Below are 144,179 nucleotides of genomic sequence, written 5' to 3' on the forward strand. Positions count from 1 at the left end.
TGTCTTTCTGGTGCCATAGATTTTCCCATTCAAATATCAAAGCTTCTCTAGCTAATAGGTCTGACGTAGGTTATAGGAATATTATTGAATAGGTGGGCACTTGATTATTCGGATTGCCCAGTCATACCCCCACATTGTATACATGAAAATGACGAGTCATGTAGGAAAGCTCTATACTTGACACAACTAAGTAACCTTTTTTCTACTATTGATGATGCAGGCACACCCTATTACACCATTAATTAGGTGGTGGCCTAATTATCACGAAGTGATACCCAAATATGTGAGTTATATGGATTGTTGATAAGATTAAGTAAGAATAGTCTTTATTGTATTTTTATATAATTATTTATTGAGGATGTGTCATGTGTTGGCCCACCATTAATCCCATAATCTTTCCAAATATGAAAAAAAAAAGGCCAAATCACATGCATAGGTTGGATGTAACCTGTACGTATAACGATGGGCTCGTCGTCCATCAGATAATTTGCCTTGTCCGGACAACAAATGCAAATAAGATCAGATAAGTGAATGTCATTATTTTAGAATTCAAAAGTGAACTTGCATATATTCCGATTATAACCCTTAATTTGGACCCCTATCTACCCATCTATATATTTATATCTAAAATAATAATAATAAGATAAATAAAAAAGACCTTAGATCTTAGGGAAGATGGTAGGTAGGGAAAATAAAGTTGCTTTTACAAAAGGCAAAGGAAAGCGTCTCCATCCAGCGGATGCCAATTAGCTTGATTCCACCAACAAGCCAATATGCCGTCCATGTACGTTGATATTAACAGCATAGGAAGAGAGGAATAAGAAGCACCTTTCAATTTTCATTTCAATTTATATAATAATATTACTTTTATTATACTTAATTATAATAAATGACAAAGACATCTGTATTTTGTATATTAATGAAGGAAGGACCTTATTTGTGAAATGCGATGAAGTAAGGTTCTGTTTGGTATCATTGTCATTTCAGGTTCCAATATTTAGAGAAACGATCAACTATTTCATTAAAACCAATAACACCCTTGGTTTATGGTTTTAATTAGTATAAATATTTTATTTTTTTTTGGTAATATAAACACTTTATAATTGTTTTAAGGGAAAAATCATGATTAATACCATGTACTTTGGGCTTAGTGCCACTTTGGTTCCTTAACTACAAAATGCGATAGTTTAATATCCAAACTTTTAAAACATGACAATCCAGTACTTGCTGTTAATCAGCCGTTAAGTAGCATTTGAAAAAGATACAAATGTCCTTTGAATGTCATCTAATTTTCTTTATCAATCATCCAAATATTGACCAAAAATTAATAGTTTTCGATCCTTGCCTCTTCTATTCAAAAACGTTGGGGTCACCAGAAATGCCCACTCAAATGTCAACTTTCTTGAATGAAAAAAGGCAAGGATTTGAAGCTATTAATTTTTTGTCAATATTTAAATGGTTGATAAAGAAAATTAAGTAACACTTGAAAGGCATTTATGTTTTTTTCAAATGCCATTTAACAGCTGGTTAATAGCTAGTTAATGGCAAGTACAAAATTAATTGACATGTTTTAAAAGTTAGGATATTGAATTGTCGTATTTTAAAGTTGAGAGACCAAAATTGCACTAGGCCCAAAGTACAGGATACTAATCAAGGATTTTCCCTTATTTTAATTCAAATTTCAAAATAATATCATCCAAACAGAAAATTGATGTTTGAAATCTAAACACCTAAATGGCACTGACGTGGCAACGTTTAAAGTAGAAACAAAACAATAGCCATTACCAAACATCGCCTAAATTAAAGGCCATTCGTGACAAAGCAGTTACTAAACCATCAACCAGTTTCATTTCATGTGTTGATTTATTTTGAATTCCACAGTAAACTGGATTCATTCCCACACTAGATGGTCAAGCCACGACTTGGCGCTCTGCTGCAGACATCCCTTACAGATAGAAGAAGACTTGTGTTTCAGGACCATCAACTTGTATTGTTGGACACATGTGGGTGCTGAGTCATCTATGATGCATTTAAGTTAATTTTATTATTTTAAGAAAAGCAAAGTACATAGAAAAGATTAGTTTGATTGCACCCATCCAGCAAGGCAGGTCCTATTTTGCATGATATGAACTCAAATAATATGCTGTAGGAAGCACATAAGTAGAGAGAAAACGTTTCGTACGACTGCATGTGACCCCAATGAAATGCCAAATACATCAGAGTTATCAGCTCACCTAATGCCTTGAATTTATCGCAAACGCCAGGATGTTGGCATTTTATTGAGTACTGTTGGATTGTCCTGCAACCATGGTAACAGGAAAGATGATCTTGAAGACATGGCTGATCTATGATGTAATGAAGTACATGCCACTATCTCAAGCTAATTATTGAGATGTCACAGCTCAGGTGGGTCATATGCAGATATAACCCCATTGAATCTGACTAAGATACTAGTTTGATTAAATGTATATAATATTATAAATACATATATTTATGTATATATATAATTAATAAATTCATTATTTCTAGTTTTCTATTTTTTTTTTAATTTTAAATTCCATCCAAATTTGGATTTTCGGAAGGTGTTCGACAACATGGTTCCTTTTGTTTTTGAAAACAAAAACAGCCATGTTTTCAAAACCCTCCAAATGATCAGATCTGATGTGTAGTTGGATCTAATCCAAATGCCAAATCTGACCCAATTGCAATCTATGATAAAGACACGGTACTGGAAGAGTTTTGACAAATCAAAACACCCTGTGAATTTTGATGAATGCCATCGGATTGGTCAGCTTTTTTATGATAGCAGTTGACCGATTGAAACTTTTTTTAATATCATAGCCTAATCCTTTTTTACAAGTAATAACAACAGATTTAAGCTCAATGGCCTAAAATGCGCCAGTGTGATAAATTCTTAGGCTGTGTTTGGCAAGAGTGTAAATGCAAATTTATACAATAAAAATTAAATAGAGGTTAAACGTATTGAGTTTTTTTTTTTTTTTTTAAATGCATTTGCATTCCGCAAAACACAGCCTTAGCGACAGATTAACTTTGTATGAATATCTCCTCATCAAAATATTAGAAGAATTTCTGCCTCCAAAATTACTTTTTTATATACATATTGATAGAGCGCAATCCGGCTGGTCTTAGTTGTCACGAATTCGCCTCTGAGCTGGAGCGTCAGGGAGCCTGAAATGAGAAAGATGAGAGAACTCCGGGGGAAACCCGGTGTAATAGCTCCGAAGCTCAAGTCAGTAATCTCTCAAAGGCAAAGTGTAGACCAGATAGCGCAAAGTTCACATACCTTGTTTGTTGGGGGCAGGGGCCTTTTATAATCACTTCGCGCACTCGCTTCGAGGCCCTTGTTAGGTCGGGTATGATTACCCTTGCGTTTGTCAATTCGGGCGTCGTCCTTTCTGCCGGGACAGAACCGTCACTGCCTAACCGTCTCTCTAACTGGAGATGGCGGTGTCAGGAGGCGGTGGCAGGTGGCCGTTTAGAGTGCGGCCATCAAGCGTCAGATCCAAGTCAGTCAGGTGCGTTGCCCTTGGGTACGGACTTCCTCGGTGTCAGGCATAGTGTGGTTTACTTGGTTTTGGTGCCCTGAGGGCGATGTGGAGGGGTGAACGAGGCGAAGTCTTGAGTTCGGAGGTATGTATAGGGCAGGTCAGCTCGGTGAGGTGTATCCCGAACTGTTGCACAACAGGCCAGTTCGGCGAGGTGTGTCCCAAACTGTTACAAGGCAGGCCATTTCGGCGAAGTATGTCCCGAACTGTTATATGCAGGCCAGTTCAGATTACTTTCCTCGTTTGGGGCCAAGGGTGAGTTCGGGCCCCTAGTAGGGAGTTCTGACTGCTGGTTTCTCCCCTTGGTGCTCGCGCCTTAGGCTTGCTTCTGTGCCGAGTTGTTGCCTTTGCCACGTGTCGCATAACTGTGAGGTCGGGCCAAATCTTCCTTCATCAATTGCCCCCCACTCCTCACGCCAAGGGTCTTGCCCTGGTGCGGGGAGTTTTGTGAGGTGGTAGGTGGATTTGTCCCGTTCTTTGAATCTTTACTGCGCGAGTTGCTTTTGCCAGGGTTCTTCAGTTTTCTGGAGTGTCCGAGAAGGCAGGAGACGTGCCTACTACTCATAAATGTTGACGGGCGTGGCAGCGTGCGTTTAAATTTCAAAAATTCGCGCCGTTGGGACGTGACAGCGGGTCATTTAAATTTGAAACAAGCGCGCCACTGCCGTTCTGGAAGGACGTGCGCTGGCGGTTGTCAGTTGCAGGGAGACGTGCGGCGTGTTGTCAGTTTCAGAAAGACGTGTGCCGGTGCGATGTCGGTTTCAAAAAGACGTGCGCTAACGTTTCGCTCTTTTCGGAAAGACATGCGCCAATCACGTCTCGACCTCAGGGGATATGCGGTCAGCGCAAATGCGGGCCGTCGGATTGCTTTTGATCTGCACTGTCGGTTCTTGGTTACTGTAGCTATAAATAGTGGGGGACGCCCGTCGATTTGTCACTTCTGCGGTTTGCCTCTTGAGCTCGCGTCCAACTTTTTAGCTCGCATCCAGGTTTTTCAGCTCGCGTCTAGGCTGGTTACTTAGCCTTCAAGGTTTTTTGGCTTGTTCCCATTTCCGGAGCCTTCAAAACTTTCCGATGAGTACCTTCCTGAATCCACCTCTTTTCCTCGATGTCTAGCTTCAATAGCTCAGACGACTCCTCAGATAGGACTGATGTAGGTTCTACAAACCGTGTCGTATCCCCCGACTGCCTTAGTGATCCTGAGGTGGAACTTGATGACTATGAACCCATAAGCCGAGCCGCTTCGGGCAGTTTGGCGTTTACCTCTCGCCGAGGTCGGATGCTAGACAGGTTTGGTCCCTCAACCATGACGCCCGAGGGGCTCCAATCTATACTTACGTCTTACAATCTGCCTGGGGGTATACATATTTCATTCCTTCGGGTAGCTTTCCTTGGGAACATGGTCCTGATGAGATCGTGATTTTTCGAGAGCAGCTCGCTGCGGGGTTGCGACTGCCTTTCCACCCTCTTCTCGTTGAAGTTATAAACCACTTCGGTGTTACCATTGGCCAACTTCATCCGAAATCTATTCGGAACCTAGTGTGGACTGTCTCCCTTTTTTGCGAGCAGAATTTCCCTTTAGACTTGGAGATATTCTCCTCCACCTTGATGCTCAAAACAAAAGCGAGTTCTCTTCTTGGGGGAAGACGGGCGTATTACCTTTCTCCTCGCCTGGGCTTTAAGCTTCTGCACGATCTTCCTAATAAGGTCCCGTCGTGGAAGCGGGACTACTTCGGTGTGGGAAGTGCACAAGGATGCCCTTTCAGACCGGGTGGGGTAAGGCCGCTCCTGATTCTGGTGTCACTCTCGACAAAGAGACGGTGAAGGGCCTCCGGCAATGGGCACGGCAAGGTTTAACGTGCCATCAGTACTTAACGGAGGCCAAGCTTATTGCGGTCGGCCTGAGTTTGGGTAGGTTTCTAGTTCTGCGGTTTCTTGCTTGCTTTGTTCCTTCATTTTTTCTGATGTCGAACTCGTTTTTGCAGTTGTGATGGATGCGGAGAGAACTCGTGGGGGGCGCCTGTTCCAGGGCATGAAGAGGAGGAAGCGGGTCGCCAAGCGAACTCGTACCGAGCTGCCCCCGGATGAGGAGCCTCAAGTTCTAGGCCACACGCCGAAGGATCTGCCCAGGGAGCCCGAGGTGACTCCGCCGATGCTCATACCCGGGTGCCTTATGCTGAGACCACTCATACGGGTACTCCTGCATACTCCAGTGCTCCTGCTCACTCTGGGTCCGCTCATACGCGAGCTGGGCCCTCGGGCTCAGGAGCTCAAGGGGAGTTCAGGAGCGTGTTGATGTTGAACTACGCTCTTCAGAAGAGTAGGGTGGCTACTTTCCCCGAGGAGATCGCGGCGTGGACCGATCTTCCTTTGAATCAGGTCGCCTGTCGCGCCGTAACACACGCTATGGTGGTAAGTCAGATTTCGTCTGCCTTCATTTTCTATCGCTTTTGTTGTTGTTGCTCACTTGTTTCTTTTGGTAGGTGAATTCTTCAATTCACGCCTTAGCAGCCCAAGTGGAGAGGAGCTCGCGAAAGGCGCGAGCTGCTGATGCTGCCGCCCATGCTGCTGAAGAGGCTTTCCATGCCGCCGAGGCGAATACCCGAGCTGCTGAGGCGGCTGCTTATGCTGCTGAAGAAGTTGCTTGCGTCGCCATGGCCAGGCAGGCGATGTCTCAGCGTGATGCTGAGGCCATGGGGGTAGTCGTCAAACACATGGCGAACTTGAAGTTGGACTTGCAGCATCAAGTCGAATATCTTCAGGAGGACATCAGGGAGAAAACACAGATTTTTTCCCAAGGTATTGAAGATGCCAAGAAGAAGGCCGTTGAAGACTATATTGTCTCTCCGCGTTTTGACGATCTGATGGTGGATTCTTACAGAAGTGGTTTCAAACTGAGCCGGTGGATGATCCGAAACACATACCCCGACCTCGATGTTACTGTTATCTCCACTTCGCGTATAACTCAGGAGATGGCCAATGCTGCCGATGGCTCGCCAGATTCTGAAGGAGAGGCAGGGCATTCGGGTGTTGTTGAAATGCCTTCTGATGGCGAAGAAGTAGCTCCAGGCATGTAAAGATTTTTTTTAAGTGCCTTCTGATGGCCAATGTACTCCTATTTCTTGCAACGGAATAGACAAATCTTTTTGCCTAAGTCTTCCTTTTCCCGAACTGATTCTTTGTCGAACTGATAATATGCCACTGTTTCTTATCCGGGTTATTGTACTTACGCGACCTGTTTCGGTGCTAAGGATTTTGTAGTGAACTGATTTCTTGTCGAGCTGATAATATGCCCGACTTTTCTTTGCTTGCTTACGCCGAGGTTCCTCTTGGCTCTGCATCATGGCCCTTAGGCCCTTGAAGCGATTTCGTCCACTTCACTTGGCGGTTTATAGGTAGTATCGCCTTAAGTTCACAATGTTTCACGCTCAAGGTACTTGTTTGACTTCTAAGGTTTCGAGCTCGTATGCCTCCCCGAGCGCTCTCTTTACTTTATAGGGCCCTTCCCAGTTTGGTCCAAGTTTGTCCACGCCAGGTTCGGGCACCATAATCTTATGAAGGACCAGGTCGCCGACCCGAAAGCTTCGTTGCTTTACTTTGGCATTGTAGTAGTGAGCTACCTGCTGCTAATAGGCCGCTGTCCGGATGTGCACGAGGTCCCTTACCTCGTCCAGTAGGTCAAGGTTGGTCCGTAACTTGTCTCCGTTTGTCCAATCGTCGTATGTTTCTAGTCGCAATGTTGGTACTTCGATTTCTGTCCGGATCACTGCTTCAGTGCCATAGGTGAGGTTGAAGGGGGTTTCTCCCGTGGCGGTTTTTTCTGTAGTTCTGTGAGCCCATAAAACGCTTGGTAGCTCTTCGGCCCACAATCCCTTAGCTCGATCTAAACGTGCTTTCAGTCCGCGCAGGATGGCTCTATTCATAACTTCCGACCGTTTGCCTGCGGGTGCGCAACTGATGTGAAGTTCTGTCGAATCGCCATGTTCTGGCACCACTCTTGGAACTTGATATCCTTGAATTGCTTGCCGTTGTCAGAGATTAGTACCCGAGGTAACCCGAAATGACATACTATGTTCTTCCAAAAGAAGTTCTGTATGTTTCGGGTCGTAACAGTTGCTAGAGGTTCGGATTCTATCCACTTCGTGAAGTAATCTACTGCAACAACTAGGAATTTTCTTCCACCTGTTGCTGGCGGGAATGGCCCCAAGAGGTAGATGCCCCATTGTGCAAAGGGCCACGGGCTGGCGAGGTATTTGAGGTCGGAAGCAGGCTGATGGTGGATATTGGCGTGCTTCTGACATTTGTCGCATTTTCTGACGAGCTCGACAGCTTCTGCCTTCATCGTTTGCCAGTAGTATCCTTGTCGAAGTGCTTTTTGGGCAAGTGCTCTGCCCCCCAAGTGTCCGCTGCACAGGCCTTCATGAGTGTCGCGGAGTACGAACTCGGCTTCGGCTGGTCGCAGACAACGCAAGTAGGGGAGCGTGTAGGACTGTCGGTACAACCGTTCGTCAATTATGACGTATTTGGCTGCCTGGCGCTGCACCCTCATGGCCGCATTGCATTCCGCAGGGAGGGTTCCGTCTAGCAAGAAGCTCGCGAGTGGGTCGATCCAGCTCGGCTCAGCTTCGAGGATGGGAGCGACCTCCTCTGCCCCACCGAGAATACTAGGCCAACGTAAGTCCTCTATGTACATGGTTCTCTTGTTTTTGTGGCTTGTGCTGGCTAACCGGGACAGGGCATCGGCCTCGGTATTCTCTGACCTCAGGATTTGCCTGATGAAATGTGAATGGAAGTTGAGCAGGGCCTCTTTAACTTTAGCCAAATATGCGATCATGGAGAGCTCGTGTGCTTCGTACTCGCCCGTAACTTGGTTGACCACGAGCTGGGAATCGCTGCAGATGACTAAGTGCTTTGCTTTTACCTTTTGTGCTAGGTTCAGCCCGACTATCAGTGCTTCGTACTCTGCCTCGCTGTTGGATGCTGCGAACTCAAAGCGTAGTGCGTATTCTAATTTTGTGCCACCCGGGCCGCATAAAACTATTCCAGCCTCGCTGCCTTGCTGGTTCGAGGAACCATCCACGTGAAGGATCCAGGGCTCCTCATCCCAGTTCGCGTTTCGCCTGACCAGGAGAGATGCCACACTGGCTGCTACTTCACGGGGTTTGGACTCTATTGGCTCGGGAGCTCCGGGTTCGCCCGAACTGGGGACCTCGGGCTCAACCTGTTGGGCTTCGTGGCTGAAAGTGCACTCGGCGATAAAATCTGCCAAAGCTTGGGCTTTAATTGTGGTCCGTGGTCTATACCGGAGATCGTACTCACTGAGTTCGATGGCCCACTTCATCAGCCTACCGGAGACCTCGGGCTTCAGCAAGACTTGCCTTAGGGGTTTGTCGGTTAAGACGACGACGATGTGAGCTTGGAAGTACGGGCGGAGTTTCTGAGCTGATATCACCAGTGCGTAGGCTATTTTCTCTATCTATGGGTACCTCATCTCTGCTCCCTATAGAATTTTACTAACATAATAGACGGGGCGCTGGACCCGGTCTACTTGTTTTACTAATACCGAACTGACCACCTCGTCACTTTCCGAGAGGTACAGTTCTAAGACCTCGCCCTCCTCTGGTCTGGCTAAGGTTGGTACGGTGGTGAGGTAAGTCTTTAGCTCGTTGAACACGAGCTGGCAATCTCGGGTCCATTCGAACCTTTTGCCTTTGATTGCCTTAAAGAAAGGCAGGCAACGGTCTGCCGACTTGGACATGAAGTGGCTCAGAGTGGCTATGCAGCCGTTTAGCCTTTGAACTTCTTTTACTTTCCGAGGTGGTCTCATATCAAGGATGGCCTTTATTTTGTCCGGGTTGGCCTCAATACCGCGCCGGTTGACAATGTACCCTAGAAACTTACCCGAGGTGACACCGAAGACACACTTGTTCGGGTTTAGTCTCATGTTATATTGATGCAGAATTTGAAAGATAGAATCCAAGTCTTTTATTAATTCTCGCGAAAACTGTGTTTTGACGACCATGTCGTCCACATAACATTCGATTTTCGTGCCAATTAAAGGCCGAAAAAGTTGACTTACAAGTCTTTGAAAGGTCGCACTAGCATTCTTTAGCCCGAAGGGCATGACCTTGTAACAGTACAGGCCGAACTCGGTAATGAAGCTGGTTTTTTCTTGGTCGGACTGATCCATCTTGATCTGGTTGTAGCCTGAGTAGGCGTCCAGGAAGCTTAGCAGCTCGTGTCCCGAGGTCGCATCCACTAGGCGGTCAATTCGGGGCAGGGGGAAGCAGTCTTTTGGGCAAGCTCGGTTCAGGTCGGTGTAGTCGATGCACATGCGCCACTTGCCGTTGGCTTTTTTCACCAGCACTGGGTTGGCTACCCAGCTCGGGTAATGAACTTCCCTTATGAAGTCCGCTGCGAGGAGCTTTTCGACTTCTTCGTCGATCGCCCTCCAGCGCTCTGGGGCTAAGTTGCGTTTCTTTTGTCTAATGGGTCTGACTATAGGGTCAGTGTTAAGCTTGTGAGTTATAAGGCCAGGGTCAATACCGGGCATATCTGTCGTGGACCATGCAAAAATATCTAAATTTTGGAGTAAGAAACTTACCAGTTCAGTTCGCAAATGCTCCTTGACGGAGGCACCGATCTAGAGTGTTCGCGTCGGATCTATAGCTGAGGTCGGGACTACGATTGTTTCCTCAGTGGGCGAAGCTCGTTCCTCGCCCTGCTCCGCAGGCCGCTCCAGTTTGAGGTCGTCGGCTGCCTTGGTTTTTCCCTTTAAGGCGGCAACATAGCATTTGCGGGACTCAAGTTGGTCGCCCTGCGCTACCCCCACACCGAAGTCCATTGGGAACTTCATTGCCAGATAATAGGTGGAGATACAGCACACAGAATATGCGTAATTAATCGCCCTATTATGGCGTTGTATGGGGAGGGGGTCGCGACCTCCAGAAAATCGTGGTTGAGTCTTACCGCGCATGGCCATGTGCCAACTTCCACAGGTACTGTTATCTTTTCCAGGGGCCTGACTTCCTCTCCACTGAAGCCCACCAGAGGAGTGTGCGCGGGTTTCAATTCGCTTTTCTGCAACTGCAATTGGTCGAACACCGATTTGAATAGGATGTTCGTCGAACTGCCTGAGTCTACCAGTACGCGCCAGACTTCGAAGTCGCTGATCCTTAGCTTTATGACAAGCGCATCGTCGTGGGGGTAGTGAACACCTCGCGCGTCGTCTTCTGTAAAAAAGATTGGTTCTTCCTTCTTCAGCCTCTTGGGAGGGTTATGCTCCTCTCGGTTTGCTTCACGAACTGACGTCCTTGTTGCCGCTGAAGTGCATCCTACCATCACCGAACCGCCCACTATCACGTGGATGGTTCCCCGGACCGGCCTTTCTTCTGGGGGAGGTCGCTGCAAGGATTCGGCGGGTCTGTTGCTCGACTCGGGGACATCCTTCCCGTGTTCCCCTTGCCGACCTGCTTTATTACTATCATCATAATGTACAAAAATTCTTAAGTACCCGCGACAGATGAGTCCTTCTATCTCGTCGCGGAGATTATTACATTGCTCGGTGCTACGACCGTGATCTTTATGAAAACTACAATATAAATTTTTGTTCCTCTCGTTGGGGTTGCTCTTCAGGCGAGGTGGCCACTTTACGTAAGGGGCGTCCTTGATCGTCATCATGATCTCGGTCTGCCTTGTGTTCAATGGCGTGTAATTCGTCCGAACTACTAAGGGAGCTCGGGACGGCTGGCTTGGCTTCGCCTCTCGGTTCTGGCCTCTTCTGTCGCTGGGGTTGGAGGGCTCGCCTTCTCTTTTTCTTTTTTCAACCCCGCCTTCATTTCTCTGGTTGATCTCTTCCTCTGTTCTCATAAACTTGTCCGCGAGCTTGAGGAAGTCGGCCACGGTTGCTGGCTGGCTGGCCACCATGTGCCATTTGAACTCTTTGTGCGTCACCCCTCTTTTGGCCGCGGCGAGCTGTACCGCGGGGTCTAACCGAGGGATCTGCAAACATGCTTCATTGAACCATTTGATGTAGCTCCGGATGGGTTCTCCCTCTCTTTGGATTACCCCGAAGATACTTTCCTCGGTTCTGGGACACCTTTTGCTGGTAACAAAATGCGCAGTGAAGATCTGCACGAACTGGGGCCAGCTTCTTATTGACCCGGAAGCTAGGTTCCGGTACCAGGTGCGGACCACCCCTCTGAAGGTGGTGGTGAAGGCCACGCACATGCACGACTCGCTTGCCCTAGCGAGGTGCATTTGTGACTGAAACGCGTTGATGTGGTCGTTGGGGTCAAAGACCCATCATACTTGTCTAGAGAAGGGAGTTTGAAATCTCTAGGCAGGGGGACTGCCAAAAGTTCTGCTAAAAGGGGGAAGGAACTGAGAGAAAGGGGACGGTTTTTACCTCGCCCGAGCTTGTTTCTTCCTTGCCTCTGAGCTCGGGTAGCACACGGGTAGCAGTTCGGCGACTTCGTCGGTGCCTTCTTTGAGTGCGCCTGGTGCTGGCGCTGCTGGCCTCCTTGTTGTCGAGCTTGATGGGCCCGGAATGTTGGCCTACTGCTAAGGCACTGAAGCGGTTCTCCGTCAGTGGGAACCCAGGCTTGGAGCGCCGGGGCGACTTCGTGGACGAGGTTCCTAACCCACCCGCGAGCTGCGAGGCGGGGGTGATCTTTCTTTGCTTACGGCCCGGGGATGAGGCCTGACTATTTGGGGGGTTCTGTGGTCGGGAAGCCTCTCCTTGGTGAGGTCGTCCACTTTGAGGGGAGGCCTTGACCGCTTTGAAACGGGGTGCCGGGGTGGAAGCAGTGGTTGGTTCAAGGGTAGCTGAGGGAACTGTTGTTGATAATGGTGTTGGGAGAGGTGGTGCAACACCTGGTGTTGCTGGAGTTGGTGCTGTTGGAATTGCTGCATTTGGGCCTGCATTGCCCGCATGCATTGCATGAGATCATCTAGCTGGTTTTGGCGGGCTGCTAGTGGGACAGCAGTTGGTTCCGTGAAGTTCGTTTCGATGGGGAGTGGAAGAGGAATGTTCAACGAGGGAGTGTTCAGAGGTGCCACCGCCTGTGGCACATTCAGACTTGGGATCCCATCCATTGAAAGGGGGATAGTGAACTGCCCAATGCACACCGTCGGAACATGAAGTTGTTCTCCGGTAGTGGCTGTTTCGGTTCCACGTCCGACATTGCTGGAGGAGGCCGTTTTGGTGTTGGAGTGGGAGTTGGAGTTTTTGAAAGAAGGGTAGGTAAAAGAGATTTAGAGAGAGGCTTTTAGAAGCGTTCCCACAGACGGCGCCTATTGATGGAGCGCAATCTGGTCGATCTTAGCTGTCACGAATTCGCCTCTGAGCTGGAGCGTCGGGGAGCCTAAAACAAGAAAGATGAGAGAATTCCAGGGGGAACCCGGTGTAATAGCTCCGAAGCTCAAGTCAGTAGTCTCTCAAAGGCAAAGTGTAGACCAAATAGCGCAAAGTTCACATACATTGTTTGTTGGGAGCAGGGGCCTTTTATAATCACTTCGCGCACTCGCTTCGAGGCCCTTGTCAGGTCGGGTATGATTACCCTTGTGTCTGTCAATTCGGGCATCGTCCTTTCTGCCAGGACAGAACCGTCACTGCCTAACCATCTCTCTAACTGGAGATGGCGGTGTCAGGAGGCGGTGGCAGGTGGCCGTTTAGAGTGCGGCCGTTAAGCGTCAGATCCAAGTCAGTCAGGTGCGTCGCCCTTGGGTACGAACTTCCTCGGTGTCAGGCATAGTGCGGTTTACTTGGTTTTGGTGCCCTGAGGGCAATGTGGAGGGGTGAACGAGGCGAAGTCTTGAGTTCGGAGGTACGTATAAGGCAGGTCAGCTCGTCGAGGTGTATCCCGAACTGTTGCACGGTAGGCCAGTTCGGCGAGGTGTGTCCCGAACTATTACAATGCAGGCCAGTTCGGCGAAGTATGTCCCGAACTGTTACAAGGCAGGCCAGTTCGGCGAAGTATGTCCCGAACTGTTATGTCCCAAACTGTTACAAGGCAGGCCAGTTCGGAGAAGTATGTCCCGAACTGTTATATGCAGGCCAGTTCGGATTACTTTCTTGGTTTGGGGCCAAGGGTGAGTTCGGACCCCTAGTAGGGAGTTCTGACCGCTGGTTTCTCCCCTTGGTGCTCGCGCCTTAGGCTTGTTTCTGTGCCGAGTTGTTGCCTTTGCCACGTGTCGCATAACTGTGAGATCGGGCCAAATCTTCCTTCATCACATATCAAACCTTATACTAATTCTTAATCTTACAATGATTGAAATTTTGATTAAGGTTCTAAATACCGATACAGGCTGATAGGCCAGTTGGGGTGTATCGGCCTGTATTGAGCTGCACTTTTTATTTTTTTGTTTGTTTTTTTTCAAACTGATTCATGGGAGTTGGTTTGAGACCCATCTATTTCCTTAACCAAGTCAGATCTCGAAATACCTACTGTAATCACCAATACAATACGTAACAACCAAGTCAGATCTTGAACCTTTATTCCGGTGCATGTTTTTGGTCTCTCCCTTTGGTAGTGAGAATCTCATTCAAACCTACCAAAAAAGAATCAGCAACTTAAAACCCCCTAACCTACCAAAAAAGAATAAGCAACTTAAAACCCCCTAAAGCCTAGTTCTCTTTACTTGATACTAACTCTCCTTGAGAATCATGTATACTTCAATTCCCATTTAAATCAAATAGAGGGAGAAATCGGTGATTCTGATTTTAATTATGATGTAACGCGATCAGGCTACTCCCTGCTGGAGGATGATCTGGTTTTCAATCGGACGGTGAGTTAAGTAAATCTGCAAAATAAGATTAGAGAACCTGGGGTGGCTAGCCCGGCGAGGTCGTTCCAATGCTTAAGTTAGTAAGCTATTGCGAGCTGAAATTTTGTTGTATTTCCATCTCGGCACACCAATTCTGAAACTTGATGTCTTCAAATTGCTTCCCGTTGTCGGAGATGAGTACCTGAGGTAGCCCGAAGCGATATACTATGTTCCTCCAAAAGAAGTTATGTACGTTGTGGGCTGTGGTCATCGTTAGGTGTTCCGCTTCCACCCACTTCGTAAAGTAGTCCACTGCTACGCCTAGAAACCTCCTCTGTCCTGTCGCAGGTGGGAATGGGCCAAATATGTCGATTCCCCACTATGTGAAGGGCCATGGGCAGGTGAGGTATTTGAGATCGGTAGTAGGTCGGTGGTGGATGTTGGCGTGCCTTTGACACTTGTCACACTTCTTGATGAGCTCGAGTGCGTCTGTCTTCATCGTGGACCAGTAATAACCTTGTCGTAATACCTTCTGGGCGAGAGCCCTGCTCCCCAAGTGTCCGTCGCACAATCCTTCGTGGGTGTCGCGGAGAACAAGATCGGCCTCTAAGGGTTGCAAGCAACGCAAGTAGGGGAGCATTAAAGATCTCCTGTACAACTGTCCGTCTATAATGACGTACTTAGCCGACAAGCGCTCTACCATTCGGGCTGCATTGCATTCTGCAGGGAGGGTCCCATGAAACAGATAACTCGCGAGCGGGTCAATCCAGCTTGGCTCTGCTTATGCTACAAGAGCGACCTCTCCTGCCCCCCCGAGAATGCTAGGCTGAGGTAAGTCCTCAATGTACACGGTCCGCATGGTGTTGTTGCTTGTGCTAGCAAACCGAGACAAGGCGTCGGCATCAGCGTTCTCGGGTCTCGGGATCTGCCTGATGAAATAGGAGATGAAGTCGCGCAGTATCTCTCTGACTTTGGCTAAATAGGCTGCCATGGTGGGGTTGCGGGCTTCATATTCACCGCTGACTTGGTTGACCACGAGCTGGGAATCATTGCATATGACAAGATGCTTAGCCTTCACTTCCTTTGCTAGAGTGAGCCCGATGACTAATGCTTCGTACTTTGCTTCGTTGCTCGATGCTGCAAACCCGAACCCGAGCGCGTATTCCAGCTTCACCCCGCTTGGACCATACAGAATTATTCCTGCACTACTTCCTTGTTGGTTGGACGAGCCGTCAACGTGGAGGATCCAGGGCTCTCCACCGTGTGCTCGAGCTCGGCCAGATCAGGAGTTGTGGTACTAAACGTACATTTTGCCACGAAACCGCCCAAGGCTTAGGATTTAATTGCCGTCCGAAGTTCATACCGAATGTTGTACTCGCTAAGTTCGATAGCCCACTTTGTCAATCTGCCAGACACCTCGGGCTTGAGCAGGATCTGCCTCAGAGGCTTGTTGGTGAGGACGACGACAGTGTGGGTTTGGAAGTACGGACGAAGCTTCCGAGATGCTATGACTAGCGCGTACGCCAGTTTTTCAATCTCTGGATACCTTGTTTTCAGCATCCTACAAAACCTTGCTAACATAGTAGATGGGTCGTTGGACCCGATCTACTTCTTTTATTAGTACCGAGTTGACCACCTTGTCACTGGCACAGAGGTACAACTTTGAAACATCCCCTTCCTCGGGTCGGGTCAGAACCGGGGTACTAGCTAAGTATCTTTTTAGCTTGTCGAGGGTGAGCTGACACTCTGCGGTCCACTCAAAGTCTTTACTTTTTTTTATAGCCTTAAAGAAAGGTAGGCAACAATCTGCCAACTTAGACATAAAATGGCTTAGAGCAGTTATGCGACCATTCAGCCTCTGAACCTCTTTTATTTTGTGAGGTGGTCTCATATCTAAGATGGCCTTTATCTTTTCCGGTTTGGCTTCGATGCCACGTCGGTTGACTATGTAGCCCAAGAATTTACCCGAGGTGACCTTGAAGACACACTTGTTGGGATTTAATTTCATGTTGTACTTTCATAAAATTTCAAAAACATTTTCAAATCATTTAATAACAATTTTGAAAATTGGGTCTTAACGACCATGTCATCAAATAACATTCAACTTTATTGTCGATTAACGGCTCAAAAATCATGTTTACAAGTCTTTGAAAGGTTGCCCCGACATTTTTTAGTCCGAAGGGCATAACCTTATAGCAGTACAATCTGAGCTCAATTATAAAGGCCGTATTTTCTTCATTGGTGGGGTCCATCCTGATCTGGTTGTAAGTTGTAACCAGAGTATGCATCCAGAAAGCTCATCAACGCATGCCCTGAGGTCGCATCCACTAGGTGGTTGATCTTGGGCAGCGGGAAGTAGTTTTTTGGGCAAACTCTATTTAGATCAGTATAATCGACGCACATGCGCCATTTACCGTTGGCCTTTTTCACCAGAACTGGGTTAGCTACCCAGCTCGAGTAATGGACTTCTTTGATGAAGTCTGCCGCTAAGAGCTTCTCGACCTGTTCATCGACTATCCTCCAGCGTTCCGGGGTGAGGTTGCGCTTTTTCGGTCTAATTGGCCTGACTAAGGGATCGATGTTTAACTTGTGAGTTAAAATTTTACAGTCTATTCCGGGCATTTCTGCTGCAGACAAAGCAAATACATCTAAATTCTGAAGTAAAAAACTTACCAGCTGAGAGCAAAGTGGCTCATCGATGGAAGCGCCGATCTGGAGGGTCTTAGTTGGATCATCTGTCGAGAACGAGATATGAACCGTCTCCTCTGTCGGTGTAGCTCGCTCCTCGACATACTCCGTATGTCTCTCAAGCTTGATGTCAGCCGCTAGTTTGGCTTTCCCCTTGAGGGTGGCTACGTAGCATTTGCGAGATTCAAGCTGATCTCCTCACACAACCCCTATTCCATAGTCCGTAGGGAACTTCATTGCTAGGTAGTAGGTGGATACTACCGCACGTAGGGAGTGCATAAAGGGCCAACCTACTATGGCATTGTAGGGAGATGGGGTTGCAACTCTAGAAACATGTGCTCGAACCTCGCTATGTTCGACCACGTACCGACCTCCACAGGTACTGAAACTCGCCCTAGGGGTCTGACTTCCTCGCCGCTGAAGCCTACCACAGGGGTATCCGTTGGCTTTAGGTCGCTTTCTTGGAGCTGGAGCTTGTCGAAGATGTCATTGAACAGTATGTCAGCTGAGCTAGCCAAGTCCACTAAGACACACTTGACTTCGAAGTCGTTGAACCTTAGTTTTATCACCAGGGCGTTGTCGTGTGGATACTGGATCCCATGCACATCATCCTCTATGAAATAGATCGGCTCTTCAATTCTAGGTCGCTTTGGTGGGTTCTGCTCTTCGCTTTCTAATTCATGGACTGAAGTCTGTCCTGTTGCCGAAGTGCACCCTATGATGATGGACCCACCAGTAATCATATTGATGACTTCGCGGATCGACCTTTCCTCGGGCATCTGCCATGGCGGCTGCTCGTTCTGTCTACTGCTGGACTTGGGGGCATTCTTTCTCTGGTCCCCTACCGATCTGGTTGGCGGTCTGCCTGGCTTCTTCCTTCTCGCTATATGAAGTTCTTCAAATATCCGTGGCGGATGAGTTCCTCTATCTCGTCGCGGAGGTTTCTACAGTTCTCCGTACTGTGTCCATGGTCTCTGTGAAAGTGATAGTAAACGTTTCAGTTTCTGGTTGCAGGATCTCCCCTCAACCTAGGTGGCCACTTGACAAAAAAGGAGTCTTTGATGGTCAACAGGATTTCACCTCGTTTAGCGTTGAGGGGTGTGTAGCTCGTCCTTTCAATAGCTGGGGTTCTGGAGCATTGACCTGACTCGTGAGATCACGAAGGAGATTGACTTCTAGACTTGTTTCCTCCCCTGCTCGGAGACTTGCTCTTTCTTCTCTTATGACTGTCGTTACTAGTATTATCACCATCTCTTTTTCTCTTCTCAGTTGGATTGTCGCTCTTTGGGTTCATCTCTTCCTCGGTTCCAATGAACTGGTCGGCGAGCTTGAGGAATTCCGTGATATCTTTCGGCTTGTTGGCCACCACGTGCCATTTGAATTCCCTGTGAGTTATGCCCTTTTTTGCTGCCATGAGTCTCACCGTTGGATCTAAATCGGGGATCTGCAGGCATGTGTCATTGAAACGTTTGATGTAGCTTCTGATGGACTCCCCTTGTCTTTGAACTACATTAAGGACACTCTCTTGGGACCTCGAACACTTCTTGCTGGTGATGAAGTGCGAGGTGGATAACTCCATGAAATGTGCCCAACTCTTGATCGATCCTGGTGTGAGGTTCCGATACCATGTGCGAACTACTCCTTTGAATGTGGTGGAGAAATCCACACACATGCAGGACTCGTCAGCCCCAACTAGGTGCATCTAGGACTGAAAGGAGTCCACCTGGTCGTTGGGATCAAAAGATTCGTCATACTTATCGAGGGGAGGCATCTTGAAGTCCTTGGGCATGGGGTCACTAAGAGCTCGGGAGACATAGGGGACGACCCGGAGAGTAGGGGAGCGGTCTTTGTAGCTACTGAGCTCGCCTCTTCTTTACCTTTAACCTATTCCTGTTGGTTTGGCCTCGCGAGCTGGCTGTTATGAACTGAAGTTCGATGTGCCTTGCGACACCTTTGTTGCTGCTTCTTCATCGGCTCTGCATTGGTGCTGTTAACCTCTCTATGGTCCGGTATTGCTCTACTGCAAGGTAGCTCTTTGTTCCTTGGATTTTGAGGCTGACTGTCGCAGATAGAAGGGCCTTGCCTTGAGTTTGCAACCAAAACCCCAAACCGGTTACCTGCGAGCGATCCACCTTCTTGACGCGAACGCCGAGGAAGAATAGCTCTATTGGGATGAGTGTCCCCTAACCTGTTTCCGATGTTGCCTTGCGAAGCAGGCGGGGTGGTCTGTCTGTCTCTCCTACCATGAGGTGAGACTTGGCTCTTGAGAGGAAGTGGGACCTGGGAAGTCTCCTCGCCTTGGTGGGGAGATCGAGTGGTATTTTGCACACGAGGTCGGTTCTACTGAATTGCTGGGTGTTGAGGTGGAATCGATTGCTGGCTTTGCGGCATTGGAGGGAACTGCTGCTGGTAGTATTGGTAAAACACATGTTGCTAGTATTACTGGAACTGTTGGACCTGTTGCATTTGGACCTGAATGGCTCGCACGCAGTGTACCAAGTCATCGAATTGGGATCGCCCAACTCCAGGGGGAACCACAGACGGTTCAACGAAGGTTGCGCCCACCACTGGAGGGAGCGGGGCGTTCACCTGTGTAGCGTTTTGTGGCGCGGTCAGTGTTTGGACCCCAGCCGCAGTAAGCGGTATGGTGAACTGACCAATGCACACTGATGGGAACTGAGGTTGCCCCCCAGAGACGTTCATTTCATTGCTCTTTCCGGCATGACTAGAAGAGGCCATTGATTTTAGATGAAGACTGCTGATTGTGGAGAAGGCTTTTTGATCATCTTCCCACAGACGACGCCAATTGATGTAGTGCGATCTAGCTACTCCCTGTTGGAGGATGATCTGGCTTCTAGTTGGACGGCAAGCTAGGTAAATCTGCAAAATAAGATCAGAGAACCCGGGGTGGCTAGCCTGGCGAGGTCACTCCGATGCTTAAGTTAGTAAGTTGTTGCGAGCTGAATAGCTTTGAGAATGTAGAGAGTTAGAGAGTAGAGAAATCACGCGTACCTCATGTCATCGGGGTTGGAGCCTTTATATAGTTGAGTATTCGTGGGGCACACGAAAGAGTTCCGGGGTATCCGGGGTGTAGAGATGGAGTTCGCTCTGCTTCCGAAGGAACAACATACAGGTAAGGCTTATCTTGTTCCTCCTCCGATTCCGGCGGAGTGAGGATAAGTGCTTATCGTGATACCGAAAAAGTCAGGGTCTGGCAACTCATCGTGATCTCGAAGGACTCGGGATTCGTTGGAGAGACCTCTGGAATGGGTTACACGGTAGTTACGTGGCGCTTCAAGTTGCTGGTTCCGAACTAGTACTTCGGTCTTTTAGTTCCAAACTGGCTTGAATACTGAGACACCTCGATGTCGAGGTGAGACTTGCATCGAAGTGACCCTACTCCGAGGTGGGCCTTAAGCCGAGGTGACTGAATATGCGAGCTTTACCACTGTGATCTGAACTTGTCATGCTAAGTTGTCATTTCTTAATCAGGCCGTGTCCACGTGTTCTCTTTTTACTAGGTCTGGCCAAAGCACCCCTCATCAAATCAAATAGAGGGAGAAATCGGTGATTCTGATTTTAATTCCAAAAAATTTCGATTCCAATTCTGACCTCAAATCAAATAGACCCTTAATTTTGCCTCTAAAAACATACACAAAATGCTGTTTTATCATATCAATGTGTTTTATTTTGTTTTCTCGATTTTTTTTTCGACTTTTCGTCACACGTTTTTGTAGGGGACATATTGGTATTTGATTAAGAGGCAAGAGAGGAGATACCTTGTAATCACTTTAGAGTTTGATTCCACGTTGATACCTTGTTAAGACATGTTTATTGTCTACGTGTATTGGCACATAGATTAAAACTTAGAAGGCTATTTTGTAAATAAAAACCAGCATCACGGGCCTTGTTAGATGCCAAATCACAATTTCACAACAGAACAAAATATAACATCTGGGATTTGTTACAAAAGCAGGTGGTTACGGCGTGTTAAATATTGTCCTTTTGTGGTTCAAGTTTTGTTTTTAATTAATTTCTTATGTTTTCCTTATTTAAGTTTATACCACCGAAGAGAGATTCTTTTGTAGCTTCTTCCTTCGTATCTTAGGAATTCACGTCTCCGCCCCACAACGCCGCACAGCACATATCTGCTGTGTATTGATAGCATCTGTAGATAATCTTAATAATGGGTACATGGCGAGAATGGCGAGAATGTACTAGTGAGGCGTGAGGCGTTGTGGGGCGGAGATGTGATCTCGTATCTTATGCGCCATTTAACATCTAATGAATTGGATGAAATAAATATCAATACCTTTTTTATTTTTATTTTTTAGACCGGAAAAGGCCAAATCCATTCTTAATAATGATCTACATTCTTATTAATATTTTTTGTCATCATATTCAATGGAATCAGCTACCTACCCGCTGGAGGCTGGAGGAACCCCTCCTCTTCTTCTATATTGAAGAGCCATGGATGGTGTAGAGATATTAGCCAATCCGACCAGTGGAATATTCTAGATTTCTAGGTGCTAAAAGCAATCTTTTACACCTGCGGGCTCTCATTCGCTAAAAGTCAAATTCTTAATGTCTTTTCTAGCACGACGTTTTCTTTGACAAGTAGATGCTCATATCACCCCTCCGAATCTCGTTGGTCACCGCGATAAGCGCCACTTTTTATAAAACAAGAGAACTTGTTAACTTGTATCCAGATTCCGGATAAATGTTTATTAATCTGCTACACCCATCCTATTATAAGCCTAATAGTTCTAGTTCATTTCAGGTAATCGAAGCCATATAAACAGAATACTGGACCCATGCATCCGACCGAATTTGTGGGACATGAAAATCCAACGCTTCGGATTAGATTATAATATTTATAGAACTAGGGACTACATAACAGCGAATTCCACGTGAATTCTATTCATTTCCCTCTTGAATCTTGATCTCTTCTTCCCGTGGAGCTTGTTAGCTTAAAAATAATTCAAACCAGATGTCTTGATCTCTTCATTAATTGTCTTACAGTTATTCTCTATCCGGTTCAGAGTACTTGTTCCTTTGAGATTTTTCTTGTTTCTTTTAGGGTTTGCGGAGGTTTATTTAAGAGAATTAAGGGCGGAGTGGTGAGATACAGGAGCAAAGCAGGCGAGGGAGAGTAGGGGGTGGTGGAAGGGTTTTGGTGGACTGAAACTTGCTGTATGTCAGTAGATTGCAGCGAGGGTTACTACGGCGGGGTCGGTGAGCTTGTAAATCCACTACAATGGCCACAACTGAGGAAAAGGCGACGACTGTGGCTGCAGCTTCAGCAGTAGCCAATGTTGTTCAGGATTGGACTGTGGTAAACGCAGTTGATCGAAGTAGCGATCAGCATCACAAAAGAGCTACTATATCGACATTGATTGGGCCAGTTGATTCAATGCCTGAGCCTTCTGCTAATGTTTCTACCAAAGGTATGATATGTTTTTCCTCCATTTATCTCCCTCTTCTTTTCATATCCATTTTTCCTTGTCTTCAAGTTTATCCATCTTGACCCCGTGATTCTTTTCCTAGTTGTATTGCGTGAGAATATTCTGTTGTCATATTTTGCAGCTTAATTCATCTTATGGATTTAATCAAGCCGATTGGTATGAAATTTGAAAATAAAACTATGCATGCTGAAGTTTTATCCCAAACTATATTTTCTTCTTTGTCGTCGAGTGGTACCTTGAGCACATTTGTTGTAATGCAAACTTTCATCCGAATGATCGTTAAAGATCCGATTGTTAAATGAAGTACCGGCGATAAAGTTAGAGCGTCCAACAAGTTTAATTCTTCTAATTATTGGTTCTATGAGATGAGAGTTCCTTAGTTTGGATGGTTTTATTTTCTTCAGTGATGAAGTCTTAACTTTTGTTTTAGATCTGTTGGACGAGATGCTATTCAATTCTGGCTCCTATTGTAACAATACGGAATCTCTAGATACTATTTTCCAACTGTATCTCTCATGAGAAACCCATTACTGTCAATCTTGCTTTTATTTTGAAATGCAAGATGGTTAAATGGCATATGCTTTTCACTTTGAAAGATAATATAATTCAAGGAACATCCCAGGATTGCAGACCACGATGCTGTAGATATCTCAATTTAAATTTGAGGTTCTGGATGCAAATTGAGGGACTAAATGAATGTTAGAATTTGAAAAGATGTAACAGACCCTTCACTACTCAATATTACTTTGTTATTATGGTTCCAACGTTTCGTGAAATTTTGCAAATTCCAGAATCTTTCCTAAAAACTAGAATTTTATTATATGTTTCATCCAGAATTTCATAATTTTTTATAAGGTCTATAAAAATAAATAACATAACTACAGGAAATATTATAAAATTTTAAAAATATTAATAAAATAAAAAATATTGTAAAAAATTCACCCTTTTTTCTTATTTCATTTCAGATTTTGGGTAGACAATCGACCAATTTCCAAAATTGAAGACCATGAGTTTTAAGTCCATGATTGTATAATGCTGTTTGTGTTCCATGTACTTCTGATTGGAATAATGGGTAATTGATATCCAAAACACTCTGCTGGATAGGGCATGAAGATGATGCATAATTTGTTTTTGTGGATTCAGTAAGGCATTACGTTCTTGTTTGTTGTTTTTCAGTTTACATGGTGCTACCTACCTTTTTCTGTCTTACTTTGGTAGGACATGATTCTTCTTGACATCCAAACACTCTGCTGAACAGGGCATGCAAATAATTCTTAATTTGTTTTTGTGGATTCAGTAAGGCATTATGTTCTTGTCTGTTGTTTTTAGGTTTACATTGTGCTACCTTCCTTTTGTTGTTTTACCTTAGTCATACATGATTCATCTTTTTTTTTTCCCTATAAGTTTCTTGCTTTTGGCTTTAATACATTTGAGTTGCATTATACATGATACCAATGCTTGATTTTTTAAATGACATACAAAATGAATATTTATAGAAGTCTGACCTATTAATATTTTGCGGTTGTTTCTTTTTCTTTCTTTTCTTTCTTTTTATTTTTTTGTAAATAGTTGAATTGATTCATGCATATTCTATTGCTTCTTAAAAAAGCAATATGCATTCAGAAGTTATGGAGGACCTTGCCATGATAAATCATTTTATAGAGTAAGTGGTATTAAGATGAAAATTTTCTGATGGATCTTTGTGGAAAGTTTGATGCATAATCATGTTTCTTTTGGATGCTTTCCATGTGCAAGTGGTCTCTCTTTTCCTTTGTCTCTAATTTCACAGAGCTTGAGAATGCATGTCTTTTGCTTAGTTGAGTAATTTGTTATTGCTGTTGTTATTATTATCCACATTTTTCACAGGTATCCAGGTCATGATGAGGGCTCAGACTAGCCACCCTTTGGACCCCCTATCGGCTGCTGAAATCTCAGTGGCAGTGGCAACTGTCAGGGCTGCTGGCGCCACCCCTGAGGTTATCTTTTAGTTCTTACATCTTACTTATCTTTTGAAATATGTTTGAATAATAATATAGCATGAAACCAATGCTAGGAATTGATTTGGAAACTCATTCTTGAAGTTATGGTGACATTTTATTTATTTTTCTTCATTTCAAGGTGAGAGACAGCATGCGCTTTATTGAAGTGGTTTTATTGGAACCAGATAAAAATGTTGTTGCCTTAGCAGATGCATATTTCTTCCCCCCATTCCAGCCATCATTACTCCCCAAAAGCAAAGGCGGACCTGTCATTCCTAGTAAACTTCCTCCAAGGCGGGCTAGACTAGTTGTATACAACAAAAGATCAAATGAGACAAGTATCTGGGTGGTTGAGCTATCAGAAGTACATGCAGCAACTCGAGGTGGACATCATAGGGGAAAAGTCATTTCATCAAAAGTTGTTCCAGATGTTCAGCCTCCCATGGTATGTATCACTTTTTCTGACATTTTGTTGAACCCACTGAATGCTTCTTAAGGAACTTTACCCATATACATTTAAACCCATGAAGATCAAATCTGGTTTTATGATGGGCTAAATTTTAGTTTTTCCATACATGATTGATTTAGTTGAAGTTTGTACTAGAGCATGGCCCACCAATTTACAACTGGCTATATCTATATGCATGTCAAGTAAAGCCTATTTTGTTTTAACAGTATCTTATCTTTTGATCCTTTTTCATAGAAGCATTAAACAATATGTTTCTTATTTTTGTTTTTCTTAACATATATCCAGTTTCTTGTTAATTGTGTATGTATGTATGTACTTAAAATCTCAATGTTCATTTTCCATCATTCTTCAACTGCAGGATGCTGTGGAGTATGCTGAATGTGAAGCTGTTGTTAAAGAGTATCCTCCATTTCGGGAGGCGATGAAGAAGAGGGGTATTGAAGACATGGATCTGGTGATGGTAGATGCCTGGTTAGTCAATTGTGCACCTTATACTCTTTCTTTGTGATATACCGTGAGTAGTGGTGCAAGTGGTAGGGCCTAAGTGACCACTTGTTGAATTTTGACTGGGCCTTAGTTCTGTCTCACCAATTGAAATTGAAGCCCAAACTATCATACACCCCTAATTTGTTTTAATATGGTGCTAGCTTATGTTTTACCCTTTTATGTATGCTTTGGCCCATAAACTTTTATGCAGGTGTGTTGGTTATCATAGTGAAGCTGATGCTCCCAGCCGCAGGCTTGCCAAACCACTCATCTTTTGTAGAACTGAGAGTGACTGCCCGATGGAAAATGGCTATGCTCGTCCAGTTGAAGGTATCTATGTAGTTGTTGACATGCAAAACATGGTGGTAATTGAATTTGAAGACCGTAAACTTGTTCCCTTACCTCCAGCTGATCCATTGAGAAATTATACTCCCGGAGAAACACGAGGAGGTGTTGACCGGAGTGATGTGAAAACCCTACATATTATTCAGCCTGAAGGTCCGAGCTTTCGTGTTAATGGGCATTTTGTAGAATGGCAGAAGGTACACCTTTAGGTGGTCCATATTGTTATTATTAGCTTTAGCTAGTAGGCTTAAGGTTTCAATTTGAAATGTATCTTTATTTCTTTGTTGGTTGGCAGTGGAATTTTCGCATTGGTTTCACTCCCAGGGAGGGTCTAGTTATCTACTCTGTTGCATATATTGATGGCAGTCGAGGTCGGAGGTCTGTAGCCCATAGGTTGAGCTTTGTTGAGATGGTGGTTCCTTATGGAGATCCAAATGAACCACATTATAGGAAGAATGCATTTGATGCTGGAGAAGATGGCCTTGGTAAAAATGCACATTCTCTTAAGAAGGTGAAATTACTTCTTTCATGCTTTTGCCAATTTATTGGAATATTGACATTCACTTCCTTTGTTTTTCCAAGTTATTCTTGTCAGAAGTAATTTATTTATTTTCTATGTTTCCCCTTTGCATCAGGGATGTGATTGTTTGGGTTATATCAAATACTTTGATGCCCACTTTACAAATTTTACTGGAGGTGTTGAAACAATTGAAAATTGTGTTTGTTTGCATGAAGAGGATCATGGAATCCTATGGAAGCATCAAGACTGGAGAACGGGCTTAGCAGAAGTTCGGCGGTCTAGGCGGTTAACAGTGTCCTTTATATGTACTGTTGCAAATTATGAGTATGGATTCTTCTGGCACTTTTATCAGGCAAGTTGAGGTTTTACTTTGTTTTTAGTTGATTATTTAGATTATTTTGTTGATTATTTTCTGCTATTTGTTTATTAACAAAACATTTTGCTATCCTGTGAATGGAAGTAACTAAGATCTAACCCATTTGTGATTTTGTTTTGTGCTAGAATTTCCTATTTTCTAGCTGATTTTTTCTTGTTAAATGTGTATGAGATCTAGAATTTGAGGTTATAGCTTGAAAATTTTACTTATTGCTATTACCTCACATTCATCAGTTTCATCTCTGTTTTACTAGTTACCATTACCTCAACCCATTTATTCTCTGGAAAATTTCCGGTGTATCTGCATACCCTTGTATCACATATTTTTACAACTTTGCATTGACATGAGGCCTAAGTTGCTAGTTGAAAAGGAATGTTAGGTTCTCTGTGAATATAATGAAATTTGTCATAGTTTTCTTTTCATTTGAACTTTATTTTTCCTTATATTCTTTTTTGGCTTTTTGTGCCATACATTTGTTCAACCCTATGTTCAACTAAATATATAAAGTTATGGTTATTTGTTGGTTGGATCCTAAATTATTCTAAAACCTTTCAAATTTTTTATGCTTATGCAATTTCCCCCCTTGTTTGGTCACAGGATGGAAAAATTGAAGCTGAGGTTAAGCTTACAGGAATTCTTAGCCTAGGAGCATTACAGCCAGGAGAGTTCAGAAAATATGGAACAACAATTGCACCAGGATTATATGCACCAGTTCATCAACACTTTTTTGTTGCCCGTATGGATATGGCTGTTGATTGTAAGCCTGGTGAACCATTCAATCAGGTATACAGTATACACTCATGAAATGTGGTTTTCATTTTCCTATATTTTGATCATTTTCTGGAGAATGCTATTCTATATAGGTGATGTCTAATTGGTTATTGATTTAAAACAATGATACATGGGGTTCCCTGTAGAATGATATTCTATCTTTTGATCATTTTTTTTGGTTGATTGTGCTGTTATTTATTGGAAGTTCTTGTTAATGAAGACCAATTTTGGCTTGATATGAAGATGTTGATCTTGGGTTGACTAGCATAAGAACATGGGTTTGAGTCTAAGAGTTGACACTTTGTGCCAAAATAAATAAATAAGATAAAATAAAACCAAAGTTCATATCCAGTCTATCCCTCCCAAGGCGCTGGATAACTGGGACCATCATTAGGTAATGGTCTTTTTATGTAAGCGATTTAACATGCTATTTACTTTCAAGGTCAAAATTTAAATCCCAAGGAAAGAAATAGAATATGAAACTATCAAATGAGATGGGCAAATCACTCCTTAAGAAATTAAGATACAACTAATTGCTTTGAGTCTTTTTTTTACTAAATTAAATTAACTTATTAAGCTGATTACTGGTTAAAGAGAACTATACTGTAAACTAAGGTGAAACAAACGATTGGAACATTTTATCTTTCTTAACTATTTTGGGTAGTAGTGGCATGCTCATTAGAGATGGGCTGTTGAGATTATCACATTGTATTGAATTTGATAGATAGGGCGTACCAATGTTGGAACCAACCCAAAGTATGCTGCCTCAATATGCTACACACTACTTGCTTCATGATATTAGACATGTTTATTGTGACAAACATGTTTATTGCTGCTCGTTCACATAGCTCATCGATCAATTTAGTAGTTCTCAGGTGAATTGTTGCTATTGTATGTTTAAAGGTGCCTGTATGCATCTGCATTTATGAGTTGTTATTTTTATTGGCTCTGTAGTTAATAGATATAAAAGTATTGTTTTTTCAAGACAATATTTCGACATGTAAACTCTTGTTTGTGCAGGTTGTTGAGTTGAATGTTAAGGTTGAAGAACCAGGAAAAGATAATGTTCACAATAATGCATTCTATGCTGAAGAGGAACTACTTAAATCTGAATTGCAAGCAATGCGCGATTGTAATCCTTTATCTGCTCGCCATTGGATTGTAAGGAATCCTTACCCTGTTTATTGAAGTTGCTCTTTTTCATTTACTTTGTCAGATATCTGTATGACCTTTTCTTTATTTTCTTTTCCCCCTCTATTTTGAAACATTTTATCATCAGTTATTATTCCTAACATTTTATACCTGTAACTGTCTAACACTGATTAAATTATTATCTCTTTTCTGTTATTTTATTTTATTTTATTCTTTTCTTGACTGCTCCAAATTAGCCTATTTGTTTCTACTTGTCTATGCTAATGATTCTTTAGTTGGATTTGTGATGCCCTTTTCCTTTTTCCTCTAGGCATTTATGGGTTATGGTAGGGGAGTTTGTCTCTCTGTCCGTGTCTGTGTGTGTATGCAATCAGGATGTGATATGTATTAAATCGACTGTTGTCATGTGCCATTCATGTTTCAGGTGAGGAACACAAGAAGCGTTAACCGAACTGGCCAGCTAACAGGCTATAAACTAGTACCGGGTTCAAATTGTTTACCTTTAGCTGGTTCTGAGGCAAAAGTTTTGAGAAGGGCTTCTTTCTTGAAGCATAATCTCTGGGTTACACCGTATTCACGTGATGAGATGTATCCTGGTGGAGAATTTCCTAATCAAAATCCACGTGTTGGTGAGGGATTGGCTACATGGGTTAAGCAGGATCGACCTCTTGAAGAAACTGATATAGTTCTCTGGTTGGTTTCACCTACCTTTTTGTTAATGATATTATGATAATTGTGTGGTCCTATTGGACACATTAAGCAACTTCCTAATACTCTTCCTGGTATAATATTGGATACTGAACAGAAATTATTTTCGTTTTAAATAAAAAAGTAACTTCTTACTTAGAATTTAGTGAAAAGAGAGCATAGTTAAAAAACATAGTTTTTGGGATAGAAAATAGTAAAAAGGATTTCATTAGAATGGTAAAGAAGAATCCTACTATCCACATCCATGTATCATATGGTGGGAAAATCTATGATGTTGGAAAGACACAATACCGGAAAGTTTTTGACCAATCAAAACCCCCTGTGAATTTTGATGAAAACTCACCTGTTTGGTTGCCACTTTTATGATGCCTGCTGATTTGGTTACAAGTTTTTCTGGTATCTTGTTTTTTCTGCATCATAGTCAAACCCATCATAAGGATGCAAAGAAAACAACATATTGCTGATAGCCTGATACCACTATTTTCTTACAAAATTATTTGTTACAAATCTCCTCCCAATACCCAGATTACCCCAAATAATATTATCCCTTCTGACACCTGCTCCTTGTTAGTGAATCTGCCAAGCGATTTGCAGCTCTGGGGACCCACTTGAATGAGCAATTGAGGTTCATAGCAAGAACTCTTGCATCTCTAACTGGGAATCTTAATACCCATGGTACTTCTTGTTCTGTTGCAATCCAGACTATTTTGCAGTCACACGCGACCTGTACATTTGTCCATCCAACAATCATACCAGTTTTAGCTCTTGTAGAACGGCCAGAAGTTCTACCCTTGAGAAATTTCCCACTTCAACTGGCCCTGAGAAGCTAAGAATAAGGTTTCCCCTATCATCCACCCCTCCAACATCTGAAGCACTTAGGTTATCTTGCTCCACAGCCATCCATTCCTCGAATCCCTGCTCTCTGAGTACCCTGCAACTACTTGCCAGGCTGTCAGCTCGCATCAACTTGTCCACAGTGATTCCCTTGAAGTATTCAGAAGTTGACACACAATGACTACTCTCACTGTGATGAACTCTATATTTGTTGTTGATGCTACAGTCTACATATACCATACAAGATGATGATCTGTATTGATTTGGTTGTTGAAAAATTATTGTTTGACTATCTAATCTGTTTGCCACAAGGAAGCAAAGAGATTTGCTAAAAATACAAAAAATAATAAATAAATCTATTTTTTATATTTTTCAGACATTTCCGATCTCTTAGCCAGAAGAGATATAAAAGATGAATGTCTTACCAAGTCAACTCAGACTTGACTGTACATTGAGTTTCCTGGTTTGGGCCTCAGGTAATGATCTAAGAGTTTAACCTTTTTGTCTACTGTGAATCTTTTTGTCTACGTGGTTGTCCAAAAAAATTATTAAGGGGAATGGAAAACCATAAGAAATGGGAAGTAGATTTTTTTTCCAGATAATTACATATATGGTAATTTCTATCATTGAAAAAAAAAAGAATGTAAATGAGATCTCTCTGGTATAGTTCTTGTTGTCCAGAAGAGAAGAAGGAAGAAAGGAAGAGAGAAGAGAGAAGAAAGAAAAGAGATTTCGAGTCTCAAAGAGATGTTGGCGGCACTAGCTTTTTATTATTTATACTAGGGTGACAACTTAAAATAAAAGATGTTGAAATTACTAAAGTACCCCTGCGGTACTAAACTTACAGAATAATAACCTTTCAACACTCCCCCTCAAATTGGGACATGGATATCAATCATGCCCAAATTGTCACATAAATCATAATGTCGCAAGTGATGTAACCCTTTTGTGAAGATGTCTGCAAGTTGGTCTTCAAAACTTACATAGGGAGTTCACACTTCCCCTGTGACAATCTTTTCTCTAATGAAATGTTTGTTAACTTCGATATGCTTAGTTCTATCATGCAGCATAGGATTAGCAACGATGTTTATGGCTGCTTTGTTATCACAATAAAGAGTCATAGGTCTATCAATTGGAAAGCCCAACTCACTCAACAAATTTTTTAGCCACATAATTTCAGCCACTCCATGAGACATTGCCTGATATTCAGCTTTTGCACTAGACCTAGCTACCACATTCTGCTTTTTGCTTCTCCAGGTAACTAGGTTCCCTCATATAAAGGTACAATAGCTACTGGTTGACTTCTTGTCATTCAATGATCTTGCTCAATCTACATCGGTATACACTTCAACTTTCAAATGCCCATGCTTTTGAAACAACAAGCCTACACTTGGGAACGTCTTAAGATATCTGAGAACTCTGTCTACTACATCTGGGTAGGTAGTCTTAGGGGCATGCATGAACTGGCTAAGAACACCCACTGCATAAGCAATGTCTGATTGGGTCATAGAAAGATATAGCAGTCTTCCTACAAGTCTCTAAAACTGTTTCACATCCTCAATGGGTTCACCTTGGTAGTCTCCTAATTTGTGGTTAGGATCAATAGGGGAACCAACAAGCTTCACTCCCAATTTTCTTGTATCCTAGAGTAGATCTAGGACATGCTTTCTTTGGAAAATGAAGATACCCTTTTTGTGAGCGGGCCCCTTCAATCCCAAGGAAGTACCTTAGAGGACCTAGATCCTTCACTTCAAACTGGGTAGCAAGGAAATTCTTCAATTTTTAAATTTCATCACTCCAATCACCAGTAATAACTATATCATCAACATATACTATCAGTGCTGCAATCTTTCATTCCCCTCTTTTTACAAATAGTGTGTGATCATATTGACACTGCTTGTATCCTCTTTGCTGAACTGCTACATGGAACCTACTAAACCAGGCTCTTGGTGATTGTTTCAGGCCATATAATGATTTTTTTAACCTGCACACTTTCTGTTCATTACCTTGAGCCCGAAAACCAGGGGGTTGTACCATGTATACTTCTTCTTCAAGGTCACCGTTTAAGAATGCATTCTTGATGTCAAGTTGATGAAGGTCCCAGTCAAGATTAGCAGCTAAGGAGAAAAGAACTCTAATGGAGTTCATTTTAGCAACAGGTGCAAAAGTTTCTGCATAATTCACTCCATACACTTGTGTAAACCCCTTTTCCACTAAACGAGTTTTATACCACTCCACTATGCCATCAACCCTATGTTTTATTGTGAAAACCCATTTACACCTGACTGGTTCCTTCCCCTCAAGATGATCTATAAGTTTCCATGTGCCATTTTTATGTAAAGCATTAATTTCTTCCTTCATAGCATCTGTCCAGTTAGGTATCAAAAGAGCTTCTACCGAGAAAGGCCTGAAAGGAAGGTGAAATGTTCTCATAGGAAACAAAGTGGGACATGGGGTGTTTAGTGGTGCACGACCTAACACCTTTCCGGTGAGCAATAGGAAGGTCAAGGTCATCAGAAATAGAGGTATCAATGGCAATAGGGTCAGGAACATCAATGGGAATCAAGGTACCTAGTTGGGAAGGATCCACCCGCTGAGAGTTTGATGGCATTGGTGGTACAACTTCTGGATGCTCCACAGCTCTTGAACTTGGCTGGCCTTTTTGACGTTGAAAGAAAACACAAAAGGGAGGAGGATCAGGAAGAGGAGGTAGTTGAACCAATTTCTCCTCATTCCTACACTCCCCCTGAGGAGAAATTGGGAAGAAAGGTTTACTCTTAAACAAAGAGACATCCATAAAAACATAATATCACCGAGAGACGGGATCAAAGCATCGGTACCCCTTTTGAGTGAGGGAGTACCCCAAGAAGATGCAAGGAATAGCACGAGGATCCAATTTTCCACGGGTGGGCACCAGATTTTGAACAAAGCAACGACAACCAAACACACAAGGAGGAATAGAAAGAAGAGGAGCCTTAGGAAAAAGAAGTTGATGTGGGGCTTTGCACTCTAACCAGTGAGAGGGCATACGATTAATGAGATAGGTAGCACAAAGGACAACCTCAAGCCAAAAACGTTTCAGGACATTCATATGAATGAGTAAACCCCTGGCCACTTCAAGAAGGTGTCGGTTCTTTCTTTTAGCAACACCATTTTGTTGTGGTGTTCGGGCACATGAGCTACGGTGAAGTGATCCATGGGAAGAAAAGAATTCCGTGAGATGATTATGAAAATATTCTTTGGCATTATCTGATTGGAAAATTTAGATCTCAGTTTGAAATTGGGTGAAGATCATTCGGTGGAAATCTTGGATAATTTTTGGTACTTCATCCCTAGTTTGCATGGGATATATCCCTGTGTATCCGGAGTAATCATTAATAGAGGTAATAAAATATTTGTAGCCACTCTCGGACGGTAAAGTAACAAGGCTCCAAACGTCAGAATGAATAAATATGGAAAGGAAATTCAGATTTATTATTCTTTGAAGAAAAATGAGTTCTACAATGCTTACTCAACTGACAAGTTTGACATGTAAAATGTGACACTAACATTGACTTAAATAACTCTGGAAATACCAATTTTAAAGACTCAAAAGACAAATGATCGAGACGACTGTGCCACAAATAGACCTAACTCGTACTAGACTTACTCTTAGACTCTGTGACTGTAAGACCAGCTTTATTCTCCAGCATGTAGAGTCCATCCACCATACGTCCTCTACCAATCGTCTTCCTTGAGGCCAAATCCTAGAGTACACAATAAGAAGGGAAAAAGGTTACTAAGCAGTTTAAAGAATTAGTGATACTACTAATAGAGAACAAATTAATAGGGAATTTTGGAACATGTAAGACATTAGTCAGGGTGAGGCCAAAGGGAAGAGAAATGGTTCATTGACTAGCTATGGTAGAACATGAACCATCTGCTAGTCTCACATTGTCTCTTCCAAAGAGGAGGTGGTAGGTCTAGAAATAAGTGGACTTACCAGTCATATGTTTTGATGCTCCAGAATCAATTATCCAAGGAGAGTCAGGGGAATGAGACGATACATGAAAAGCTGTGGTAGAGCTACCTGATGTAGACGCAAATGAAGTTGAAAGAGGAGAAGAATCCATTTGACGAATTGCTCTACCATAGAGTTCTAAATAGTCGCGGAAGGAATTAATAATATCCCCCCTCGGGTCAGAACTAGAAGTGTGTCTGAGTCATAGTAGTAGTGGGGGGCTGATTCTCCTGAGAAGCCATATTTGTTGTGGTGAACTTTCTTGGACCTTGCTGACCTGACTTCTTATTCAGATCTGAACCTTGCTTCTTGCTCAATTCCTGGGCCCATTTTGGCTTCCCATGAAGATCCCAACATGTTTCATGGGTGTGTCAGGGTTTCTGGCAATGGGTGCACTATAGTTTGTCTTTGTCTTCCACCCCTTTTTAAAGGTCCCCTTCTTAAAAAAATTTCCCCCACCTATAGTAACATTCTCTTTTGTTGCCAACACAATTGTATCCCCTCCGGAGCTGTTCGTTAAATTTCTTCTACTTTCTTCTGACTGTATTAATGCATAAACCTCCTGGGCAGATGGAAGATCCTTATTGTCTAGGATCTGGACTCTGACGGATTCATACACTGGGTTTAAGCCATGGAGAAATGCAAACACTCTTTGTTAGGAAACAAGCTTCTTGTACGCTTTAGCATCTTCATCACACTTCTAGTCTACACTCTGATAGTGATCTGACTACTTCCAGATGGAGGTCAAATCTGAATAGTATGCAGAAAGGTTCCTCTCCCCCTATTTACAAGTGGATGATTCTGCCTGTAACTAATAATTTTTGCATAGTGGTGCAGTTTCGAATAGGTCGATTTTGCCTGCTCCCAAATCTCATAAGCCGTTTCAGCCCACATAAAGTTCCTTCTCACCTGAGGTTGCATAGACACCAAAAGCCAGGACATAACCATGTTGTTTTCCTAGTTCCATCTGTCATACTCAGCACTCCCAGAATTCGGTTTTTTAATTCTCCCATTTATATACCCTATCTTTCCCCTTGCAGTAATGTATAACTTGATTCCCCTTGACCATTCTAAATAATTCAAGCCATCCAGGGGTATAACAGCCATAGGGAAGGATAAATCTATACCCCCACTTTCCGTTCTGCATTGAGGAGATTCCCGATGTGGCAGAGTCTTCACCACTCATAATCACAACTTCAAGTTACACTCCAAGTGAACACAAACCCCCCCCCCCCCACCCCACCCCACCCCCACAAAAAAAAAAACAAACAGACGAACACCCCAATAAAACTCTTTGCACCAGGGAGTTAGAGACAACCACTCCCCTCCTTTTCCCCCTTTTAAATCTTAGTTCTTCAAACAAAATTAGCTGTTGTTACAGAACTAACAGGTCATCACTGGCCTACCATAAATCAGGCATGTCTGCTGTCGCAGCATATACAGGTCATCCCCTGACCTACAAATTCATCTGAAGGCTGCTGTCGCAGCATATAAAGGTCATCACCGACCTACAGTCTGTTACAGGGATCAGCCGATCCCATAAAAAAGGAAAGAAGGGGGTGCTGCTCACCTCACATTAACTGACTGAATCTATTACAGGTTCTGTTCTGGCACATGACCAGAAAAAAAAATAAAAAAAGAAGGGGAGAGAGAGTACTTCAGTCCGATGCAGAAAAGAAATCTGGATCTGGATCTTCAATAAGTCTCACTGTAGCTGGCGAAGGAAGAAGACAGAAAAGGTTTGCTCGATCTGTTCTTTCAGATCTGACAGTCCCGCTCTGATGCCATGTTGTCTAGAAGAGAAGAAGGAAGAAAGGAAGAGAGAAGAGAGAAGAAAGAAAAGAGATTTGGAATCTCAAAGAGATGCGGGCAGCGCCAGCTTTTTATTATTTATACTAGGGCGACGACTTAAAATAAAAGATGCTGAAAGTACCAAAGTACCCCTGCGGTACTAAACTTACAGAATAATAACCTTTCAACAGTTCTTGTCCAGGTGTCTATGTGCTTTTTTTTGTCAATTTTATAAACCTAGGTCCATTTATAATGGAGAATAATTTGAATTAATCTTGTATGGCCATTATGGTGAAGTTTTGGATCTCAGAGCATGGAAACTATTAGGATTTAGATCCACAGTGCTCTAATTTTCTATTTATTTTATTTGTCAACTGAACCAATTTTCATGGAATGATTGTCTGTTATCATTATTATCACCTAAATGTTAAATTGATATAAGACAAAAGTAAAAATAAAATTTTTGGGGCTCATTTTGCTTCTGTTCACTTTCAGTTATTGTGTAGTCTATCTAATGAATTTTGTAATTTATTTTTTCCTCTAAGGTTTATTTCTGTCCTAGCTTGAAATAAATCTCATTGAGATACCCATCATATTGGTAACTTTTGCAGGTATATATTTGGAATTACACATATTCCTCGACTTGAAGATTGGCCAGTCATGCCAGTTGAGAGAATTGGTTTTATGCTCATGGTAATCTACTCATCAATCCTCTATTTTCATTTGAACATGATTTTAAAATTTGAACACTATGGACAAGTAATCATGGCATTTTTTGGGCCAGGCACTTTACATATTCAGTTTTTTTGGGAAAATGTGGAAAAAGATTTAAGTTATCTTAATAAGTGTTTGATTACCAAAAAAGAAAAAAAAATCTTAACGAGTGCTTGCTGCAAGGGTACTCATTAAGAAGCTACTAATGAGGCAATAGATTTTTAGTGTGTATAAATGCATCATCTTTTGTTGGCATTGGTTTTATAATCTCTTCTGGGAAATCCATGAGGTTGAAACTAACGTTCAATAGTCATCCTTATCATCATGTTTATGGGAAATCCATTAATGTTGGAGCTAATTCCTTATTGGAATTCCATCATTATTAACATTGTTAATAATGTACATCCACTTTCAATCTGTATTCCCTCTATTTGGTATCCTCTACATGAATCTTGGCTATATCTTTCCACTAAAAAATTTTTTCGACTACCTCAACTAAAATCCTTTTTGGCCTTCACACTTTTGGACCCATAAAACATGCAGTTTAGCAGGGCACAACATGGCTGAACCTTTTTCTCTCTGTATTTGTGTATTGTGTGGAGAGGGGGTGGGGAGGATATGTCATTGACAAAGTTAATAAAGAAATAATAGTAATTTTACAGGGAAAAATTGCAGATGGAACTACTAAATCTGCACACCTTGCAGCTTATTTTAATTTTTTTATGACAGGCTGAATAGATGAAAATGTTTGAACCATCATGATGTCGTGTAATCCTTTTGGATGGCTAAAGGGGTCTTTGCCAATGTGTATGGTTTTGTTTCTGAAAACAAAAACAACTGCAACATCAGCAAAAACAATGTGCATTGGCAAGCACACCCTAAAAGGTTACATTTATACACAATTAATTATGTTTACCAAAACATACACAATTAATTATTAACATATTGTACAAGTTGAGACATATGCGTACTCGAGATTGTATGTTTGCATATAAAAAAGCTCAGGCATCATGTTAATAATACATGTATAAATTTTTTATCATATGAAAATATGTAGATCACTATAATGGTCAAAGCTTCACTCTTAATAGGCTTTACTAGTTGCCCTTATGTTGGCATTTTGATGTATGTGCAACAGCCGCATGGGTTCTTCAATTGCTCTCCTGCAGTGGATGTCCCACCCAGTACAAGTGATTTGGATCTCAAAGATAACATTGTGACGAAGCCTATTCAGAATGGATTGCTTGCAAAGCTATGAAGTTGTCGAAGATGAATGGGTCCCAAATTTTATTTTTGCTTCTTTGTTAGGTAGGATGACTATTTGCAGTGTGTTGCTCGGCATTATTCAGTTTATTAATGGGCTCAAACATCTTAGTGTACTGTTTATTCGAATTTGTTGACGTTTCTTTGTGAACTTCACATTTAGGAGGCGTTCTACACTGTGCTTTTATTTTCATTTGTTTTTGAAATTGCCCCATCAGCCCCCCCAAAAAAAAAACATGTTCTTAACTGTGTTTCTGATTTTGAAAAGCAAAAGCAAGTTGGTTTTGTTTCAAAAAGCAATACATGTTTATGAAACCATCAAAATGATGGTTTCTAAAACAAACACAAATTTTGTAGTAATTTGTGGAATATGATATTAACTAGCCAGATGAAGACATGTTCTTTATGCTAGAAATTCAAGAACATGTTTTCTGTGTTTTTGTTTTAAGAACCAATTTGTTTTCAAACCAGCTGGTTTTGTTTTGTTTTTGAAACTTGCAACTAGGGGGGGGGGGGGGAACTCACATTGGGCAACAGCATGGTTGGTTTTGCTTTTAAAAACAAAAATAACTGCCACATTAGCGAAAACAGTGTAATTTTGCTAATGTGGCAGCTTTTTTTTTTCTCCCAAAAGCAAAACCATGTTGTCAACCACCCCTTGGTTGATTGGATATTTATTCAAGACAATTTATTTCAATTAATCCATGTAAAGGTTGTTGTGAAATGCTTGCTCAACACGCAATTGATTTATGTTGAGCGGCACTCATCAGAGGACATGCTATTAAGTTCTTGATTTAATTCTTGAATCCTGTTAGTTAATCTAAAATGATTTTGAACACAAGTGAAACTTGTCCCACTAAGCTTCTCTGGACCTGTTGAGTGGAGACATTTTGAATGGGGGTTGCCAAGTAGTTTGGATGATAAAGGTATTGTGGGTCCTTTTAGTCTTGTATGCAAATATGCAATGCTAGGAAATGATCAAGGTTACTGATTTTTGTCCACAAGAACCGGTTAACTAGAATCAAGTAAAACTGTGCCATAAGATGATTACGAAGGCAAATTAGCCTTTCTCTATATTGGACTTTAGGAGTATATTATTCTTTGCTCTAAAGATGCGTCTGTCAAAGTCCAGGCGAGTTCAATTGAGGACGAGTCACTCTGTCCAGAGTTGTCAATATCGATTTGGTTCGTATTTGAATGAATGAAAAACTAAGCTCCAGAATGAGAAATGATGGAGTAGAAAAAGATGGGTAAAAGCAGAGCCCCCATACCCTGTTTTTGCGTTTCAAGAAAAAATATCTTCGCACAGGAAGAACCACTATTGTTTTTGGATTGACATTAGTTCTCTATATCCATTTGATATAGTATGCTGTTTTGACAGGTTAGGCTTGAAATCAGCTAATTACTTGTCAGTCTATGCACCTTAACTTTATTGAGAGAGAGAGAGAGGCCTTTGGTAATTGGGAATAGCGTGTGGAAGTTGCTAGCTTTGATTGCTCTGTTATTTTCTGTAGTGCAGTTGTGCAGTTGGGCCCTGAAGGCCATGTTTTGTATGTGAAAAGAAAACAACGTTTGGACGTTGATGTTCCAACTTTTTGAGAGGTCCCGTCCGGCCGTCCCCCCTCGCCACGCTACATTGGAACTAGAAGCATTGCTTCTTATGCGAATTGCAACGTACACAAGTACAAAGAAAAGCAGTTTGGATGTTTTTGATTTGATGATTTGAAGGAGGAACTTGCGATGTTTGTCCAACAAAGTAGATGGTGTGGTGTGTTTTCGTTGTTTTGTACCGTACTGCTGTTGAGTCTTGGGTGCGTGCCACCAACATCAATAGATAGCTACTGACTTGGCTAGATCGAAATCTTCGCCCCACCCCAAAGTGGACAACCAAACATTGTCAGGTTTTGTTGGAACATAAAACGTCAGAGGCAAAATTGTACCATTGCACGGACTGAATCCACATCATTTTTTTTTTTTTTTTTTAGTTTTTACTGCCTTATCCACATCGTCAGGGAGTGTCTGGTAGTACTGTGGTCTTGGAAAATATATGTGCATCACAGCATCAGAAATATCAAATATGTATTGTCAAATTTAACATTTTTGTGTAGAAAATAGCCATTAGTATCCTCAGTTCAAACATTTCAAGTAGAAGAATTGTTATCAATCCAAAAATGCTGCACCACTGTACCAAACACCTCTCAAGTAACCAATGCCTGACGGCTGATCCAACCGACTTTTGGTTTTAACTCATCGTCATGGTTTGACTGATCTCACCCTTGTGATAATCAAATTAATTCTAAATGGTTAAAAGAAAAGGAACAAAGTGAGAATGTAATGGGCCAGTTCTCTAAAAAAAGAATTTAATGGGTCAGTTGTGAAAGTTGATGGATTTAGATGTTATACCACAGCTTGAACCGTGTGGGCCTGTATTTCAGACTCAGTAGACATCTGTTACAAATTTTAGAACTAGATGGAAATTATCACATATGGTTGTTCGGACCGATGGTTTGGCATTCAATTTTAATGAGAATGGAAGATTGGCAGTTCATTAGTAACTGGACTAATTTCCTGTTAACCCAGTTTGACCATTGCTCCAATCTGGTTTTCAAAATACCGGCTTAAACGTCATGAGTCATGAGTCTGTTTCCACTTTCCATAATCACTGTGAAAATTCCTTAAACAATCCTACCTATTTGCCACGTGGAGGTCATCTATAAGACAGGATGTCCACTGAAACGGTCATGTGTTCAATGAGTCTGACTCTCTTGGACCACACGGCAAGGCAAGGTCTTTTGGTTTTGGGCCAACTTATTTTGAACCAAAATAAAATAAATGTATGTATAGTTTCCGTTTCACCTGGGATACGACTCGTCTACCCACGGCAAGCATATCCGTCTCCTTCCACTGTTAGGCCAAGTATTGGGGCCCGGACCCATTAATTACTTTTGGGCCAGAGTCTTCCAACGACATTGGTTTTAGGCTTTTAGCTAAAACAAGAGTGGGCTTATCTTTATCGGCATTCATTTCAAGTATTCAGCACTCAACAGAGGGTATGGTTCTGATCATTCTTGAAACAAGATCCAGGGGATTGAACGGCTTGGATTAATGCATACAGTAAATGATGTGCATGTGGTTGGTACTAGTGTATTATGTATATTGGCTTGGCCATGATCAACGATTTTTGTGCTGGAAAGAGAGAGAGAGGAATCTGATGGAGCATTTTTGGAGTCGTAATTAATCCAATTTGTTGACACGTAAAAAATACAATGGTATATACGAAAAAAAAAACTAAACAATAATAGTAGGAGTGTGGGAGAAAAAAGAGGAATTGGGTGGGGTTAGCATTGGAAACGTGAGCTTTTTCAAAAGTTATTATGGTGCTCCTCCAGTTGTAAATTGTAATGCCTTCTACCAGAAATATAACAGCTGAAACGACTGAACTGAATAGCTTTTATTTCTTTTTGCCTTTTAAATTTTAACGGATAAGGATAAAATTAATAGCTGATGTCGCTTCAGCCAAGGAAACTCGTGTAGGAATGGAATGTTGGAGAGTAGGACCACTTCTGCTCCCTCGGAAAAAAAAAATCTATATATTAAAAAAACAAAAAAGGAAAAGACGCTACTTTAATACTTTATTTGGGAGGGTGTAGGAAGAAGAAGAAACAGAGACGATGGTCAGATCAATTTTGCTCAGGTTTTCTGGTTGATTCAAACGCAGTTGCTGCTGCTGCTGAGAAGCGGAGAAGGACATACAAATGTAAGGGTAGATGTATTGATCAAAGAAAAGAAAAACAGAAGGAAAAGAAGAAGAGAATCCATCCATTGATAAACGATGGCGGAAGAGAAGAGCATCGAAGATGAGCTATGCTCTCCAATCCTACTCGCTGAAAGAGTACGGAAAGCCGTCGAAGAAGCAGAGTCCTTCAAGCTCGACTGCTCTGAAGTAGGTAAGCAAGTCGACCGTCTCTCCCAAATGCTTCGCTCCGCCGTCCGACTCGCCAACTCCAACCCTTCCCTCTACGAACGCCCTGTCCGTCGTATCGTCGCCGAAGTCTCCAAGAATCTCGAACGTGCCTTGGCCCTCGTCCGTAAGTGCAAGCGCAGCGGCGTCCTCCGCAGAGTCGTCACCATCACCAGCGCCACCGATTTCCGCAAGCTCTTCAACCTCCTCGACGCCTCCATCGGCGACATGAAGTGGCTCCTCAGCATCTTGGACTCCGACGGCTCCGGTGGCGGTACCCTCCCCCCTATCGCTAGCAACGACCCTATCCTCTCCTACGTCTGGTCCTTCGTCGCCGCCATTCAAATGGGTCCTCTTCCCGAACGAGTGGAGGGCGCCAACGAGATCGCCTCGCTCGCCCGTGACAATGACCGCAACAAGAAAATTATTGTCGAAGAAGGTGGGGTTCCCCCTCTACTGAAGCTCTTGAAAGAAGGGGCCTCCCCCGATGCCCAAATTGCCGCTGCCACTGCTCTTTCTAACTTGGCGACTGACCAGCAGAGGGTCAGGCACATCGCCACCGAGCTTGGGATTCCCATAATTGTCCAGGTTCTCTGTGATTCTCCGGTGAGAGTTCAGGTTTCTGCCGCCAATTTGGTTTCGAGGATGGCGGAGCACGACCAACTTGCCAAGGAGGAGTTCGCGAGGGAGAATGCAATTAGGCCGCTCGTGTCCTTGCTGTCGTTCGATATGTTCTTGGATGATCCAAAGCCCCAACCGGGTAAGCCGCACAGTATTCATTCTATAGTTCAGATTAACAAGGAGTTGGGGGGAAAGTCGTTGGCAATAAAGAATCGCCATTCCCACTCGAATTCTTCTTCTTTGCATTCGGAGGGTTTTAACAGGGGTGGCCACAACAGAAAAGAGCGGGAGAACGAGAAGCCTGAAGTAAAGCTAAAGCTCAAGGTTAGCTGTGCCGAGGCACTATGGAGGCTCTCCAAAGAGAGCGTCTCCAACAGCCGCAGGATCACTGAGACCAAAGGCCTTTTTTGCCTGGCGAAGCTCATTGAGAGCCAACAGGGGGAATTGCAGCTCAGTTGCTTGTTGACGGTAATGGAGATAACTGCAGCGGCGGAGACCAATGCTGACCTCAGACGGGCAGCTTTCAAGACCAACTCTCCTCCTGCAAAGGCAGTTGTTGATCAGCTTCTAAGGGTGATTCGGGAGATAAGCACTCCGTCGTTGCAAATTCCCGCCATAAAATCCATTGGTTCATTGGCTCGTACATTCCCGGCGAGAGAGACGAGAGTTATTGGTCCCTTAGTGTCACAGCTCAGCAACAGGAACCCTGATGTGGCTACAGAAGCTGCCATTGCTTTGGTCAAGTTTGCTTGTCCTGATAATTTCCTTTGCGTGGAGCACTCAAAGGCGATCATCGACTTCGGAGGGGTTCCGCCTCTTATGAGATTACTAAGGGGCAATGAACGGGCTCAGTTGCACGGAGTGGCTCTCCTCTGTTACCTGGCATTGCATGTGGGCGATAGTGAGGCTCTGGAACGATCAAGAGCATTGATGGCTCTTGAGGGGGTTGTTCGTACAGTGGCAGCCCAAAATCCTTCTTTGAAAGAATTGGTTCATAAGGCCATATGCCACCTCGAGGTGTATCAGGCAGGAAACCATCTTCATCGGCAGTCTTATGCACCGTAAATAACACTTTATCGAGCTACTAGACCAGATAATTCATCCAGTGTACTTGGATTTCAAGATACTTGGACCAGTTTGGTGCCTGTATGAACAAACACCAAGCAAGGCTGATTGATGTGCAGATGGTTGGAAATCAAGGAAAGTGTTTGTTCTTCTAATTCAAAATTATTGAGGCAATGCAATAATCCTTGTTTTAAAATGGATTAGTGGGAGGTTTGGAGAATGTATCTCTTGTTAAATGCACATATTTGGATTTGCTTGATTTCATGGAAAGAATACAGAATTTTTGTTTTCCTTGTGCTTTAACTCCTGTTTATATGCTTCATATGCTTTCACTTGGCAAATGCATGATTCATGTAGCTGCTTGCAGATTATTATATGATGCAGCAAGTACTGCACATTTCACTCTTTGACTTTGGCTTTCTACCTTACTGACATTTTTTCTTAAGTTCTACACAATTAGGCTTTTGTGATTTAGAACGACTGTTGTTCATAAGCTGAATCACTTATCTTAGTGTTGCATGGTAACTTCAATTTGCAATGTCATGGAGAAGGAAACTAATATTTGCTGTGCTTTTATACTATATTTAGCTTTCCTAAGATTTAGTTGATTTTTTTGTAATTTACTTACATCATTAATGTTGTACTTTATTCTTACTTCTCATCCAACCTATAGATAAATAATGGTGTACCTTACATTTCCTAGTGATGTACTCACAACTGCTAAATCTATTGTTGCATCAAAAGTGTGTGATTGTCCTTTAGGATACCTAGTGAAATACGTTATTCATGAATACAAAACACTTTATTTTGTATCCATTTTAGTTTCTTATTTTTGTTTGATCCGGCCACTTCTTGGAAACTTCCTTTCTCTTCTATTTTCCATGACTGATATCTTCCCTTGGTGAATGTTGGATAGTATTTACTTTATGGAAAAAACCAAAATAATCAAGGGGTGAATGGAAGCATCGCACATATGCCATCTTTACTTATACGTCTAAGATCACCTTGAATTCATACATTTATTAGTTGATACATCTCTAAAAGTTCTTTCATCTGTATAAATTGTTATGTTTTTGAGAGCAACTGCAAGACCTGTTGTGGGTCTTGTAGCATCAACTCAAAATGGAAATTATATAATAATCAAAGTATACCATTGATTAACACACAATACACAAACATACATACATACATATGAAAAGACAGTATAGAAAGTACATGTTGGTTGCACTTAGGGGTGGCCACGAGCCGAGCTCTTTACGAGCTATTCGAGCTCAGCTTGTGAAAAGCTCGGCTCGTGAGCCAAGCTCGAATAGCTATAGAAAATAATATATATAATAAAAATATTATATACATAATATTTTTATTTATATATATAATAATAACAACTAATTATTATAATTCTTAATTTTTTAAATATCAAATAAAAATATTTTCATATATTTTTTTTATTTTTATAAAACATTTTTCTCAAGTCGAGCTTGAGCCGAGACGAGCTCAAGGTTACGAGCTTTTGACTCAAGCAGAGCTCAAGCTCAAGCCTCGTATTGCCTTGGCGAGCCGAGCTCGAATAGCTAGCTATTCAGCTCGGCTCGAATCCACCCCTAGTTGTGCTTTCAATAAACCTGATTTGGATTGGATCTAATCTGAACCCAATCCAATAAAATTGGATTTGGACATCGATTAAACTTATTGAATTGGATTGACCATTATATTATCAGATTGGGTTGGATTTATCAAATTGGGTCCATTAAAAATCCCTTCCAATTTCAATGTTAACTGATACAAAACAGAACATGTTAGGGCCCAACCTGAGAACGACTCACATACCAGCCAGGTTGCCCCGCTGGCCCAGATCACTTACAGCCCCATCATAGCTCGGGTCTATTCTAGAAGACCTCATCAGCAAGTTTGCATTATCGAGACCGTTGGAGGATATTTTCCTGCCACTGAGTAACTAACTTGACAGGGAATATCCTTGTAACCATCGAATGATTAGGGAGATTTGCTTTTTGGTTTTACGCTTTTACCTTGTTTCTTTTTGTTTCGGGTCCATCCATAAAAAGGGCCTAGCCTAAGGATTAATGCATATCAAATTACCTTCAAAATCTTTCTTCTTCTTCTTTTCAAAATCTTCAGGAGGTTGTGTCTCCCTCGAAGGGACACCTGTGGTAGGCAGACTCCTACCAGAACATGTTAGGGTTTTGGAATTTTGGTTGGAAGAGCTGCAGCTTGAACTGTGATTTGAAGCTGTTGCTTCTGTCATCCACTGATTTGGTGCTGCCACTTGAACTGCTTCAGTCATCCACCGATCATAGTTGTCAAGGTGACGCCTAGGTGGCATTGGAGGCTTGCCTCGCCTAATCGCCAAGAAGTTTTCTATAGCGTGTTATAAAAAACCTTTATATTCTTAATTTTTTGAGGTTATAATTATAAAATAGACATTTTTAAACTAAAATATTCATTTTGTGTGTTTATATACTAATTTCTTCTTATTATTTTCTTATCTGTTAGGGTTTAATCAACACAAACATTGTTAAATGCTGTATTGAACATTAAATGTTTAATCAGTATATACACCAATAAGTAAGGAAGAACATAAAATGTCGTCCAATCAACACATTTTCTTCTTTTTCTTTACTAATTTTGTGTGTGTATATACTGATTTCTTTTCTTCTTTTCTTTTCTTTTTTCCCTATAACAGAAATAGGGGTTCAGCCCCTATATTTTTTAATTTTCTTTTATTTCTTCTTTTTCTTCTCATGAATATGTTGGAATATGTTGATTTTCTATACTTTAACATGAAGTTTATACTTTTCTTATGAAAATTATGGATATTTATTAAGGAAATATGATTAGGGAACCTAGGGAACTACCCTAGGATACATGTTTTTACTTAAAAAAAATCCATCGCCTAGGTGACTAGGCGACAAGGCACCCCCCTATCGCCTAGCCTCCCCTTGGTGTCTTGAAAACTATGCCACCGATCAAAAAACATGAGTTTGTGATTGAAGCAACTTGGAGCTGCCTCCCCGAGCAGGTAAGAAATACCAACTCCTATATTGACCTGTTGCTTCTATTGTCAAGTCCTTGTTTTGTTATTCAAAACAGAGATATTCATTTTTGTTTGATTCAATAGTTGTAACCCAATTTTTTGTAATGTTCACTTGAGTTTTCAAATCAGGTTCTTTTGTCCCCAAGTTAGACGTACACCTGCAACTTCAAATGAATCCTTGAACTTCTGACTTGCTTGCATGACCAGTGAAAGCCAGACTCATATTTCATTGGATTCAGGATCTTGTTCTCTTCTTCCATGGACTCAATAGATCTAATATTTTAATATTTTAGAACGCATTATTCTTCAGTGGTTGCTTTTACTGTGTCACATATGATCTCTCATATAAATGATCATTCAGGTATTTTCATTTCAGGGTTGTACATAGTTAAATAAAATAAGTAAACTAATATATATATCTGCTTTGTAACTTGATACCAAGAATTGTTTCATGGAGAATTGGGGAGCTTTTTCATGGCCTTGCTGCCCTGTTTTCAGTTGCATACTGTGGCAAAGACAGCTGGTATGCATCATGGAGAGTGGGTTGAGAATGATGGTTGTTGGATTGCAGGTTTTCTTAATAAGTTTGAGGAAGGTTGCCACATAATGGTACGTTATGAGTTATTTTATTCTAGCATTCTATTCTACCTCTTTCCTCATCCTGTCTTCTTGTGTTTTGAATAGGAAACTGCGATCTTGAGATGAATGTTGCAAGCCCTTTGTTGGAAATGGAGGTAAATTAATAAACTTGGGTGTAAAGTCGTAGTTGGTTTAATTTTCTTCTCGTGAATGCTTTCTGATTTTGTGAATGGGTTTTGTACAGACTAAAACTACCTCAGTCAGTCTTTAGAAGAAGAGATGGCATTATTAGTTGAGTCTTCAGTGGACCGATTGGGATAGCCTCTTCAACAAAGGCTGAAGTCATGGCAGCCTTACCTGGCATCAGGATTGCAAGAGACCTGGGTTACTTGAATCTCACCATTAAAGGAAATTTTGCCAATACTATTAATTGGCTAGCTAATCCTGACGGTGGTCCTTGAGCTTAGCTCATTACTTGGCTGAAGCAGAGACATTCTTTCCACTTTGAATGCACATTTGAGCTGGGTCCTGAGGGAGCTTAAACTCTGTAGCTGACGGTCTAGCAAAGGCTGGTGTTCACAGGGATTACTTTTTTAGTGATAGTATTCTTCCTGTATAACACTTTGAGTGCTTAGTCTCGTGTACATCTCCTCATGTACCTTTTCTCACAAAAAAAAAAAAAAAGAAAAAAGAAAAAAAAACCACCTCAATCAGTTTCCAGGTTCCATTTAATGTTAGTCTCATGTACATCTCCTCATGTACCTTTTCTCACTATGAATAAAGTTACTAGTCTTTCAACCCAACAGCCCCAGAAGTTTTACCTGCATCCCAATTGCTATGAAGAATGATCTTTTTTCTTATTTTTGTCACTCTGTCTTTCAACCCAACTGCCCTAGAAGTTTGTCCTACATCCCAATTGCTATGAAGGATGAGGTTTTTTCTTTTGTCACTCTAGTCTTTCGACCTAACTGCCCTAGAAGTTTGTCCTACATCCTAATTGCTATGAAGGATGTTGAATGTGCATAACTCTATTGACAAAAACAGAATATATTCTGTAAAATAACCACTAAAGGGGTGAAGGAAGGTAAGAATATGGGTAACAGGTTTTGATAAAATAGATTTGATGTTTTGGGAGGAGGTGGAGATGTTGGTTCATATTCAATCTTGGCTACCTACCAAATCCATGGCATTGTGAACCAGAGGAGGTTTAACCTATGACCCCATTAAGGTAAGGGCGGAAATTATGGCTAGGGCTGTTCATAAGAAGGCCCAACCCGACCAACCCGGACCGACCCAATCTGAGTCGGCCAGGTTTTCATCAGCACTGGTCGGTTTAAGGTTGGGCAAATTTATAAACCGAAATATCGGGTCGGTTTCGGTTTTCTTGTGTAAAAATCGAAACTGACCGAAACCAAACCGAACTAGTCTTCCTACTTAACTGGTCTTCTATTAGTTCGGTAATTTCTAGTTCCTACTTAACTAAATTATATCTATCTTACTTTCTATAGTCTTTTACACCAAATAGGCAACCCATTAGGCAATTACAATTAGAATTAGGTGTCATCTTTTACCTAGATTAGAATTTAGAAAGTTTCTTTAAATATAAATGTTTCAGCCTTTTTTCTGTAAAACAGTTTGACTTTCTATTTTATTGTCTTATTGAATATTGATAACTTTTATCTTTTGTCTTCTAACCTTTGTCTTATTGAACATTGAATATTGATAACTTTTGTCCCTTATAAAACAATTATGTCTTTTGTCTTATTGAATACAAAAGCTTTTTGAGTGGAATAGGGGTTAGTAAGGTTGACATTGGACCAAATGTGAGACAAGTTTTAGAAATAAGGTTTGACTACAAGAGCAAAACCGAAACCAACCCAACCCGACTCAAACCGACCAAGTCGGTTTCGCCTATCAGTGGGTCGGTTTCGGTTTCCACCTCAAGTAACCCGACTAGGTCGGGTCGGTTGGGAAAACCCTAGTAAACCGACCCAACCCGACTCGTGTACAACCCTAATTATGGCTTTGGTTTGTTCCTCCAAAGGCTGATTTTATCTTTTTGTGCTCATGCTTAGTATGTGTGAAATGGTTTATAGAAGAACCAAAATATGGTATTGCTCAGGGGAAATTATGAATCAATAAATTGCTAACATTATCATCATCATCATCCAAGCTTTTATCCCAACTCTCGGTTAACAAAGTCTGGTAGCAAGCACCTTTGTGCAAGAAATTGCCAAGATTAGGTTGTTTTCTTATTCCTATCAAGACCCCAGATAGAGAGGACCAACTTTGAATAGTAGCCTTCTTATAATAGATAATGTTTCCTTTTAATTCTCAGCAAATTACATGTATAATATACTAATTAGGTTTCCCATTTATTGCAGAAATTAGAAAATCAGAAATCAGGTTTCAACTTCTTACTAATATTGTTCACAACGAACTGCAATTTTTACATTTTATGTTATTTTAATTTCTCTATGTAGATAACTAGTTTTCCGTATTGAAATTAGCTACTTATGGTGTCTTCTTCCCAACTTTGCTTGCAGATAACAATTGAGATTCCGTGACGTTTTTGTCTGCGCAGCTATTCGCCTTGGCATTCCTCTCTACTACATCCTTGTATGTTCACTTTATTTTTTTACTTCTTGATCCGTTCACATGGTGGAAGGGATATAGGTTTTTTTATCAATAATAGAAACTTTTATTAAACATTCTTAAAAAAAACAAATACAAGAAAGCAAGGGGACAGGTAAACTCTCTTAACCCTCCCCAAAAGGGAAATCAAATTATAACAAAGCCCAAAACAAACCATCCCTTTCCACTCTTTATTTCACAAATGTGTCAGTAAAAGAATTTAAAAGAATTAGCACTTCTCTTTACCCACTGCAACTATTTCCATGCCCTGGGTCAGACATTTAAATTTCTTTAAATTTTCAAAGTCAGCTTTGAAGAATTTAAGTTGGATACCTGATTTGAAAATTTTAAATTGCATCAGCCATCAGGCCTAGGCTTATGGAACACAAGCGCCTACTAAACAACAATGGAATTAAAACGACTTATTTACCTCTTTTTTTGCTTTTAAAAACTCAGTTCATAGGAGCATTTAACTGCAAAAGGAGATAAGTCCTAAGGAATGCCAAATGTAGCATAAGACATTCCATTCATGTCCTAGAATCTCCATTAAGTTCCATCATTGGTCAATGGGATTTGCTTTTCACAAAGTGCACCTCACACCAAAAGCATCTCCCATACTTGATTTTGTCAATCATGAAAAGATACTTGTAATGCACAGTTGCAATGTGTTGTGAGGTTGGTGTTAGGCAAAACCCGCATCAAGATTGCCCCTCATTTTGGTATTGGAGTCAATTCATTAATTTTAAAGTGAAGAAATGGATGTGAGGCAAAGAGAACATGGAGCCCCATTCATGCAATTCAAGCAATACATGTTGCATTTACTCTTGTAGGAATCAGCATGAACTTGATTTGAGAAAAGAAAGAAAGAAAGAAAGAAAGGGTTGGGAAAAGTAATTTGCATTGACTCCCCACAAAACACACCTACATGTATCCACAACACCTCTCAATTGTGCATTGGGAATATCTCCCTGTGACAAATAGATGTGTTGTGGGGTGTGCTGTGAAGAGCCAATGTGAACCCTAGGAGAAGAGGGCCAGAGAGGGGCAGTGTTAGACAGTGTATGCCCTTAGCTCCAATCAAATTGATGTATATTATGACATTTATTGTAAATGAATAAAGTACATATTTGATTCATGTTATAGTGGTGTGTTTCTGTGTAATGCCCTTAAATTGGACATTTATGAGACTCGTGTTAGTTTAGAATGTTCACAACCGTTGGATAAGTTTGGGGAGATTTATCCTACTAAGACTGACACTGATGTGCCGCCAAGTGTTGGGGTGACCTATCTCAACTACCAGGGTGAGACCTGAGGTACATGCAATGTAAGTTCACTTGAAACCCTGAACCGGACCAGATTTTCAATATTGCCCTGGACCTTGGTGATTAGTGGGCAAAACTAGAAAGTTACACCTGACCCCTAGACTCGATTATAATACTGCACTAGGTGTTGGATTGGGCTGTCTTTGATATATCAATCAGTGAGATCCTTAGAGAGGGTCAAAACCTGGGTATATTGGGACAGTTTGAGAATTCATCTAAGTGGGTGATCATAGTGACATGATCAACCCCTTTGTCGGACAAAGGTAATGATCTGGGATGCACTCTCTCTGATGGAAACCAAGACTGCCGACAGCTGATTTCAATCGTTGAAATTTATTTTGCAAAATATATTTATATACGTATATACATATATATATTATGGTTTCAAAATGTTTGCAAAAGGTTTTAATTCCCGATATCCAAGTGAATAGAGAGTGCAATACTGTTCCTTGCAGTCGATGGAGAGGTCCTCTCTTATCGGACAGTGTTTGATCATTATGGGCTAAGAGGTTAAGTGTAAGACCATTGAGGGTAATACCTGATAGGCTAATCTTGCATCTGCCCACAGTCCCTGGGTTTTTATAAGGTGGCTTGGCCCAGGGACCACTTAGTGTAAGTGTTTGGCCCATTAAGAGTCCATGTGATGGGGTTCAGGGGGTTCATTGTCTTTTCAGTGAAGTCAGGCAGGCCTTGTAACAAAGGTTGGGCTAAACCCATGTGGCTGATGTGTAGATTAATGTTTGGGTCCCACGCCATACAAAAAAACCCAATTGGGTAGCAATTTGGAAGGTTAATGAGCACATAGACTTATTGGGCCTAAAGCCCATTTCCAACTGGTTTAGTTGGACTAATTAAAGAGAGGGGCAGATCTGGGATTGGATCAGCAGATAGGATAGGGTCTTGCCCTATCCACTCAGAGAGTCTAGATCTGAATACAGATTTGGATCTGGAAACCTTCTAATGAGATTAAGAGAGAGCTTATCTAATATGCAGATAAGATAAGGATTCAAATAAGGATTTGAATCAGGAAACTCCTAATGGGATTAGGAATCTATTTAGGCCTATAAAAGGAGGAGGGGGTGAATCATTCATCCCATCACATCCCAGTATCTCAGAGATTAGATTTCAGATCATATAGAGAGAAGACAGCAACAGTGTGACTGCACCATCTTCTCCCTGCGTTCTCCTTCAGTTGCTGCCATAGCCAGTTCGATCTCCAATGTTGTAGGGGCGATCAAGAAGCGTTCTTGATATCAGTTTTTGGTGAAAATTTGATTGAGAGTCGTGCTCACCTACCCTCCAGCGAATTCTTGGTGAATGATTTTTTTCTTTGGAAGAACACTGTTGATTTTGCTCCACCCTACATTGCGTCATCTTCAGTGGGAGCAGTCTTTGGATCCTTCCTTGGGCGTGAACACCTCCATTGGAAGATATTATTTCTTCGTATCAAGTATATCCCTCTCCTACTATTTTGGTTCAGATCTGGTTCGGTTCTTGGTTCAAGATTGATCATTGAAAAATGCAGTTTTTCTAAAACAGGGAATGTGATTCCCACATGGGAGAGAGAGAAATTTTTGAAATTTCGCCCTACCTTCCTGCAGGGTTCGGCCATCCATATGATGAATCTATCATCCCTTCAGACAACTACCTATTTTCATTGTCTTCTATACCTATCAGGCTGCTACCACCTGATTAACAATGGTAACAATGCTTGAAAGTTAATTAGTAGACAAAGAGAGTTGCATATGATGATTATGTACTTACCATGATTTTTCTACTCTTGGGTTTAATTTCTTTGATCGTTATTGAGCACCAATTTGGAAATGTAGAGTTGCAAATGCTCTGGTTAGTTTCACGGTTTCAAAGAGAGAGAGAAGGGGTGAGTTGAAGAAAGTAGGAGAGATGTGTTACAGTCAATTGAGGATGAACGAGATGAAAAAAAAATCTTTCTAGAGGGCGGTCGGTTGAGAACGAGTGTCATGAGAATTGAGGAATGTCGGAATAATGGAATGCACAGAACCAAGTCAATCACCATCGGTTGGTTAGCTTGGTGAGAATGGGATTTGATCCCAAAGTCTCTACTACAATGAACTAGAGACATAACCAAGTAAACCATCAATTGGTTAGCTTTTGCTTTTATTGTTGGGTCATTATAATTTGTATATTACTAAAAAATTCTTCTTGCTACTCTATTTAATTGATAATAGTTGTTTGTATTTAGGGATGCAAACGGATCGGGTCGATTCAAATCAAGGTATATCCGAATCTAATATGAAGATTCTATCAGATCTCATAAATACGGATTTGAATTTGAATCCGATCAGGATGTTGGATATCTAATTCGATTTTATTTTTACAAAAATACAATATAAATAACATATTTATAAATAAATAAATCACGCACATATATATATATATATATATATATATATATATATATATATATATATATATATATATATATATATATATAAAGTTATCTGAATCCAATATGTTTTCTAATCAGATCCGATTATCTGATCTGATTTGATCCGAATATCCAAGATAGGAATATCTGAATGACAAAATAGGATTGGATTTCAGATCATGATTCAATCCATTTGCACCCCTATTTCTATTTTCCTTTAAGAAAGGTCATATAATCTCTTAAAACATGTGAAAAATGTAAAAGGGCGTGGACCCAAATTTTCTTATTTTGAAAATACTCTAGGTAGTTATTGCTTTCCTTCTAGAAACAAAACTTTGGGGTAAAATTGATATTTTTTATTTTCTTTGGAAAAATCCATGCTAACCAAAAGACATGATCCAAGAAGAGCATTGATTAGGGATGATTATTTATGATATACACAAAACCTATGCTACCTATGACAAGATAAAAGAAGAGCTTTGATTATGGATGATCATATCTGGCTTGTCTTGCTTAGCTTGTAAATTTATGGGCCTAAGCAGCCATATTTATGTCAAGCCCAACTCGATCTAGATCTGCATCAAGTTTGCACACAATGCGGGCCAGGCCTCGGCAAAGCAAACCTTAGGCCTGGCTGGCATGGCCTGTAGAGCTGTCAATGGGTTGAGTCTACTTGATAGGACTTGAACCAACTGAACCGATTATGAGGTTCTAGTTCCATGATTTTGTCTCATTTAATAATTGGGCCAGTTTTGATTCTTGCCTATCTCGAATCGATTCAAACTTGAAACCAATCATTTTATCAAATATATAATATTTTGTAATTTTTTATAATTTTTATCATATTTTACATTTGAAACGGTAAGTTTGATGGATAATAAATAAGATAAAATTAGTTTAAAATGTTTAATTTATCAACATATAAATAATTTTGTATGGTTCTATCATTTTTATTAAGGTTATAGAATCAATTTTAAATTTTTAGTTATTGTTTAAATAAACAAGTGCAGTTTTCAGTAAAATCAGGTCTATTGGGTCTAGACCTAGTTGACTTAGACCATGGCAATTTATGGGTCAATGATTTGTCCCAATTAATAATTGGTTTGGGACTAGTTCTACTTGGACCCAACTTAGACCTAACCCATTGACAACCCTACTAGCCCAACATAGAAATTATTGTATATATAATATATAGCAGGGAAAATTGCATATTAGTACTCTGTACTATGGGCCTACTCTCACTTTGGTCCCCGAAATTCAAAATGTACCAATCTAGTACCCAAACTTTCAAAACGTGCTAGTTTAGTCCCTACTATTAGCAATTCGTCAATTATTTCTATCATGTGATGACATGTACAACTTAAAACTTTTGAAAATATCAAAATTACCCTTCAACACTATTCATCATATTTTTTTATCAAAAATTAAGATTGAACCAAAGCAACAGATCGGTTTTTGACAAATTGCTTTTCTTTATTGGCTTCTAATAGATTTAGGCATTTGGATGGTTGGTAAAGAAAATTAGATGACACTCAAAGGACATTCGCATCATTTCACATGTCACTTAATGGTTGTTAACGACTTTACTAAATTGGCATGTTTTGGAAGATTAGGTACTAGATTGGCAGATTTTGAAGTTCGGGGACCAAAGTGAGACTAGGCCCAAAGTACATGGTATTAACCTATAATTTTCTCTATATAATATTACTAGTAAGTATGCACGTGCTTTGCAAGTAGTAATTCTAGATGATGATAATGGTAGTAATAATGTATCCAAATTCTTCTATAAACTTTAAATATCTTTTATTTTTTGTGTTTTATTATTAATCAGATGCAAATGGAAAATCCAAATTTGATTACATAAACACCTCATGCAAATATGTGATAACCGGATCGAGTTATGAAGTTTCAAGTATCATTGATAGGCTTATTTGCTTAGTTAGATTTTTCTTTTTTTGCAATATTTAATCTTTTTGGTGTATCTTTTTTATTTTCTTCACTTATCAAAAAAAATATGTAAGATTTAAATAGAGGGAATTGAATGGGGTGAAAAGTAGTAGTTCAATTTACAACTTAAACCTCATAATTAAATAGTGAGTAAATTAAAAAATGAGTATCTTAGTCAAAAGAAAGTTTCACAATCTTATTCATTTTTTTAATAGTAGTGTAAATATAAAATTATTAGATGTGTTCAATTTTTTCTATAACTTTTTTGTATTTTTGTGTGTAAAAATAAGGGAAAAATCCTAATTAGTACCCTGTACTTTGTGCATAGTGTCACTTTGGTCCATGAAACTTTAAAATGCGACAATTCGATACTTGGACTTTCAAAACGTAACAATCCAGTATCTGATATTAATTAGCAGTTAACTTGCCGTTAAGTGGCATTTGAAAAGGACACAAATGCCCTTCGAGTTTCATTTAACTTTCTTTATCAACCATCTAAATGTTGACAAAAAATTAACAACCCCAAATCCTTGCTTCTTCCATTCAAGAAAGTTGGGGTTATGTTTGAGTGGGCATTCTGGTGACCCCGACTTTCTTGAATAGAAGAGGCAAGTATTTGAGACTATTAATTTTTTTGTCAATGTTTAGATAGCTGATAAAGAAAATTAGATGACACTTGAAGGGCATTTGTGTCTTTTAAAATATCACTTAACGACCGATTAACAACTAGTTAACGACAAGTACTATATTGTCATGTTTTGAAAGTTTGGGTACTGAATTGTCGCATTTTAAGGTTCATGGACCAAAGTAACACTGGATCCAAAGTACAGGGCACTAATCGGGAATTTTCCCTAAAAATAATTCTAATATTCTAATATGTCACACTTGCTTTTTGTTTAATATGATAAATATATGATATTATACATGTTCCTACATGTTTTTTTGAAAGATTTATGTATTTTTTTATTTTTTATTTTTATATTTTATTAACTTTTATTATTTTCTTATGACATTAAAGGTTAACATGTTTGACCCAAAATTTGAACTATTGATCTTTGTCAAATAGTAAAATAATTTCATTTTTTGTTAGTTCTAAATTATGTATTTCATTTTCGTCATCTATAAAAATAATTATTGTTTATCACACTTGTTTTTTAATTTGATTAATAAAAAATATCATAAATGTGTATATTTTTTCTATATTTTTTGTATTTTCTATATTCATTTATATTTTAAAATTTTTATTACCTAACTATGATTTCATAAGTTGATCAATTTGATTTATATGGTTGAATTGCTTAACCACCACTTGGATTAAAAATGGTTTTGTTTTGAGTTAGTTTTAAAATATATATGTTTATATTATTAAAAATGTTGACACAGATCTAATTTAATAAGAGAAAATAGGGGTTAATAATTTAAGTATAAGACTTAATGAAAAGGGGATTAAATGAGGTAGAAAGTAATAATTGAAGTTACATTTTCAACCTTACCATTAGAGATTGACTAAATACACAATTATGAGCATTTTGGTAACCACTAAAGCTAACATTAAAGTTGTAATAAAATGGCTTTTATACATTTTTTCAAACAAAGAAATAGAGGGTAATTTTGTCCAAAAATGTTTCACATTACATTCATAGTATGCATGTTCTTTGCACGTGGCAATTCTAGATGATGATAATGATAGGAATAATGTATCCAAAATCTTCTATAAAATTCATGTATTTTTATTTTTTGTTTTTCACTATTAATCATATGCAAATTGCAAAATCAGAAATTGATACGTAAGCACCTCACGTTGGGCTATAAAACTCTGGGTAAATGCCTATTTATTTGGTTGGACTCTTCTTTATGTAATGGTTTATCTTCATAATGTATACTTTTTTGTTTATTTATCAAAAAAATGTAGGATTTAAAGAGGGGGAATTGAATGAGGTGAAAATTGTAGTTCAAACTACAATCTAAGCCTTACAGTTAAATAGGGATTAAATTCAAAAAGTAGGTAATTTAGTCAAAAGAAAGTTCCAAACTTTTATTCATATTTTTAATAGTAGTGTAAATATGGAGTTATAGATGTGTTCAAAATTTTCTATATATTTTTTTTTATTTCTACGTGTATAAAAATAATACTGTTATTTACACTTATTTTTTGTTTAATATGTTTAATACGTGATATTATACATGTGTCCAATTTTTTTTGTAAAATTTATTTTTTTATATATTTTTTTAATTTTTATATTTTATTAAATTTTATTATTTAATTATGACATTTGGTTAGTTTTAGATTATGTATTTTATTTTCATCATCAATAAAAATAATTATTGTTTATCACACTTGTTTTTTTTAATTTTATAAATAAAAAATATCATAAATGTGTATATTTTTTTTTCTATATTTTTGGCCAATTTGATTTGGATAATTGAATTGTTTAGTCATCATTTGGACAAAGAATGAATTTGTTTTTGAGTAAGTTTTAAAATATATGGGTTTATATTATTAAAAGTATTGGACATACATCTAATTAGTAGCATTTATTACTAAAAAATTAACTTAAATATGGGATTTAATAAGAGAGAATAAGAGTTAATATCTTAAATAAAATAGTTAATGAGAGGGAATTAAATGAGGTGAAAAACATTAATTGAAATAACATTTTCAACCTTCATAATTAGAGATGGACTAAATAACAAATGTGGGCATCTTAGTTAAGAAAAGTTCCACACCTTCATTTGTGTTTTTATATACATATCTTTATAAATATAAGGCATGTAGATATGGTACTATACTATTATATATTATTATGTACACAATACTTTTTTAAATATATATTTTCTGTGATGATAAATATAAAGTTAAATTAAAATTTTAATTCATATGAACCAGCCCAAATGTCTGACCTGACCCAACCTAAGATCAGGCCTAAACATGTAATATCAGGCCCGGGGTATGGACCGGGTTAGGCCCAAAAGGCCCGACCCTTGATAATCCATAACTTTGACCAATCAAAATCTCTGTATGAATTTTGATAAATACCACCCGATTGACTACCACTTTTATGATACTCGTTGGTTGTTTATAGGTTTTTCTGATCATGCCTTCATAGTCGAATTCATTTTCTTTGATTAATTTGATAAAACAAGCGTTAGGTTTAAAAAAGTCATTTCTTACCTCTATTTAAAAAATCGTAGTAAATAGCGTCTTCAGGTCATGATGGCCAGGCTTCGGGCTGGGCCATTCGAATTTTGGCAAAAGCTAACCCAAGCACGGCCGACGAACAGATCTTAGAATTTGGAAACTAAGGATGTGTTACTCAATATGCCTGGGTAGGTTTAATAAATACATGGTCTACAGGGGTTTCTAAGTAAATCACCCTTTTTTGTTTACTCTGCAAGACTGCAACTCTCTCCTTCGTCCTCTACCACCTCCGCTCGTCTCCAGTTCCGCTGTTTGCAGAGAAGACAAGGGAGTTTCGGGCGTTTTTAGACTGGGGCTTTGAAAGTATGAATGCTTTATTAGTTTTTTCTGAATTACTCAGTTTAATTTACAGATGTTCTGAATTTCTCAGTTTAATCTACAGTTATTCTGAATTTCTCAGTTCACCATTCTTCCTCATCGAATTGCATTTTTTTAATTTGTTTTCTTAATGAAATTTGATATAGTTTCATTTCTTATTTTCATAAACAGCAGAAAATCGTAATTTAGTTCCCAAGCCCCCGGCCTTGCGGTTATATTTTAACAGTTCCAGTCGTTCAACCCTCGTTCTTGCGATCAGAATTAACTACATCCAAATTACTGACAATCTCTTAATCAACTTCACGGGCTGCCATCCTCCTTGAGTCCCTTAACGTCAACAGAGTCAAACTTTATGATGCCGATCCAAATGTCCTCCGCGCATTCTCTGATTCAAATCTTGAGTTCATAGTAGGGGTTGGAAATGAACATCTTCTAAACATAACTGATTCCAACAAAGTCCAAGCCAAGATAACCTGCATTACTGTTGAAAATGAAGCAAAACGTCCTTCCGGAAATGCAGTCCATCTACAGTACACTTGTTTCCTTTGGATTAACTCCTTCTCCATTTCTTTTGGGCTTTATCGACAGGATTTGGCTGAGTACATTGAACCCATTCTCAAATTCCAGTCCCAGATTAATTCTCCTTTCCTCATAAGTGATATTGGAAACGTACAATAGTTTAGAGGATTAGTTTCAGAAAATTTTAAGGCAACTCTGTTTTGTATGAATTTTCTGTTAGGGGTTTGGTCAGGTTGCAACCCATCCATTTGCCACCCTGGACTATCACTATGAATTTTATTTTGTCTATTTCTTTCAATAAGCTGAATTATAAGTGTTCAGCTGGTCACGTGCATTACAAATGGAGCTTCCAACTTGGCTAAAATTTATTGGTAGAAGCAGGGTGGTCGCTGTAGTGCCCCAAACGGAGGATCCAAAATCTGGGCTCAGTGTCAGACTTTCAGGGTTCAAAGCAGGTGTAGTTTTGAAGGAAGAGCAGATGAAACCCAGGATGATGGCTGGCAGCAGTGGTGACACTAAAAATCCAAAAATCAAGCCTCGTCCCATTGTTCGTATCGGGATATTCCTCATCTCTCACGGCATTGTTGTTAGGTATTCTCTCTATTCTCTCTCTCTCTCTCTCTGAAATCAGCTAGATATACATAAAAAGTTTGTAGGTGTAGTAATACTAGTTAGCTGCCTGTGGTTGTGATACTGATTTATGTTTGCGGGTTGGAAACAGTTTGCTTTGCTTTGCTGCAGGGATTGTGGCTCTTATTCTGTTGCCTCTTTTTGCTAAAAATACCTATATTTCAGAAAATGCTCTCATGCCTGGTGAGATTTTCTCTTCTTTTTCTTGTTTGCTCTTAGATTCAAATTGAAATTTGAAAATGCTTTAGCTTCATACCTAGAAACCTTTTATTTTTCTTTGGTCACACTTGGCAGTTGGCACCCGGGGGGGGGGGTTTAAATGCTTACATTGTACTTTTATTATTGTATACTTGGAATAACAGCTGTTAACAGAACTAGGTTTAGTGTGAGATCAGCCAAGAAACTAGAAAGAAGAAGAGAAGAAAAAACAGAGGAAGAGAAGGAGGAGAAGAAGAAAAAATAGAAGAAAAAGGAGAGCAGAATGTAATGGTTCTGCCGCTCCCATTAATTGTTATTTATACGAGTCATTAAAAACAAGTTACTATGACTAAAGTGCCCCCATCACCTATAAGTAAAGGAAAGAACAAATAATTAACAGTAAAACAGCAACAAATAGATATGAGTCTGTCAACTTTTAGAAGCAACTTCTATGAACTTTTTCTTATATATTTCGTAGCAGCATTGGAGCTGGAACTTTACCATCTTGACTTCATCCCTAAATCTAAATGTAACCAATTTATCATTTCAGGTTCTGCCAATTCCATGCTTTCTTCTCAGGATGTAAAAGAAGCAAACAAATTGGTTAAGGACATAATTGGCTTGAAACTATCATCAGAAGAAGCCAGAATGTAAGTTCCACCTCTACATAAGAAATTACCTTTTCATTTTAAGATTCCTTAATCATGTAATATCTTTCAAATAATTGGGTGTTTCCTTCTAACATTGTTGGTGTCATATTGGTATTTGTTTGTTTCATTATTCTAGTAGGTGACTAATATGGACTTGGAATTGCACTTTGCTAGCATTTGGTTTATAATTAATCTTTCATGGAATCTCCTGAATGGATGAAGTGTGTGTATTGGAGTCCAACACTACATATATTCTATGTAATTTCAAACCTTTTTCTATAAGTATATAATGCTAGAATTCAAAAAAAAGGGGGCTGTGTTAATTATATATATTCTTTTTTATGGAGATATTCATGAATCCATCTTTTTTCATCTTGCTCAGTCAAACTCTCAGATCCACGTGTGGTTCTGATTTTTGTTCTCCCGTGCATGCAACATTGTTTATGATGAAACCTTATTTATGGTTTAAAATTCATTAGAAGATAGTGTCATATCCCATTGCTTTTGGAGAAAAAGCGAATGCATGCTGCTAATTACTACTAAGTTGAATGAACTTATATTAAATATACAAAATAATTCTTGCCAAATTATATATTTCCATTCTATTCCTCAGTATCTTTTGGTAACTAAATGGAAGTGCCGGCAATCATATTCTATATGATTAATATCTCTATGTTCTTTGTCAATTAAAATGCTGGTAGCAACCAACCAGTTTACTTGCCTTGCCAGGCCAAAATGCCTAGGCATTATTTGACTGCTACACTAAGTCACTAACTACAACTCAATAATAGTGTCACCAATGTGGCGAAGCAATCAATATCGGTGTCTAAGTAGATACTAGTTGACCAAAATGTTTCAAATTTAAGATATTGAAGTGATCTTATAAATAAGATAACATGGATTGCAGATATGCGATAAAAGAATGATACAAAGCATTTAACTTAGAATCTTTATTTTGCTAACAAAAAAAAAAAAAAGAAAAGAAAAAAGAAGGCTAGATGATAGGGTTACAGCCTTGTTTTTCAAAGAAAGAGTGCAACCTTGACTATTGATGTGCCCCTTCGTTGTGGAAATTATACCAATGGTCTAGTAGACCACTGATGGGAAGAAATAAAGAACTCTTCTTCCACTATCTTCTTTTATTTTCAGCGTTAGCCAACCATTTGCCATCACATTTAGAAATCAATAGAATGCATATAACAAAATAATTGCATACACTATTATCATGATATAAGTGATCAGAGATAAACACAAACAAATAAAGCTTTGAAATAACTTTGTGGTTGACTAGTCATTATTTCACTAGTCAACCTAATTGATGCTTAGTAATCCCAGCAACTGCACAATGATTATCAACCAACTCATTAATGACGTAGTTGGTCTGGCCCTCAACTTGCTATTTGATGATTACTTGATGTTGTGATAGCATTGCTTAATGAAGACTTATAGCAAACTCAGATCCTCTTCAAGGGAGGATGTCCTCCTGAATTTATAGAAGAAGACAAGAGAAAGAAAATGAGGAAAACTTCATTCACACTTTATTGTAGGTACAATGCTATCTTATTACTGGCCTAGCTCCTATCACAACTGACTTGACAACAGAATTACAACAACTTGTCAACTTGTTTAGTTATCTTCAACTGCCTTTGAAACTGATTCATTAGCAGGCCCATGTCTTGCATCATGATAGTGCTTCATCTGGTCTTGAGCATGTGCCAAGTGTGATCTCATGAGGAGTTAGTCTCCCAAATTACCCTACACTGTAATCTTTGGGCCATTAATTCTGATATGTTTAAAGGATTCTCAGTAAATGATCTCAACAGAAGTGCACAGTTTCTCTTCTCCCAGTAGTCTCCCAAATTACCCTACACTGTAATCTTTGGGCCATTAATTCTGATATGTTTAAAGGATTCTCAGTAAATGATCTCAACAGAAGTGCACGGTTTCTCTTCTCCCAGTCGATCCCCCCCCCTGCTGTTCTCTGTGTGCTAGTAAATAAGAGGGGAGGGAGGGACAACTCTAAACTTTGATGGGAGCGCGTCAGGCAACCAAGAAGTAGCTGGTATAGGAGGCATAGTAAGAGATGAAAGGGGTGTTATTGTGTGGACTTTTAGTGGTCCAATAGGTGTCGCTGATTCTACCAAGGTGGAAGTGTTGGCAGCTCTCACGGGAACCAGAATAGTTAGAAACCTGGGCATTCAAAACTTAACCATAGCAGGAGATTCGGCAAATACTATCAAATGGTTAAGAGAAAAAGAAGGAGGTCCGTGGAGATTAAGTCATTTTTTGACAGAAGCTAGAGAATCTCTGGATCTGCCGAGTGCTAATCAGATTTGGATTCCGAGGGAACCACCCTATTGTGGATGGTTTAGCTAAGTTAGGAGCACACATGGATGTATGTATAGTGACAACTTGATTCCAGTGTAATCCCCAGGGGTTTCCCCTTTTATGTTGTACATCTCCTCATGTACTCTTTATTTTATCCAATAAAATTCTGTTACCTTTTCTAAAAGAAAAGTGTGCCTTATGGTCATGGAGAATTTCATCATGTGAGGAGAGGCACTCATCAACCGTCACATTGGCTGAAGAGCCCCTTTCGTAAGGAAGAATAGATGGTGGATCTTTGCCATGAATGATGAGTTGTACCAGAACTCTGCCCAAGGCAGCCATTGTACCCATTGTTTAGGTTTGCCCCCCACAAAACAACGTAAATAGGTCTTGATGCATCTGTTTACAACCTCAGTTTGCCCATCAGACTGAGGATGATAGCTGGTAGAGGTGTTGTGCAACTGCAGCTTGAAGTATTCTCTCCAAAAGTTGCTAAGTAAAGATGGGTCTTGGTCAGTTCGGATTCAGTGCGTTTGGACTTGAAGGGATTTTCTCTTCGAGTCCACTAAAATTTTGACACGTCTTTTGGTGCTAGACTGGTCATCACCGGCGACCGGCTGAAGTTTTACTGCAGGTTATGATTGATAAAAATATTTTTAAATAAAAATTGATAAATATAAAATTTTGTAAAGAAATCTAACTAAATATTGACAGAAAGTTCGAAACCCTCATGTTCTCATACTCGAACCCTTCTCCCCCAACCATTAATGGGAAGACAAAACCTTCCTCACACGGTTGTGGCTTTGGATTTGCTAGACAAATCCTTACATTCTCAATCCAAACGCAACTCAAGCCTTGCTCCTCCAACCATTAATGGGAAGACAAACCCTGTTTTGGCTTTGGATTTGCAAGATATGAGACGTCTTCTTCTTCCTCCATACTAAGCTTCTGAAAGTAAAAACAATAGCTCCAATTCTCCAAAGATATATTTTCAAGAAAAATATATTCAAACAGTCATGCTGTCACGCACAGGGTTTTCTTTCACGATAGGCTCTCAAAAATTTCTATTTTCAAAGGATTCTTGGGTTTCAGATTTTAATACGAAAAAGTGGTATTAGGGATTTTTGGACAGAAATCAGTGAGTTCATTAACTTGGTTGGTGTTGACAACTTTGCAAAAATGACTTAGAGTTAGGATCTTCAGTCTTACAAAGGATTCTTGGACACAAATCAGCGTGTTCATTAGCTTTTTTGTTCTCAGTTTCTGCCTTCTGTATTTTGGGGTTTCATTCACCTTTGAACACTTTGATGTTTGAAACTTTCCGTTAATACCATTTTTGTCGTTGCTAAAATCTACAGTTGTCGTTTTGTTGCAGTTTGAACACCATTGATAAGGCTTATTGTTGTTACTGGTTGGGGGGAGAAGGTTTGAGTCACAGGGCTTTGCAGAGACTGCTCTGCAAGTCTTTTTCGCAAGTTGCAGAATGTAGATTTTTTTTATTATATCTTTTATCAATTTTTATTTAAGTTCCAACCGGTTGTAAGTAATGGCTAGTTAAGCATGAAATGATGTGTCAAAATTGTAGTGGACTTGAAGAGAAAATCCCTTCGAGTCCAAACGCACTGAATTTTCCATGTAACCTCGTAACTCTCTAACAAATGCTTCTGCCACCATGGCAGCTGTGTAGGAGTGTGCTAGAGGTATAAAATGACTGTACTTTGATAGGCAGTCCTCTACAACAAGAAGAATTGATTTTCCCTTTGAGATTGGTAATCCCACGATGAAGTCCATTGAGATCTAATCCCATACTTGGTTTGGGATGTGCAAGGGTTGTAAGAAGCCTACTGGGTTTCTGGGCTTCATATTTCTATCGTTGACAAACATCACAAGAAGTGACATAGTCCCTTATTGTCTTGTTCTCCAACTCAATAATAATGGGCTGCTAATCACTTATATGTTTTGAAGATGCCTGAATGGCCTCCCGTGGCTGAATTGTGAAAAAACTGTAGTAATTTAGCTAAATGGGCTGAAGTGGTCAGAATGACAAATCGACCTTTATAGTAGAGTGTAGAGTCACAAACTTAATAACCAGGAGTAGATGTTGGGTTCTGGGCCCATTTGAATCTTATCTGGGCCAGATTTGCATCATGTAGGGCCTCGGGTTGGAGCAACTCCAATAGTGCTGGACCTGGAAAATGTAAGTTGGGGCAATTGGAGTTGTGTTTGTTCAAAACCACATTTGGAGGCCTTTGCATATAATTGGTATTGTCTCAGAAGTTCCAAGGTAATGGTTAAATGGTGTAGGTGGGAAGGCCAATCAACACTATATACATATCATCAAAGAAGACTAAAATAAAACGATGCAAATAGGGATGGAATACCTCTTTCATGATGGCTTAAAATGTTGCTGGTGCATTTGTCAATCCAAATGACATGATGATGTCATGCATACGGAATGCAATTTTTGGTACATCAGTCGGGTGCATCCATATTTGGTGCTAGCCTGACTGTAGATCAAGCTTAGAGAATATAGTAGCTACATGTAAGTCATCTAATAGTTGGGAATGGGAAACTGGTCTTTTACTATAATCTGATTTAAAGCACGGTAGTCAAAGCAAATTCTCCGAGTCCCATCCTTTTTTATTTTTTTGACCAAGAGGATTGATGCTGAATCTTGGATAACAATAGGGTCTGACATTTGATGGAGCTGCACCCGGGATGATGTCTATGGTCCATGGGTCTGGAGGGTGGTAGCTCCTTAGGCTCCTAGAAAATATTCCAATAGGTGTGGAGCAACTGCCGGAGGCCTTGTTGGTCTTATGCTGAAATGGATGCTTCCTCTGGAATTGTCAAAACTAGGCTGGGGTCCAACCCAATATGCAATAGGATTGGTTGCCCTTCATTGTAACTGGTTTTAATGATGGCTCTCAGCCCCTCAGGTTGTGATGAAATTGTGGCCAATCCATCCAAACAGTAATTCTTTCCATTAAGGGAAAAGTCCATTGTTAGCTGAGACCAGTTGCATACAACTGGCCCCAACTGTTGTAACCATTGTACACCCAGTACAGCATCTACTCCACTAAGATCCAATGGATAGAGTTCCACCTTGAACAAATAACCTTGAAACTTTATGTCAGCGTCTTTGCAAATATTGTCACAGCTGATAATATTACAATCAGCTACATGGACTTTGAATGGTGCCACTTGTTCAATGATTAGGCCTAATTGTTTGGCAGCCACTTGGCCACAAAGTTTAATGATGACCCACTATCAATCAAGACTGGAATAGCCTGGCCCAATAGGGATCCAGCTACTCTCATTGTCTGGGTGGATGTTAACCTTGTTAATGCATGTAAAGAGATTTTGGGTTGGTCTAGACCATATTCAGGTCCATACTCTCATTCAATTTGTATGTGATTTGGTGTGTACTGGGCCTCACCCTTGGAATCCAGTTCCTCCGCTTGTCGCAGAAATAATTTCTGGTTCTTGCATAGTTGCATTATATTTATGCCCAAGGCCGAATTTGTCGCCGCAATTATAGTAGAGACCGTGGTCTCTTTGGGCCTGCATCTTGGCCCATGATATTTTTCTTAATAGTACCGGGGCTGGGGTGATGCATTGTACTTAGATTGTGGGCCTTCTGTCTACGTGTTGGATTGAGTTCTTATGGGTGCCTGGCCGGATCTCAGGGTTGATGGCAGGCCAAGGCTGAACTGGCTTGGTCAATTCACTCTTTTAAGGCAACTGATTCTTTCTTCTTGCAGTCATGCCAAACCAATCGCTACAAGCATTGAAGTGGGTTGAAGGGCCTTGGTTTCTATTCTTATATCATCTTTCAGGCTACCGATGAAGCAGCCAAGTAATGATTTTTCAGGCCAATCTTGAACCCTAGTTGATAACCTTTCAGACTCAATTTGATAATCCCTCATAGACCCTGTTTGCTCGAGTTTAGACAGGACTTCATCGTAGTTGTGAAATCTTGTTGGTCCAAAACGGATACACAGAACTTCTGTGAAATCCACCCAAGAAACTTGTGGATGGGTATGACAAAACCATTGGAACCACAAAATTGCTTCTCCTTCTAGATGGAATGAAGCAATGGGAACCCTTTAGTGACTGGGTGTATCATGGTATTCAAGGTATCTTTCCGCCCTAAATATCCAAGGTATGGGATCCTCACCTAAATATTTTGTTTGGCCGATCTACTTGCCGTCCAGGCACAATTTCCTCCTTTTTGATCTCTGCTGTTCCCTTCTTGATCACTGGCGTGGTTTCCGCCCGTATAGTTTTTCTCCAGCTGGGCCATCAATGTTGCCAGAGTGTGTTGGATTTCTTGCAAATCACCTGTGGTCTTTTGCAGATGAATCTCCATTTGATCCATTCGCTTTTCCATGGTTTCTGATCGTGTGCTTGGCATAATGCCTCCTGTCACAATCTCTGATACCAAATGTTGGGGATCTGCCCAACTTGGTTCCTCTTTGAGGGAGGATGACCTCCTGATTTTGTAGAAGAAGAAAAGAGAAAGAAAATGAGGAAAACTTCATTAACACTTTATTGTAGGTACAGTGCTATCTTATACTGGTCTAGCTCCTATCATAACTGACTTACAACAGAATTACAACAACCTGTCAACTTGTTTAGTTATCTTCAACTATCTTTGAAACTGATTCATTAGGCTGATGTGGCCCTCTTCTTCTAGAATATACCCACAGCTTCTGTCTGTTTGTGTCTCTAACACTCTAAGGACAACTTAAAGCAGATTTTGGAATGACTAAGGCAAAACCAAATCAAAAACATAATTTCTGAACTACTATTCCAAACCTTAAACAGAAGAGATTTTGTAATTCTTGACAGCTGAGCTAAAGAGGAATGAAGTGGACCTGATACATCTATACCTCATAGCAAGCTTCCTCTTGCATCCATATACTGCTTTGGGGCTCAGAAATTACATGTGGCACCCAAAGCAGGAATGTCCATATTCTCAGATTTTGGCCCTACACCAGCTTTCCCTTTTTGGGTAGGCAAATAGGCTACACAACAGTGGTATCCCTCCCTAAAACCTTAACACCCCCCACCAACCTTGGTGAAGGCAGGACTTGATCCTTGGTCTCTGCTACAACCAGTTAGAGACTCTACGAGCAAGCTAGCTGGTACCTTCCATTTTTCCCCTTCTCTCCTTTCTTAGTAACGGCAACAGTCTAAAGTGAAGGAAGAAAATGTAAAACGAGTATCTGGGTTTGGTGAGAATAGAATTTTGCACTGGTTATGAGGAAAGTCTGGCCATTAGCTCCCTTGAGAATGTAACCAAGAAATTCTAAACATACTGCATAAATAATGATGTCAGTGCAAGAAGTAACATCCTTCTAGTAATCATTGGATGAATCTCTTCTTCAGTATTTGTGACTAGCATCTTGTGTGATAAAGGATTTATAAGTGGCTAAGTTCTTCTATCTTCCAAGTGTGAATGAATTTGTTTACATGTTTCACTATTTCTAGGTGATTTCTTGCACTTTTGCCATAATTGTATCTGAGAGATGCTAAAATCAATACAAAGACCATTGGCTCAGCCAAACCTGAATGCTTATTAGTGTTTTACAAGCCATTGCTTTTCCTTGGAGTTGTTTAGAAGTTGAAGCTTCCCTTTGCTTAACAGTATAAGCCTGCAAGTGAAGAAAAATATTGTCTTATCTTCTCAGCATCTTTGATTGTTTTATTTTATTTTATCATTTGTTAGTTTTTTTCCCATTTTCAATTTATTTTCAACCTTATGGTTGTATCTTATTATGCATATCAACACAGAGAAATTCCAAGGTTGATAGCACAGCATATGGCAGATGCAGGTTCTGAAGTTTATTATCACAAATTTCACCCTCAAATGAGTCAATTTTATCCACTGCACTTCTTTTCTGGTAGCCCTAATTCTGGGAATATCAAAGAGAACCATAGTTGTGTATCACATGCCATCAATACCGTTGGCATAATAAGAGCTCCACGTGGTGATGGAAAAGAAGCTATTGTTTTGGTGACACCTTACAACTCAGAGAAGGTTGAACTGGGTGAGGCTTTATCATTAGCCCTTGCCTACTCAATATTCTCCTTACTTACTCGAGTCACATGGCTTGCAAAGGATGTTATCTGGCTGGCTGCAGATGCACGATATGGAGAGTATGCCTCAGTTACTGCTTGGCTAAGAGACTACCATATTCCTCAATTCAGTACTTTGGAAAAAATAGATGCTGACATATGTTTTGAAAGTGGTTATCCTCATGAACAGAATGAGAATCAAATCAGAACTGATGTCATCAGCCGTGCTGGAACTATGGCTGCTGGACTTGTCTTTAAGGTTGTGGATAAACACAAAGAGACTGAGAAGGATACTCTCAGTATATATGCTGAAGCATCCAATGGACAGATGCCAAACCTGGATCTTATCAATATTGTGAATTATTTGGCTGTGCATAGACAAGGCTTGCGTGTAAAGGTGGATAAGTTATATTTTTTACTTGACTCTGTGTTCCTCAAGATTGTTGGTGATGTTCTTGAAACAATAGGAAAAGTGGCCAGAAGCTTGAATGCTCGATGGGAATTTGGTATCCCTGTTGCGGATTATATTGATGGTGCTGCTACTCTTGCAAGTTCAATGTATCATCAGGTAATTACCATAAATGGTTGCTTTTTCTTGTTATGGTGTATGGATTAAGGAACTCCAGAATACATGTTTGTTAGAACACAACGGTGAACCATCTATAGTCTACTGCCAAACATGATTTACATTTTGGGGGTTTTGCTTACTATTTGTTCAATCAATCACTAAGGCATACCTATGATCCTGAAATTGGCCTTATCAGATTATAAACAGTGTTCTTTGACATTAAAAAATAAGTTCTTTGGAAGCTGCCTTCATTTGGTTGGGTTTGATCTTTGGCATGGGATATCCTTATGTGGGATTGTTTAAATGGTTGTCCTCTTCTAGTTAAATGGAATTTAAATATGCTTCGTTAAGCAGTTACTTGGTGTTCTGTTGATTTTCTTCTGATATGATTGAGAAAAAAAGAAGGCATATCTTATACCTCATGGCCAGATTTCTGTGATGTTGCTGTTGTTTACTTGTTTATAGGCTCTAGGTGTGCCAACTGGTTCACATGGTGCTTTTCGTGACTACCAAGTTGATGCAATCACATTGGAGATTTCACCTAAAGTTTCTCTGAATAATGAAGTCAGGATATTGGAATTTCTTCTCCGAGGTGGCAGGTTAGTGTTCATTTACCTCTTATATATCCTCTATATATAGTCCAAATGTTGATACTAAAACCAATCCCTTTTTTAATCATCATTAGGATGAAAAAAATTATAACATATAAAGCACATATATTTGGAAACATGGACATCAGTTCAATCTTTTCTCTTTTTCCAGTTAATTAAATCGTGCCTAATGGTGAAAGAGAAAAAGTTAATGATGTTCAAATTTTCCCCTATCTACCACTAGTCGAGGTAAGTGAGTTTTGTTGTTCAAGAATGGGATGTGGTCTTTCCTTTTCCACATGACATGGAGTGTATGGTCGATGGTGAAATATGATGATATGTGGGTCTGGTCATCAAAGCGATGGGTTTGATGCAAAGTTAAAGTAGGGAGTGATGTCTGGAAAGCATATGGGTAGGGTTAGTAGGTACAAGGAAGGCCCTCGAATAGCTGCCTACTGGGCAATGATATTTGTGTTACTGAGGCATGAAAGTTAATGGTGTTTAAGGCATAGGTATAAATAAGATTTCGTCCAATTTTGATGGGGTAAATTAGGGGTGGAAACAATTCGTGCTTTTCAAGAGCTATTCTAGCTCGGCTCGGTCTAAATTGAGCTTTGAGCCAAGCTCAAGCCCAATATATAGGTTTGTTTTCTAATCGAGCCAAGGCCGAGCCCAATAAAGCTTGGCTTGTAAGGCTTGTGAGCCTAAACAAGCTTATATATATATTACGTATAAAAATAAGAAATATAAAAATATTATACATATAAAAAATAATATATATAATAAACATATTATATATAATATTTTTATTGTTATATGTATAATAATAACTAGTTTTTATAATTCTTAATTTTTTGTATATAGTTTTTTTATTTTATGGAAGCTTGGCTTGTAGTCGAGCTCGAATTTATGAGCTTTTGAGTCCAGCCAAATTCGAGTTCATGTCTCTAGCTTGAATTGAGTTTGAGCTTCATAGTTTTTTGGCGAGCCGGGCTCGAATAGCTAGATATTTGGCTTGGCTCAGCTCGAATCCACCCATAGGGTAAATAATTATATTTAGAAACAATTACATGAAAGAAAATTAAAAAAAACAATTACATGAAACTAAGAGATCATAAACGTATTTTATTAGTGTGGACAAATTCCATAAACTTACAATTTGGTATAAATAATGCGTTTGAAGGACTGTGCTAGCATTATTCAGTAGGTGTGAGGAATCAATTGTAAGGGTAGGGCACACTCTGACTTGAGCTATCCATCTAATGAGAAGTGATAACAACCCATGGAGGACAAAAGCATAAAAAATGGCCCTAATAAAGTCTATTTGCAAGCCAGAACCTTAGGAGTAATAATAAATTATGGTGTTCAAAGTTTTTTCTTTTTTTTTTACTCCTCATGCTTTGTCATTCAAATGGCTAGTGGAGATTTTGGGAAGGTATTCCGAATCTTTTTTCAAGACTTGGTCTATTGCTGATTTTTTTTTCCAATTTTCACCCAATAGTGGTGTCTCATGGTATTATTATGGCTGGAGGGGCTTATTGGACTTTGAATCTTTAAAATCCTTTTTCTCCTTGTGTCATTATCTGTTTTTCCCCCCTTCTCAAATCCTATTGGTTGTTGGATCCAATAGGAGTCCTCTTGTTCTTCTTTTTTCATTAAAACTCTATCTCCTATGTTAATGAGACAAATAACCCCCAACAGCTCATTACAACTAGTATGAGAAAATTTAATGATTTTATTAATTGTAGTGAGCTTAAGGAGTTTACTCTTGTGCATGGCCTTTTTACCTGTCCAACTTCCAAGAAAGCCCAACTTGCTCGAAGCTTGATAGGTTCCTTTTTAACGAAAGTTGGGAAAATCATTGGAGAGATTTTCTATCCAAAGCTCTACCTAGAGTTACCTCCGACCATTGTCCTATTGAGCTAGGACAAGAACCTTTCTGGAGTGGACCCAAACCCTTTAGAATCGAAAATATGTGGCTGACACACCCAGATTTTGTACAAAAGATTGAGGAATGGTGGAATCAAGATATGAGGGGGGTGAAGTGGAAAGGGCTAAGGTTTCATAAGAAGTTGAAAAGCTTGGGGGGGAACTTAAGAGAATGGAATAGGGACCTTTTTGGGAGAATAGAGGAACAAAAATCCAATCTGATGACCCAAATAGAGGACCTGGATGAGAAGGAATCTTAACGAACCATGAATACTCAAGAAAGAGAATTAGGGTAGAGGTTGAAAAAGGAATTAGAGGAGGTTCTTTTGCGAGAAGAGATATCTTGGAGGCAGAAATCTAGGAATAACTGGATAAAGGAAGGGGACAAGATTACCAAATTTTTTCATGAGATGGTCAATGGAAGAATAAGGAAAAACTTGGTGACTAAACTTGAAGTGGATGGTGTGGAGTTGGACTCCCAAGAGTAAATAGTCAATTGTTTTGTAACACACTTCAAATCTATATTAAGGAAGCCTCTAGCTAGTCGAGTGGAGTTGGCTGGGTTGGATTGGCCTACACTGTCTGAAGAGATGAAATTGTGGTTGGAAAGGAGTTTTGAGGAGGAGGAAATACGACAAGCAGTTTTTTCAATGGATAGATCTAAGGCACCAGGGCCAGATGGCTTTACTATGGCTTTGTTTCAAGACTGTTGGAACATAATTAAAGGAGACTTGTTAGAAGTTTTCAAAGAATTTGAGGAACAACCTATCATTAGACGTGGAGTAAATGCCACTTTCCTAGCCTTGGTCCCTAAGAAGAAAGAGGCCAAACATCCCAAAGATTTTAAGCCAATCAGCTTGATAACAAGCATCTATAAGATACTGGCAAAGGTCTTATATTTGAGGATCAAAAAGGCTCTTTCCCCCATCATAAGTCAAGCTCAAGGTACTTTCGTTCATGGTAGACAAATAGTTGACCAAATTTTAATAGCAAACGAAAGTGTGGAAGAGATGAGAAGATTGGGTAGGCAAGGTTTTGTTTGCAAATTGGATCTTGAAAAGGTCTATGATTTAGTGGATTGGAGTTTTTTGCTAGAGGTGCTCAGAAAGTGTGGTTTTGGAGATAGATGGTGCAAGTGGATAGGTGGTTGTCTGACGTCTTGCTATTACTCAATTTTAGTAAATGGAGTAGTAAAGGATTTTTTCCTTGCATGTAGGGGCTTGAGACAAGGTTATCCATTGTCCCCATTCCTTTTCACATTGGTTGTTGATGATTTTAGTAGACTATTGTCAAAAGCAGACAGAGTTGGATTGATAAGAGGATGGAGATTAGGAAGAAATCAAGTTTTGGTTACTCACCTTCAGTTTGCAGATGATATCATAATCTTTTGTGAGGGATGTGATTTGTTGAGGGCAAGGAATTTGAGAAATCTAATAACCCTCTTTGAGAATGTCTCAAACCTGAAAATAAATTTTGAGAAGAATTGTATGGTGGGGCTAAATGTGGAGGGAAGGGAGTTGGAGTCTATTGCTGCCTGCTTAGAATGCCCTATTTCTGCTTGGCCCTTGACCTATCTAGTACTTCCCTTAGGTGCAAATCCAAAGGAAAGTAGGTTTTGGATCCCGGTGGTAGAGAAGTTTGAAAAAAGGCTAGTGACCTGGAAAAAGAACTATATCTCTCTGGGGGGTAGAATAACCTTGATTAGGGCCACACTCGCAAACTTAGCCATTTACTTTTTGTCTGTTTTTAGGATACCTGTTAGGGAAGCCAAGAAGATAGAAAAGTTGATGAGGGATTTTTTGTGGGAACCAGGTGCAGAGAAAAAGGGTCATTTGATTAGATGGGAGGTGGTGAGTCGAAGCAAGGAACAAGGAGGTTTAGGGTTAGGGAACCTAGTAAATAAGAACGAAGCTCTTTTAGGCAAGTGGTTATGGAGGTGGCCTCTGGAAAGAGAGAGATTGTGGCATGAGGTGGTGGCTAGTATCTATGGCTGTTCCGAATCTGGTTGAGATGCTGGGGCATCTCAACGGGCCACACTCACTACACCTTGGAAGGCGATTTTCGGCATCCTCCCAAAATTTCTCAAGTTCGTAAGGTATGATGTTTGCAATGGTAATTCTGTGTGCTTTTTTGGGAAGATGTTTGGGTGGGCAACCAACCATTAAAATACCTCTATCCCTCCCTTTTTTCTATTTCCCTCTATAAAAAGGAGCCTGTTTTGAGGTTTTTTTCTCCCCCCATTCTCCCATTGTCTCTTAATTGGGATTTTGGGTCCATAGAGGGTTGAGGGATGATGAATCGGTTTCTGCCTCTGAGCTCTTACTTTTACTTGATTCTATTTGTTTGGACCCTCCTAAACCAAATAGAAGAATTTGGTCTTTGACCTTGAGTGGCTCCTTCTCTTGTTCTTCCTTCCTTAAGTCCCTTTGCTCTACTCCTTCCCCTTTGTTGTTCCCAGTTAAAGAAGTCTGGTCAAGGCCAGTTCCACCTAAAATTGCTGGTTTTTGTTGGGAAGTGTATTTTGGTAAAATTAATACTGTGGGCAATGTACAAAAAAAGAGACCTTATTCATGCTTGTCCCCCAATTGGTGCATTTTATGTAAAGTGCAGAATGAGGACTGTTATCACCTACTGATTTCTTGCTCTTTTACAATAAATATTTGGAATCAGGTTTTTATGCTGTTTGGGTACAAGTGGAACCTGCCTCCTGAAGTAAATCTACTTTTTGATCCGTCTGTTTTTGGTTGGCCAACAAAGAGAGGGAAAGTAATGTGCAAATGTATTAGGGCAGCCCTCTTATGGACCATTTGGGAGGAAAGAAATGCCAGAATTTTCCAGGAGGAGAGAAGCATTGTTGAAATAAAGGATTGTATACTGATAAGGGCAATCCTTTGGCTAAAAACTACTGATCTCTTTGCGGATTACTCTAGTGACGACCTTCGAAGGAGTTGGGCAGTAGTGGCCTCCACATCATCCAAGAAAAATAGAACACAAGCAACTTGGTTACCCCTTCCGGAAGGAGTTGTGAAGTTGAGCTGTGATGGGGGCAGTCAAGGCAATCCAGGACCTTCGGGTATAGGAGGGATCTTGAGGAATAAGGATGGCAACATTATGTCCTTATTCTCAGGTCCAGTGGGTTATGGCGACTCTACAAGGGCTGAGATATTAGCTGCGGTACAAGGACTACAGATTTCCAACCAACTTGGAGTGACTAATTTGATAGTTGAAGGAGATTCTAAGGTGATAGTGGGATGGATGTCGGACCCAGAAACTGTTGTTTGGGGATATAGGGACATCATCAAAAAGGTTAAATGGCTTACGAGCACCATGTCAGTTAGCTTTCAATGGGTTAGTAGATCGGCAAATGCTTTGGCAGATTCTTTAGCTAAACAAGGGGCTTCAAGGGATTCTCTGTTTTTGGCTAATTTGTAACTGCAATTGGAACCACCTTTCAGGGGAGGTAACACCTCGTGCCTCCTCTTATGGTGCTTCATGCTTGTACTATTTCTATCTCTATTTAATAAAATACCATTCATTCATAAAAAAAAAAGAGAGTTGAGTTGGTCACATGCAACTAGTTCATCTGCATCGAAACTGATATTAAGTTGGAACTGGTTTTCTCCGCAAGAGAGACCAGATATTTTCTACCAGACTGAATATTTCATTCATCTGAATACCAAAGTTAGCCAACACATTAGCATATGGTCTAGCCTGACCAGACAAGATTTCCATTGGGGGTATACAACCAGAACTGAAATGTTATTCCAATTAATAGATAGCATCTCACCAAATTTGTTTCCTGTTCTCTCTCTACCTTAAGCATTGAGAAGCACAAGTCAGTCTATGTACTGTTTAGACCCTTATTTGATCATTACAATCCAAGTTTCTGTTTCTGATTAAAACTGGTGTTCAAGAGAGAAGTGGAATATTGTTAACTTCTGCATAAGAAAATTAGAATTTTTACCACTTCTGTGAAAGTTCTGAAAGATTTCAATAACATATTGATTTTGAATAAAACATTCTTCGTACTCTGACTACCTAACCTATTTCATGGTAGGGGACTTTTCATATATAATGCAGTGACATATTGGTTTTTATTGTTATTCATAAAAAATAAAATTAGAAGCATTGCCCTTCAAAATTCATCTCAGAGAAAAAAAAGAACATTTTATAAACCTGAATTAATTTAGGTTCTTGCAGTAGCCCTTTTGATTCTATTAAGAATAAATAATATGCATAATGATCCATAAATACTGCAGGAACCAGAGTATTAGCCACTGGGATGTGAGTTGGGATCACCTGCCAACAAAACACATTCCAACACCCTCCCAACATGATCTTGCACCACACATCTAACCATGAGAATGGGACCCATCATAAAAGTGGGACCCACCATTAATAAGATGTGTGGTGTCAGATCACGTTGGGAGGGTGTTGGAATGTATTTTGTTGGCAGGTGATCTGGACTCCGGGATGTTAGTAAGTCCAATGTCTTTACAGCAATGCACACCATCATATATGGACCAAACTAGTATTGGTGCAAAGTCCATACAAGTTTAGAAATCCATGAAGGAAATCCTTATCTGCATTTGTTGGACTATATGATGTGTGATTACAACTGGTATTGGACTTTGCACCAAACTAGTATTGGTGCTGTACATTGGGTGAAGGACCAAGTTAACTATATGATGTGTGATTACAACAAGAGGGCATCGGTTGAGATGTTGTGTGCCTTTGCCCAAGTATGTAATTTTGCTAACATGTTGTGTATAATTTCATCAATATGAGAGGATGTGCCTTCAAAATTTCTGCTGTTCCTCTCCATCCAAATAGACCATAACACTGCTTCAGGTATCATATTCCATTTGATTCTGCCGTTACTAGAAAGTCCTTCAATATTCCATCTGTTTAGAAAGTTTAGGACAAAACTGGGGAAGATCCAGCATAAATGCAGATTGGCCAACACTGTTCCAAACAAGCTTGCATCTTCCTGAGAGGTATTGCATAGAGGACAGTTGAGGGAAGTGATAGGGATCCCTCTCTTCCTCAGCTTGTCCTTGGTGAGGTATTTGCCATGTGTGGCAGTCCAGACTAGGAATGCAACTTTGGAAGGTACATTCTGTGCCCAAACAACTTTGTGAGAGAAGGTAGGCCTGTCCAAGTTAAGATGCTGTACCATAGATTTTACAGAAAAACTCCCTTCTTGTCCCATTTCCAAATTCTACTGTCCTCTGCTGACCTAATAGGCTGAAATTGTGGAAGATGGAGAAGTAATTTTTCTAGACTTTCAATTTCCCATTCAAACAGGTTTCTTCTAATGATTGGTGACCAGTGGCCATTAGCTCCATCATTGGAGAACCTCAGCAACAGTTGCCTCTTTGTTGGTGGCTGTAGTTGAAGAGGCTGGGGTAGGATTTGGCCAATGGTCTGTCTCCACACCAAGAGTCCAACCAAAATCTCTGTTGAGATCCATTGCCCAACTTGTTGATGATTCCTTCTAGAAAATGAGAATGAGTTTTCTGAATGCCTTTCCAGACAGCACTAAGGGGTTGTACGGGAAGCTTGATTAGTATCTCAGATTCCGTTAGAGACCATGTTTATTTGCATTCAAAAGCCCCCACCAACTATTCCTTTTGGCATTCAAAATCCCCCACCATCCTTGATTAGTATCCCAGATACCAAGGCCTCCCATCTCCTGGATTTATTCTCAAGGCACCATAAAAAATTACTTGAACTTGGCCATTGGATAGAGTTCTTAATCTGGTAATTTTGATCCTTCTTTGATGAACAACTATAAGATAAGCTCCCAGAGTTTCAAGAGCATTTTTCTCAGTCATGGGGCATCATTTAGGAAATTCTTTATGATAATGAATAACATGTAGCCATTCTTCTTTCTTTTTTTTTTTTTTTTAACCTATTTTTATGATGGTTTCTGAGCACAAAATGCCTCGCCATTCATATGGCGGTGGTTGTATGGGATTAGGTAGCTGGGACTAGTCTAGATCTCTAAGAGAGGTGCTTGACACACTTTGTACTATAATCCATTATTTTTCAAACCTTAATAAAGTTTATTGTTACTGATAGAAAAATTATCTGGCTGAGGTTTCATTCCATCCGTATCCCCAACATGATGAATAAAAGCAAGATACCTTACATGTAGTCCCACTCATTGCTTAAGGAAGTTTGTTTTTGTCACTAAATTTCTTTCTTTGATAGTTTGAATATTCAATATGACCAATAAAGTGCCAAGTGGTCTACTTTAGCAAGGGTGGTTGAAACCAGGAGGTGGTTTGAAGCCTCACAGTTTGGGGCATATCCTTGACTCCAATCTTCTGAATAAAATGCCAAAATGTGTATCCTCCCAAGACTAATGTGCTTCTTAGAGCTTAAAATTCCAAACTTCATATGATAAAAAGTAAAATAAAAAGGAATAATATTTTGTTTTTTTTCCCCCCTTTTGGGAGGGGTATTCTAAACAATCCATTTATGTTATGATTTTAAACTGGTAAAGAAAGATTGCACAATCAGAAAGAACATCTTTATCCTTATATCCCACTTCTCTCTTATATGGTTTACTAGTGTTGGACGGTGAAGATTGATCACCGTCGTCATGTTATTTTTGTTTTTCTACTACTGCAAGATAATTTTCCAATACAAATTTCTAGATGATAATTTATATGTGGATTGGTAAATACGGTCTTCTATAGGAATTCTTTGTTTCTAATCTTAGGCTTGAAGATTTTGTTATAATTGTCTGATATCTAAATAAGATAATTGATTGACATATTTTGAACTGTGTGGTTATCGGGCCTTATTTTCTATATCAATAACCATGGATTTTATTAATTATGAAAATAAAGGATACAAACAGCTCAAAACTGACAGTTATCATTAATTTCCTGGTAACACTAACAGATTTACATTAGTACCCAGACCCAGAGTCCCCCATGTGGGTATTTGGCCTTCTATTTTCTTTCCTGTATGTATCATTATTGTTGTTAGCATATACTTTGGCTCCAGAATCCTGTGCAAATGTTGTTTTGAACTCATTTCCCTGCATTATTTTCGTTATGCATTAGATTTTCCAACGGAGCACTATGTAGATGGAAAGCCATCATGAAGTGGTGTCATGTTAGTATGTTACACTTACTTTTGAGTGCTTAGTTTTTGTTACATAAAAGAAACACTTCAATTTTGACGGAATTGGTTTGGGAAGTTTCTTTTATTCTTTTTTTTTTTCAATATTCATTCATTCATTAATTTATTTGGTTTTTGGTGCAGGTTGATTGAAGGAACCATTCGATCAGTGAACAACCTGCTTGAAAAGTTTCACCAATCCTTTTTCCTCTATTTCTTGACCTCTCCCAGTAAATTCGTATCAGTTGGAGTCTATATGATTGCTTTTGGGTTGCTTGTTGTTCCCCTTCCAATCATTGCGGCATCTCTCTATTGCGATGCCAATGTGTTGGATTCTCACTGTATAAAAGAACAACAAAAATCTGGTCCTGCCTCTACCAATGAGGCTGGAATTGCTTTTCAGTCATGGAGATGGCTTCATGCTGCAAAAGTTGTTCTTGCAATTCATCTATGGGGTGCCATTGTTTCTCTACTTCCCTATCTGATGTATCAATTTCCTGAGACGACCCCAACGACCAGCATGCTATCCTGGGGCTTACTATCCATTGCAAGCCTTCTATTCTTGCACCAAATTCTGGGTTCCCCATATTCGTGCGTTACTGTGAATCAATCTCCAAATAGAGAATGGGCTGTTTTGAAGTCTATGATGATTGCAGCTGCCGGTATTGGTCTGGGGCTTATGTCAATCATTAACTTTGCAACAGCTCAGATTGGAGCTCTGCTGATTGTTCCAATGTGTTTGATGGTTCACCCATTAAAGCATGTGTACAGAGCTGGGAGATTGAGAACACTTGCAGTAACAGCCTGTAATATATCGTTGGGGTTTATAGGATTTCCTCCGGCTGCATTTCTGTTTTTGAAGGCATATTCAGAAGGTCTAGGCAGTGTCAGTGCAGGTGACTTCTGGAACTGGGTAGAGTCACTCTGGGCTTGGAACAGCGCCACTTATCTTTACTTAGGTTTGATCCATCTCCCTTGCTGGTTATTATTTATGTACGTTTTACTGCATCCTTGTTGAGTTTTCCTTGTCATAAAATTATACTTGAAACAATACTTGCACAAATGGATAATTTAGTTAATTAGAGGTGGTGGTCGCAAATTCTAACTCAGAGATGGTCTCCACAAAAAATGCGGTATTAAGACTTGGTCCCAAAGTGTCGGTCCTTCAGTGTGCATGCGTTACTTCACCCATGAAAAAAAATGGCTGTAACAGTCATCATGATGCAGAGGACACGATCAAACGAGTCCCTCATCTCTTGAGAGGTAAGGGTAGGCCTACCCAAGCCTCTCTCTAAAATTTGACTCCACATAGCAGACCCATCCCGAACCAAAGCAAGCCCAAGCCCAATCCAAACAAAAATCCTAACGTTACTCGGGTTGGGCTTGGTCAAAGCCTGGGAAGGTTAGTCGGGCTTAATGGTTTTTTACTTTGCAGTTTTGATGTCTTACATATACTGTACTTGGTACAGATGTTTGTGTTATACATGTATGTATGTATTTTAAGTGCATGCATATCGCATAGGTGCATCGCACGTGCTTGTATGTGGATTATGAAATACAGTATACGTATACATAGTGGTATGACTAATGAAAAAAATATGCATAATAATACATCTATATGTTGGGTGGGCCGGGCTGGTCAGGCTCACGCTCAGACTTTCAGAGGCCTCAACTTAAGCCCGTTCATATCCAAGGCTAGGAGGTTGGGTTTAGACGGGAATGACCAAGTTACATCCTTTGTCTTGGCCTCTTGGGTGGTGTTTGGTACTCTGGTTGTTTTCTCACAACCCATTTGTACTAGTGCACTACATCAGCACTATATATGCATTTTATCCTTAACTAATATTATTATTTTTTTGGTTGGATTGTTCTAAGCAAAATGGTTGTATTTGTGTTGTTGTTTCTAATGGTGCCTATTAGACCTATTCATGGGCCGGGTGGCCCGACGGGCCGGCCTGGCCTGGCTCCCGGATGGGCTTGAACATGTTTATAGGCCCATGGGCTTAAACTTGAGCCAAAAAGCCCGGCCTGCAATAAATTCGAGCCGGGCTCAGGTTTTGTCAAAATAGCCCGGCCCGAGCCCGGCCTGACCTAAAATTAGACTTAAAATGGGTAATGTGATTATGTCCATTTGAATAAATTTTTTGATTTAAGAATATAAAACTATGTTTTAAAACGTAAAACCATCTTGTAGGCCCATTGTTCATTTAAATAGGAAAAAAAACCATCTGAATTTTTAATTCTAATTTGAATAAGGAAAATTGTAATTTTTTTATTAGGTTGGGTTTCGGGCTTTTTATCAGGGTCGGGCTCGGGTTCGGGCCCAGCGTATTTCCATTAATGATGAGTAAAAGTCTGGCCCGAGCCCGAACCATGAATAGGTCTAATGTCTAGTTGGAATAAACAAAAATAAACAAATTATCCTTGGGTTATGTGCAGAATCCAACACTCCTGATTTTCAATGCATCAGTCAAATACAAACAAGTCGTGATAAAAATGACCATGATACCAAAAACCATGTTGGTAATGAGATCACATCTGTGCCCTACAGACGGTGCCCCATATGCATATCTCAGCATGCATTGGGAACATCTTCCAAAGTTGCCAGTGGGAAATGTTCCCAATACATGGTTGGGATATATGGGGCGTTTGTGGGGTGCAAATGTGAATTCCTTCATAATATATCAAAGATGTGAAGTACAGATTACACTTGCGTAAGTGCATTGCCTTGATGTATGTGGGATTTCACGGCTCAAAGCTACCTAATAGTATTGGAAATGCAATTTTAATGCATATGTACTGGGATTCACTTTGAATAGGCATGAAATATGCACATTGTGTTGGGGAACCTGTAAATACATCAACAATATTAAATCTGACTCAAATTACTGTAAATACCAATGTACAGAGAGCCAACCAGGGCCGAATCAGAGGCCAAACTGTGATGGTGTGATATATATGTATATATAATATAGGTTATATAAATATTATTATATAATATATTTTATAATTTTTAATATACTTAAATATGATGGATGGATGACAAATTTTTTAAAATTTAAAGCAAATGATCAAGGTTCAAGTCTCTTAATTTACATTCTCTTTAAAATAAGTGTGTGTTGAAGTAAGGCACATTTTAAAATTTCAAGTGTTTAATGGCCTGAGAGGTTTCACGAAATTGGCACCAGTTCATCGGTTTTTTGGTTAAATTGACCGGTCAGCCAGTTTTCATTAGGTTTATAGTAAAACGGTTATTGGGGTATGACCACCAGGGCCCTAGGTCATGGTTCAATTAGTCTGGTCTGGTTTTCTAAACATGGGTAAATATTAAATATAAACCACATAATAAAAGCATATATTTTTGGGATAAGTAGACTGCTGTCCACCTCAGAAATCTGAAATTACAGTCCCCTTCTAGTCTATTAGTAGCTCCCCTATAAACCGCATTCTGGCCATGGATTTAGTATTGACACACAGCTAGGATTCATCCCACCTGTACAGTGGGGCTCAGATTTCTGAGGTGGACTGAATTATAAAAACCCCAATATTTTTTCTTATATATTGTATTATCTTAATATCCTTGGATTTTAAAACAATAATAATCTAAATGTGTTCTTGTAGTATAGGATTTCTAGTGATAAGGGCTTTTCCCTATCTTGCAAGCAATTTAGACTTGAATCCTTTTTCAAGAGTTTAGTTAGGTTCTAAAACAGGAGTTGGGTGTCAATAGGCTTTAAACACGGGAGTTTAAATACGATTGTTAATAAGAGTTTAAATAGATGTTACTTTCTTGGCTAATAAAGGTATGCCAATAACTATGCTAGCAAGACAAATATTGTTTTATTTTTTTTCTTGTAAGATACATAGCAAGACAATTCATGCAATGAATAATGAGTTTGAATAGAAATTTGGTTAGATTTGTATTTTGACATTAATTTGAATCCAATCTAAGGTCTATATTTAGGGTTGGTCTTGGGTTGTTGAACCCATCTAATAATTTGTACCCTGCCTTATTAGGGAGAATCAAAAGGGGTTTAGAGAGATATAAAGAAATGAGGGATGTAATGTGGAAGGGGGTTTAAGAAGGATTGCATTAGAGAAAATGACCTTAAAGGGCTTTTATTGAGATTTATTATATTTTTAATAATTGAATTTAAAATATAAACAAGTACGCGTATGAGAAATGAGAGGTGGAGATCCAAGTGAGCGTTGAGGTAAGACGTGGAGATGGCACATATTATCCCCTTTTATCTTTCCAAATAGAAAAATGAAATTCGTACTTTGTAGTGGCATTCCTCCTCCACGACTAAAGTGAGAATTGTGGGACGAGGAGGAAGATGGAAGGATCCCAGATTCTTTTGCTTGTAGGAGAGATTATGCCCCGCTCCTCCGTCAAACTCCTCAGTTTCCTTTTGCGTATAGCAGCAGGATTTAAGGTCCAAATTGGGTCGCCGTCCCTGTTAACAAATTGTTGACGTACTCTACTCCTCCGCCATCTCCACTTAAAATAAACGGTCGTTGAGGGAATATCTTTCTTTCGGTTTCAATAAATATAAATAATGTAGAAAAAGGAGTAGTGATTGATGATGACAGGTGACGACGACATGCCAAAGATGGGAAGATGAATTGAAAGGTGGATGTCATATCAATTGTGATCATCTAACCTTCAATGTCAAGTTTTATTCGCTTCCCACGTGGCAATGAAGTGTATGGCCTTCTGCTTTAACCAGATACGTGGACAAGCTGCTTGTCCGACATTCATTCACATCGACGCCCCACATGTACATCTCAGCGTGCATGAGTGTACCGTGGCGCGCCGATGTGAATTCGGTGAGGAAATACTTTATTCGATTTGAAGATTATGACTTGCATTGTGGGTCCACCATCCACGGGAGCTCTTATGCAGATCAGACGGTTGAGGGCTCTCGTGCAAAATGCCTAAAAAATAATTTCTTTATTAAATAAAATGCTCACAGGCCGCTATAGAGAGAGACCGGATCTGCTCCTCACATAGGAGGATTCCCGAAAGCAGCATCTGCACAAAGGGGTTCACGGGAAGTATGAACCCGCCAATAAGAAACGCTCATGTCGGCGTGTTCAAAATTTACTAATGCTAATAGCCCTTTACCCGTTAGGTGAAAGTGTCCGTTGAACCGGGTAAAAAAAAATCACATATAACAGGGAAAGTTCCTAACTCAGAACTAGTCGATTACAGAAATGTTCTTAATCAGGCTCGTAGAGAAGAACAAACGAAAAGACAGTGCACCCAGAAGACCCTCACCAGACAAAGAGAGCAAATCGCTCGTGTTTTCGGTTAATGCGTATTGTATCTGGGCCTTTTCGATACGTCCCTATAAGGAGGGTAACGGGTTAGGCCATGATTCAGAGGCTAGTCAGGATTCAGGCCTTAAATAGTTATTCTGAATCGGTTTAAAAAATAAATAAATAAAACACAAAAAAAAGCATCGATATACATCTATTATTCTATTAGCCTTATATTTACAACCTTGTTGCCCCCAATATCAATAAAAATAATACTTTTATAAAATAACTTTTTTGAAAAAATATCATAGCACTGTTCATCGTCTTGTATTAATGCCAACCATCTCAATGGATCAATGGGTCCCGACAGTCCATCCCTCTCCTACAAACCCTTTATAATATAAAGCGGGGACACGTCGCGCTTGGTCCGACATACATGACGACCTCTTTCTTTCTGAAATCAGATACCGATTTTCTAATTAATCTTTGATCGTCTGTTAAAGCAAACGAAAATGCAGGTCATGAGGGATATCGTCTCAAACATTGCCGACACGGCCATTGCCAGGGTGGACAAAACCTAAGAGCAGGTTCGTTTCGTTCCTTTTTCTATCTAAGCCATCTGATCGATAGGAATCTCAACGCTTCTTTTGGTTTCTACCTTTGAATCATTTCGGCTTTATATAAACTCTTGACAGGTGAGCAGAATGATCGGTACCGGCGATAATCAGCAGCAGCTGGGTGATAGTAATAGAGGAGGCAGTGGTAGAAACGCAGGCGACACCGGTCTGGCATCTGAAGACGACGGCCTAGGTGCTTGGTTTGCAGGGAATGAAGCCAATGCGGGCTGGTCAAACACGGGAGGCGAATGCCGCGTATTTGTTTTGTTAGGCCTTGTCGCTGCAGCTTTAAAGCTACCAGAAAAAATGCCGTGAATCAAAAGTTTGGAAACTGACCCCGTTTCAGAAGCTCGATTTCAAGGTAGAAACGGTCGAATGCTTGAAAAAAGAGAACATCATCCGAAAAGGTGGCACCGGAATCGTCTATCATGGATCCATGCCGGATGGTGTGGACGTGGCCAACGTTTCCAAGAAAAACTGAAAATCCCTTTATTGTGTCCGTTGGTTGGTCCGGAGCTGATTACCGGCTACAGTCGGTAATGCTATGGTCTGCCAGTTCCACTTTAAATCAGACCTCGACCAGTTTCTGAATCAGCTGATGCCCGAGATTGAACCAGACTACTGCTGCTGGAGATGAGCGGTCTAAGCCACCTTGCAATCGGACTCATCGTCGTATTCGCCCTCGCCTTCGTTGCTGTGATAGCTCAGATCCTTTACGTCTTCTGGTGTCACCAAAAATTCCGACAACAAAACTCCACCGACGAACCTGACTTTACCGGGGATCCTTTTGCCAGCCCTTCCAAGGAGTTGCTCAACTTCTTTTGCTGAAGAACCAGTCTCGCATAAAGCCCATCGTATTTTCAACCTCTCGAATCTCCGGCACACGGGATGGACTGTCGGGACCCGTTGATCCGTTCTTGCCAAGAACCATTATGCTGATTCTGTTCCATTTCACACCGTTATCTTTTGATTTCAGATTTAAGATATCCCGTAAAAGGTTTAAAAGAAACAAGCATTAATTTCTGTCTAACCTTGAGAGAGAAATAACGACGAGAATGGAAAACTCAATTGCAAATTTGACTAAAAAGTTAACCATATAGCAATTTTTTTTTGGTTTAAAATGGGGGTGTAAAGAAGAAGAAGAAGATGGGTTGTTGTTAATCAAGAGTGGAGAAAGAAGAAATGGTTTCGTGTTACAGGGCTTGAAGAAGATAATGGAACAGTTTGTGAATGGCAAACAAGCCTTCTCTGCAGCACATACTATATATCTTCGATCCCTCGGAGGCTCTGGTTCTGCAATGCTTCAGTTTGCTAATGCCGAGTAAGCACAAAGTATTCAGAGTGAACTCAAAAGACGTATTTGTTAATGCGAGAGTGTTGAGGTATCTCTGACACGCCGAAACGCCAATCTCCACTGTCACCACGATCCCCAACACCACCTGCCTTTTATTCTCCTCTCACCACCACTGCCACCGCCGACTCTGCCGCCTCCACCACTGCCTATGAGCCCGAGTTCTGATAACTAGACTTCCATCACTGATCTCCCGCTCTACCTCCTCCACCACCACCTTCAAGTTGGGATTTTTGGGACTCATTTGCTCCCTCTTCGTCAAGATCCGCCATTGAAGAGGAATGGGAAGCCACCACAACTTTATACGAGGTCCCTGCTCCTACAGTTGGGGCCAGCGTAGCTTCTCCACCTTTTGTTGTCAATGTGTATTCAAAGGATACCAAAAGCGAGCTTGCCATGGTGGTCTCGAAGAACAGTAAAGATCTCGTTGATATTATTAAAGAGCTTGATGAGTATTTCCTCAAGGCATTTGACACTAGAGGCCATGTTTCGTTGCTCTTAGAAGTACCGCATTGTGGTTTTTCTGTTCAGTAAACGACAGGCAAGCCCTAGCCCAGAAGCATCCACCGGCGACCAGCGATCTCCTGAACGCGAAAGCCACCGATGGCAGCATGAAATCAACCTGGTGCGTTCTGTGGGTGGTTCTTCATTACCCATTTCTTTGGATTCAGAATCTAACCAAGCCCAGCTATTTCTTTGTTCTTAGCTCTTTTTGTCCTTTTGCGCCCGGTCAATCGGACTCTTTCAGCTTACAGTCAAATATCCGTTAAATTAGTGAATTTTAAACATATTGACATGGGTGTTTTTGATTGGAGGGTTCACGCTTTTGTGAACCCACGGGTTCATAGGATGTGAACTCTGCACAAAGGTTCAGCTCTAACCGCTCTATTAGAAACCAGAACGAATCCAACACCTCTCAAAGTAGGGATTGGGGAAATTTCATATAAATATATATTTGTGCATAGAATTTCATATGTATGTGTATTTAAATTTAGTGTAAAGATATATATTATATAGACGTATATATACTATACACACGTGTCTATGTAATTGGTATATAATATTTAGATTTAGCTTTTGTTAATCTACAGAGCTCAAGATAAGCATCTGTTTTACATAGCATAGAGGTATATAAATGTATATATAACCTATACTTTTAATTAGTTAACCATTTTCTAATTCTAATGTGATATAAGCATGGGTATCTGTTAAGTATATGTACTGGTTGATTAGCTGGTCAATCAGTACATATTAGTTGGTTTGGACGTGAAGCCAACCATCCTCAGATAATACTACTTGGTCAATCCAGTCATTTAAGTTTAAGAAATGAAAATATTTCAATAAAAAAAATAAATTAATTCACCGAAATTTTATTTAGGGAAAATTTCTGATTAGTATCCTGTATTTTGGGCTTAGTGTCATTTTGGTCTCCAAACTTTAAAATATGATAACTTAATATTTAAAATTTTAAAATGTGACAATCCAATATTTATCGATCACTATCTGTTAATTAGTCATTAAGTGACATTTGAAAAATATATATATGTTTTTTAAGTATTATTTAATTTTTTTATCAATCATAAAAATATTGACAAAAAACTAACAATCCCAAATTTTTGCGTTTTCCATTCAAAAAAATTGGGGTCATGTTTGATTAGGCATTTTGGTGATTCCAACTTTCTTAAATAGAAGAGGCAAAAATTGAAGACTATTAATTTTTTGTCAATATTTAAATGATTGATAAAAAAAATTAAATAATACTAAAAAGGCATTCATATTTTTTTCATATACCACTTAGTCACTAGATTGTTCTAATACTGAATTATCGTATTTTAAAATTCGGAGACTAAAATGGCACTAGCCCCAAATTATTGAAAAATTTTCCTTTCATAATTAAGGTTGGAATTTGGGTTTCAACAACTCATGTTGGATTAGATTTGACCCTCAGGTGACAGTGTTAATGTGTTATGCATACATATTTTACACAGATGCTGCAAATCTTACGGTTATGTAACTCCAATAAATGCTGAAAGGTGAAGATACACGTGGAAGTTCGCGTGGGACCCATTTTTCACTAGTGTATTTCATTGCTTTGGTTCATTTTCCTCTTCCAGAATCCAGACCTTTGCTTTCCTTTCCTTCTTTCCATCGAGACCTTCTGTGTGAAGGAGAAAAGGCTCCTGGATTTTCTCTCAACTATCTTATAATCCAATTAAATTTGATTCCTTTTCTTCCATCTCCATTCAAGTCTGTTCTGTTCTGTTATCCTCCTACTCATATTCATAATCTATACTGTGTTATCCAGTAAAAAGGACGAGGCGGTTGGGGACAGAGAGCAACAGATTGATGGATAATTTACTTTGTGATGAACTCGTTCAAGAAATATTTCAGCGCCTCCCGCCATCCACCTCCTCCGCCGTCCCCCTCGTCTGCAAACGGTGGCTATTCCTCCACCGCACCTCCAAGTCTTCCCTGTCCGTCCGCTTGCCTACCCATCCTTCTTTTGTCCCCTCCTTCTCTTCTTTACTCTCGTGCTACCCTCGTCTCACTTCCCTTACCGTCATCCCCGATCACTCCACCCCTCTCTCCTCACTGACCCCGGATGCCGAAGCAGAAGCGCCTAGTGGGGCCTCCTTGTTTTGGGATCACCACCTTCTTTCTGTGGCTTCCAATTGTCGTAATCTCCGTCATCTTCGGTTCCTAGCTGGACCGGTTTCGCCCTCTGCTCTCGTTTCTCTCTCGTCCTCCTGCAAACACCTCACTTCTCTCAGCATCTCCTCTTTTAGGCCCTTCTGCTTCCGCTGGCTCACCTCTTTTCCCTCTCTCAAAGAGCTCTCCGTTGTTGATTGCGGCGGCGCTAATTCCAATGACTTCTCCACTCTAAAATTTGACTCCGATTATGGCGACGGAGTCCCTTCCTCTCAGCCATCGTCTGAAGTGGAATTGCCATTGGAATTTCTCTGCTTGTCGGGAATTGGTGCCGGTGATCGCGGGATGGGCTGGCTGTGGAAGAGATGCACGAAGCTTCGGAGGCTACAGTTGCGAAGCTGTGAAGGTACCGGCGACGGCGCCTCGTTTTCTTCCTTTGTAAGTTGTTTGCCGGGTCTTCAAGAATTGGAGCTCAGAACTTGTAGGACTATCGCGGATGGGGTCTTATTACGGTTAGCTGAGCACGGCGGGTCTCTGAACTCTCTCCTTTTATATGATGGGGGTAGCAGGGATGGTCTCCACCATTTTATAAGTCGATGCAGCTCTACCTTGCAGAGGCTTGACCTGCGTTTACCTCTTGACCTCGATAACGACCACCTCTCTGCTGTTGCAGAGAATTTCCGGTGTATTGTGAGCCTTCGACTCCAAAGTTGTTGCCTTGTGACAGGTGAAGGACTCAAGACACTGGGAACGGCGGTGAGCAGTGGACTTGAAGAATTGGCCCTCATTAACTGCGACGTAATTGAAAGAGAACCTGGGTTACTAACCACTTTGGCCCAGAACCTAAGTGAGCTTAAGAAATTGGATTTGTCTTATAACGAGATGTTGGTCGATAAGGAATTTGTTTCCATGCTCGTCTCCTGTAAAAATCTGGTTGATATCAAGCTAAGAGGATGCAGAAGGCTCACAAATGCCACACTGGTTTCCATGCTCAAAATATGCAAACTTTTGGAGAATCTGGACATTCTACAGTGTTATGGGATTGGGGTTGAGGCAGTAGAGCTCTTTGTTTTGAACTCCCCCAGATTAAGGCGGGTTCGGGTTGAAGAAAGCAAGCTCTCTGCCGTTGCTAAGGTTTCGGCATCCCAGAAATTCATTGAAATTGTCAGTTAATGGTTGAATTGATGAAGAGAACCAATTCATCATATGTGAGGATTCAAAAAGAAATAGGTTCATGTATATAACCCTCCACTCTCTGTGGAGTTGAATGCAGATGTTTCTGTTGTTTAAGCCATGAATAATATTTATCTATAGTTATCCTACGCTTTGTTAATAATCATGATAAATCAGTTATTGTGTATGCTATTCAACGCATATTTATTGTATCAGTCATGAACCTTGAATGTCATTGAAAGGGGAAAATGTTGTATACATATAATTTCTGTTGTTCTGTTTTTTTTTTTTTTGTTTTTGTCCTTTCATTCTTCAGAGTTTAAGAATTCTACAGATAGTTCCGAAGCAGTAAGCACTTCTGCTCCATTTGATAAGAACTAAAAGCTTGTCTCAACTTATTCAACCTGCTTTGCAATTTCTCTTTCCAGTTCAAATATGATTATACATGTCAGACTTTGTAATCTAAAACTTCATATTGCAAATTTTGGTTCTAGAATTATCTATTCTTCTGGGCCATTCATTTGTTCTGTCATCCTAATACCCAGACCCAGACCTAATTTAATCCACGAACATATACTTTTATTCCTTTTTATTCCCCTATCAAGTATCAACTTGCTTGGAACTACTTTTAGAAAATTAGTAATTAGAGTCAAATTTACTATTTAATGTCTGAGGGCGGGAAGTACTTTCCTATGTACCTTACAACCAAGCAAAAAATAATGGACATTACCAGCCATTGCCAGTTACAGACTGTAGTTTCTGCTGCTTTCAGTAATTTATGCCCTGGAGTTCACTCAGTCGTGCCAGTGGGTAAATTGGATTGGTCATCATGCCAAAATAAACAGACAACTTTGTTTAGAGTGTATGAGAATTTAAATCTCAGAATGTGCAGATAATTCAAAATATTTTGCAATATCGTCAGCTTCAAAGCCTCTCGCCCTCTCCCACTCCCTCCCTCTCAAGCAATGTCACTTCTGTTGTTTTGTCACAGCAAACTTGCAATAATTGAGATGCCAGCCATATTGCCACAAGCCAGTGATCGATATTGCTAATTATTGAGATGTAAACATGTAATTATCTTTAGGCCTCCTCGTTCATTTTCCGGTATTTAGCAGGGGTAAGTTGGTGATGCTAATTATTGAAATGTAAATATGTAATTATATTTAGGCCTCGTTCATTTTCCGGTATTTAGTGAGATTAAATCAGCCCTTGGCATGACGGCACCCCATAACATCCCACAGCACATCCCCGCGGGCAACATCTCCTGATGATAGTACTAGAAATGATGATGTATCATCACGAGATGTTTCCAATACACGGTGGGACTTTGCTGTGAGATGTTGTGGGGCGATGTTTTGCAGGGGCTGATTTGAACTCGAATTTAGTGGGGGTAAGTTGGTTAGTCAGTCAGAAGGTTGATCACTCAGTGAATTGATACCCTCCCTCGAGATGGGCAAGTCACTTAGCCACAGAATCACATTGGTAAGCGCTCTCTCCTTCTCACCTATCTCTTTACCTGTGTAACTGTTAGCGTACAAAGAACGCTTAAAGCATATTTATCAGGATAAATTTTACCTAGTAAACATTTGTATAATACATTCACCCATGCAAATAAAATTGAACAAGGCCTTGGTGGTAGTGCCTCGGACCGGAGCCTGGCTTGGTCAAAAATCAGTGTTAATAGTGGAATTTGGGAGAGGATGGAACCATTTCACTTGCTAATAATTTCTGAGTTGATTAGATGTATCCATTTCTTCTTTCTCTTTTTGATTTTGTGAAAATCAACTGACCAATACAAACTCCAAAATTGACCTTACAACGCTGAAAATGGCCTTGTACCTTTGCTCTCATTCTGGAGAGTTGTTTAATTGCAGAAAGGAAGAAAACTCTCATATCTGTATTTTTTTTTTTATATTAATTACGTGGTCAATGGGGCATCGATACCTACCAGCAGATCTTAAAATAACAAGATTTTGGAGTAATATTCCTATTCCATGATGAGAATATGAGATGACCCACCAGCCACCACCAAATTAAAATCTAACTTAAGATCCCCATCCAAAACAAAACAGAAAATATAAATAAAAGTGAATAATGCAAAAATGTATGTTGTACACAAGATGAAATGGAATCATTTCTCTTTAAGAAAGCAAAGCTGTAAGGGAATCGGAAAGCCATGAACTCGATTCAATGTTCAGACTTTCAAAGCAGCCACAATGTCCCTACCTTGTCGGTTTGCCAGTCGACTGTTAATTGTGCTGCACCGTCTTCTTCTTGGAGCCACAGTGCTAGTATATCAATAAGTTCACTTGTATTTGAACGTAGCGTTGAAACTATGGTTGTTGAATAATGTTGGTAAATTAAGTGTCCAAACCAACGGCCAGGGCCAGACTGAATTTCAAGTGGATTCAAAATGAAAATGAGGGATATGATCACTGATATGGGCAGCTGGGTATTTATAAATCTTCATAAAAATTAATTGTTCTCCAGTAGGAATTTATGTTTAGTGCCCATTTGGAAGAGGCTTTTAGGCAGCGCCTTGCAAGAAAGGTTCCAGCCGCTGCACTTGGAGAGACTCAAACACAACTCAATCAACGCTGAAGCCCTCTTACCCGTTTGACAATTGTTGACACACAGCTGAAGCTTTGGTTGAGTGGCTTTCATTAAGCTCTGCTTTGTGAAAGCCACACTCAAAAAAGAAAAAGAAAAGAGTAACTTCATGGGAAAGCCATTTTCTTTCTTTTTTTTGTTTGGCTAAAAATGTCACTTATAGGCTGATTGAGTGGGGCCCACTTCACAAAGTCAAAAATCCCTCCCAAATGAGCACTAACATGTGACCACAACTACTTCTCAAAAGCTTATCAGACATCTCTGATAACATTTTCTTTTGATTGCTATTATTCTTTCGGAGAACCTCACCAAAATATGATTTTTTTTTGCTTTATTTTTTGTATTTTTTTTACAAAATTAGAATATGATGAGGGCGGATTTGGCCCTCCAATGACATTATGACACCTGGCACCTCATGCCAATTAAGTGCAGCCCCTTGACAGCTAGACAGCTCGAGCTTGCCACAGGTATCCCACCATCTTGTAGCTTGGCAACTCAGAACAACTAGGTGACACTCGGGACTACTTTGGCAACAACTTGTCTTTGCTAAGATGATGGTGTCCCACAGACACGGCCTGGCATAGGCACGAGCTGACAGTCTAGCCTTGACACGCGCTAGCAGCCTGGCCTTGGAACGAGCTGGCAGCTTGACCCTAGCGTGACCTGGCCCTGGCACGAGTTGGCGGCCTGACACAGGCACCAACCTGACAACCTCGAGGAGCTCACCATCGTGTCCCGCATTTTACAGGATTGTGACTTGTAACGACTTTATTAGCTCACCCATTCCCCGATTCTGACAAGAAGGGACAATTTTACCGTTTGATGGCATTTCATCCACCTAACACGCAAGCCAGTCCCATCACAGTTGGGATTCAGGAACTGTTCCACTTAACCCACGAGGACTCCTGTATATAAAGACCTCACCCCCCAGGGGCAAAGGTATGCGAAAAGAGGCTGAAAGAAGATGTGGTAACCCATGCTCTCTAGATCTCTCATTCTCTAATATCATTCTCCAAGCTCTCTTTACTAAGTACTAACTTAGCCATCGGAGTGACCTCGCTGGGTTAGCCACCCCAGCTCCTCTGACATTTGGTTCCTTGCAGGCCTCTAAAAGAGCAATAGAGCTCAATGTAGCTCACCTCCAAGCAGCTCATCAAAGTAGTTCACCACCAAGCAGTTCATCAAGGTATCTCACCACTAGGCAGCTCATCAAGGTAGCTCACCACCAAGCAGCTCATCAAGATAGTTCACCACCAAGCAGCTCATTAAGGTAATTCACCACTAGGCAGTTCATTAAGGAAGCTCACCTCCAGGCAGCTCATCAAGGCAGCTTGGCACTAGGTAGTTCGCCACTAGGTAGCCCGCTACTAGGCAGCTCGCTACTAGGTAGCTCGCCAATAGGTAGCTCGACACCAGGCAGTTCGCCACTCTCGCCACCAAGGAGCTCCATTTTAGCCTTTGAGTCACTGACCACATGGGAGCAGACGAGGTGAGGAGGTACTTAGCCAAAATATTGACACATCACGAAAAAATGATACATGACCGGAAACGGTTACATCAGAATATATATATATATATATATATATATATATATATATATATATATATATATATATATATATATATATATATAAAGAATATTCAAAAAAACATTTTTGATTGAAATAATACAAGATTGAAATAATACAAGTTACAAAATGAGATTTAGGGGCATAACTTTAGGCTGTGTTTGGAAACGATGCAAATGGAGTGTAAATTCCGGTTCATGGTAAATTTGCACTTTGGTTTATTTTTGCTTGTGTTTGACAACACTACATTTATGCATTGACAAATCAATGCATATTTACATTGATAATAAGATGTAAAAGTGCATTAATAAAAAAGAAGTAAATTTGCATTCAAGTGGGCTTTGTTAAAAAAAAAAAACATATGCTTTATTGAAATTCATGTTTGCATCCATTACTGCTAAAAAGTATGTTTGGTAAGGTAAATTTGTCAGTGAAAAACTGACCCAACTTTACAATTTATATGAACCTTTTTACACTCTAAACATTTGCATTTACACTTATTTGCATCATTTCCAAACACAACCTTAAAAAAAAAAAAAAAAAAGTAGAGCAATAAATTTCTTGCACCATCTTTGGTTTAGTATTGATAGTTTTACAAAAACTGTCAGATTAATTGAAGCAAAATTTTCGTTGATAAGAATTGTGTATTTGTGTCCTCTGGCTCTGGGAACGGGATTAAAAAAAAAAGATCAGATTGATAAGCATTCTGATCTACTAATTCCCCAACAAATTCAAAGGCCAAAGCTACGGAAGTGAGGCATTGCTATGTTAATTCTTGGGTCTTATGGAGATTATATGGACTGACTAACATGAAAGCCGCACGATGCTTCATTGAAAAGAGCCAAGAGAATGATAAACTTCCCACTCTGCAGTTCCCCACTGCAGGTTAGTGGTTGGTTTCATCTCGGAGCAATTGGCGTATCTGGGTCTGAGCGAGCGTGTCTGACCGACACGAAATTGAGTTGCAGTTAGTTCCAAGAAATCAAAGTCATCAGCCACAAAAGCAATCGTCGATGATGAGATGACCTCTGCTGCTTCACTCCCATTTTTCTTCCTTTCCTACCCACTCTTCTCACTCCCTCGCCCCTGAGATTTCAGAAAACGAAAAGTTGTATTAAAGTAAGCGCATGCGCGCGCGATCACACAACTCACCAAACAACAAATTAATTGACAATGTAAAGCAATCTAAATGAAGGACGTCATATATAATAATCCAGACTACTCGTCTAGGATTACCCACTTTATTATTTCATTAAAAAATAAAAAACCAAATGGAATATTGAATAAACTACAATTTTAAAAACTGAACTTGTGAGAAGAAAAAGAACAGAAACTGAATTATTGAAAAACCGAAATCTTCGGTTCCGTAATTCAGCTGCTATTAGCTGATATTTTCAGTCTTATGATTGCCAGCCTGCTGTTGGTTGATATTTTCAGCCATTGATTTCAAACTTCTAAGTTTTCTTTTGTCATGGGACAAAGTAATTTAGCTGCTCATCGCCTAGTCTCTAAAGCTAGGTTCTTCTGGTGTTGACTCTTCCTGGAATTCCCTCCCCTCCAGCTTGGTTGCTACCTTTGCTGGGGGCTGATTCTTGCTGTGTTCCTTGAAGCCGCCATAGTCTGTTTCTTTTTGGTGTCTTGCTCTGTTCTTTTTTCTGTTTTGTTCCTTGCGCTGTAGGAACTTTAGATGTACCAAATGGGTAAAGAGAAGAAAGGTCATTTTGAGGCTTTTGATTCTCCTCAGCAAAATTGGGGTTAAGATTGGAAGTTTATAGTCTCATCTGTCCACCCCTGATGAAATCCTGGAAGAACATTCAATAACCCTGTCCACTACCATACCTCTAATATCTTTACATTTTCTTTCAATATTCCTACTTTTGCACTCAGTCTTCTATTCCCTTCAATTCTCTCCAAATACCCCAACAGATTGCACATGGGATACCAACTCCAGAAAGCTAATTACCTTCTCACATCTTTGAAGATCAGTGTATTTGGTTTGCTGATTCAGAGGCTAGTTTATGATTTGGTTGGTGGGGTTGAATCTCATTTCAAGTATGTGCTTTCTTTGCAAATCCACAAATAAGGAGCCACCTCTTTCCCATGATGCATGGCTACACCTGCAGCATCTATTCCCATCGTTTATTAATTCTATTGTGGGAATTTACATCTCACTTCTTCATGGATAGAAAACCATTTTGGCACCACAATTACAATATGAGATGCATCCTTCATTTTTAATGCATTAGGTCCTCTCAAGTCTCAAGTAGCATCTGTCAAGCCATTTCCTTTCTTATAATCAAGTTATTTCAGAGGTCAATGTATTCAAGGGAAATAAACCATTTATTCTTTAGGATCAACCGGAACATCCATATACATCAATTCAACTTAAACCTTTTTGATGTAGCTCACATTATATTAACAATGTACCTTTCCATATTTAATTTTTGATGTAATGATAAAATCTCAAGCTGGCAGGCATAAGAAAATGGATTTAAGTCTGAGGGCAGCCACTTTGTACTTAAAATGCCAAAAGTTAGGTCCATGTCAAGTCTACCCCTCCCAAGATCCAAGATAGATGGAACCAACAATGGGTAATGGCCTTCATATATTCAGTTTTGACCCATTTTTTCCGTTGATGAATTGAGATTTCTGTATAAAGACTGAGTTTGGAAGGAGTACAAATGCAAATATATAGAGTGCAAAACCTTATATTTTGTGTTATTTTATATATATTTACGCTGTACATATTTGCATCTGTATTGCTTCCAAACTGAGCCAAAAGTTCAATCAAAGGAAACTGAACAAGTGCTCGCTACATTCTTACAAGTCCTAGCAGTTTTTGCATAGCCAGCCTTCTTTCACCAAGAGTTTTTGCACCCCTCTTATACCTCTATTAAAACACTTAATCAGCTATTACATAATTAATATAATACCAAACACCCACTAGAAAAAAAAATAAAAAAAACTAGGGGGTTTTTATAATACCTTGCAAGTAGAAATCCCCAAACTACACTGACCGCCGTTATCGGCGGCCTTCTTGTATAAGGAATCAAGAGTCTCGTCAAGGTTTGGTTGTACCTGGGGGTGTCAATGTGGACTGGTTTTGGATTGGACTTCGTCCAAATCAAAATCAATTTGGATGGATTGGATGTACCAATAAGACATATTGAATTTGGAAGGATTGGACGAACCAATATAATATATTGGATTGGACCAGATCCGTTCATAATGAATTTATATTGAATTGAGTCAATATCCGGTCCATTGATAGAAGATAAGAACATAGGTTTCAATGGACCAGGTTTGAGTTGGAACTGATGAGGGAGTAATGTGCCCCCCCCCCCCACAATGACATGACGATGTGTGACGCCTCAAAACAATTAAACGACATCTCAGCACCATGTAAGTAACCCTCAAGAGTGCCTTAGATACCTTGCTCCCGCCTTGATGACCTTAGCACCATGAGCAGGTTATCGTCTCTAACTTCCCTAGGATCATGACGCCATGTCAGAAGAGCCAGTTATCTACCCGCTCGCTTCGGACGTGACTGGATAGACATTACTAGCTTGCGTGGAGTACATCTCTATGGGTGAAACCACCTTCGAACTAGACGGGCCGAAGATCTCAGACACGTTTCATGAGCCTCACAGCAACTAACCTATATAAAGGCATTTTCATTCACAGAAAAAGACAACCTACTCGGTCCGATGTCCAAGCTATCTACTAGCATGGAGCATCGGATCACGCACCATCAGGAACCAATCTAAATTAACAGGAATTTGAACAGATAGGAGAATCTCTCGACCAACCCAAAATGATCCAAAATATTCATTGAACTGGATTGGACCAGGTCCATTTTTAATGGACACATTGGACTGGATCGATCGGATTGGACCAAATCCAGTCCAATTGACACCCCTAATCGTACTCGTACCCCACAGTCTCCATGCTTGAACCGCCTCATGGCGTCCTGCATGGAAGCTGATTGGATGTTGAAGGAAAGATGCAATCCTCACGACAACATTGAATGGTAGTAAAGAGAAATCATGGTCAGCCATCGGCATGGACAAAGAGTTGGACCTTGAAACCAAACCGGGTGCGAACCCGGAACCTCTCCCTCTCGTTCCAGTGTATTGTGCTTGTGGTTGTTCTCGACTTCTCGCTCTCGTTGATGATGTTGGACAAAGGGAAAGGCGGTGAATAGTTGTTCACCATGTACATGTTCTCTGCGACTCAGACTCATTTCCTTCTCTGGTTCTCTGTACATACAAAAGAAGAGATGCGAAAGGTCGAAAACAAGCAAGCCAAGGGAGAGGGGCTTGTTGCCGTTGGAGCCCAAATATTGGACTTTAATGGGCCTAAGCAGGAATTCTAGCACAAGTATTGGACTTAAATGGGTCTGAGAAGTCGAGCCCAACTATTGGACTTAAATGAAATCAGTACTAATAAATTACTCGATACTTCTGGGCCACTAGCAAAGCCTTCTTTCTTTAGCAAAGCAACCAATCATAACCCGAATTGAATTTTCACACAATTTACAATCACCCTACTTGTAAACCAGCGATTTTCATTCACCTTATTGTGCTGACGCAAAATAATAAACCATTGAAAACAAGAAAATAGGGTGAAATTTGTAATAATTCTAATAGAAGAAGCTAAGAGGAGACAATGAATCGGGGACACCCCATCCAGTTGGCAGTTGCCCTACTCGAACCCTCTCTCACGAGCAGTACTTCTTGAGCAAATTTTCTTACCAGCTTAGCGTTCCTGTTGCCCTACTTGTGGCACAAACAACAAACATCAAACAGAAAATGTGCAATTTTTTTTTTTCTCTTTCCTGGGGAAGAAGGTAGATGAGCTTTCAATAAGATTCCAGGAGAGAGAGAGAGTAGACTTCAGTAGAAACAGAATAACGATAAGGCAGTTCAATGCCCCAAATTGCTATTGCAAAGGAAGCGAGTGAGAAATGCATTATTGAAGAAGTAGGGACGGTGCAGTGCAGTACTTCCCAGAAAGGCCATTACCCCGCCATGGATTTATTTAGAGTTTCCAGAATGGAGGAGCAACAAACAAACCAAGAAATGTCGCATGCAGTTTGGTACTTCCAAAGAGCTTTTAATTTTGAACGTATCGAAGCTTCCAAAACAGAGGAGTCACGACTCACGATCCACAGGATTTCGTACTCATTCACTTTGGAGGAGATGTCAAAAATATTAATTTAATAAAAGGAAAACGTATGCTTTGCAGGATTTTGTTCGGTGCATGCGTTGTCATTTCAAAATTTTAATCAATATTTCGTATCGTATTGATACCAGCTGTTATTAATGTACCTGAAAGATCATATCCTCAAAACATAACTGGAATTTGAACTCTGTCAATTTCGAGTTTTAAATTTTAACAGCATGTATTATGTGGGCGCCATCTCTGCGTTCATGAATCTCAATCTTCTCTAATCCAAATTGAACGTAGCAGAAGAGTGCTATTAATCATCTCTCAAAGAATCAGTATAAGCTCAGTTGAAGTGGACTGGTAACTTAAATCACAGTAACTTGGAACAAGAAAATTTAAACAAAATAGCTCTCTCTCTCTCTCTCAACACACTCCACAATCCATCCCCATTTCCATATTGGTTTGTTAAGTTTCACCTAAAAGGGCTAAAATGAAAAATGAGTGACTTCCTACAAAAATGTAATTTTCTGGAATCGGGTTGTATGAAAAATGACCATAAATGTCATACATTTGAGGGGAGTCATCAAAAGGATTGCACACCAGAGACATCACATACAACCAAAAAATTTAAGGTAATGGGTTATGGGCCACTCTTGTATATAAGTCTCTTGCATCTCTCATTCTTTTTCAATGTACAATTCTTTTCAACTACTCATATGTGAATCTTAAGAAAGAAAACATGCATTTTCTAAAAGTGGATAGTATTTATAGAAAAATGAAAATTTTCCTCTATATGTTGGACTCATATATATGAATTCTGAGGAGGATTGGCATTGGGTTAAGAGAAATGAGGTTTTGGGGTTTTTATTGCATGTAATAGTTTAGGGGGTCATGGTGGCAAATGAAAATTCAAGTGGGTAATTGCCACTACCCCTAAAGTACAGGGTAGCCATCTCTAATTTACCCTTTTTTGTTTGGTTAAAATGAGTTTCACATTGGCAATGGGAATGCCAGAATGACCATTCAATAAGGAAATACCATTCCACCAGGAATGGTAATAAGAAACTCATTAGTTGATTCCGATTTCCAAACCCCTATTTCCATGAACCAAATATACCATGACATATCTCTTAAATTTTCATAAGTTTTAATTGGAAAATATAGTTTGATTTATCATATAACACACAATATTCTTTTTAGGAAACCTTCACTAAAATCCATCTCACATATTTTTTTTTTGTCCATATGATCACTATAAATTGTAATTCTCTCCACTTATAACATTAATTGTACCCTTTCCTTTGTATTGGCATCAATCCCACCTCCCCATTGTGACTGATCTCAACCATACAACATAATAAAGATTTGTCAAGTGTGATAAAATGAATATTTATCTTCTTAACCATTCGGTTCTATCTTTAAAATTAAACCAATCACAAAAAAAAAAAAAGGAAAGAAAGAAAATGAAAAAATGATTCATTTTTATATTAGGCCCAGTTTGGAAGGAGTACAAATATAATTATATAGTGTAAAACTTTGTATCTTGTATTATTTTGTATGTACTAATATTGTACATATTGCATTTATAGTCTTTCCAAACTGAATTAGGCAGTGTTTGTTTGCAATGCAAATAAATTTGCACTGATGCAAAACCATAACAGTGCAAATGATTTGAGTTTAAATTCTGACCTATTTTTGTTTCTAGTTTTAGTTTATTTTATTTGATTGCAGTGCAGTGCAAATGAAGTAAATTAAGACATGAAACAGAATAAAGTAAAGCCCAAAACAAAATTACACAAGAATTTACACTTTTGCATTTGCACTCCCATGCGTTTATACTAATACAAATTAAATTGCACTGAAACCAGACACGGCCTTAAGAATAAATTTCAAGAAAATGGTTCATTGTTCTTCAACTCTTTTCAGCTCTAGTTTTTTTGTCTTTTATAAATCTTTCTTTTAGTATAACATACCAAATTTTTATCGTTCTACTAGAAGCTAAAGAAAAGGTTTTTATTCTTTTACCCTCAAAATGGACATACATTAATGTATTAAATATATATATATATATATATATATATAAGAGATTCATATTTGGTGGTTCGCTATAAAATACTCAACCAAGCGAAGAATCGACAAACGTGTATTGAAGCCGATGTAGGCACGAAGTTCCTGAATCTGAATACCTGAGTAAAGACTGATTGACTAATACCTGAATCTGAATCAGGCGTGGTGCCTCATGCCTGGTGGTAGTGGTAATTCAATTCATGTGGTGGTGCTTTGAAATAGTATTTGTTTGGCATAGCTTTCATTTATTCATTCAATATTTGTATTTGATTTATTTGTAAAATTGAAAAAAAAATAATAATGAAATTAATTATTGACAATTAAACGTCACTACGAAATATATGAAAGAAGTATTAAAATGAAGCTTTCCTCAATGATAAATATACACATTAATCAAGACCAGTTTTTATGAGTCTCTATGATATAAGTTAAATGCTGAAATAATGCCTATATAACAGCGTTTATTAAAAAAACGCCCACATTACAAACACGGCAATAATCAAATGAAACAAAACTTTAATTGTTTATGAATGATGAATCTTTAGTTTTTTATATATGTTTGCATTGATGGGCTGGACTTTTTAACCCATTTGTATATTGATCCTCAACCTCTAAGGTTGCTCCAACAACATCAAGGAACTGGGTACGCCAACTATCCTCAGATGGGCTTTGAACCTGTCCCATTTTTATAATACTCCTCTGACCTCTCCAAGCTCCTGCACGTGTATAAACCCAGGTTCAATCCCAGGCCCAAGCTAGCCTGGCCTGTCTAGGGAAACCACTAGGCCAGCCATTAACCCAGTGTCGGTCAATGTGATTATCTTAGATAAACTCGTTAATAGTGATCATCCCGTACTCAGTACGGGGTAAGCATACTTTATGTCTTTTGTACGGGACCTACTATCCATAGGGTAAGTTTAGTTTTTTTTTTTTTTTTTTAATTTGATTTAGGAGATTTGGGGTCCATTTCATGTCAGAAAACATTAGATTATGTTTGGTTTGAAGGGAAAAGTAGGAAAAGTAAAGGAAAGACAGGAAAACTTATTCAAGGTTTATAAAGGTTTTCCTTCATTTCTTTACCTTTTACTTCAAACCAAACATAGCCTTAGTGAAAATTGCTGGAGTTTGATTTGTAATTTAACAATTCATTCTATATTAAGGCTGTGTTCGGTTGCAATGCAAATTTATTTGCACTGATACAAAATCATGACAGTGTAAACAATTTTAATGCAAATTATTATTTGTTTTTATTTCAAAATTTACATTATTTTGTTTAATTACAGTACAAATGAAGCAAATCAACACTTGAAGTAAATAACACCCAATACAAAATTAAACCAGAATTTGAATTCTTTTTATTTGTACTCCTATGCATTTGTACTAGTGCAAATAAAATTGCACCGCAATCAAACACAGCCTAAAGAATGTTACCTACACCAACTTATGGAAAGCCTTTTCTGTAGGTTTTTTATTTGAATTGAGAAACCAAATTGGATTTGGTTTATAAAAAAAACCGGTGTAACTTTTTAATCTAGGTTGATATTTAAAGGGTGTTTGGCAATATGAGTGGTTTGTTTTTTCTTTTATAGGGGTGGCAATGAGTTGAGATTTTTACAAATTATTCGAACTCGGCTCGTGAGCCTAATTGAACTTCTATATACATACATACATACATACATATAATCTTTTTATTTTTATATATAATAATAACTAATTATTATAATTATTATTTTTTAATATCAAATAAAAATAAATTTATATATATTACTTTTATAAAGCATTTGACTCACATTTGAGCTGGAGCTTATGAGCTTTTGATTTGAGCCGAACTCGAGCTCAAGTCTCTAGCTTGAACTGAGCTCGAGCCTCACATTGTCTCAATGAATCAAGCTCGAACAACTAACTATTTGGCTGAGCTTAATTCGAATCCACCCCAGGCCCTTCATTCTACATAAATGGACGTAAATCTTGTTGCTTTCTTTCAAGTCTATCAGAATTTTACTATGAACGGGTAGACACTACCGGATAAGTTCTCAGAGGAGTAAGGCTTTTACGTCCCCCTCCAAATAGGTCCTTTGATTTGAGCTTTATGGTGGCCCACCACCTGGAGTAAATTTGTACACATTGATCAACACACCCTTATTGTCATATGGTCTTAGGGCTTTGGTTTAATATATTTACTAAGTATAAGTGTATAACTAACAAAAATTAAAGATACTGGAGAAAATTGAAGGGAAAAAATTAATGTTTTTCAGTGAGAGAAAAGTAGGAGGGATAAATGGGAATTTTTATGTAAATAAGAACTGTATGATGGAAAAAAAGTATGAATTCCAAAAAGAATATAAATATAAAGAAAAAAAAATGAGAGGAAACACATGCCTAATCTCATTTGTGGATCTAATTTTACAAATTTTTGACAAAAAAAATCAAAAGCATAGAGAAAAACAGGAAGAAAAGTTGCAACAAAATGGGAATTTGTTCCACACTCCAATCCAGACGTCCAGACTTAGGTCGTCTAGTTCCTTTTGTATATAATAGACTAATGTAAGAGTCATGCATGGTAAAACCGTAAAAGATGAATTCCAAAAGGTAAAAAATTTTACTTGCCACGTGGGGAGTCTGTATACTTGTTGCTAAATGTACCTGCAATTGACATGTTTGCTTCGGATTGGGTTTCTAACCCTACTGTAGACGCCTTGTTTATGTAGCAGGACTGGAAATAGGAAGTGTCGCTGCAAATACGCAGAAGCTTTAAGAAACAGAAGATGTAGCTAAGCAAATTTGGACAGGTAATAAAGGAATCTCTCTGTTTATGCACAAGAGAGTAGTCTGGAACTGGAAGTGGCAGCGACGACTGACGAGAGAAACAGAGATGAGTCTGCGCCTGGGGAAGTAAGTATCAGCAACAAATGGGTGGAAGGCTGTAGTGGTGGACCAATATGCAATGCTGCACCAAGCAGGTCGACAGGGCAATCCAATCAATCAAATGGTCCTCCCTCTAAGTGGCCCGTTCAGAAATGTACTAATTATCTCAAATGCAATGAAGAAAATCTCCAAAGAACTAGTGGTCGTGGTTTATAATAAGTAATTAATAATTCTATGTGAGGGAGTGAGTGAGTGAAAGCTCTCATAGTACTATCTTGATCTGTAGATCAGTAAATATTAAAGCAAACTTCTCGGTTCTCAAATCAATGGATGGCATCATTATGCACCTACCTAGCTACTTAGCTAGTGCAACGGATATAGCACCAAATCCATAATTCAAATATTCAAACAAACGCAGAAAAAAGGAATCAACCCCACTCTCATTTGATCATTTCCTTCCTAAGCCTATCAATTAAAACGTGATAAATTTCTTCTCTGACGTGCATTCCAGTTCAATATTGGAATATCAAAGTTGTTTTAATGTACATTTTCTTTTGCTTTTGGGGTTTTTATTGTTCAATCTACCCCATAAACTTTAGTATAATTGGAACAGTAACACGTGGAAGAATGAAGAATCAAAATTCAAGGGGGCCGGGTAATGAATCACAGGTGGAGGTGTTGTAAATTAAACCAAAAAATTTGGACTACTGATCGAGCTCTAAATTTCCCTTTGCTTATTGTTACTAGGAGCCTAGGAGAATGGATATGCCTCTTGCATTAAAAACAAACCCACATCAATGAATGTAAACCATCTAATATCGCAGCTGGTTCATTTGACCTGGTTGATTTTCACTACATCTTAAAGGGTGTTTGGTTTTGTTTATATTTATGGGTGGCTGTTTATTTGTGCTTTTTCACTTTAAATTTTTATTTATACTTTTTTTACTTTAAAATTTTTCTGTTTTGGTTGTTTGGTTAAGTTTCACTTTAAACGTTTTTTATTCTTCACCTTAGATTAATATCCAAATGTATGACACATCGGCATTTGGTTTTAAGAAACATTGGGGCATTGGGGAAAATAAAAATTTGACGTTTTCCCAAATGTCCCATGCACAAAAATCAAAGCGTTTCAGTTTTTTATCATTTATTTGATAAACTGTGAAACCAAATAGTTGTTTCATTTTGCTTCAAATCAATAAATGCAACACCTATATGGCTGTGATGTAGTGACAATTTTTCAATAAACACCAACGAAACCAAATGCAAACTTAATTGTAAGGACTTAAGAATTTAAAGTGTGAACCGCCGGGTGGAATAGTTCAGGGTTGGGCATTGGACGTTGATCATCAAGTGTTTTTAACTAAGAACGGTACCCTACCTGCTTTTTACAGAAAGGGACTCGGTGAGCATTCGTGTGGGAGGTTATTTCCAATCTGCAGGACGGACACTCAGAGAATCAGTGCTACGACTGATGAACCAGCATTCTTATCCGGCATGCCCATGTGACCTGAGCAACATTTTCACACCCCCTAATCTCATTTATAGCAAGTTTTATATACTCACCCAGTCACCCTACTGTAGTGATGTAACTGGTCGAGCTTCTGCTGTTAGTCCCCTTTCTCTTTCCTTTTGACGTAGCTAGCAGTGAAATACATGGTGTTTGTTCAAGAAGAAGAAGAAGAAGCTAAGAAAACAAAACAAAAGTGAATTAAAGCAAAAGAAACGGAGTAAAAAGTCACCAACAACATATATTCTAGCTGCAAGTGGTTTTAGCCTGCAAACAAATAATAATAGCAAGTCATAGTTATAATGATATAGAAAATTGTAGTAATGATACGATAAAAAATAAAGATTTCTTGCCGAGCAATAATAATATTAATAATTCAAACATTATAATCAGCTTCTTATTGGTGACCTTGGAACAAACTCATCACTGCATTTCTGCAAAATCCATGTACAGAATAAGAATTCATTTTCATCCACACAACTCCAACAACATTATTCCATGACTTTCTGTAGATAAAAGAAGAGAAAGAAAAACAGAAGAAAAGGAAAACTCAAAGAATCACCAACTCAAACCTTTCAGTAGGATCCCCATGTACTGTCAACATCTATATGATTTTTTTTGGGTAGGTGGGAGGGGGTGTAAAATCCAAAAAAAAAAAAAGAAAAGAAATGGTGGAACTAAGCGCCGGATTTACAGTCTAAATCTGCTCATAGATATCGAAACCCACTCCAGTTAGGTCCTCCGATAGCGACGTCAGTGGAAAGCTACTGAAATCATCCGAACTCTGGGTTTGTTGTTGCTGATCTTCTTGCCATGAACGTAGCTCCAGCTCTTCAGATTTGATCCCGTGAAGCTGAAACTGGAACATAGGCTCCAACCTCGTCCCAGACTCCCAAGAAAAGCTTGCAGTGCTAACCATGTTGTTCATCTGAAACTCTGTCTGACTGTTCATATTGCTACTGTTACTAGAATTTTCCTTTGTTCCATTGAAGAGTAAGCTGCTCAGTCTCGAAGACGAATTGTTATCCGAACTGTCTGTTTCAGACAAATTTGTTAATCGAGGCATCGAAGTAAACCCGAAATCGAAGTTGGTGGCCAATTGGGTCTGGTCCAAAGGTATGAAATTTTGGTGATATTGGGAGAGAAGGTTCGAGTTATCCCCAACAGGATTAACACCCGGTTGGAACTCAAAGAAAGGAAAGGGATCAAAGACTGGTTTTGTCAGAACTTTATTTTCCGAAGCTTCATTGAGTCCGGAATCCTGGTAGATGGAACTATTAACAGCAAATGCTTGGCCGAGTTCTTCCGAGTTCGATGTGCGTCGAAGCCTTTTAGGTTGAGACGAGGAGTCTGCTTCTCTGCACTTGTTCTCATCTTCTCGTACTTCTGTTTCGCTCAAGGGCTTGTGGGTATTCGGGTCAACCCCTTGCTGCCTCAGTTTCTTCTTCAGGCATGAATTCCAGAAGTTTTTGATCTCATTGTCAGTTCTTCCGGGCAGTTGTGTTGCAATTTGAGCCCACCTGCAATTCGAAAAGGAAGAAATCATCAACACGCACCTCAGTCTTTGCATCAAGGGATATAACCACTTGAGATTCACATTCTTGGATATATCGATATCTATACCTGTTGCCCAGAACTTGGTGGAGACTGATTATCAAATCCTCTTCTTGCTGAGAGAACATTCCTCTCTTAAGATCTGGTCTCAGGTAATTTATCCATCTCAGTCTGCAACTCTTGCCACACCTTTGCAGGCCTGCAGGAAGGGAAGGAAGCTTAAAATTACTGAATTATCAATAAGATATCCATAGCGATGGAGGTCAGAGATGAGGCACACTACAGGATTAGGTACCTGCTTGTTTGGGAACTGAACTCCAGCAACCAACACCAAATCTAGTGATATGGTTGAACAGTTTCTCGTCCTCTTCCGGAGACCATAAACCTTTCTTTAGCTTCTGCTTTAAACAACATGAATGGCGCCCCATTTTGAGAATTAAGATGATGATGATGATGATGTCGAACTCTCCGCTGAGAATTCAAGTACCCACCTCAACCTGGTCTCAACCTGGTCGATAGCCTGAAGGGTTTACACAAGGGAAGGTGAGAGACAAGGGAAGATCTGTTTACTGTTTTTGTGTGGAGAAATTAGGATTATTGCCGATGATTTAAAGGGGGGAGAGAAAATCATGCTTAGGTTTCAAGTCATTGGGGTTAGAGAGAGAGAGAGAGAGGGAGGAACCCAGGAAGGTGAAGCAATCAAGTGGGTTTTACGCAAATAAATCTGGTGATTCTTTAGCATAGAGAATGGATTGGGTTTTAAGATATCTCTATCTCTACTCTACAAAAAATAAAAAATAAGAAATCATACTAATGGAGAGGAGAGGAAAAGAGAAGAGCTCTACTCCTACAAAACGTGTAGTTACTGAGAGTGTAGGGGTTAGAAGTTTCAATATTATAAAATAATAAAGTGCCCGCCGACACCGACGGCCCGATATTGCCATGAAGCATCGTATTATGGTCCCAAATATAAGCAAGGCCGTGGATTAGGAATTTGGGACCATTGGCTATTCAATCTCCACCCTCCAATCAATCTGTGGGCTTGTCGCACCTGAGATTCTTGACCCAATATAATAATATAAGATTATTGCTGTGTTGACCATTTCAATTATCTAGACCTCTATCTAATAATTTTCTTTCTCTTTTTATTTTCGCTATCTAATAATTTTCAAATTATAAATTGTAACCTGTTTTTTAGTGATTTTGCATACGAGACACAGGTCATTAGTCACCAGATTCCGACACGTGGTGTTCTTCAGTTGCATTATTAGGACAAGACACCAGAGCCACCAGCACCACAGAATGATATTGTCCATGTTCAGCACTCTCTCTCTCTCTCTCTCTCTCTCTCTAGTCTCTACAGAATGAACATATATCACCCAAGCCTTTTGAAATAAAAGATTCCAATCCAGCGGTTTGTGTGCAGATGATATTCCTCCTATTATACGAACTCATCTTTTTCTTTTCTTTTCTTTTTTTTTTTAATTTTTGAGAAAGATATGAAGGCTTTGTGAGAGTGAGAAGAATAATTCACATTTTAATCGTTATCCGTGTGAAATGAAGGGTAAACTCAACTCAATGGGAGAGCATACCTTGTATTAGTCCCAAGTCTTAAGTCGTCGTAATCACAGACAAAATTGTTTTTAGACACAGAAGATCTTCTGCAGATTGCCAACTGTGCTTTTTTTTTTTCTTTGTATCTTGTTTTCTTTCTAAATCGACATGATGAAATGGAAGATGCTTCTTAGCTTCCCGTCTATGTTGACTCTCCCTCTCTTCTCCTGCACCAACAGCTTATTCATACACCTGACCTCACGCTGCTCGTTATAACATGAACATTATATTTATACGTATCGGCCGATAAGTATCGGGTTCTGATGCAAAACAATTGTACATCGATCACACTAGTCAGTAGAATTATATGTTGTAAGATCGAGGAATTAGTAGAGATATATTCGACCGCCACCCATCTTCAGTTTCATAAAAAACACTAATTAAAATTGGAAAAAGAAAACCCTCATCATAGAAGAAACTCAAGTCCCAATCTTAACTGCTTTATTTGAAATAACTTCATTGTAGACATTAATTAATCACTTAATAGGACCGACGAATGCAGTACTCCTAAAGCAGTAATGTAATAGTAATACACACCACCTAAACCTATTAATCTTTTGATATACACGATCAACTGCAACTAGAACACAAATGACAAATGCTAAGAGGAAATTTGTTGGTAGGCAGCGAGTGAGTTCAAGTTCATTCAACCCTTGGAAACTTCGCCCTACAGACAAGGCATGGTGGGACCCATGAGAACACAATCTTGCTTCGTCCTTAGAGTCAAGAAATCCAAGAGTTTGCACAAATCAGACAACAGAGATCCAATCATCACTCGTTGAATATATATATATATATATAGCCTTGGATTGACCTTATTCATGATTTGGTATAGTATAAAGGCCCACCATAATTCAAGCAATCAGATGAGTGGTGATGATTCGAGGATCAGGTACTCTCCATGTGTTTTTGTTTAGTACTACTTACTACTTGCGCATCTGAAACTGAAAAGGTAAACAAATTCTTTTCTTCATTTGTCTGTGCAAGCTAGCCTACGAACGGTCCACACGTTAGAGCACTCGTAACTTAACTTAGTCCAATCAATATAGATGGAATGGTCCAAGGGAGAATGGACGGTGCCATCATAACATCACAGTCCTGTGTGGGTCCGGGCCTATAGATCCATGATGGGACCATAGCCTTATAGGTCCGTTAAAGGTCATCAAATGAGACAGATTGTATTTATTTTTCTTTTGAAAACAGTGCAAATACAAAATTTAACTATTTGCACTCTATATATTTGCATTTATACTCCTTAGTCCTTTCAAATTGAGCCTATGCAACAGATGAAACATACGAAAAATAAGGGTTCGGTGGCCTTGGAAATTAGAAGCGCTCTCTCTCTAGTCTCTACTGACCGTAAATCAAACACGGGACCCACTGAATTAGCCACATGTTAAATTCCACGATCTAAATCATTCCACATATCAGACCTTGTAGCCGTGAATTCATGTTCGGCGTATCCATCGCCGACGAATTCTTCCATATCTGTCGTTTTAATGTAATTTGCTTCCTTTCTCGATCGGCTGGCTGTGCCTGTATAACATAAATTTGCTGCTGATCCACACGTTAAGTACGTGTAGAATCAAAGCCTTTTTTGACTGAGGCCTGAGGGTCGTGGTAAGAAGAGAAAGGAGAGGGCAACTTTTAGCTGAGGCGGGGACACATTTTTCTATTCCTTTTCTTCTTCTTCTTTCGTCGTTCACTATTATTCATTTTATTTCTTGGGGCCCACCAAGATCTTGGATCACACGGGAGACATAACTTGTCGGCTCATGAAAGCGAAAATCACATTATCTCCAAGAAAATAAAATAAAATTATATTAATAATATTAATAAAGAATAAGAATTTAAAAAAGAGAGAGAGACAGAGAAAAAGAGATTAATTAACAGGTTGGGAATTGGGATGTAAATGTATGTATGACATTCACATCTCTGATCTCTAGGGTGGGGGGGTCTGGTGGCAAAGGGATAATAATTAGTAGAAGTGGTTCTGGATATCTCGTAAATCATACTAAGAAAACACCAGTTTTGCTTTTATCCACCTTGTCAATGTCACACACAGTAAATATAAGAAGACATGAATAAAATCGAAAGGAACTCCGGCAACGCCAAGGTGGACTAGTGATGTCAGCACCGCTTGAGGACACGCCAGAAGTGGAATTGAATTACCCTTTCATGGGTCCCACCCGTTGTCAATTTCGTTAATTTGCTCTAGCGATAGAGCGCCATGTCAACCTGATCTTTTGTTTTTGTTTTTGTTTTTTTTTTTCTCTTTTTAATTTGAGTTTGTCCATCTCTGTGGGCCGGGGCTGCTTTGCTTCTTAGGGTTCCTTAAAAATAGCTCCATATATTGGGTGGTGACTACTGCTGATTCCATCACCTCACTATACTACTTTCTTGAACAAGCCCAAGCCTTTTTCAACGCATCGCCCATATCTCACAGAATCTTCTACTTTATGTGATGACTAATTGATGACATAAAAGGATTCGCCTTTTTTTTCTTTCTTTGATGATTGATGATTTAGGCTGGGTTTTTATTTAATTTCCGAATTAAATTAGGTTTAATTTATATTTAGAAACACAATTTGTATATAGACTCGGATTAATGTAATTTTTAAAAGTTTTGTGCTGTTTTTTTATTTGAGTCCGAAAATTAAATTATATTTGATTTGTAATAAGTAAAGGGTGTATAAGGATCAACCCTGGCAAAAGTGGGGGTAAGCCTCCGAAATGGTGGGAAAGGTGTGCAAAAGAGAGAGAGAGAGAGAGAGAGAGAGAGAGAGGGAATGTATTTGGTTCTGCTCATGTTTGATCCCTCATTTGATTATGGATCCCTATTTATGTTTTTTTGTTCAATTCTTTGATTAATTTTTCTGGAATCTAATATTACATATATATATATATATATATATATATATATATATATATATATATATATATATATATATATATATATATATATATATATGAAAATCTAGATATGTGGTTATTTCATTTTTCTGAAAATTCAGACATGTGGCATTTTCTGAGAAATTATTGTTAAAACCCACAATCCACTGCCACTATTAAGACGTGGCTTTCTCGTTTTTCTGAGAAACTCGTACTACAACCCACAACTCACTACTAGGCTACAACCCCCACAATTCAGACATGTGGCTTTCTCATTTTTCTGGAAAGCTAGATACATGGCATTTTTTGATAAGTTGCTTCTAAAGCCTACAACCCACTATCACCATTCAGACATGTGGCGTCCTATTAATTCAAGAAATATGATTCAAAAAGTGGATAAGGTCAATCCTAAATAATGTAAATAGACAATTATTTATTAGCTTAACACATGTTTATCCATAGTCTATTAAATACAAATGGTAGGATCCATTAAAAGATTACCATAAACCCATGTTTATTTTTAAATGATTTTTTTTTTCAAAAAGAAAATACTTTCTTAATTAAAAACTTGACTTAACTTTTAGGAAGCAACCTAATTTAACTTTTAAAAATAAATTTATTAGACAAATAGTAAATACCAAATAAAGTGGGTTATTGTTTATCAATAAGATCTGATTTATTATCTTAAATCAAATTAAAAAATATAAATTAATAATAAGTTTCAAATAAAATAGGTCAGAATAGATTATCAATTATAAAGATGCAAGACCCATATTAATTTTTTTTAATTTAATTTTTAATAACTAAATAGTAAACTTCAAACTAAATTATACACACATTTAATTACCCCATTCTTAGTATGGGGTCATTCTCTAGTATTCTTTAAAAATAACATTAAATTAGCACAAGTTGCCAATTGTCAACCACTAGTTAAAGCTTGGCCTAATATGATATTTTGTAAACTAGCTTAAACCGGATTGATTAATTTCGGATTCATATTGGACCGACTAGGCTTATAGACTTTTATAAATCCATTGTCTTATAAAGGGTAAGGTATGAGCAACTTTCTAATCTGATATAGGAAACAATACTATTTTAGAGCTGACTCATGCCATTTCACATTTTTTGAATTAGGTTTATTTACTCCAAACAATAAAATTGTTACAACACACTCATGTTTCTCACTTTTAGGTTACAATTTTGGTGAGGGTGGAGTTCAGTACAATTGGAGTTGTCAATACCACGATTCTCCGGATCCTGTCCTTTGGAGGAACCTTTTAAGGGGTGGAATTTGGCAAAACACAAACTTCTCGCGATTTTAGCAGAATTGGAAAGGAGGGAGGTGTGGTCATTTCATTTCCACAGAACTAAGGCGAGGCAATAGTATACGTAGTGGAATCCAAATCAATTCTATGCAAAGTTCAAACACAACCTAATCATCTCAAGTGCATATATAGCAGAAAAAAAGAAAGAAATACTTCCTCATTCCCATGTCTACTTAGTAACTGTTCTCTCATTAAACCACAAATAAATTCTCTTTGCCTACTAATCAGGAGAGGGAATGCCATCCTCAAATATAAGCAGGGTGGGCCAAAATTACCAGCAAGAGATAAAAATTTTTCCTTAATCCAAACCTTTTAATGTCTCAAGCCACTGACCACTGCATTGCCCATTTCTGCCACATGAAAAGAGGAGAATGGTCCATCCAGAGAATGTTAGGTAAGAGAGCAGAACTAACACTAAAAAGAAGCAGCATGTGAGCCCTTACTGCGTTCACCTCTCATTGGCACAGGCTGCACACTAAACAAACACATTTATTTTCTCTATTTCATCAGAAACCAATAAATGATGAACAAGTTAAGTTAGGGTTGAAGAAATTAATTGAGAAAAGAAGTTGAGCAAAGCAAAGTCTATTTACCATCACCATCTCATTACTCATTGGATGGTAAGTTAGAAAACAAAATCATTTATTTATCTCCAATACATCTCATCAAAACCAATAATAAACCCATGAACAAGATAGAATTGACAAGGCATTTTAGCTTGAAGAAATTAATTTAGAAAGGAAGTTGAACAAAGTCTATTTGCTGTCACCATCTCAGAACCAATGAATGAAGAACAAGTTAGAATTGATAGGACATTTCCAACGTGAGAGTTCCAGCGGCCTAATCACCAAGCTCCCCATCTAGAATGATAGGAGATTCGATGGAGCAGTTATTTGTTCATTTGATCATTCTCATGACCCACCTAACTCTATAATGTCTACTATCCACCAAGTACTCGACCTTTTTCCCCGGGTCAATACTGAGCTTTTACAAATATATAGTAGTTTAATCGGCTTGGAGAAATAGCTAGATCGAATGGCCTGGTTTCTTCTTTCACATGGTAGGTCTGGCCGGCCGTCCCACATACTCGTAGAACGTGGAGCAAGGAACCCATGGAACTCTTTTAAGCTACTACCAACTAAGCTTATCCAATGGAAAATTCTTCAGGTTCTCCGGATGGGGTGCCCCTAAACAGAAATTCGATTGAATTATTAAGATGGTGATGGATGACTGAATCACCCACATCATCTAAACTTTATCATAATTCACATAGTCTGTCAAAAAAGGGAAAATCTATGATGCGGAAAAGATATGGTATCGAAGAGTTTTAATCAATCAAAATTCATTCATGAATTTTGATAAATAATATCTGATTGGCTATTATATTTATGATTTCAATTGATTGGTAAGAAGTTTTTCAGATATCATATTTTTTCCATATCATAGTCGAATCCGTGAAAAAAAAATGGCACTTGTCGCTCATGCCCGGCCATATGAACATATACATCTATATAACATGCTCACTAGTCTCTTCCTAGGCAAGGACAAAGAGCCACATTCCAAGTGCAGAGACAACTAGAGTTGGCCCAAGTACTTTGAAAGTCTGGAGAGCACAAGAAGCTGGCCCTACTCTTCTGCAGCCTCCTCTATAATTCTATATTCCAGGGAGGAATTCTCAAAAGGAAAATACGACGCGCTGGGCTTACCACAGAGGTGCCACACGCACTACTTCTGTGACTACCTGCCCGTGTACCGAGCTCATGACTTAAAGAAATTGTGTCTGTCATTCTGTCAAACACTAATAGGGTGTTGAGATGGTCAGAAGTTTTACATTTGCACGTTTGGAAATAAATGGTTTCCTTGAAAAACAAATGGTACTTGAAAGGAAAATGAATTGTATTTCTCACTGTTTTCAAAATTGGACTGGACTGGAAAAACTGTGAACTAGTCAATTGATCGGTTCTGTTTTTTTCCAAAACCGCTTTTTTCCTTAAAACCGTTGATTTTGGTCGGTAAACCGATGAACCAGCTAATTAATTGTTCGAACCATTTGAACCGTTCGAACAGTTTTGACCATTTTTTAAATTTTTATTTATTTTTTTTCAGAATGAACCAACTGTTCGAATCAAATTATCGGACCATTCAAATCGGTGATCGGACCCCTGACCGGTTCGTTTTTAAAAACCATGGTATTTCTAATTCTTTTATAGCATGCTTCACTCACTTAACTTGAAGGTCGAAGGACCAACCACTATTTGGAAAAATGATTTACTGGAAATCAGAAGAAATATTATTGTCAATTTACCGTACTCTTTTTTTTTTTTTGGGGGGGGGGGGGATGTTTAGTTTTCAGTCATTTTACATGCAACCAATGGAAAAGAGAATGAAATAATCATGATTATGTGAAACTCTGATGATTAACCAAGAAAAAGAAAAAAAAAAACATCTGATCACGCTACCTCTGATATTATTGGACAGGTACAGCAAAAATTAAAGAGTGTTTTGAATCTTGAAACCTCTCTTAATCTCTTACCAACCCTGTATACATGGATGTTACCAGTAATAAAGATCATGAGCAATTTTTCAAAAGAAAGAACAGAAATATATAACAAAAAAAAGAAGGGAAAGCTTTCAACGCACATAATAAATTTCTTCTTTCTGTCACATCCAATTAACCAAACCCTCGGAGATGAGTCAAAAAAATGGGTGTGCACGCAGATTCAGGTTCAGGCCGAGGCATGCAAGGCACCAGAATCCTCGAGAGAAACGTGAAAGAAAGCCAGAGCTTTAAGAACAATGAAGCCAACTTGATTCTTCCAATTAGTTGTGTTTTAAATTCACTTAACATTCGTATCATATTCGGCTCAATACCCATCGTACGTCTTCATTAATCATGACCTCACCGCCCTTTAAATCACAAAAACACCAAGCAAGCATGAATTAGATTTAGTTTGTTTGCAGCGCAAATTTTATATGCATTGATGCATGTGTAAATAAATACGTGAAAGTGCAAATTTATATATTCCTCAAATTTAAATAAGAAGTATTTTATTAATGATATAAATGGAATATAAAATTTAAAACTAGAAAAAAGTTTAGATATATCTGCAAAATTGTATATTAGTCATATTAAGCAAAAAGAATGTGATAAACAAAAATTATTTTTATTAATGATATAAATGAAATACAATATTTAAAACCAATTTGAAAATAAAACTTTTTTTGGTGTAGGTGGCAGGCCAATGGTCCAACCTTATGGATTAGGTGGATTAACCCATGATGTAATAATTAAACAATATATATTTAACAATGAAAAAATGCAAAAAAATACAAAATGTACAAAAAAAAAATAGAAAGCATGTGAATACATCCTTGATATTGATCATATAAAATAAAAATTAGGTGTAAAAAGAATAAGATCTATTTTTACTAATGATAGAAATTGAGTACAAAATTTAAAATTGATCCAAAAGCAAAACAAGTCTTCCATCCAAGTGGACAAAATACAATAAATTGTAAAAATATAGAAAAAATTTGTACATAAATAATGGATCTAAAATTATATATTCATCATATTAAAACTATAGATGTAACAAATAAAATAGATTTTATTGATAATGGAAATAGAATTAAAATTTAATGAAAAATGAGAATTAATGTTTAACCTATGACACCACTAATTATGTGAAACAGTTTAATGGTTGAATTGGCCAACTACCAGGTCAATGGTTTTTCACAGGCAAGCAATCTGATGGTAAAATAACCCAAACTCATGGTTGGATGATGGGTAAAGTAGTTCAAGCACTATGATTTGACCATAGGAAAAAATATTAATGAAAAATCAATGTGTTCAAAAAATTTGATTGAAAGCTCATTTTCTTGTCAGTTGAACAAGTCAATTTGTGATGTCATAAATTAAATAATAACAATAAAAATTTAAAAACATTTGAAACTCTATAGAAAATTTGAGTATGCCTTTAATGCTATACATTTGTCATATTAAATGCATTAAAATTGAGTATGCCTTTATTTGAAATTGTCACATGCAATGTATACATCTACTAGTTTTTAGGATGTAAATAGATCGGATCGGATTTGAATCATGTTATATTCGAATCCAATCTGACACTATTCATGTCGGATCTGATCCAAAGATCTGACTGAAACTGATAGAACTCAATTTGAATTTGAATCTTATCAGTAAGACAGATCTTCAGATTTGATCCGATCTGACTTGTTTTCTTTAAAAATTAATAAATTATTAAAAGAAAAATAAAATATACTAATTTAAATAAAATAAAAGCAAAAAATATAAGTCTTTTTTAAATTATTCTCATCATATATATACACATTTTTTATAAAAAATAAGTAATATAACAATTTTATAAAAATATATTTATAAATAAATAAATAAATAACATATATATGTATTATATATATTTATATTTATAAATATATAATATATATCAGATCGGATAGGGGTGATTCAAATCCGATCCAATTTCTGATTGGATCCTATTATCCGATCCGAAGATCCGAACAAGAAATAATCTGAATTTGACCAAATAGGATCACTAGTTTTAAACAAATGGATGCAAAACAAAATTGGGATTATAGGAGGGCTTGAGATCTCCAACAGTCCTATGTAGTTTGTGATAAGTGTCTTACCATATGTCTATTCTTATATGTATGGGATTATAATAACTAGTTGGTGGCCCAGTTGGTACATTCCTTGCTTTGTTACAGTAGAAACCCAAGATCCATTTCCCATTCCCACCAGGGTTTGGGGTTTTAAGGGGATGCATAGGGGTGTTCATTTGGTTGATTTGGTTTGGAAATAGAACCTAATTGATACTTCGTTTAGGCCATTTTTATGAATTGAACTAAATTGAATTGAATTAAACTTGAAAATTGAAACAAATTAAAACGAATTCAAATCGGCTAAGTTTGGTTTTAAATCAGTTAATTTGGTTAATTAAAATATAAATATATCTTATATTTATGTTAATAATAGTTATAAAAATGCATCAACATTTATAATTAAAACACATATTATATATTATTATTAATATAAATAGTAATATTAATATTAATTTTAATATTTATAATTAAAGTATCAATATATATATATATATATATATATATTTCAATTAATTCAATTTTTGGTTTGATTTGGTTGAAATTTGTTTCTCAATCCGAATTGAAAATTGAAAGCCAATGTTTCTAAAATCATCAAATCAAATCAAACTGAAAACTGAAGTAACCAAACCGAATTGACTTATTTGGTTTTTGGTTTAACAACCGAATTTGAACACCCCTAAGGATATTCGATGGGGTACCCCCATTGTAGCCCACTGTTAAATTGCATGGAACCCCAAAAAAATGAGGTTTTAAATCAAAAACCCCATTTCTAGTGGTGAATTGAATCCCAACAGTGGATTGATGTCGAATACATAGGCAGGATGCAGTTTATACGGGGGCTATTAATAGACTAGGAGAGAGCTGCATTCAGATTTCTGAGGGGGATTACGGTCCAAAAATCCAAATATATATATATATATATAATGACATGTGTAGGGAACATATATATATATATATATATATGATTGAGTTATACTATGGTGTGGTAATTAAGTTGACTGTAGAGGGAAAGCCTCAGCCTCTCAATTCATAGAGGGCTGAGGTCACGAGTGGCAAACTTTAATTCAGGTTATTGCCTAGCGTTTGACCCAAACATGCAACAAGCCAGTGATGATGAACTTGTCCTACGCTTTCAATCCCCAAATGGAGATAAACGAGAATAGTTGAACTTTGGCCAAATTATAACCAACGTTTGCTATCTGATTGTGATCTTTATGTTGTTAAGAGTTTGTTTTGCAAGCAGACCTTTAGCCACAGTGATTAGAGTTTACTTCCCTATTTCCTTTTTATTCATCCTTTTGGCTGTAAGAGCAACCGTTGTTGATCTCGTTCCCTTTCCTTTTCACTTTAGCCAGACATTCCAAGTTAAATTTCAATTTTAGATAGTAAAGGGTTCCATTTTACCCAAACTATTTTTAAGGGTCAATGACCCACTCTATTGTATCCCCCTCCCCCACAATCACCAAACAGTACTCAACAAAAAACATAGTTGTGTTTCCAATTACCGTATGTAGTGAGTCATGGTTATTTTCGAAAACACTCTTGTTTCTATCGAGACCCAATGACCACAGAACAAAATCATTTCTTTCCCAAATGTGTGTGTGACCATTTTCATTTTTCAAAGACCCAGGCTAACAAGTCATTTGCTTTAGTCTCGCCCCTCTCTCCACATACTTCACTCTCATACCCCCTATTTTTAGTTGGCTTTCTTGCTTTCCTCCCAACCCATAGAAAGGTTCACTTAGCTTTATTAATCTCTTGTTTAGGTCCCTTTGGTTAAAGAAAAACAACTTTTAGTACAAAACAGGAAATTGTTTTGCCAAGGGTCACTTTACCAACTTTTGATAGTAACTAAAGCTAAATTTATAGCAGACAGATAAATTTCACAGACTTCCCTATATTTTGATCAAAAACTTCATCCCCTCTATTTAAAAAAGAAAAATCTGGGGCTTCCTTTATCACACATGTTCTAACTTTTAATATCACTCGCCTCTCTTCCATAGTGAACCTGTCTAAGAGGCTAATGCAACCTCATCATATAACCGATAAAATGTTTTCCCAAATTACATGAAAATGAAAATTACCTTTAATATATGCATACTAATCAAATTTTGCATGACCAAAGTATCCTAACCCATTTTAGGGGCCTTTTCGGTTCTACTCATTCAATTTTCAAAGACAACATGATGCAGCCTAGCCACTTAAATGAGGCAAAAAAAAAAAATGTCTATAGCCTCAGTTATAAGGTTCAAAGTCGTGGAAATGAAATAGTATTGAAAAGACAATTTTAAAAAACATATGGTGATATACTTTGAATATGCATATATAAATGCAATAAAAAAGCCAAAATATGTGTGGGTACACTACAAAATTTTAGTAAATCCTAAAAATATATTAATAGCAATAAATATAAGTTTTATATCACTATAAATAAATTGTTTATATATAAAAATATATTTTAATGGTTTATATGAAGTGTAAAATATCGGGACACAATTGGTAATTATTGAAAAATGATGGAAGAAATAAAATATGTATTTATATACCTTAAATCTTATTGCTTGTAGTTTTTTAACAAAAATTTATAGGTTACACGGGAAAATTTTAAATAGAGTTAATCAAAGAATATTTATAAGGGTTATTAATGAGAGAGAATGTAAAAGGACTATCTTAATCAAGTATGGGAAATGTTTATGATGCGTGAAGTGATGTCAGGTTGGTGTGAGGAGGGCTCTATACTTTATAGTATGAGTTAATGCATTGGAATAGTGTGCACGTGTGTGCATGCACGCGTGAGAGAGAGAGGAGAGAACAAGTGTGGGATTTTTTATGGATTTTGATGAAATAAGTATAGGGATGGCAATTTTCCTTATTTCGTCGATCCCCATGGAGATCCGCCCCAGGGATAGGGATGGGGAAATTTTCATCAATGTTGTGAAGGATGGGGTGGGGATAGGAAGTGCACTCCCCACCCGCCCAAATCCTTGTCCTATGGGATCGCCACTAATATATATATATATATATATATATATTTGAAAATATGATTAAATATGTTTGAATCTTTTCTAATATGATTAAAAATAAAAATAAAATGATTGATATTATAAAAAATCACAGGGAGTGGAGATTCCTGTAAGGATGGAAATAGGAATAACCTTGTCCTTATTAGTGGGGACGAAGACAGAAACAAAGATGAAAATTTTTGCAGAGTTTGAGAAGCCTTTAATTCCTTACATTGAAAATATCTCCATACTTGTATATTTTATTTCATAGAAAGATATTGTTAATACAAGACTGCAAAAAACTGTTAGAATGGTATAGGTACAAATAGCAGATTTCATTTTCACGGATATGGGGATGGGAGAGGCTCTCCGTATTGCAAAGATTTTTTTAATGAGAGATAATATAATGAGGTTTAAGCGTACGGAAGTGATGAAACTTTGGTTTAAATGACTGCTTTGGAGAAGCTGCCAAGGGCCCATTTGGAATGGCTTTCATGCAGTAGCTTATTGCTATGCCAGGTGAGTTCTACAGATAGCCTATAATCTATGCTTGGGGAAAATCCAAAAATACAAATATGTCCTTCAGCCCCCCCCCACCCCACCCCCCAAAAAAAAGCTGGTTTTCTAATGAAGCTTTATTTCAGATAGAGGCCCTAAAAGAAGCTTCAACAGAAATCCACTTTTTTGGCTGAAGGATATCCAATTTGGGTTTTCCGTATTTTCACCGACATTGCTTATAAAGTGTACAGATGAAATCCACCACACAAATCCAAAAATGGCCACATAAAAGCCCTCTGAAATGGACACCAGTTTGGGTGGGTTGAAGCACAGCAGCTTTCAGCTTTCCAAGGCGTCCGAAGAGTTTGTTCAGCTCAGCCCTCCCGAAAGGCACGTTTTAGCCCAACAAGCAACCGCCTCTTGACAGTCCGTAAAGCAAAGTTCCTAGGCACGCTGTATGCTGCATTTGACAAGAGCTTTACTCAGGAGTCCAGAAAAGCAAATATGTGTGAAAGGTTCCGACTTCCGATCCAACTGTTTTAGCCTTTGAATCCAGTGGGAACAGTGTGATAATAAGAATTGAGAGATAATCTGATTAGAGAGTTCTCATGATGCCGTATGATGATTATTGGTCCAGTATCCTGCGGTTACCTCAGAGGAATGGAAGGGTATCGTTGCATGTTGCGCATGATGACATTCCGACATATTACGTCTCTATGGAGCCTTGGACCAGATCCTTTTTGGTTGTCGGGATCTTTTTAGATTCGACAATGTAATGTAGCCTTGAACCTAGATTGACATATACACAAACTCAACACGTGGCAAAGGTCATGCCGTAGCATCTACAGTAATCACCATTGCTTCTGTTATTGGACGTTGGACCCCCTCCCTCAAGCTGTCTCAATTATGTATATAAAGTGTTAATCCATCCTGTCCGGTCCAGTGATTACACCGGTCCACCCATATGATCGGTTCAGTTGTGGGGTTTGTGTTGTGGACTTGGGCATGGGGCAATTTGGGACCATGGGCTTAACCTATACCCATCTGAAGTCTGAACAAATTTCTTGAACCACTATTCCATGGTTCGGGTATGGACCAATTTTTTTCCAGTTTCAACAACGACTGTTTGACAATCAATCGTTCTTAGCAAAAAGTGTTGTGTATCGATTTCAAACTATCAATGTTCTGAATCCATATTTGAAGTGGGTGGTTGAACTGGAGACTCAGACAATGACCATGTAGTCCTGCTGGGTTATTGTTATTGATGGGTTTGAAGTTTGAACCACCCACCCATTTGGACAGTTCAACCCACTATCCACTCAACTTTCCTGGTTGACATCCGGGTCGGTTTTGTAGGAGTCACAATCACTCAGGTTGATGGTTACATTCAAACAATGTCAAAGTGTAAACAATGAAATCCTCATAAAATCTCTGAGAAGTAGTATTTTTTTTTTTTCTAAATAGAAAGGCATGGTCCTTTACATGATGAAAATCAACCAACAAAAAAAACTTCCTTTTCAAGAGGTGATGATAATAAAATGATGATGATGATGATGAAAGTGTTAAGGCATTTCTTTTCCTTCAATCTTCACCCAAATAATATTAATAATATTAGGTCCTTTACCTGACCCATAAGTACTTGGTTGTCTCCATGGAAAAGAAATTATGTTGCTGTTTGTCCATTTGGTTTAGTGGGATATCTAATCACTTGTTACATCACATTATGACACAGAAGATTATTAATTAGGTGTATCAAATTTCATTAATCCTCTCTTTATAATTAGCTTTTAACTTGTGGATTTCAAGCTTCCAGATCCCATTGATACTCCAAGCAATGCCTTGAGAAGAAAATAATATCTGCATCAAATCACTTAGATAGATGCATATATTATATATTTGTGCAAATGAACCATTCCCCACTGCTGGAGATAGAAAGAGAGAGTCATGAATCTGATAATCTCAAATTTCAAGGATGTGACACCAAATTAGCCTTTAATGAACGTTCTTAACACTTTTGAGTCACACCAAGTGGCCCACTCGCCCTAATCTCGCCATTGACAACTAGTACTTCAATTAGTTAATGATAATACATGCCGACACAGATATACAGAGTATCGACCATCCATAATTCATGTCCTCCAACAACCCAGAAAGTATGTTTACATTACAGCCTATATTATTCAACTTTCTAGCCTCCGTGTTGACCTGGTTCAACCCATCACCCAGTCGTTTAGAGGTTAATCTATCCATACCCATTAATCCCCCCACCCTCCCCAACCCTAGTGGGTTGTGGTTGTGACGGGGGATTATCATTTATTTAGTTCAAGATCAGAATTATTAGGCCCAAAATACAATTGAAGTGGGTGTTAATTCGGAATTTATGTTAATTAACGGACTAGTATTGGGTCTGTCCATACTTCTCCGTAGAAGTTATTAACCGACCCACTTAATAAATAATATATGAAGGCTGATTATGGTGTTCAAACTCGTGCACACTAATGTGCAGAAGATCTTATATCTTTCCCCTTTAAACCTCTTGCCTCTTGGGCAAATTAACAATTATACTGATTTTAATTTTTGGTAAAATCAAATTAAAAATAATAATAATAATATGGGCTTTATTTTTTTAGATATTCATATTGCATACAAGATTTAACTTCAAACTGACTTCGTCTTTTATTATTTAATCATTTACAGAACATATAATATTTGATGATGATGATGATAATAATAGAGAAGCCGACATACTACCTGTGAAAGAAAGTGACGATCTGGTTCTTCCTCGAGGAAAAGAGAAAAATGAACTAATAATATAGACAAATGAGATCTAAAAACAGACCTAAATCGTAATTAATAAACAAACAATCTTCAACATTTTGTAGTAGAATGCATTAACAGAATTATGAAAGCACAAAAAGACCGAGTCATGTAATACAACTAATAACGGCTAAAATTTTCAATCCACTAATTGATTGTGATTGTGATATGCTAACTCACATGCCTTTGATTTGGAACTTGATATAGAAACCAAATTAATCTAAATCAGTGCTTACACGTGCAATGCAGATGATAGTGTCTCTGATGTATATGTCTTGGTGTGTTTTAATTTACAACTCTGTGCCCCATTGAGCTCAGACCCACAAGCACATGGTCTGTATATCTAGAATGCACACTCATCTCTCAGAACAAGGTTCTATGCTATCTATCCATATTATATTGGAAAAATGTTTGGAGGGTCTATGTCTGTGTTTCTTTTTCTTCCTGTCATTCAAATGTAGGGTCATTATCTGGTGTGTTGTGAGGGATGGACTGGATAAAGACCTAGGGCATTTGGCAAGTCTTTTAGTGCCATTCTTCAGGTTTTTCAAAGTTTAGAAGATCAAATTAATCTTTTGTTTTCGCGACAGAAGGCGGAAAGTTAGAAAGGCTCATTTCCCAAAAAGTTTAAAACGGCAAAAACCAAGAAGCTTCCCATCTTTCCATGCCTAAAATGAGAAAATCTCAGTTAACAGCTCAATTGACCATGTTAATTCAGGATACTTACCAAATGATCTTCATCTTTAAAGATAACATCCCAAAAGCTCAGTATATATGTCTTTTGGTGATGAGAGTTATCGGAACCCTAATCTTTGATTTTTAACGACTGTTCTGATACTTGAATTCACATTCTCATACTTGTCTACTGCCCTCAGCCAGGCAAATGAACACAAAACCAGCCAGAATGCTTTCAGCAGGTCTATTCTCCACAGTTCACACCATCCTTAAACGGCTTTAATTTGCGCAGTCAGGCCTACTGGGATTTCGTGAAAATAAAATTGAGATCACCAGGGTGCGTTGAATCATTTGGATGATAGACAGGATCCATCACATGATGTGTCCAAAATTAATTAGTGAGATTCAAGTTTTCACACTCTGGTAATTGCCCAGTAGGATCTCAGTATGGGATTCTCTTTTTCTGATGATACCTGAGATGAAAAGGGCCTTAGTTATATCTATATGTATCAATGATCATCGTCCAAGCACACAGAAACAAATGTATTTAAATACATACATGAAGGAGAAAGAAGGGTAGGTGCATAATGCAGAAAAGATACCCACATAGTTCAATTCATCAGCAAATTAAAGGATGACGAACCCAGGTGGTGACTTATATGAATCTGTCATCTATCTCACGTTCTGGTTCAAAAATGTGACCCCAGCATCTAATTATACATCCGATAACGATTGTTGACGAACCAAGATGTTAACCTGTTGAAATTATTTAATCTGATAAATAGTTTAATTGTGAGGACAAAATAAATTGAAGATCACAATGAAGGAAAAGGATAGAAAATATCAAAAGATAGGGAGAGCTCAGGTGCAGAAAAGTTCTTTGAATGGGTGTAAATCATAGCCGCAAGGGTCCCTTGATAAAGATATTTAAACTCAAAACTCAACTTGATGTGATAAAGGTTGCTGCCATTTTACTATTATAAATCAAAATTAATATTTATTAAATTAAAATCATAGAGTATTGTGAGACCCAAAGTCTTCATTTCACGTGCGGTCCAACTTTCCTATTCTTTGGCTTATTCTCATCATCTCATCTAATAAACCCATTGCTTTCTAGTCTTCTAGTTATGCTTCTTTATTATTTAGATTCTTTGCAACTAGACCCTTGATGTGAAAACAAAAGACGCATGTTGTCGTTATTTTACAATTAGAAATGGCAGAAAGGAAAAAAAGAATAATGATCTTTGGGTCACAATGTGGGGTAATACTTGACTCCTACCCCGTCAGAGGACATGTGTCCGACCAATTTTAGGGGTTAGGGTTAGAGCGAGGTCAGGGGTTTAGGGTTTAGGTGTAAAAATCAACAGGTGGCCTGGTCAGACGAAAGGGTAGGAGAGCCCCATAAGCCATAATGTGATGGGATAAATATCGAGCCACAGAAGACTTTCCCATCAATCAAGATCCACAACTTGAATGGTGTTTGGAAAATATCATTTCATGCTTTTTTTTTTTTTTTTTGAAAAAAAAAAAGATTCTTGTATTTGGGAAAACACAGTAATTTTCCCAAACAAATTTCCCCAACTTTGAGCTTTCCTCTTATTTTCTATCAAACCAATCACATAAGCAAAAAGAGGCCTTACCCTTAGCACAAAAAAGAGCTAAGCAAATAACAAGCAAGTAATTGTTTTGTCAAACTTGGATAAGCTGAGAATTGCGATATCATGCAATGGCCATAAAAAAAAAATTTCTAAGTTGTCAATTTCTGATACACCTTTCTCTTAATTTGACATAAATCTTATAAAGTTCAATGAACTGGCAGATTAAATTAAGCTCTGGGAAGACTCTCCCCATGAGTAATCTTCTTAGTTTAGAAAGTTTTGGCATCAAACTCTTCAAATTTGTCGGTGGATTAAAGTATTAAACTTAAACGACGAGCTTCCTCTTTCTTTAATGGGCTAGAACGGGTTGGTAAGTGAAATTGGTCCTGGTCCATCTATGTTGCTAATGATGGGATTGACGCTGTATTCTAGTATATATTCTCTGTCATTTTGGAGTCGTGGTTGTGTTTCATTAAATTGCTTTCTGCAGTGAACCTATATTTCTTATGGGCCAAAGGCATGTTGCTTAGACTTCAGACATGACAGATTTTCTATTCTATCATTGCTGGGCTATTCTGCCGACATGGTCCATCAAAAATTCCAAATATGTGGCAGGGATATTGAGACCCAAAACAAATGGCACCAACATTCATAGAGTATCAACTCAGCAAATTGGAGTCTTCAGAAGTACATCAACGTTGATTCCAGTATCTGTATCTGAAATGGGCGATGGAGCCTTATCTGGGTGTTTTTGGTGGACACCCACCATCCCTGTTTCCTTGCTCGTTTAGGGTTGTATGGTCCTAGCACGGCTTATGTTAAGGTTGTGTATTTTCACCATTCGGGTTTTGCGTGTTAGGCTTGGAAATTCATTTATTTTAGCCCAAATCAGATCCAGCCAATCCGAACCCGCTTTTACCCTTACCTACTTTCTCCTTAATGGGTGGGCAGGATGAAGTTGCATGGAAGTGGGAATAACGTTATTTTTAATCCTTGTAGCCATCATGGTGATGACGATGTATGAGGATTTTGAACATTTTTTCTTAGGCTGTGTTTGTTTTGGTATAAAATAAGAAATAACTAAAAAGTTGGGGGAAAGTTCTTAAGGAATTTTGTAAAGATTGGGTCAAACCATTTTAGGTTCGTATGATACTATTGAAAAACACTAGGGGCTATGTTTGCTTTGGTAGAAAATAAGAAAGAAACAAAAAGTTGAGGGAAAGTTCTTAGGGAATTTTGTAAAACAACTTTTCCTCAACCTTCCGCTTGATTGTTTTTCTCTTATTTTCTATCAAATTAAATATAACTCTAGTGTTTTAGCATGTCAAGGTCCATTTCATCTAAAAAATAAACGTTTTTCAATAGTAGGAAAAATCTATGCTGCCTAAATAATAGCCTAATTAGTTATCACTTTTGGTTGATTGGTTATAAGTTTTTTCGGTATCACTATCAAGTCCCCAATAGTATATACTTGTAGAAGAACTTAAGATGGTTTGACCCAATGTTATTAGACTCGGACCAGACAGAACCATTTTGATGATGGATCATGGGTCTTAGCGGTTTGATAGTTTTTTACCTAAGACCAAACTATCTGGGATCTTGGGAGGGGTGGATTAGATACAGTCCTAAGCTTTGGCATTTTTTTCATACAAAGTGGCTGCTCTCATACTCAAACTCGTATCCTCACATTAGACAGCCCGGGATTTTGCCATTGCACCAAATAATGGCCCCTAATGGTTTGATCAAATGGCTGTTTTTTTCTTGATAGAAAACAAGAGAGGACAAGAAAAAGTCGGGGAAGTCCTTGGGAATTAAAGAATCCGAGCTTGTACTTAGGGGTGGTGACACTTTGCCCTGGATTTTAGAACAAAGCTCTCTCTTGGACAATTATGGGGAGCAATTGGGTAAGTGTGGGTTAACTCACCCATTTAATCCATTTGCCATCAACCTATTTTACTATTCATCAGCGTGGGTCCAAAACGGGTGTGACCCACCCACAGCCAGTCTGGCCTAATCCCACCTGCACCCAATAAATAGGTGGATTCAGGTAATTCCAATTAGTTGAATATGATGTTTGCATAGCCAGCTGTGAAACCAGTGATAATACCTCACACTAGTGATAAAATATGTGATGAGAAATTGAATGATTGTGGCCTTATGTTTTTCATGACTGATGTGGAGTATTGTAGGCCTCATATATTTTATCACTGGTGTAGAACGTTATCATTGATTTCACAGCCTGCTGAATAGCTATTGAATTCAGGTACAATATAAATGCATAAATTGGGTAGATTACATGAATTTGATAAAATGACCACCTCTAGCCGTAGCCACTAGCCACTAGTCAATCCACACTATCTCTCTTCACATTGTCATAATTTATTACCTAGCAACTAGAGTTAAAGACTTTGGGGTTACACCGCTCCATGCAGCCTCATAAAACAGAGAAATAAAAAAAAAAAAAAAAAGGTAAAAGGTAAAAGGTAAAGACCCCCAATGCTATGGGGTCAGTGACAATTACCCCCCCCCCCCTCCCGATATTTGATTTTGCAACAAATACCTCCTCTCCGTTAGAGTTACATCAATTAACTTGAAAAAAAGATTATCATTCAGCTGTTTAAATTTTTAAATCTCCACATTATCATTTTCTTATTTATATGAACAGTTTATGATTTGATTGGTTTTCTAAATATAATGTTGAAATCTTCTCAATTGTTCTAATAAATCCTTGCAGATTTCTGGTTGGATTCAATATTCATATGAAATGGTAAAAATTTCTGTTTGATTGATATAAATTCATTTGATTATCTTGATTTATTGGAGAAAGGAGTGCATGATTTTTAAATTTTACAATGAAAAGAGACATTCATGTCAATGAAATGAAACAAAAATTTAAAGAAATTTATTTTCTATGTCAGTGAAATGATTCTTGTTATTTTAGCTGGGTTTATTTGAAGAAACTGGAGGTATTTTGGGGTCAATTAGGCTCAGTTTTGAAAGAGTACAAATACAAATATGTACAATGCAAATCTATACAAAATAATTCAAAATATAAAGTTTTGCACTCTACATATTTGTATTTGTACTCCTTCCAAATAGAGCCTTAGGTTTTAAGATAAAAGGGTGAAAAAAATAAAAAAGGAAGGTTAAGGTGAGTATTTTGGCAATTTAACACAGTCTATCATCTAGGTTAACAATCAGAAGTATTTGTCACCAAGGTCAGGGGGTCTTTGTCACAAAGAAAAGTTCAGGAGGTAATTGTCACTGGCACCATGATACAAAGAGAAGAGGTCTTTGTAAATTACCAAAAAAAAATGAAATTGTCTCCAATCAAGCATATCATCTTTCTTCTTGTCCCTGTTGATGCGACTTTACTATGATCCTATGTGAAATAGGGGCTTGGGTGTGATTGTGTGAATGTGCTAGACCTGGGCGCTATCTGTTGATACTTTGGATGGATGGGTATGGGCTTGAAGCCCATTTCGCCATGGATCATTCACCGCTACCTGGTCCTTAACCCATGTAAGAATCGTACTATACAAAACGGAAAATGCCACCAAAAGTCGAGTGGTATCTGCCACTTTATTGACCAAAGTGTCCCTGGTGTATATTAATACTAGTGGGGTACACGTGCGTTTCACGTATATGTTTTTGTTGTCAAAAATTAGGGGTGTTTACAGTTCGGTTAGATGCGATTTAGAGAAGATCTCAAACTAAACGGTAAATTATGGTTTGAGAAATTTTTAAATCGAATCAAATTGTTTTGGTATGGAAACTAAACCAAACCAAACTGTTTTATTACGATTTCATGTGGTTTCTAATACGGTTTGAGGACTTTGGATCATTTTATGATTCTTTTGGGCTTAACCCAATTAGAAAGTTCAAATAATTCCCGTAAAAATTAAAACTTAAAAACTTTTATTTATTATTTTATTATAAAATAAAGAGTTCATCAGTTCATTATATATTTATAATTTTACTTATTCCATTTAGATATATTATATATAATATTTATATATCATATATTCATATTATATAATTTCAGTTTACGGTTTGATTCAGTTTATAAAATTCAATAAACCAAACTGTAATTCAGAAAATTCTAATTGTTTATAGGTATAAACCAAACCACAAATTCAGTTCGGTTTGGTTCAGTTTTGCAGTTTGAACCGTATAATGAACATACTTAGACAAAATTACATATTTGAATTGTAGTGATTTAAAAAAAAAAGAATTAATTTTCAAGTACCAAAAAAATAATACACAAAAACAACATGGCAACAATAATAATGACTAAACTCACTATGAATTTATAATCCAACTTTAGCGTTATAATCATTATTTGAACAGTAATCAGTCAAAGCTACTAAGCTAGCAAGTGAACATAATGAAAATGACTCACTAGCTCCACCTAACAATTGAGCATGAAAAAATATCACAAATGGAAAATGTAAGTTCAAATATCTTCAATCATTCTCTAATTTAAATTCCTCGTCATTACTCCCAAAAGAAATTAAACTCCTTTTCTTGTTTTCTTGTTTGATCTATGAATTAAATAGCGGCATTCCTTCCATCCAAAACCATTCCTTATAGACTGGTCCAAAACGACCATGTCAAAACAGAAATAGTAGTCTTCCCAAAGCTATTTAAAAGTGAAGAGTCGAACCATTATCTCAGTTGCAAGTTATAGGGTTGTATAATCACCTTTCTCTTCATATAAAATGCTATACGCCTAAAACAACTTAACCAAAAAAAGCATAACAAAAAACCAAAAGAAAATGCAAGTTAAATCAGTTTAGAATTTTAGACAAATTAAAAAATAATAATGAACTAACTACTTTGTTGGGTGAATTCTTATTTTGGGATTCTAAATTGTATCCAAAGAAAATGAAATAGCATTGAAATGCTGTAACATACTACACCCCTATTTAGGTTCAAATTTGGAGGATTTTTATAAATATTATCACATTTCTATTAAAATGGGGAGATACATCCATTCAGCTTATCAATTAAGTTTATCCTCAAACGATAAATTCTGAACTTATCAAGATAATTTGATTCTATTCAATATCATGAAAACAACCCAAAGTAATGTGAGAGTTGTTCAGCCACATTGATACTTGATAAAAATCTAACCAACATCATGACTACTTGTTCATGTATTCATTTTTTAGGACACTTGTCTCTGTTGTACATAAGGGTAAAAATATAAACCTATGAATTTGCTAGATTGGCTGTCAACCCATACAAAATTGGAGGATTTTTATAAATATGATCACATTTCTATTAAAATGGGGAGATGCATCCATTCAGCTTATCAATTAAGTTTATCCTCTAAGGATAAATTCTGAACTTATCAAATCATGAAAACAACCCGAAGTAATGTGAGAGTTGTTCAGCCACATTGATACTTGATAAAAATCTAACCAACATCATGACTACTTGTTCATGTATTCATTTTTTAGGACACTTGTGTATTGGAAATATTTTCCGATAATGATATTATCATTTCTAAGATTATCATCGAAAGATGTTCCAATACAAGGCCGGGATGAACTGTGAGACGTTGTGGGGGGGCACTCTTGTAGGGCTGATTTGGTCTCGCATGTAAACCAAAGAGGTCACATCTGTTGTGACAGTAGTCGCATGCAAGTTTATAATACAGGTCAGATTGAGCCCAAATTAGGTTATAATACAGGTCAGATTGAGCCCAAATTAGGTTATCACCGTTATCCTAGGTGCTAAGCCCGGCCATGATCAGCCTAGTTCAGACTCACTGTCATTAGCTAAGTAACTATACATTCTATGTGGCATACAATTATTTCCATATAAGCTGCATAACTATTGATCTACCTTTCTTTTTTATTTTAAATATTGTGAAGTGTCAAAAGGTTACTATGTGGAATTTATCTTGCTTTTTTTCAACCAGTTGAAGGAGTGTTTATAAATATGGCGAGTGCCGTAAATGGGTCAATTTGGGGGAAAAAAAAAACATATTGGATTGGATTGGATTTAGTTATTAAAAAAAAAAAAACTATCGTGAAATTTAAACTTAAGGCTGTAGGAAAAAGTTAGGGAAATCTATTTGTAAAAAAACTTAAGGCTGTATTTGGTTTGAAGGAATGTATTTCCTTACCTTTTCCTTTAAACCAAACGTGCAATTTTATATAAATATATGCATATACAGAATACTATTATCAGATTCAGATTTAACCAGATTGAGCTTATTCATCTTGATTACCAGAAAAAGAAAATGGATTGGGTTTATTCACCTTGATTGCCCAAAAAAAAACAAACTAGATCGGATTAGGTGGAATAGTAGAATTCTGGATGTCGAAGGCTTTGTTTTCTTGTTTCAGTGCATCGTTGTATGTGTGTATTGGGGAGTTTGCATAGCATCGGGAGGGGCAGCTGGAATGGTCCATTCCAATTTCAACTATTTGGTTGATCGGAATCAAAATCCATTCTCATAATATTCTCCCATTCGAGGGTCCTTTCCCCTCCCTGGAAATAAGAATTTAGTCCAACCAATTCTAATTCAAAGTCTAACCTGAACCAAACAGAACAGATGAGGGAATAGGCCATTCTGATTCTAATCACAGAGGATTTCAATTCCGATTCTAATTTCATTCCAACTGCAAATCAAATGAATTCTTAAACTTTTTCGATGATACATTTGTTGATTATTTTTCAGGGTTTGGATGTAGTAGGCACGCTAAGCAAGCATAATGAGTGAGCACATAATATCAGTGTGACACATGTCCCAGTTAATGTGCCTTTTATTTAAACGTTTTTGTTTGTTAGATAAAAATTAACCATTATTTTATTATCGTTGTAAAAATAATTAAAAATAAAAAACAATAAATAAGAAAAACGTAAATAAGTTCCAACTCCCAATAGATTAAGGTTTTCCTTTCACATTGTTTTTTATTTTTAATTATTTTGATAAAGATAATAAAATAATAGATAGTTTCTACACGGAACAAAAATGTTTCGATGAAAGGCGCATTAACTGAGACATTGGTCACTAAGCTATTATGTGCTCACTCATTATGCTTACCTAACGTGCCTACTACATCCGGACCCTATTTTTCATACATCATAAAACAAGAAAACCTAATAAAGCACGGCCCCACACTGTATGAGGAAGTTCAATTAAATCTAAATTAACTTGCATGACCCAAATAAGTTAGTCATTCAATTCACCACTTCATTTCCTTGTAAGTGTGAGAATAAGCCATGTGCATATGATTATCTTCACCCAGTTTATGACAAGATGTGCATCTCCAAGGCTGATTTGCTGATATTGTTTTGAAAAAGATACAAACACCCCTTTAGATTGTAGGTATTTTGAGTGAGTTGGGGATCTTCTACCAATAAAATACGTTCCAACCCCTACCAATTTGATTTAACACCTCACATCTCATCATGAAACTGGACCCACCATGAAAGTGGCACCTGCCATGAATGAGATATGCCGTGTTAAATTATGTTGATGGGCTGTTGGAATGTATTTTGTTGGTAGGTGATCTAGACTCATTTTGACTTTATCTTTTTCATTCATTCATGTAATTGGGGATGCCAATCACGTGGCTCATGATGAAGGGTGATTTGACCCGATCTATGAAACAGCGACACGTGGATACTGACCCGACGTAAGCGACAGCTCAGCATCGTGGTCCGGTATAGCTAAGTAATAGGCCCCTAAAGCAGTTCGCCACGACGCGAGCTCCCGGTTCCCTGAGCTACCCCCAAAGGAATATTCCGAGGCAACTTCAGCTCGCAAGCTAAGTAAACCAACTCACCCGAACTCCCAAGCAGGCAAGTCGTCCCGAAGAATAGTCTACTAATGGCACTCTTGAAGCATTTCTAGCTTGCTACAAAGTAGCTCGCGAATGGATCGCACGAGCATTCCACAGGAAGCTTCTATCTGATAGGCCGTACTAGTCAGACTGCGCCATATCCCCTACTGATGGCGTAGTCCCTATCCTTTCGGTAGTCTACACCCACGTCTCTTAGTAGGTGGAGGCGTGCCTGTCACCTTGGAAACGTGTCACTCGCCCGGGTAAGGAGTACATCCCAACGGCCACCTGCGCAACCCTGGCAGGTAACAGCTGTGGCAGGAGATTCGGTGGCGGTTACGCCCAATCCCCCAAGGAGCGCCCCTATAAAAGCCCTCAGGGTAGAGGAGAAGCTTCTTCTAGAGAAATAGACCAAAAAAATCTCTTGAGTACAAGAACACTGCGCGACCTACACTCTTAGCCCTCGTTTTTCCTTTCATTTCCCATACACAGTACTAACTTAAGCATCAGAGTATTCCCACCGGGTAAACCCCCGGGAATCCTTCCTTTCATCTTCTCAGGTCTCACTCGTTGCCAGCAAGGAGCCAGTCAGCAGTCAGCTAGGAGTGCCCAGATTGCGCTACATCATTTGGCGTCGTCTGTGGGAAACGCTTCAAAATGCCTTTCTCTCTAAGCTTTTTCAGTCCTTTCTTCTTCCTTGAAACAATCCAATGCTCATGGCCTCCTCTAGCAACGTAGGACAAAGCACGGAGATAGATAACTCCAGGGAACACTCCCAGCTTTCTACTGTCTGTATCGGACAGTTCACCGTCCCCCTCTCAGTGGACGGAATCCCCAGCTTAAGCGTGCCTCTCACAATGGCACCTGTTATCGCTCCACTTCCTGCTACAGTCAGGACAACCTTCACCGAACCTTCGGTCGTGTCCCAGCGGCCAGCCCGAACCAACTGGAGGACCCGGTGCAGCGCATGAGGGCCATGTAGGCTCAAATGCAACAGTTCCAACAACTTCAACTCTATTAACAGCACGTACTGCATCAGGTCTCCCAGTATCAATACTAGTAGCAGTTCCCCCAGCTGCCCCAACCTCAGCTCTAGCAGCCTCAGCTCTCGCCGCAGAGCCTAGCTTCACAGCAAGCCAAATCCCGCCACCAGAACGAGCACTCTAGCCGAGGAGAGGCCCCCTCAAACCTCCCAAAAAACCAGGCCTCCCCCCACGACAGACGGGAGAGACCGGCTACCCCGATCTCGTCGTGGGCAGACAGGTTGGGAGGACCCCGGCCGGGCAGGTCTACGTCACCCCGGAAGTTGAAGCTTGGAACCCCGATCCTAGAGAACCGGTTCGAAATCCTAGCAGCAAACTCCAGGCAGGCTCCTTCTGTCCGCAGCCATCACTAGCGGACCGAGCTACCCCCGGCGCAAATAGTCCTGGATAGCACGGAAGTGAGCAGCACAAACACCGAGCCCATCAGGAAGCAGAAGCGCCGACGCCGAGCTCGTAGGTCTGTCACCCGTGATTTGCCCGAGCTCATGGGAAAAGAAGAGGTACGCTTGGCCGAAGCCAAAGCTCTCCTTCTTTCAGTTCTGTCCCCCCTGTCTTCTGAACTTTTGGCAGTCCCGATGCCCAAGGATTTCAAGCTCCCACCTCTTGATAAGTACGACGGGTCATTCGATCCGAATGATCACATAGATGCCTTTTAGTCACATATGCACCTAGCGCGAGCCAACGAGTTGTGCATGTGCATGGCCTTTTCCACTACTTTTAGGGGAGCAGCCCGCATGTGGTACCCGAACTTGGCACCCGGGTCAATCAGAAGTTGGGCGCAGTTCGCACAAGCCTTCACGTCGCACTTCGCCACCAGCAAGCGGTGCCCGCGAACTGAAGAAAGCATCTTCAACATAGCACAAAGGGAGGGAGAGTCCATCAGGAGTTATATCAAGCGGTTCAACGACGCTTGTATGTAGATACCGCGCTTGGATCCCGCTGTACGCCTAGCAGCGGCCAAGAAGGGCGTGAAGCATAAGGAGTTCAAGTGGTACATGGTCGTCAACCAACCCGCGACCATAACCGAGTTTCTAAAGCTTGCGAAAAAATTCATATCCACTGAAAAAGAGATCAACCAGAAGGGGGAGGGAGCACTAGAAAAAAGAAAAAGAGAAGAGCCATCCAGTCAAGCAGACACCCGAAGAAAGAAGGAAACAGTTCAGAGTGCGAAGTCGGGTCAATTATTCCGAGCTACTGCACCAAACCAAGCTAATTACACCCCACTGAATGCGAAGCGGGCCAAAATCCTGATGGCAATCAAGGACGCCCCGTACGTGAAGTGGCCACCCCATCTGAAGGGGAACCCCAATGAACGAAATAAGAGTTTGTATTGTAGCTTTCACAAAGACCACGGTCACAGCACCGAAAGCTGTAAAAACCTCCACGACGAGATAGAGGAGCTCATCCGTCGCGGATATTTGAGAAACTTTGTACAAAATAATAATAATAATAATAATAATAATAATAATAGTAGAGCAGGTCGGCAAGGGGAGCACGGTAGAGATGCTCCAGAATCCAGCAGTAGGCCGGCCGAACAACCGCAGAGGCAACCTCCGGAGGAGAGGCCAGTTCGAGGAACCATCCACATGATAGTGGGAGGTTCGATCGTTGCGGGTTGCACCTCAGCAGCAACTCGGACGTCAGTTCGTGAGGCGGCCCGGGAAGAGCAGAACCCCCCAAAGCGGCTGAAGATGGGAGACCCATTTTCTTCACGGAAGACGATGCGCAAGGGGTCCATTACCCCCACGATGGCGCACTCCTGATAAAACTAAGGATTAACGACTTCGAGGTCAGGCATGTACTCGTGGACAGGCAGCTCGGCCAACATCCTCTTTAAAGCTGCATTCGACCAGCTTCAGTTGCAGAGAAGCGATTTGAGGCCTATGGACACCCCCTTAGTGGGCTTCAGCAGAGAGAAAGTCCGCCCCCTTGGGAAGATAACAGTATTTGTAGAGATCAGCACATGGCCCTGCGTGGTCAGATTCGAACATAACTTCCTGGTGGTAGCGACCCCCTCTCCCTACAATGCCATAATAGGTCGACCGATCACCCATGTCCTACGGGCGGTGGTCTCCACTTACCACTTGGCTATGAAATTCCCAACAGATTTTGGTGTGGGAATAGCGCGGGGCGACCAGCTTGAGTCCCGCAAGTGCTACGTTGCCACCCTAAAGGGAAAAACCAAGGTTGCTGATGACCTCGAACTAGAACGACCCACGGAGCAAGGCGAAGAGCGAGCCGCACCCACGGAAGAAACAGTCACAGTCCCGACCTCAACAGCAGACCCAACTCAGATGCTTCAGGTTGGCACTTCCGTCCAGGAGCCCCTACGATCTGAACTGGTAAGTTTTTTTACTTCAAAATTTAGATATTTTTGCATGGTCCGTGGCAGAAATGTCCGGTATAGACCCCGGACTCATAACTCACAAGCTGAACACTGATCCTGTAGTTAGGCCCGTTAGACAGAAGAAACGCAACCTAGCCCCAGAATGGTGGAAAGCGGTCGACGAGGAAGTTGAGAAGCTCCTCGCGGTGGACTTCATAAGAGAAGTCCAATACCCGAGATGGGTAGCCAACCCCGTCCTAGTAAAGAAGGCCAACGGCAAGTGGCGCATGTGCATCGACTACATCGACCTGAATCGGGCTTACCCGAAAGACTACTTCCCACTCCCCCGAATCGACCATCCAGTGGACGCGACCTCAGGGCATGAGTTGCTCAGTTTCTTGGACGCCTATTCGGGCTATAACCAGATCAAGATGGACCCGGCAAACGAAGAAAAAACTGCCTTCATCACAGAGTTCAGCCTCTACTGTTACAAGGTTATGCCCTTCGGGTTGAAGAACGCAGGGGCAACCTTTCAGAGACTTGTAAATAAATTGTTTGCGCCGTTAATCGGCAGAAAAGTAGAGTGCTATGTAGACGACATGGTCCTCAAAACTCATTTATCATATGAATTAATACAAGACTTGCATTCTGTTTTTGAAATTTTGCGTAAGTTTAACATGCGATTAAATCCGAACAAGTGTGTGTTCGGCGTGACCTTAGGTAAATTCCTAGGATACATCGTTAACCGACGCGGCATTGAAGCCAACCTGGATAAGGTTAAGGCCATCTTAGACATGAGACCACCCCATATGTTGAAGGAGGTTCAGAGGCTGAATGGTCGCATAGCCACCCTGAGCCGCTTCATGTCCAAATCGACGGACCGCTGTCTGCCGTTCTTTAAGGCAATCAAGAGCAAAGGGTTCAAGTGGACCCAAGACTGTAAGCTCGCGTTTGACGAGCTCAACAATTACCTCTCTAGTGTGTCGATCTTAACCTGGCCCGAGGAGGGCAACATTTTAGAATTGTACCTCTCGGTGAACGACGAAGTGGTGAGTTCGATACTAATAAAGGGTGATTTGACCCGATCTATGAAACAGTGACACGTGGACACTGACCCGACGTAAGCGACAACTCAGCATCGTGGTTCGGTATAGCTAAGTAACAGGCCCCTAAAGCAGCTCGTCACGACGCGAGCTCCTGGTTCCCCGAGCTACCCCCAAAGGAATATTTCGAGGCAACTTCAGCTCGCAAGCTAAGAAAACCAACTCAACCGAACTCCCAAGCAGGCAAGTCATCCCGAAGAATAGTCTACTAATGGCACTCCTGAAGCATTCCTATCTCGCTACAAAGTAGCTCGTGAATGGATCGCACGAGCATTCGGCAGGAAGCTTCTATCTGACAGGTCGTACCAGTCAGACTGCGTCATATCCCCTATTGACGGCGTAGTCCCTGTCCTTTCGGCAGTCTGCACCCACGTCTCTCAGTAGGTGGAGGCGTGTCTGTATCCTTGGAAATGTGTCACTCGCCCAGGTAAGGAGTACATCCCAACGGCCACCTGCACATCCCTGGTAGGTAACGGCTGTGGCTGGAGATCCGGTGGCGGTTACGCCCAATCCCCCAAGGAGCGCCCCTATAAAAGCCCTCAGGGCAGAGGAGAAGCTTCTTCTGGAGAAATGGACCAAAAAAATCTCTTGAGTACAGGAACACTGTGCGACCTACACTCTTAGCCCTCATTTTTCCTTTCATTTCCCATACGCAGTACTAACTCAAACATCGGAGTATTTCCACCGGATAAACCCTTGGGAATCCTTCCTTTCATCTTCTCAGGTCTCGCCCGTTGCCAACAAGGAGCCAGCTAGCGGTTAGCTAAGAGTGCTTGGATCACGCTACATCACTTCATGTTAGAGCTTAATATAACTTCGAGAGGTAAAAACCAAAAGCTTCTTTTCCGTTCATATAATCAGGGATGCCAATCTTGAAACCTTATGTTTCTTTCTAGTTACTAAAATGTGAACGGCTTCAAAGATGTTTAGAAATCATTGACTTTGGTCAATCTAGTTGAAGAGAATCTTTCGGTTTTTATTTTAGGCTCAGTTTGGGAAGAGTACAGATAATACAAAATTTAAAAATATAATATACAAGATTTACACTAGACATTTGTTTTTCTTGCTGTTCCCAAACTGAGCCACATTCTTGGCTAAATTATTTAAACCTTCCTTTTGAGATTTGATTCTAAAATTCTGCCTACATCGTATATGGCTTGGAAGAAAAAGTCTGCTGCAACCATGGTTGCATGCCACGACCAATAAGATGCAAAAAGAAAAACTAAATGAAAATAACTGCAAGAGAAAAGCAAATTATATATATTTTATATTATCTTATATTGTATAAACTATAATATTAGTTGGGACCCTTGTTATGTACAGAATCTAGAAAGTGAAATTGAACATGGGTTAAGCTGATCCCAAGCCACCCAATCGATATCGGTTGGTATGGCCACTGAATTGCTCTAACAGACTTAGGATTGAATCCCATTGCCATCAAGGGATTTGAGGTTATGGGTATGCGGGATCATCTATCCATTGTGTAGTTCAATAAACCAAAATAAATAAATAAATAAAAGATCTTGTGTTAGATTTTGATAATATATTAGCGGGGATTCATGCTATGCATGGGATTTATTAAAGCTAAAGATAAATAATAGAAAGATAATTTATTAAAATCTACCCTATAGTTAGTATTTATTAAAACACCACTTATAATTTGCAAGGTATTTAATCAATCTTCCCTTAGATGATAGTGGAAAATGACAATGTTGAGCCAAATGTTCATTTAAATAAATTTTATTAAAATAAAATAAAAACAAAAATATCATTTTTGCCCTTAATAAGACACAGGAAATCACTCTATTGGCTATATTTGGCCAATTTTGCTATATATATAAAAAAGTGTTAAGGGTATTTTTGGAATAAAAAATCATGGGCTTAATGGCAAAACAAACACTCTTTAATAAAAGGTTGATTAGATAAATAAGTTATAAAATATATGGGATATTTTAGTAAAATGAAAACTATAAGGTAGGTTTAAGTAAATATGTAAAACTATAAAGTGTGTTCTAGTAAATGACCCTAATAGAAACACGTAAGATTTGTTTTATATTTTTAACTTTTTAAATAATTAATAATTATTCATATTTTATAGACTACTTTTAATAATTTTTATAATACAAAAATAACAATAATTAATTTCAGTTAGGTTTATTCGTCAAACTTATGAAACCAACCAACCCGATCAACTCGACCCGAGTTGGCTGGTTTTCCAGTATTTTATGTTGGCTTTGGTTCAAAATTTTTGACTGACCTTTTGTGAAAATCGACCCAAACCGGTACTAACTTGAGTGGCTTAGTTTTCACAAAAGGTTAGTCGGTTTCAGCCAACGTTTTTGAACTGCCGTTGACTCGAACGGTCGGACTGTTTGGTTGGGGAACCATCCAGGCAACTAGTTCCATTTTACCCAAAACCCATAATCTGGTCAAAAACCGTTGAAAAATTCAACAAACCGTTGACCCGGGCGGTCGAATTGTTGACCCATTCAATAGTTTTTTATTGTTTTTTATTTTTTTAATTTTGCTGTAAGAACGGGCCATTCATTCGAACTGGACAGTTGGACCGTTGACCCTAAAACCGGTGACCAGAACGGTTCCATTTTTGAGTCATTTTTTAAAACATTGGTTTTAGCTAACCAACTCCCCAACTTTAGTAAATCAATTTGATTGGCCAAATAGCCTATGATAGGACCGAATTCATGAACACTCATAATTTTAGCTAAATTAATAGTCTCATTTTTTATAAATAACAATAATTTAATCTCCAATAATTATTGAAAATTTATAGTAAAAATACACAATTATTAAAAAATACAATAATAAAAATATATGAATTCACATTTGCGCCCCACAATGTCCCACAACACATCCCCGCCATGTATTGGGAACATCTCCCGATGATGAGATGGTCCCAATACACCACAGGGATGTGCTGTGAGACGTTGTGGGGCGCAAATCTGAACTCTCTCTCTAGAGTCTAGAGAGATTAACAATTGTTAATTATCCATAATAAAATTACATAAATAACAATTGATCATTTAAATTACAGTAATGAATGTTACTTTTCTCTTGATGCCAAACCCGGCCCAACCCATTACCCCTGATAAAAGGATGTACGCCCACCTCGAGGTAGACCTATCGCATGGCCCATGCATCTCCAACCAAACAATTCGAGATTTGTAAAAGACATGCATACCATAAACTGTCACCAAGAGACGAAGAAAGAGAAGAAAAAAACTTCTACACGCGTAATTCAATAACACAGTTCAAGTACCCGAAAAAAAAAAAGAAAAAAATCAACACAATTTACCACCGTTAATTTTGGAGTCTTCTGTAAATTAATTCAATTAATCCAATTGAATTGGATCGGCTTTGATAATGTGATCCATTTATTAATAAGTGTACATTTGTCTGTGGGTAAAAATAATATGATCCATTTATTATCATAATACATTTATGTGTGGATAAAAATAATTGTACACACACAAAAAAAAAAAAAAGGATTACAGTGGAGAACAAGAAAAATACAGGCAAGTCTAATGCGGAACACAACTTTATTTACTGCAATACAAACAGGTGTCTAAGGTCTTTCAGATCAAATAATGTTTCAACCCTCGATATAATTTTGTCTTTGTTCGTTTTTTTTTTAAAGGTCATTTACCTATGTAAGTTCATTTACTCATTAAATGTTTTTCTGAATAATATTTAATTGGGTAAGTTAATTTATGCATGCTTTTTTATTTATAAGTAAGTGATATAATGATTTTTTTACTTATAAAAAGTTAATGTTAAAAATGAGCAAATTTATCCCAACTTATTTACCCACCTAAAAGTGGGAGTGTCAATGGAGTGATTTTGGGTTAGACCCGTCCAAATTGATTTTGATTTGGATCCAGTCTAAAGTATTTATTGGATTGGACTAGACCTGGTCCATCCATAATAGATTTATATTGGATTGAATCAATATCTGGTCCATTGATAGAAGATAAGAATGCAAGTGCTAATGGGTCAAGTTTGGATTTGAATCAATCTACAATAAAACCAATTTGAATAGATATGATGGTCCATACATTGAATTGGACTACTCTAAAATGGAACAAAATATTCACTCAATCATATTGGATCAGATCCATTTGTATTGGGTTTATAATTGACCAAGTCAAATTGGACCAAATCTGGTCGGATTGACACTTCACACCCCTACTTGAGAGGTGGATAAGTTTTACCTAGATAAATGAAACTAACTTTATCATGGGGCCTAGTACTTATAATTAGAAAAAGAAACATAATAAAGTTGGTGGCTGTTTGGCAACTCTTTTTTGGAAGATCTGGAAACTCTGACGGTGAAAAGATGATGTGAGCTTTTGCATCAAGATCTTAACAGTTTAAAGACCGTTTGGTTAAGGCGTGTTTGTCTATGCGTCTTTTCGTGCGAAGATGAATTGAAAAAAAAAAGGCAAAAAGTTCAATTTGGAGCTTCCTTCATAACCTGAAATGAGCTTCCTGTATCTTTTTGGGGCTGCAGCTTTCGATGACTAAATCTTTTTCCAACCAAACAGGAAAAAATCAAAATGTGGACCGTTGAACTTCTAAAATGCCGACAGCCAGCACAAAAAGACACACCAAACAGGGCCTTAATCAATAGATATCACTTTTCCATTAACCAACTTTCTCCCTCTCATTTTATGGAAGATGATGACAACTATTTTTTTAAGCCTTTTGCTCTTTTGAATGGGTAGGTCATATCCCCAATCCTTGTTTTTTCTATTTGTAATATATATTTTCTCATTTAATATTTAATTTTATAAATTTATGT

The 144,179-nt window shown here is 39.1% G+C and overlaps 5 protein-coding genes and 2 long non-coding RNA genes across 15 annotated transcripts; 6 read left to right on the forward strand and 1 right to left on the reverse strand.

The window, feature by feature from the left end:
• The first annotated feature begins 21,729 nt into the window (after window positions 1-21,729).
• LOC148862716 (spermidine copper dependent amine oxidase 1) lies at window positions 21,730-38,087 on the forward strand. Of its 2 annotated transcripts, XM_088979520.1 has the most exons (13): window positions 21,923-22,468; window positions 24,353-24,462; window positions 24,605-24,910; window positions 25,293-25,405; window positions 25,632-25,750; window positions 25,829-25,962; window positions 26,061-26,276; window positions 26,401-26,637; window positions 27,259-27,444; window positions 28,453-28,593; window positions 29,009-29,277; window positions 36,529-36,610; window positions 37,770-38,087. In XM_088979520.1, the coding sequence occupies exons 1-13, from the start codon at window positions 22,279-22,281 to the stop codon at window positions 37,887-37,889; spliced, it is 2,223 nt and encodes a 740-aa protein (XP_088835646.1). In that variant the 5' UTR covers window positions 21,923-22,278; the 3' UTR covers window positions 37,890-38,087. The 2 variants fall into 2 exon arrangements, with proteins under 2 accessions (XP_088835645.1, XP_088835646.1); XM_088979519.1 differs by having other exon boundaries at window positions 21,730-22,468; window positions 25,632-25,962.
• Window positions 38,088-41,518: 3,431 nt separating this feature from the next.
• LOC148862717 (uncharacterized) lies at window positions 41,519-43,844 on the forward strand. The gene has a single exon (XM_088974407.1). The coding sequence runs from the start codon at window positions 41,727-41,729 to the stop codon at window positions 43,539-43,541; it is 1,815 nt and encodes a 604-aa protein (XP_088830533.1). The 5' UTR covers window positions 41,519-41,726; the 3' UTR covers window positions 43,542-43,844.
• Window positions 43,845-47,061: 3,217 nt separating this feature from the next.
• Window positions 47,062-47,975, forward strand: LOC148862718 (uncharacterized). The gene is made up of 3 exons (XR_016108955.1): window positions 47,062-47,202; window positions 47,278-47,327; window positions 47,417-47,975. It is a non-coding gene; the product is annotated as an uncharacterized LOC148862718 (long non-coding RNA).
• A 10,713-nt stretch (window positions 47,976-58,688) lies between these two features.
• LOC148862719 (GPI transamidase component family protein / Gaa1-like family protein) lies at window positions 58,689-80,741 on the forward strand. Of its 8 annotated transcripts, none has more exons than XM_088981466.1 (7): window positions 58,689-58,984; window positions 59,174-60,109; window positions 60,240-60,331; window positions 60,897-60,996; window positions 69,124-69,976; window positions 70,442-70,575; window positions 79,777-80,741. In XM_088981466.1, the coding sequence occupies exons 2-7, from the start codon at window positions 59,859-59,861 to the stop codon at window positions 80,648-80,650; spliced, it is 2,304 nt and encodes a 767-aa protein (XP_088837592.1). In that variant the 5' UTR covers window positions 58,689-58,984; window positions 59,174-59,858; the 3' UTR covers window positions 80,651-80,741. The 8 variants fall into 8 exon arrangements, with proteins under 8 accessions (XP_088837592.1, XP_088837593.1, XP_088837594.1 ...); XM_088981467.1 differs by having other exon boundaries at window positions 59,900-60,109; XM_088981468.1 differs by having other exon boundaries at window positions 58,698-58,984; window positions 59,894-60,109.
• A 3,890-nt stretch (window positions 80,742-84,631) lies between these two features.
• LOC148862720 (uncharacterized) lies at window positions 84,632-86,762 on the forward strand. Its single transcript, XR_016109427.1, has 2 exons — window positions 84,632-85,481; window positions 85,590-86,762. It is a non-coding gene; the product is annotated as an uncharacterized LOC148862720 (long non-coding RNA).
• Window positions 86,763-88,968: 2,206 nt separating this feature from the next.
• On the forward strand, window positions 88,969-90,949 carry LOC148862721 (uncharacterized). The gene has a single exon (XM_088975450.1). The coding sequence runs from the start codon at window positions 89,209-89,211 to the stop codon at window positions 90,682-90,684; it is 1,476 nt and encodes a 491-aa protein (XP_088831576.1). The 5' UTR covers window positions 88,969-89,208; the 3' UTR covers window positions 90,685-90,949.
• Window positions 90,950-106,901: 15,952 nt separating this feature from the next.
• On the reverse strand, window positions 106,902-108,895 carry LOC148862722 (uncharacterized). Its single transcript, XM_088975414.1, has 3 exons — window positions 108,320-108,895; window positions 108,094-108,223; window positions 106,902-107,990 (listed from the first exon to the last, which is right to left on the reverse strand). Exons 1-3 carry the CDS (start codon window positions 108,450-108,452, stop codon window positions 107,168-107,170), a joined length of 1,086 nt encoding a protein of 361 aa, XP_088831540.1. The 5' UTR covers window positions 108,453-108,895; the 3' UTR covers window positions 106,902-107,167.
• Between the last annotated feature and the right edge of the window lie 35,284 nt (window positions 108,896-144,179).

This window comes from Nelumbo lutea, chromosome 3, assembly GCF_056320005.1.
Source record: "Nelumbo lutea isolate HS-2025 chromosome 3, American lotus-T2T, whole genome shotgun sequence".
In the NCBI taxonomy this organism is placed as follows: Eukaryota; Viridiplantae; Streptophyta; class Magnoliopsida; order Proteales; family Nelumbonaceae; genus Nelumbo; species Nelumbo lutea.

Excerpts from the sequence above, each read along its gene's own strand:
- LOC148862722 (XM_088975414.1), bottom strand. The coding sequence starts at position 108,452 with ATGGGGCGCCATTCATGTTGTTTAAAGCAGAAGCTAAAGAAAGGTTTA. Across the intron at positions 108,224-108,319 it reads TTCAGTTCCCAAACAAGCAG|GCCTGCAAAGGTGTGGCAAG; the intron begins GTACCTAATCCT and ends CCCTTCCTGCAG. Across the intron at positions 107,991-108,093 it reads CACCAAGTTCTGGGCAACAG|GTGGGCTCAAATTGCAACAC; the intron begins GTATAGATATCG and ends TTCGAATTGCAG.
- LOC148862717 (XM_088974407.1), top strand. The coding sequence starts at position 41,727 with ATGGCGGAAGAGAAGAGCATCGAAGATGAGCTATGCTCTCCAATCCTA.
- LOC148862719 (XM_088981466.1), top strand. The coding sequence starts at position 59,859 with ATGGAGCTTCCAACTTGGCTAAAATTTATTGGTAGAAGCAGGGTGGTC. Across the intron at positions 60,110-60,239 it reads TCTCACGGCATTGTTGTTAG|TTTGCTTTGCTTTGCTGCAG; the intron begins GTATTCTCTCTA and ends GGTTGGAAACAG. Across the intron at positions 70,576-79,776 it reads TTTCTTCTCCGAGGTGGCAG|GTTGATTGAAGGAACCATTC; the intron begins GTTAGTGTTCAT and ends TTTTTGGTGCAG.
- LOC148862721 (XM_088975450.1), top strand. The coding sequence starts at position 89,209 with ATGGATAATTTACTTTGTGATGAACTCGTTCAAGAAATATTTCAGCGC.
- LOC148862716 (XM_088979519.1), top strand. The coding sequence starts at position 22,279 with ATGGCCACAACTGAGGAAAAGGCGACGACTGTGGCTGCAGCTTCAGCA. Across the intron at positions 25,406-25,631 it reads CTGGTGATGGTAGATGCCTG|GTGTGTTGGTTATCATAGTG; the intron begins GTTAGTCAATTG and ends ACTTTTATGCAG. Across the intron at positions 26,277-26,400 it reads ATGCACATTCTCTTAAGAAG|GGATGTGATTGTTTGGGTTA; the intron begins GTGAAATTACTT and ends CCTTTGCATCAG.